The 113616-nt window shown below is 44.5% G+C and overlaps 4 protein-coding genes and 2 long non-coding RNA genes across 9 annotated transcripts in view; 4 read left to right on the top strand and 2 right to left on the bottom strand.

Moving 5' to 3' along the window:
• The window catches only part of LOC110531341 (coronin-2A-like), a 17384-nt gene extending 10246 nt beyond the window's left edge, over positions 1-7138 (top strand). The window contains exons 4-11 of the mRNA XM_036989228.1: positions 629-808; positions 1381-1497; positions 1592-1696; positions 4279-4375; positions 4975-5087; positions 6117-6210; positions 6364-6650; positions 7022-7138. Coding sequence (XP_036845123.1) covers positions 629-808; positions 1381-1497; positions 1592-1696; positions 4279-4375; positions 4975-5087; positions 6117-6210; positions 6364-6650; positions 7022-7120 — 1092 coding nt within the window. The 3' untranslated portion in view covers positions 7121-7138. The remainder of the gene's footprint in view (positions 1-628; positions 809-1380; positions 1498-1591; positions 1697-4278; positions 4376-4974; positions 5088-6116; positions 6211-6363; positions 6651-7021) is intronic.
• An 11430-nt stretch (positions 7139-18568) lies between these two features.
• Positions 18569-28482, bottom strand: LOC110531333 (acidic leucine-rich nuclear phosphoprotein 32 family member D). Of its 2 annotated transcripts, none has more exons than XM_036987057.1 (7): positions 28263-28482; positions 26412-26561; positions 25219-25341; positions 22891-23077; positions 21880-21980; positions 19340-19409; positions 18569-19141 (listed from the first exon to the last, which is right to left on the bottom strand). In XM_036987057.1, exons 1-7 carry the CDS (start codon positions 28314-28316, stop codon positions 19071-19073), a joined length of 756 nt encoding a protein of 251 aa, XP_036842952.1. In that variant the 5' UTR covers positions 28317-28482; the 3' UTR covers positions 18569-19070. The 2 variants fall into 2 exon arrangements, with proteins under 2 accessions (XP_036842952.1, XP_036842951.1); XM_036987056.1 differs by having other exon boundaries at positions 18569-19144; positions 28263-28481.
• Positions 28483-35396: 6914 nt separating this feature from the next.
• LOC110531347 lies at positions 35397-36642 on the top strand. The gene is made up of 2 exons (XR_005053094.1): positions 35397-36277; positions 36365-36642. It is a non-coding gene; the product is annotated as an uncharacterized LOC110531347 (long non-coding RNA).
• LOC110531343 (endophilin-A1-like) lies at positions 36274-65160 on the bottom strand. Its single transcript, XM_036987054.1, has 10 exons — positions 64903-65160; positions 48198-48266; positions 45368-45440; positions 45082-45225; positions 44567-44700; positions 44042-44102; positions 43058-43158; positions 41574-41677; positions 40632-40786; positions 36274-37994 (listed from the first exon to the last, which is right to left on the bottom strand). Exons 1-10 carry the CDS (start codon positions 64945-64947, stop codon positions 37798-37800), a joined length of 1083 nt encoding a protein of 360 aa, XP_036842949.1. The 5' UTR covers positions 64948-65160; the 3' UTR covers positions 36274-37797.
• A 3507-nt stretch (positions 65161-68667) lies between these two features.
• LOC110531345 lies at positions 68668-71521 on the top strand. Its single transcript, XR_002474651.2, has 5 exons — positions 68668-68806; positions 69312-69369; positions 70327-70458; positions 70720-70801; positions 70886-71521. It is a non-coding gene; the product is annotated as an uncharacterized LOC110531345 (long non-coding RNA).
• An 8717-nt stretch (positions 71522-80238) lies between these two features.
• LOC110531340 (tripartite motif-containing protein 2) lies at positions 80239-107377 on the top strand. 3 transcript variants are annotated; one of them, XM_036987052.1, is made up of 16 exons: positions 80239-80398; positions 85075-85588; positions 86091-86242; positions 86490-86670; positions 86948-87104; positions 89877-89979; positions 96434-96572; positions 96929-97108; positions 97897-98089; positions 98615-98718; positions 98807-98974; positions 104265-104433; positions 104588-104658; positions 104817-104957; positions 105965-106096; positions 106173-107377. In XM_036987052.1, exons 2-16 carry the CDS (start codon positions 85493-85495, stop codon positions 106191-106193), a joined length of 2007 nt encoding a protein of 668 aa, XP_036842947.1. In that variant the 5' UTR covers positions 80239-80398; positions 85075-85492; the 3' UTR covers positions 106194-107377. The 3 variants fall into 3 exon arrangements, with proteins under 3 accessions (XP_036842947.1, XP_036842946.1, XP_036842948.1); XM_036987051.1 differs by having other exon boundaries at positions 80240-80398; positions 105965-107377; XM_036987053.1 differs by lacking the exons at positions 80239-80398; positions 85075-85588 and having other exon boundaries at positions 86109-86242; positions 86500-86670; positions 105965-107377.
• The last annotated feature ends 6239 nt before the right edge of the window (positions 107378-113616 follow it).

The raw sequence follows: 113616 nt of genomic DNA, 5'->3' as shown, positions 1-113616 counted from the left end.
ATACACACACACCATCTGAAAAGACAAACACAAACTGTCTGAAAAGACAAACACACACACACACACTGTCTGAAAAGACAAACACACACACACACTGTCTGAAAAGACAAACACACACATACTGTCTCGCTGTCTGTTCTCTCTCATTTTCCCTCTCTCCTCTCCTTTTTCTCTCTCTCTGTCTCTCAATTTCAATTCAATTCAAGGGGCTTTATTGGTATGGGAAACATGTGTTAACATTGCCAAAGTAAGTGAGGTAGATAATATATAAAGTGAATATATAAAGTGAAAAACAACAAAAATTAACAGTAAACATTACACATACAGAAGTTTCAAAACAATAAAGACATTACAAATGTCATATTATATATATACAGTGTTTTAACAATGTACAAATGGTTAAAGGACACAAGATAAAATAAATAAGCATAAATATGGGTTGTATTTACAATGGTGTGTGTTCTTCACTGGTTGCCCTTTTCTCGTGGCAACAGATCACAAATCTTGCTGCTGTGATGGCACACTGTGGAATTTCACCCAGTAGATATGGGAGTTTATCAAAACTCTCCTTTCTCTCTCTCTGTCTCTTTCCTCTTTCTCTCTCTCTGTCTCTCCCTCTCCCCTACAGGTGATGGTCTGGGATGTGTCAGTGTGTGACTCAGTGCTGAGGAACCCAGTATGTGTTATTTCTCTTCACACTGAGCTGGTTCTCTCCATGTCCTTCAACAATGACGGCAGCTCTCTAGCTACCACCAGCCTGGACAAGAAGATCAGAGTCATGGACCCACGTACTGGACGCCTCATACAGGTCTGTCTGGGTGTGGGGGCTGGTCAAAGTCCCGGTAATTTACCAACGTCCCGGTAATTTACCAACATTACAGTAATTTACCAACATTACAGTAATTTACCAACATTACAGTAATTTACCAACATTACAGTAATTTACCAACGTCCTGGTAATTTACCAACATTACAGTAATTTACCAACGTCACGGTAATTTACTAACATTACAGTAATTTACCAACATTACAGTAATTTACCAACATTACAGTAATTTACCAATGTCACGGTAATTTACCAACATTACAGTGATTTACCAACGTCACGGTAATTTACCAACATTACAGTAATTTACCAACATTACAGTAATTTACCAACGTCACGGTAATTTACCAACATTACAGTAATTTACCAACGTCAAGGTAATTTACCAACATTACAGTAATTTACCAACATTACAGTAATTTACCAACATTACAGTAAATTATTGAGTTGGAAAGAGGGTCCAGTCTTTAACATTATTACTCGTGTGTGTGTGTGTGTGTGTGTGTGTGTGTGTGTGTGTCTGTGTGAGTGTGTGTGTGTGTGTGTGTGTGTAGGTCTCCAGCAGTAAACTCCACAGGGCCAATAAGGTGGTGTTTATAGGAGACCAGAACATGCTGTTTTCTACTGGCAGCTCACCATGGAACCAAAGACAGATCACATTATGGGATCCGGTGAGAGAGAGAGAGAGAGAGAGAGAGACACACACACACACACACACACACACACACACACACACACACTCAATGTTTTATCTCTGACATGTAGGATGATCTGTCAGAGCCGCTGTCGGAGGAGGAGGTGGATGGAGGTGCAGGAGTACTCTTCCCATTCTACGACCCTGATACACACATCCTCTACCTGGCTGGCAAGGTAATCAATACTGATCAATCACTCTGCTACGACCCTGATACACACATCCTCTACCTGGCAAGGTAATCAATACTGATCAATCACTCTGCTACGACCCTGATACACACATCCTCTACCTGGCAAGGTAATCAATACTGATCAATCCCTCTGCTACGACCCTGATACACACATCCTCTATCTGGCTGGCAAGGTAATCAATACTGATCCATCACTCTGCTACGACCCTGATACACACATCCTCTACCTGGCAAGGTAATCAATACTGATCAATCACTCTGCTACGACCCTGATACACACATCCTCTACCTGGCTGGCAAGGTAATCAATACTGATCAATCACTCTGCTACGACCCTGATACACACATCCTCTACCTGGCTGGCAAGGTAATCAATACTGATCAATCACTCTGCTACGACCCTGATATACACATCCTCTACCTGGCTGGCAAGGTAATCAATACTGATCCATCACTCTGCTACGACCCTGATACACACATCCTCTACCTGGCAAGGTAATCAATACTGATCAATCACTCTGCTACGACCCTGATACACACATCCTCTACCTGGCTGGCAAGGTAATCAATACTGATCAATCACTCTGCTACGACCCTGATACACACATCCTCTACCTGGCAGGCAAGGTAATCAATACTGATCATTCACTCTGCTACGACCCTGATACACACATCCTCTACCTGGCAAGGTAATCAATACTGATCAATCACTCTGCTACGACCCTGATAAACACATCCTCTACCTGGCAAGGTAATCAATACTGATCAATCACTCTGCTACGACCCTGATACACACATTCTCTACCTGGCTGGCAAGGTAATCAATACTGATCAATCACTTTGCTATGACCCTGATACACACATCCTCTACCTGGCCGGCAAGGTAATCAATACTGATCAATCACTCTGCTACGACCCTGATACACACATCCTCTACCTGGCTGGCAAGGTAATCAATACTGATCAATCACTCTGCTACGACCCTGATAAACACATCCTCTAACTGGCAAGGTAATCAATACTGATCAATCACTCTTCAGCATTTCACTGTAAGGTCTACTACACCTGTTGTATTCAGCATTTCACTGTAAGGTCTACTACACCTGTTGGATTCAGCATTTCACTGTAAGGTCTACTACACCTGTTGTATTCAGCATTTCACTGTGAGGTCTACTACACCTGTTGTATTCAGCATTTCACTGTAAGGTCTACTACACCTGTTGTATTCAGCATTTCACTGTGAGGTCTACTACACCTGTTGTATTCAGCATTTCACTGGTCTACTACACCTGTTGTATTCAGCATTTCACTGTAAGGTCTACTACACCTGTTGTATTCATCATTTCACTGTGAGGTCTACTACACCTGTTGTATTCAGCATTTCACTGTGAGGTCTACTACACCTGTTGTATTCAGCATTTCACTGTAAGGTCTACTACACCTGTTCTATTCATCATTTCACTGTGAGGTCTACTACACCTGTTGTATTCAGCATTTCACTGTAAGGTCTACTACACCTGTTGTATTCAGCATTTCACTGTGAGGTCTACTACACCTGTTGTATTCAGCATTTCACTGTAAGGTCTACTACACCTGTTGTATTCATCATTTCACTGTGAGGTCTACTACACCTGTTGTATTCAGCATTTCACTGTAAGGTCTACTACACCTGTTGTATTCAGCATTTCACTGTGAGGTCTACTACACCTGTTGTATTCAGCATTTCACTGTGAGGTCTACTACAGCTGTTGTATTCAGCATTTCACTGTGAGGTCTACTACACCTGTTGTATTCAGCATTTCACTGTAAGGTCTACTACACCTGTTGTATTCAGCATTTCACTGTGAGGTCTACTACACCTGTTGTATTCATCATTTCACTGTGAGGTCTACTACACCTGTTGTATTCAGCATTTCACTGTGAGGTCTACTACACCTGTTGTATTCAGTATTTCACTGTAAGGTCTACTACATCTGTTGTATTCAGCATTTCACTGTAAGGTCTACTACACCTGTTGTATTCAGCATTTCACTGTTGTATTCAGCATTTCACTGTGAGGTCTACTCCACCTGTTGTATTCAGCATTTCACTGTGAGGTCTACTACACCTGTTGTATTAAGCATTTCACTGTAAGGTCTACTACATCTGTTGTATTCAGCATTTCACTGTAAGGTCTACTACATCTGTTGTATTCAGCATTTCACTGTAAGGTCTACTACACCTGTTGTATTCAGCATTTCACTGTAAGGTCTACTACATCTGTTGTATTCAGCATTTCACTGTGAGGTCTAACTACACCTGTTGTATTCAGCATTTCACTGTAAGGTCTACTACACCTGTTGTATTCAGCATTTCACTGTGAGGTCTAACTACACCTGTTGTATTCAGCATTTCACTGTGAGGTCTAACTACACCTGTTGTATTCAGCATTTCACTGTGAGGTCTACTCCACCTGTTGTATTCAGCATTTCACTGTGAGGTCTGTTGTATTCGGGGCATGTGACAAACACAATTTGATTTGATGGTTACATTAGGTCTGTGTGTGTGTGTGTGTGTGTGTTCCAGGGTGATGGTAACATCCGGTATTATGAGATCAGTTCTGAGAAGCCCTACGTTCACTTCCTCACTGAGTATTACTCCCTACTGCCTCAGAAAGGATTGGGTAAGAACACACACACACACACACACACACACACACACACACACACACACACACACACACACACACACACACACACACACACACACACACACACACACACACACACACACACACACAATACTGCTTCGGAAAGGATTGGGGAAGCACACACACACACACAGACCTAATGTTACCATCACCCTGGAACACACACACACACACATACACACAATACACACACATACACACACACACACACACACACACACACACACACACACACACACACACATACACACAATACACACACATATACACACACACAATACACACACACACACACAATACACACACACACACACAATACACGGACTGTGTATAGGCTGTGTATGGACTTTATAAACAGATATGTTTAGTTGTTAATGGGCTTCTGTCCATTCATCCGTTGTCAAGATGCACATGGAGAGTTTGACTGTTTGTGCTGTTCTATGGATACATTATACCTAATCAATAATCAATAACCTGTTCTGTGATTCAGATTAAAAAAATATATACTTGTGAACTGACATAGGGAACACCGTTGTGTTCACCTCTGACCTTGTGAACTCTGACCTCTCCAGGGGTCATGCCTAAGCGCGGTCTGGACGTGAGTTCCTGTGAGGTGTTCCGGTTCTACCGCTTGGTGACCGTTAAGGACCTGGTCGAACCGCTCTCCATGATCGTCCCTCGCAGGGTAGAATTACACACAACATCTTCGTGGACACCGGTTCTACCGTCTAGTGACAATTAAGGACATATTTTTTATGTATTTCAATGTATAGGACTTAGTGCAGCTGTGACATCGGAGCTTTGGCAATATTTACTCAATGTTTGTCATGCCAATAAAGCAATTTGAGTTTTCAGAGGAAGAGAGCGAGGTAGAGAAGGAGATAGAGAGAGAGCGGGAAGGGGAGAGAGGAAGAGAGAGGGAGAAAGCGAGTGAGGTAGAGGAGATAAAGAGAGAGAGAGAGAGAGAGCGGGAAGGGGAGAGGGAAAGAGAGAGGGAGAAAGCGAGGTAGAGGAGATAGAGAGAGAGCGGGAAGGGGAGAGAGGAAGAGAGCGAGGCAGAGGAGATAAAGAGAGAGAGAGCGGGAAGGGGAGAGGGAAAGAGAGGGAGAAAGCGAGCGAGGTAGAGGAGATAAAGAGAGAGAGAGAGAGAGAGAGCGGGAAGGACATAAAGAGATAGAGAGAGCGGGAAGGGGAGAGAGAAAGAGAGAGAGAGAGAGAGAGATAAAGAGAGATAGAGAGAGTGGGAAGGGGAGAGAGAAAGAGAGAGAGAGAAGGAGATATAGAGAGAGCGGGAAGGGGAGAGAGAAAGAAAGAGAGAGAGAGAGAGAGAGAGGGAGATAAAGAGAGATAGAGAGAGTGGGAAGGGGAGAGAGAGAGAGAGAGAGAAGGAGATAAAGAGAGAGAGAGAGCGGGAAGGACATAAAGAGATAGAGAGAGCGGGAAGGGGAGAGAGAAAGAGAGAGACAGAAGGAGATATAGAGAGAGCGGGAAGGGGAGAGAAAAAGAGAGAGAGAGAGAGAGAGAGAGGGAGATAAAGAGAGATAGAGAGAGTGGGAAGGGGAGAGAGAAAGAGAGAGAGAGAAGGAGATAAAGAGAGAGAGAGAGCGGGAAGGGGAGAGAGGAAGAGAGCGAGGCAGAGGAGATGAAGAGAGATAGAGAGAGCGGGAAGGGGAGAGGGAAAGAGAGAGAGCTCACTCAACTGTCCTCTCTCCAGTCCCCAAAGACCTTCCAGGATGACATCTTCCCCATGACAGCAGGCAATGAGGCGGCACTGACGGCTCAGCAGTGGCTCTCAGGGATCAATAGAGGTCAGTGTAACTGGGAGCCAAGATGGGCGACTATGGCTCTCAGTTGCATAGAAAGGCCTGTATAATAGGGAAACTGGCAAACCAGTTTGGACTCAATAGAGGGAAAAGGGTGCCATTTGGGACACACCTTAAACCATTGTTCCACCACAACAGGCCCGGTGCTGATGTGTCTGAAACCTGGCAGTAGGATAGCCAACCCCTACCCTGAGACCCTACCAAGGAGGGGGCTGAGCAGCTTCCAGAGTGGGGGACCAGGAGAGACAGGGTCCACGGAGCAGGCCTTCCTCCAGGAGCAGCTGGCCTACCAGGATGCCAAGTACCCCAGGGAAGTGGCTGATCTGTCGGGCTGGCAGCCAGACGAGACCCAGGCTCCGGGTTGGGCCTACACTCCCCACTGTTGTGAGCCCTCAGAGTGCCCTCCTCCCAGGACAGAGAGTGAGGTGAGTGGGATAGGCTGTCATGAAGGCCTACCTCCAAATGTGTCTTTAGAAAAAAACTCTAAATCTGATTTTGCTCTGGTTCAGACGGTGTTTCGGAGTTTGTTTCTGAGTTTGTTTCTGAGTTTGTTTCGGTGTGTTTCAAAAGTGTTTCACAGTGTGTTTCGGAGTGTGTTTCAGAGTGTGTTTCGGAGTGTGTTTCGGAGTGTGTTTCGGAGTGTGTTTCGGAGTGTGTTTCAGAGTGTGTGTTTCAGAGTGTGTTTCGGAGTGTGTTTCGGAGTGTGTTTCGGAGTGTGTTTCGGAGTGTGTTTCAGAGTGTGTGTTTCAGAGTGTGTTTCAGAGTGTGTTTCAGAGTGTGTTTCTGTGTGTTACAGCTCCTTCAGGCATTCTACAGACAACAAGAGGAGATCAGGGGACTGAGAGACCAGCTCAACCAGAAAAAGGTTGTATATACTGAGTGTTCTAAACATTAAGAACACCTTCCTAATATGGAGTTGCACCTCCCCCTTTTCTCCTCAGAACAGCTTCAATTCGCTGAATTCTGAGTGTTCTAAACATTAAGAACACCTTCCTAATATGGAGTTGCACCTCCCCCTTTTCTCCTCAGAACAGCTTCAATTCGCTGAATTCTGAGTGTTCTAAACATTAAGAACACCTTCCTAATATGGAGTTGCACCTCCCCCTTTTCTCCTCAGAACAGCCTCAATTCGCTGAATTCTGAGTGTTCTAAACATTAAGAACACCTTCCTAATATGGAGTTGCACCTCCCCCTTTTCTCCTCAGAACAGCCTCAATTCGCTGAATTCTGAGTGTTCTAAACATTAAGAACACCTTCCTAATATGGAGTTGCACCTCCCCCTTTTCTCCTCAGAACAGCCTCAATTCGCTGAATTCTGAGTGTTCTAAACATTAAGAACACCTTCCTAATATGGAGTTGCACCTCCCCCTTTTCTCCTCAGAACAGCCTCAATTCGCTGAATTCTGAGTGTTCTAAACATTAAGAACACCTTCCTAATATGGAGTTGCACCTCCCCCTTTTGCCCTCAGAACAGCCTCAATTGGTCGAGGCATGGACTCTACAAGGTGTCGTAAGCGTTCCGCAGGGATGCTGGTCCATGTTGACTCCAATGCTTCCCACATTGTACCAAGTGGGCTGGATGTCCTTTGGGGTGGTGGACCATTCTTGATACAAACGGGAAACTGTTGAGCGTGAAAAACCCAGCAGCGTTGCAGTTCTTGACACAAACCGGTGCACCTGGCACCTACTACCATACCCTGTTCAAAGGCACTTCAATATTTTGTTTTTGCCCATTTACCCTCTGAATGGCATACATAGACAATCCATGTCTCAATTGTCTCAAGGCTTAAAAATCCTTCTTTAACCTGTCTCCTCCCCTTCATCTACACTGATTGAAGTGGATTTAACAAGTGACATCAATAAGGGATCATAGCTTTCACCTGGTCAGTCTGTGTCATGGAAAGAGCAGGTGTTCTTAATGTTTTGTACACTCAGTGTGTGTGTGGTCTGGTGTGTGTATCTGGTCTGATTTGTGTGTGTGTGTGTGGTCTAGAGGTCGACCGATTATGATTTTTCAACGCCGAAACCGATTATTGGAGGACCAAAAAAAGCAGATGCTGATTAATTGGCAGATTTTTAAAATGTATTTGTAATAATGACAATTACAACAATACTGAATGAACACTTATTTTAACTTAAAAAATACATCAATAAAATGTATTTAGCCTCAAATGAATAATGAAACATGTTCAATTTGTTTTAAATACTGCAAAAACAAAGTGTTGGAGAAGAAAGTAAAAGTGCAATATGTGCCATGTGAGAAAGCTAACGTTTCAGTTCCTTGCTCAGAACATGAGAACATATGAAAGCTGGTGGTTCCTTTTAACATGAGTCTTCAATATTCCCAGGTAAGAGGTTTTAGGTTGTAATTAATATAGGAATTATAGGACTATTTCCCTCTAAACCATTTGTATTCATTTACCTTTGACTATTGGATGTTCTTATAGGCACTTTAGTATTGCCAGTGTAACAGTATAGCTTCCGTCCCTCTCCTCGCCCCTACCTGGGCTCGAACCAGGAACACATCGACAACAGCCACACTCGAAGCAGCGTTACCCATCGCTCCACAAAAGCCGCGGCCTACTTCAAGTTTGCAGAGCAAAGGGAACAACTACTCCAAGTCTCAGAGCGAGTGACGTTTGAAACGCTATTAGCGTGCACCCCGCTAACTAGCTAGCCATTTCACATCGGCCTAATCTCGGGAGTTGATAGGCTTGAAACAGGCTTGAAGCACAAAGAGCTGCTGGCAAACGCACGAAAGTGCTGTTTGAATGAATGCTTACGAGCCTGCTGCTGCCTACCATCGCTCAGTCAGACTGCTCTATCACATCATAGACTTAATTAGAACATAATAACACACAGAAATACGAGCATTTGGTCATTAATATGGTCGAATCCGGAAACTATCATTTTGAAAACAAAACGTTTATTCTTTCAGTGAAATACGGAACCGTTACGTATTTTATCTAACAGGTGGCATCCATCAGTCTAAATATTCCTGTTACATTGCATAACCTTCAATGTTATGTCATAATTATGTACAATTCTGGCATATTAATGACGGTCTGTGTTAGGAATAAATGGACTTCCCACAATTCCCAACGAGCCAGGCGGCCCAAACTGCTGCATATACCCTGACTCTGCTTGCACAAAACGCAAGAGCAGTGACACAATTTCCCTAGTTAAAAGAAATTAATGTTGGCAGGCAATATTAACTAAATATGCAGGTTTCAAAATATATACTTGTGTATTGATTTTAAAGAAAGGCGTTGATGTTTATGATTAGGTACACATTGGTGCAACGACAGTGCTTTTTTCGCGAATGCTCTTGTTAAATCACCCGTTTGGCGAAGTAGGCTGTGATTCGATGATAAATTAACAGGCACCGCATCGATTATATGCAACGCAGGACACGCTAGATGAACTAGTAATATCATCAACCATGTGTAGTTAACTAGTGATTATGTGAAGATTTGTTTTTTATAAGATAAGTTTAATATTAGCTAGCAACTTACCTTGGCTTCTTGCTGCTCTCGCGTAACAGGTAGTCAGCCTGCCGCGCAGGCTCCTCGTGGAGTGCAATGTAAGGCAGGTGGTTAGACCGTTGGGCTAGTAACCGGAAGGTTGCAAAAATAAATCCCCGAGCTGACAAGGTAAAAATCTGTCATTCTGTCCCTGAACAAGGTAGTTAACCCACTGTTCCCAGGCCGTCATTGAAAATAAGAATTTGTTCTTAACTGACTTGCCTAGTTAAATAAAGATGTAAAAAAAAAATTCTGATTACCGATTGTTATGAAAACTTGAAATCGGCCCTAATTAATCGGCCATTCCGATTAATCGGTCGACCTCTAGTGTGGTCTGATTTGTGTGCTGTGTGTCTGGTCTGGTGTGTGTGTCTGGTCTGATGTGTGTGTGTCTGGTCTGGTGTGTGTGTCTGGTCTGGTGTGTGTGTATCTGGTCTGGTGTGTGTGTATCTGGTCTGGTGTGTGTGTATCTGGTCTGGTGTGTGTGTATCTGGTCTGGTGTGTGTGTGTCTGGTCTGGTGTGTGTGTCTGGTCTGGTGTGTGTGTCTGGTCTGGTGTGTGTGTCTGGTCTGGTGTGTGTATCTGGTCTGGTGTGTGTGTGTGTGTCTGGTCTGCTGTGTGTGTATCTGGTCTGGTGTGTGTGTATCTGGTCTGGTGTGTGTGTCTGGTCTGGTGTGTGTGTGTGTGTCTGGTGTGTGTGTCTGGTCTGGTGTGTGTGTGTCTGGTCTGGTGTGTGTGTCTGGTCTGGTGTGTGTGTGTGTGTCTGCTGTGTGTATCTGGTCTGGTGTGTGTGTATCTGGTCTGGTGTGTGTGTGTGTGTCTGGTCTGGTGTATCTGCTGTGGATGATATCAGGGGACAACCTTTGATCAGATCACTGTGTGGTTTTGTGTAGGTCCAGATCACACAGCTGGAACTGGAGATCAAGAACACCAGAAATAATATGAGAGCCACCTTCTAAATAATTCAACCAATCACATTAGAAGAGCCTTCTGAATCAACCAATCACATGAGAGCCAAATTCTGAATGATTCAACCAATCACATTAGAAGAGCCTTCTGAATCAACCAATCACATGAGAGCCATCTTCTGAATGATTCAACCAATTACATTAGAAGAGCCTTCTGAATCAACCAATCACATGAGAGCCACCTTCTGAATGATTCAACCAATCACATTAGAAGAGCCTTCTGAATCAACCAATCACATGAGAGCCATCTTCTGAATGATTCAACCAATCACGAGAGCCATCTTCTGAATGATTCAATCAATCACATTTGAAGAGCCTTCTGAATCAACCAATTACACGGTAGCAGCTTTTGGAATCGACCAATCACATGAGAGCCATCTTCTGATTCAACCAATCACATGAGAGCCACCTTCTGATTCAACCAATCACACGAGAGCCACATTCTGATTCAACCAATTTTTTTATTTTGTATTTATTATGGATCCCCATTAGTTCCTACCAAGGCAGCAGCTACTCTTCATGGGGTCCAGCAAAATTAAGGCAGTTATATACAATTACAATATATTCACAAAACATTTTGTGGCTTCTACTACCACAAAAAACATGTGTACAACTAGGCAAGTCAGTTAAGAACAAATTCTTATTTTCAATGACAGCCTAGGAACAGTGGGTTAACTGCCTTGTTCAGGGGCAGAACGACAGATTTGTACGTTGTCAGCTCGGGGGTTTGAACTTGCAACCTTTCGGTTACTAGTCCAACACTCTAACCACTAGGCTACCCTACCGCCTCTACACTCTAACCACTAGGCTACCCTGCTGCCTCAATCCCTCATCTACTTTGAGCCAGGAGAGATTAGGACCTGCCTTGTTGATAGTGTTGTTAAGATGGTAGAAACTAGGGCCTGTAGGACCTGCCTTGTTGATAGTGTTGTTAAGAAGGTAGAAACTAGGGCCCGTAGGACCTGCTTTGTTGATAGTGTTGTTAAGATGGTAGAAACTAGGGCCTGTAGGACCTGCCTTGTTGATAGTGTTGTTAAGAATGTAGAAACTAGGGCCCGTAGGACCTGCCTTGTTGATAGTGTTGTTAAGAAGGTAGAAACTAGGGCCCGTAGGACCTGCCTTGTTGATAGTGTTGTTAAGAAGGTAGAAACTAGGGCCTGTAGGACCTGCCTTGTTGATAGTGTTTCTTAAGAAGGTAGAAACTAGGGCTGTAGGACCTGCCTTGTTGATAGTGTTGTTAAAAAGGTAGAAACTAGGGCCTGTAGGGCCTGCCTTGTTGATAGTGTTGTTAAGAAGGTAGAAACTAGGGCCTGTAGGACCTGCCTTGTTGATAGTGTTGTTAAGAAGGTAGAAACTAGGGCCTGTAGGACCTGCCTTGTTGATAGTGTTGTTAAGAAGGTAGAAACTAGGGCCTGTAGGACCTGCCTTGTTGATAGTGTTGTTAAGAAGGTAGAAACTAGGGCCCGTAGGACCTGCCTTGTTGATAGTGTTGTTAAGAAGGTAGAGCAGCACTTTATTATGGACAGACTTCTCCCCATCTTAGCTACTGTTGTATCAATATGTTTTCACGATGACAATTTACAATCCAGTGTTACTTCAAGCAGTTTAGTCTCCTCAACTTGCTCAATTTACACGTTATTCATTTCCTTTTTTATTTTATTTCAACTTTATTTAACCAGGTAGGCAAGTTGAGAACTAGTTCTCATTTACAATTGCGACCTGGCCAAGATAAAGCAAAGCAGTTCGACACACACAACGACACAGAGTTACAAGATTTAGTTTAGGGTTTAGCGAATGACTTGTCACAAATTACAATGCTTTTAGTTTTATGTATATTTAGGACAAAATTATTTCTGAAACTGACTGCAGGTCTTTTTTAAGTGTTCCAGTGATTTCACTTGCTGTGGTAGTTTACATGTATAGTAGTGAGTCATCAGCATACACAGACACACAGGCTTTACTCAGTGCCATTGACAGGTCATTAGTAAAGATTGAAAAACACTAAGGGGCCTAGACAGCTGCCCTGGGGAACGCCCGACTCTACCTGGATTATGTTGCGAGAGGCTTCCATTAAAGAACACCCTCTGTGTTCTGTTAGACAGGGTAACTCTCAAACCACAATATATAGCAGGGGGTGTAAAAGCTATAACACAAGTTTTTCCAGCAGCAGATTCTGATCGATAATGTCAAAAGCTGCACTGAAGTCTAACACAACACTAGCTGTGGTAGCAATCAATTTTTATCATACATTAGCTCTCAGCCAATCATCACTAATTTGTATAAGTGCTGTACTTGTTGAATGTCCTTCCCTATAAGCGTACTGAAAATCTCTTGTTAATTTGGTTTACTGTGAAATAGCATTGTATCTGGTCAAACACAATTTCCCCAAAACTTTACTAAGGGTTGGTAACAGGCTGATTGGTCGGCTGTTTGAGACAGTAAAGGGTGCTTTACTATTCTGGGTAGTGGAATGATTTTCGCTTCCCTCCAGGACTGAGGGCACACACTTTCCTGTAGACTTAGATTGAAGAGATGGCCAATAGGAGTGGCAATAATATCGTCCGCTATAGTCCTCAGTCATTTTCCATCCAAGTTGTCAGACCAAGGTGTCTTGACATTGTTGATAGACATCAAAAAAATATCACCTCTTCCAGCAACTCAATTTCCAGAGTTCAAAATTACATTTGCTTTTCTTTCAGATTTTGGTCAGTTATACACAGATGTGTAGGTTCAGAATTTGTTGTTGGGATGTCACGCCTAAGTTTGCTAATCTTACCAATTAAAAAAAATGGTTGGAAATATCAACGGGTTTTGTGATGAAAAAGACATCTGATTCAATGAATGATGGCGCTGAGTTTGCCTTCTTGCCCAAAATGTTACTTAAGTTATCATTCTTTAAGTTTTAGTCGCGATTTCTCAATTTACAGTACGCTTGGCCAATCGGCTGTGCAGACAGATTTATTTGCCATTCCTTTTGCCTCATCCCTCTCAATCATAACATTTTTCAATTCTTATTAGTAACTGGAATATGTAGTTTCTTAAATGTGTAAAGCGCAGTGTCTAGTTGCTCCTCATTACACACCACAGACCAATAGATATTATGTACATCTTCAACGTAGGAATCACTACAAAACATATTGTCATTGTTATTGACCTCTAAAACACTATATTAGTGGCCCAGCCTTTGGAACTTTTTTTTTTTTTTGTTCTAGATGTGGCTACTGTATTGTGATCAATACATCCTATGGATTTGGATAGAGCAGATTTCTGCAGCATTAATAAAGATCAATCGATGTGGATTATTTAATCCCTGTGCTGTTTGTAAATAACCTGACCCAGGTTGCAGGCACTGGTTAACAGTTTGAAGCTTTTTCTTGAGCGATGAAAACCAGTAAAAAAAATGTAAGTCACCCAGAAAATATACTTCTGTTGATATCACATACGTTATCAAGCACTTCACACAGGTTATCCAGATACTGACTGTTAGCACTTTGTCTATAGCCGCTTTCCACCACTCGCTTTAGGTGAGGCAGGTGAACCTGAAGCCCCTATTACTTCAACAGCATTTGACATGAGATCCTCTCTAAGCTTTACAGGAATATGACTCATAAACAGCAACATGATATGAACATAAAACATTTAACACCTCCACTATTGGCATTCCTGTCTCTCTTCTGAAGATGGCGAAGCCATGCATCTCTACCACTGTATCAAAGGTATTATCTGAGTTTTCAGATTGTCAGTATATGAATGTTATTAGCAAGTTATTCATTTCATGAACCTGTTAATGTGGCCTATTTTGTTTAGCACTTTTCTGGGATTCTAGATTTTTTTTTATTGCTTTTATGGAAGGCTTATCAGAGATAGACATGTGATATTTATGTTTCTGTCGATAGTACAAGGTGAGCTGCACACAGTGGGTCTTCCTACTAGGGCACACTGCCTCAATGCTATCAGTATAACTCCAGTTCAAAGGCTCATAATTACTGCAAATAGCTGTAGGATCAAGAGGTATTCAGGGGAGTTAGAGACATAAATGTCTGGGACGATCTGCAGCAGGACTACGACAACGCTAGGGATTATCTGAACAGGGCTTGGCTCACTGATAAATCATTGTCTCAACGCAGCCTAAACATGAGCAGACTGGGTCAAGGAGCCAAGATGATTTGGATGGTTTCATTCCTGTCAACGTTTCTTTCGTTTCCCCAAAAAAAGTGTAGAAGTTACCAACCCAAACACCATAACGCCCTCACAAAAATAAAGTTATTGATCCAAAAGAAATGCAGATTAGCCCATTTCATATCTTTAAGATCTGTTTTCAGAATGATGCAGCTCTATAGAAACAGTTTTTTATATTTCACCATGTTTTTTAGATGTTGACAATTAAGGGCTGGTGATGAGACACACTTCGTCCCACAACATCTGATTATTTAATATTCTAGTCAAAAAACAGCCCTGGTTGAGTGTTGGCTGGTCAGATTGAAAAGTATTTCTCTAGCTATGGTCCGTGGGATGAGGCTGGCCGGTCCCCGAGTTTGTTAACTATAAATCAGTTCTACGGTGAGTTTAAACGTAGTGGTTCTCAATCCTCTAGTTCCCTCGTTCAGACATTGCACGTATCCATCCACCAAGCCGAGGGCCGTGTTCCCTCATTCAGACATTGCACGTATCCATCCACCAAGCCGAGGGCCGTGTTCCCTCGTTCAGATATTACGTATCCATCCACCAAGCCGAGGGCCGTGTTCCCTCGTTCAGACATTACGTATCCATCCACCAAGCCGAGGGCCGTGTTCCCTCGTTCAGACATTGCACGTATCCATCCACCAAGCCGAGGGCCGCGTTCCCTCGTTCAGACATTGCACGTATCCATCCACCAAGCCGAGGGCCGCGTTCCCTCGTTCAGACATTGCACGTATCCATCCACCAACGGTTGTGTGCCACGGCAGACACTACAGTCGGCACCAGATTGTTAGTTCAGCAACAAAAATGTGCAACTATGGTGCAAAACAGACAGTTGGCTTTAGATTGACAAATACATTGAGCACATCTCTTCAAAATACTTAAGTTGGGTTAGCTAGTGAATTTGAACCATATTAGCATCGACACGAAATAAATCAAAACAAGACATGGTAACTAGTTGAAACGAGTCACGATTCCCCACACGTCATTTTGTTATTGTTGACAGCTGTCTGGCCAACCAGCACCACAGGTACTCACGGTATTCTGCCACATTGAAGCTTGCGTATATTTTCCGACGTTGTCATCCAACGTTAGCCGACACGTAAACATTTACGATGTCTCTGCTAAAGCGGGCCCACGCGTGTTGAATGTCAAAGCCCTTTGGTCTAGTTCACGGCGATACGGTCGCGTTAGAATGGTTATCGTCACTCATTAGATAATAAAATAAACAGAAATAACACAGAAGGACAAGAACAAGAAGCAAAATGTTAAGATTTTATTTACAAAGTCAATTTTTTGTACGTTTTTTTTTTTTTGCCTTACAGAAAGTAAAAAATAAACAGCCACAACCAGCCAGTGTACACAGTACGTCCCCAATTACACCCTATTCCCTAAGTAGTGCACCACTTTAGACCAGAACCCTATGGCAGCCCCATTCCCTAAGTAGTGCACTACTTTAGACCAGGACCCTATGGCAACCCCATTCCCTAAGTAGTGCACTACTTTAGACCAGGACCCTATGGCAACCCCATTCCCTAAGTAGTGCACTACTTTAGACCAGAACCCTATGGCAACCCCATTCCCTAAGTAGTGCACCACTTTAGACCAGGACCCTATGGCAACCCCATTCCCTAAGTAGTGCACTACTTTAGACCAGGACCCTATGGCAACCCCATTCCCTAAGTAGTGCACCACTTTAGACCAGGACCCTATGGCAACCCCATTCCCTAAGTAGTGCACTACTTTAGACCAGAACCCTATGGCAGCCCTATTCCCTAAGTAGTGCACCACTTTAGACCAGGACCCTATGGCAACCCCATTCCCTAAGTAGTGCACTACTTTAGACCAGGACCCTATGGCAACCCCATTCCCTACGTAGTGCACCACTTTAGACCAGGACCCTATGGCAACCCCATTCCCTAAGTAGTGCACTACTTTAGACCAGGACCCTATGGCAACCCCATTCCCTAAGTATTGCACCACTTTAGACCAGGACCCTATGGCAACCCCATTCCCTAAGTAGTGCACTACTTTAGACCAGGACCCTATGGCAACCCCATTCCCTAAGTAGTGCACCACTTTAGACCAGAACCCTATGGCAACCCCATTCCCTAAGTAGTGCACCACTTTAGACCAGAACCCTATGGCAACCCCATTCCCTAAGTAGTGCACCACTTTAGACCAGAACCCTATGGCAACCCCATTCCCTAAGTAGTGCACCACTTTAGACCAGGACCCTATGGCAACCCCATTCCCTAAGTAGTGCACCACTTTAGACCAGAACCCTATGGCAACCCCATTCCCTACGTAGTGCACTACTTTAGACCAGAACCCTATGGCAACCCCATTCCCTAAGTAGTGCACCACTTTAGACCAGGACCCTATGGCAACCTCATTCCCTACGTAGTGCACCACTTTAGACCAGGACCCTATGGCAACCCCATTCCCTAAGTAGTGCACTACTTTAGACCAGGACCCTATGGCAACCCCATTCCCTAAGTAGTGCACTACTTTAGACCAGGACCCTATGGCAACCCCATTCCCTAAGTAGTGCACTACTTTAGACCAGAACCCTATGGCAACCCCATTCCCTACGTAGTGCACCCTAAGGATTAGGGTGTGATTTGAGACGTAAGCCAGAGTGATGTTACCTCTGGGTCCAACCCGAACCCGAAACACAGGGAGGAGAGACAAGACAGCACTGACAAAAATACAAAACAAAAAATCCCCTGAAAAAACGATTTTAAAAAGCTCTGACGGCAGAAACAAAACAGAAAAACTCTAGCTAATGTCTCACAAGGAACCCCATTCCGTATGTAGACCAGAACCCTATGGCAGCCCCATTCCCTAAGTAGTGCACTACTTTAGACCAGGACCCTATGGCAACCCCATTCCCTAAGTAGTGCACTACTTTAGACCAGAACCCTATAGCAACCCAATTCCCTAAGTAGTGAACTACTTTAGACCAGGACCCTATGGCAACCCCATTCCCTAAGTAGTGCACCACTTTAGACCAGAACCCTATGGCAACCCCATTCCCTAAGTAGTGAACTACTTTAGACCAGAACCCTATGGCAACCCCATTCCCTAAGTAGTGCACCACTTTAGACCAGAACCCTATGGCAACCCCATTCCCTAAGTAGTGAACTACTTTAGACCAGAACCCTATGGCAACCTCATTCCCTACGTAGTGCACCACTTTAGACCAGGACCCTATGGCAACCCCATTCCCTAAGTAGTGCACCACTTTAGACCAGAACCCTATGGCAACCCCATTCCCTAAGTAGTGCACCACTTTAGACCAGAACCCTATGGCAACCCCATTCCCTAAGTAGTGCACTACTTTAGACCAGAACCCTATGGCAACCCCATTCCCTAAGTAGTGCACCACTTTAGACCAGAACCCTATGGCAACCCCATTCCCTAAGTAGTGAACTACTTTAGACCAGAACCCTATAGCAACCCCATTCCCTAAGTAGTGAACTACTTTAGACCAGAACCCTATGGCAACCCCATTCCCTAAGTAGTGAACTACTTTAGACCAGAACCCTATGGCAACCCCATTCCCTAAGTAGTGAACTACTTTAGACCAGAACCCTATAGCAACCCCATTCCCTAAGTAGTGAACTACTTTAGAACTGAGCTTATTTATTTATTATTATTCTTTTTTTGAAAATAAAACAAGGGGCCCTTGCCAAAACCAGTGCACTAAACAGGGATTAATTTGGGACACAGCTGAGGTTGACGAGTTTGTCCCCGCCCCGGTGATGTCACGGAATGTTGCGCGGTGACGAAAGACCCGGTTGTTTCGGGATTCTACCCATACACCCCCCCCCCCCAAATTACCACGACACAGGGCAACTCAAGCAAAGGGGTGCGCGTGTAGGATGGAGTACCAAAAAGCACCCTATTCCCTAATACAGTGCACTACTTGTGACCCTATAGGATTTTTCAAGGCTATGGGCTCTGGTCAAAAAGTAGTGCACTATATAGGGAATAGGGTGCCACTAGGTTGGCTGGAGGGTTTGGGGGAAAAGGGGAGACGGGTGATAGCGGCAGTAAGGGGGCAACTAAAGGCCATGGAGGGGTATCTGAGATATGGAGGGGTATCTGAGATATGGAGGGGTCAGGAGATCTCAGATATCGAGGGGTGTGTGGGACGGGGGAGGGACACTCAATCGTCTTCATCCTCATCTTCAGGATCCCTCTTCCTCTTCTCTCCTTTCACAGGAGAGTCATCCTCTCCTTCTGGAGAGAGAACATTTAGATATGGGTCCCCAAAAGAACAACGTGTTTGCCTGTGTACCAAATGGCCCCTTATTCCATATGTAGTGCACTACCTTGACCAGATAGGGAATAGGGCGCCATTTGGGATCACAACCGTCATGTATGCATGTACATAGCCAAATTAAAATATTTCAATGGAAGTTGGAAGCTACTAACCGTTGTCTTCGTCGTCTTCATCATCGTCTTCGTCATCATCGTCGTCAACATCGCCGTTCACCTCCCCATCCTAGAGAGAGAAAAACAGTTCGTACAACGGACAGCATTGTGGTACCGGGGTTAAGCTAGCGCCTCCAGTCTAGTACCGGGGTTAAGCTAGCGCCTCCAGTGTAGTATCAGGTTTAGCTAACGTTAGCAGGCTAACTTGTTGCTCTTGCTTTGTGAAAACGACCAACATGTGTCGTTCATATCAGAAACGATAACTAGGTGGCACCAGAGCCTGTACTTAATTCAATGTTTTGAATTAGGACTGGGTAATATGGCCAAAATATGTCTCGTGATATTTTTTCCGACAAATTTTTTTTTGACAGTATGATGCCGTTTTATGTATTTCAAGTGTGCTGAGAGTCGTTCCTGTTCATACAGTTTTGACTCCAGCACCTTCTCAAAACAAAAACAAACAAAAATCACATGTTCTTGAATATTAAGACATCATGTAAAAACATCACGTGTTGCTCCCATGTTTTATAGGTGAAAAAATTAAAATATAAATAATTAAAAAACAGTCAAGTTTTGTGCACAAATGTATTTGCATCCGGGTTAGTGAGCATTTCTCCTCTACCGAGATAATCCATCCAACTCAGTAAAATGGTTGAAATTGTCGTATTTATATATTTTTTGTATATAAATATGCTTTATTAGTAGTTCATAACCCTAGGGTGGCAACAAACTAATAAGGGATTTTAAAATTAGGTCTTCATTCTGATTGAAGTTGTATTGAACCGTATTAAACAATCAAAATAATTTCCAGAATTTTTATACATTTCCTGGACTTTAACTACTATTTCCACACGGTGCCACGCACAGATGCATAATATGAACTGCTGGAATCTTGTCATATAGTATGACTATTTAAATTTCATAGAGCCTTGAATGCATTTGTTGTTTGACATAACTTAAGGGAAGAAATATTGACAGGGTAGGAACCAAAGTGTTGGTCAGTTTTTCCAGGTGAGCCTAATTGGATGTTTTTACATTCCATGTTTTCTAACCTCATGTAGCTGCACAAAACATGCTTATCTAGGCCTACACTGTAGTACCAGGCTGTATTAGCTAGCTACGTTTGCTCTGACTCTTGGTACATTTAGCAAGCTAGCTAGCGATTAGTGGCTAACACGATTGATTTTTAGCCACAACTTGCTACGGAAGCATGTCACCAACAGCCATCTGACCGTTCAGAGTGAAAAGCAAGAAAGTGCTTGAGACTCTCCTTGAGTGACAAGGTGACGGGGCTCGGAGTGACCGGGGACTCGGAGAGACCGGGGGACGGGGCATGGAGTGACCAGGGGGACACTAAAAGTAACTTCAGTCCACCAGCCACTGTGGCATGTAGATGGAGAAATCCACTCCAATATGTATAAATTATTATTTAAAAAAAAAGACTGTGCTTAATATTAATAAAATAATAAAAAATGTATTAGTAAGAAGTAATGCGATTTATTGCCCAATTTCATGACGAGTCTTTTAACCAAAATATCAGAAGAATGATGGGTTTGAATACTCATACCACCCACACTAACCATACTATTAGTGAAGTGAGTATATAGCTTATTGGTCATAGTATGGATATAGTTACTATGCAAAAAAAAGTTCCTGGATGTCATACTAAACACAGCCAAAATATACACGCAGAGGACACTAGTTCCATACTTTATAGGGCCGATAATGCAATTCAGGAAATGGGCGTGGCTTCACGGTGTTTTCAGATTTTAAGAAAATGGCGGAAGACATGCAGCCGAGAGAGGATACAAATTCATTGCTTTACCTAATTATGACAAATGTTAAAGAAAATTTAACAATGTCATAAAAAGCTAATTACTTTTCAAATAAATTACCTTAAAACATTTTGTTGGCTGACAATTTGTTAGCTACGTTGTCCTTATGAATTGCATATCATTACAGCAGTATGTTCCGGTATGTTAGTCGGCTACGTATACATCAAACTTGCCAGTATATTAATTTTGGGCCAACCAACTCCCCAACGTTTATTCCCGTCATTCTTAGCTTAGCTAAATGCTATAGTGTGCGTTCTCAATGGACATTTTTTGCAAATCCGTTCTGGCTACCTACTCCTATTTCAGAGCACTCTCTCCCGAGTGTACCAGAGCGCACGATAATGAATGTATGGAGATCTCAACGCCAGTTGAATGTGGCCGGTTAACATCGGCCCCCCCAAAAAAATGCATGATTAAATTGCCAGCAGCACAGTTAGTCACCAACACATCTGGATAACGTGATAACTGCCGAAGCAGCTCTGCTAGGGCGAGTAAAACGGTCAGAATTAGAGGTCGAACGATTATTTTTCAACGCCGATACCGATTATCGGAGAACCCCAAAAAAAAAGCAGATAAACAATTCAAAATTGGCCGATTTATAACTGACAATTACCACAAATACTGAATGAACACTTATAAACACACATAAAATCATATGCTAAACATGTAACATGCGTGTATTCAACATGACATCCGTGTTCTTACCTCTCCACTCTCCCCACTGTCATCATCTTCCTCTGCAACGACCTCTTCGTCGTCCTCCTCCTCTTCGTCCTCCTCCTCTTCAGACTCTCCCTCCTCCCCCTCTGTTCCACAGGACAAAAACAACATTAGACCATCCCTCCTCTCTTCAGACTCTCCCTCTTCCCCCTCTGTCCTATAGGACAAGACCAGAGACGACAACAGCTCAAGTCAAGTGCCATTTCAATTAACGTGATACATCTGGCCAAATCAGGGTGTCGGCCCATGGGCCCAAGTTATTATTTGGGGGAATTTATTGTTGGGACATAAAATACAAAAAAAAAAACATCAGGAAATCAGCACCAACTGATTTTAATCGAGGAAATTTGTTCCCAAATAAAGCAGAGAGAGACGTGATCGTATCCTTTGAAATTATTGTTTTAGTCAAATACTGTATCTGTTTCCTTCACAGTTCATTTGCAGACTACAAATTATTGTGTTCTGGCCCCCTGACCATCTGCTCAAAAAATAAATACATTTAAAACAACCCCGAAGGCTGAATCTAGATCATCCCTGCCCTATATAGTGTAATCTCAACATCTCCATAAAGAGACACGATAAATAATTAATCTGCCAGATTCATAGAGACACTGGGACCGTGTCCATTTCTGCAGACAGAAACTAGCTAACTAACTACGACGTCCCCTTGGATGTTTTGCTCATGTGACAACCTTTCAGTTGGTGTTTCTTTAAGAATTTAGGGAAGGGGGGGATGCCTAGTCAGTTGCGAAACTAACTTTCCGTATTTAACCGAACCCCTCTGAATCAGAGAGAAGTGTTGGGGGGGGGGGCTGCCGTAGGGCCCAGGGAGCAGTTGTTGTTGGGGGTTAAGTGCCTTGCTCAAGGGCAGAACGACAGATTTTTTCCCCACCTTGCAGCCCCTCAAGTTTCAAACCAGCATCCCTTTTGGTTACTGGCCCAACACTCTTAACCAGCTACCTGCCGCCCCATAAATTAGCTCTCAGGAAGTCTCACCTTCATCATCTTCATCCTCGACCCCGTCTCCCTCGCCGTCCGAGTCGGAGGCCTCGCAGTCTTCGATATCGTAGCCATCCAGGTACGTGAGCTGCGGGAGGAGCTTGAAGATGCTCTCTCTGTAGTCTCCCAGGTTGGTGACCTCGCAGTTAAACAGGTCCAGGGACTTCAGTATGGGAAGCTTTTTCTAACAAGGGAGAGGTTATAACAGTGTTATTCCCAGCTATAACAGTCTCATGTACAGTTATAAAGTTAAGTTAAGACTAGGGTATAAATAAAGTTATAAATGTCACAGTTATAAGTCGTATTAAGAGCTACGACAGTCTCATTCCAAGTTATAAGCGGTTTTAACCTGTCATGTTCCCAGCTAGAACGGTGTTATTTAGGAACGGTTCCAAAAGCAGTCTTATTTAGGGATGCACGATATATCGGCGAACATATCGGAATCGGACGATATTAGCTAAAAATGTCACCGTTGGTATCGGCCATTTGACGAGTAAAAAAAACCACCCGTTGCAAGCCAAGAGCCACCACTGCTATCAGTAGCACTGTCAAAAATGCACAACAACGAAAAAGTCTGCAAACACCGGCCACGAACGATGTGTTTACAATACCACGTTGGTAATAAAGCATAACTTGTTTGGCCGCAACTTCTGGGGTAGCTAGCTTTAGCTTGGTATCTGGCTAGCTTTAGCTTGGTATCTGGCTAGCTTTAGCTTGGTATCTGGCTAGCTTTAGCTTGGTATCTGGCTAGCTTTAGCTTGGTATCTGGCTAGCTTTAGCTTGGTATCTGGCTAGCTTTAGCTTGGTATCTGGCTAGCACCAATACAACCAGCCTGAAAACAATGACCAGTAGAAACTGCAGTCATTGTCATTAGTCTTAGCAATGATTTAGGAATCCTTGTGATTAAGTATTGCCAGTTGTTGTTCACCTATTGAAATTGAACTTCAGTTCATGAAAATAAATAGCTAGCCATCTACTTAACCCTGTTGCCCAAAGCTAACGTTATAAACAGAAACTAGCTTTATCTTGCTAGTGAGGCTCGAGCGGACCGGGTTGTGAAGCTAGCCACAATAAAGATTAGGCACAATAGTGGAATTTGCCTTCAAAATAAAAGTACGCCTGAAAGTGATGCAGAAGGTTACAATTGGTAGAATCACGCTATATTTAGACTAGATAATGTTAAAAAGGCTGGAATGTGAAGCAATGAAATTTGGTATCAATCTACTCGGCTGATGAGTTTACGCAAATATTAACGTTGCTCTTATCGCGGGACCGACCACCATTTATCAAATAAGAACTGTCTTATAAATTAGGGTTATTTTAGATGATGACACCTAGCTATATAGTTAGCTAGCTAGGATTCCCAGCTAGCTAACTATAGCTACTGAAACAGATTGTCATTTTGCTATGTGTTTATGGGAAGAACATTGTTTGCATCTATGAGCTAGCTAGCGGTTTAAAATAATCAGCACTGTAGGAGAACGATACAACTTTACCAACATCATGTGACATATGAAATAGGAGTGAGTGTAATAACTACTTTAAAATAAATAAATATAAATATATATAGAATGCTTTAAATTAATGTGACGTGCCAGTCATATTCAGGTCCTGATTGGTCAACAAGCTTATTTGGTATAGTGTTATTTGACACGCAAAGACCCAAACGTCGTTCCATAGTGTGAGACATCCTGGTTGAGAATGAAACGGCTGAACGACGAAACAGCAAGGAAGTGAAAGAAATGGATTTGACTAGTCATGGGGACGTCATAATGACAACAAAATAACTTTTTGGGTCAGTGTGGTGTGTGTGTAACCTTCATTGAACTAGGCAAGCCAGTGAAGAATACATTCTTATTTACAACGATGGCCTACACCGGGCCAACGCTAGGCCAATCGTGCGCCGCCCCATGTAACTCCCAATCACGGCCGGATGTGATGGACCCTGGATTCGACCCAGGGACTGTAGTTTTTTTGAGCACTGAAAATATTGGATACCGGTTTCAGCCAAAATGTAATATCAGTGCATCACTAGTCGTATTCAGTAACAGTTCCAACACCCGACCAGGGGTCGTATTCAGTAACAGTTCCAACACCCGACCAGGGGTCGTAATTCAGTAACAGTTCCAACACCCGACCAGGGGTCGTAATTCAGTAACAGTTCCAACACCCGACCAGGGGTCGTAATTCAGTAACAGTTCCAACACCCGACCAGGGGTCGTATTCAGTAACCGTTCCAACACCCGACCGACCAGGGGTCGTAATTCAGTAACAGTTCCAACACCCGACCAGGGGTCGTATTCAGTAACGTTTCGAACACCCACCAGTGGTTCCAGTGTGCTGATGTCCTTGAACTTGTTCCCAGAGAGGTTGAGGTGTGTGAGGTTGACCAGCCTCTCAGCCAGCACCTCCAGACCACCGGATATCCTGTTGTCACTTAGCTCCAACTACAGAAGAAGAAGAAACAGTCACGTTATTTATTTTCAGCCCGGGGGGGGGGACAGAAGAGTCTTGTCTGTGTCATGTGACACGGTGAAAAGCAACACTTTGTTATGACCATTAATTATGCATTTAACTGGTCTTAAAAAGGGTAAACAGATTATTACCATGATCTATGATATTATTACCCATCTTCCAACGGGACTAGTTCATGGAGTCATTTAAAATTACCGAAATGTTTTGCCGGATTAAAACAAAGTTTAAAAAGTGAGAAGCCAAAACAGAAAGGAAATGTTTAAAACATCCCCCTGGTTTACAGTGATGGTTTCCCTTGTTTAAAAACATCCCCCTGGTTTACAGTGATGGTTCCCTTGTTTAAAAACATCCCCCTGGTTTACAGTGATGGTTCCCTTGTTTAAAAACATCCCCCTGGTTTACAGTGATGGTTCCCTTGTTTAAAAACATCCCCCTGGTTTACAGTGATGGTTTCCCTTGTTTAAAAACATCCCTCTGGTTTACAGTGATGGTTTCCCTTGTTTAAAAACATCCCCCTGGTTTACAGTGATGGTTTCCCTTGTTTAAAACATCCCCCTGGTTTACAGTGATGGTTTCCCTTGTTTAAAAACACCCCCCTGGTTTACAGTGATGGTTTCCCTTGTTTAAAAACATCCCCCTGGTTTACAGTGATGGTTTCCCTTGTTTAAAAACATCCCCCTGGTTTACAGTGATGGTTTCCCTTGTTTAAAAACATCCCCCTGGTTTACAGTGATGGTTTCCCTTGTTAAAAACATCCCCCCACATGCTGGTTTACAGTGATGGCTCCCTTGTTTAAAAACATCCCCCTGGTTTACAGTGATGGTTTCCCTTGTTTAAAAACATCCCCCTGGTTTACAGTGATGGTTTCCCTTGTTTAAAACATCCCCTTCAACAATAGCTACATGCTGGTTTAGTGTGATGCTACCTTTCCTCAGTTTGGGTATGATTGATGTGACTATGGGGCTGTATGGGCCCTGTTCAGGTGTAGTGCACTGTAAAATAAACAATGGTGCCAATTGGGCCACAACCCTAGCCGTCATACCTTTTTTAATTTCCCCAGTTTGGGTATGTTTGAGACGTTGATGAGGCCGACGTTGATGAGACTCAACAGTTCCAGGTTCTCAAACTCCTCCGTTATGCCCTCCATTTTCCCCTCGTTCGACCGACAGTTATCCAGGACAAGCTCCTGAACCTAAAAGAGAAGGCCAGGGAGAGAAACGGAGTAGGGAGAAGGAAAAAAAAGAAGAGGGATAAATAAACGTTTATGTCCGTAGTTATTTTGAATATTTTACATGAATTTCTATCAAAAAGTGCAAATGGGGAAAAAAATAATTGTGTTTCGAATCTGTTTTATTTGGCACTTGGAAAGCAGCCATGTTTATAAGCAGAACTGTTTGTAAACTGTGTGCACGTGATGTAGATAGCTGGTGAGGGGACTCGATTAACCTCCCCCGGGCTGGCGTGTTTTGCACTGGTGAAATGTGGTTGCTTTCGTTTTGGAACCGGGCCTTCCGGGCATGAACCAAGTGGCCCGCTCAAAAGTCGGTTCAAAGCATGGGAGTCACGAGAAAGATTCTGTGTGCACGTGCAAAAAATAATTGCTTTTGATTTAAAAAAAAAAACAAAACAATTAAAACAATTAAAATTAAACTGCCTTCCCAATGAAAACTACATAGAAAAACAGATTTGATGGAAAAGTGATGTACGTTTCTGGACGACGCACGATGTTGCTAACATGACCGAGCGGCACAGATTATTGTTCTATTTGAGAAAGGCGCTTCTCCTCGCCGCTTTTGCCAGTTCAAGTCAACGGCTATAGTCCGGTGCCCCACAGCTCAGCATAACCGAATCCCCCCCCAATGTTACCTAGCCACCTAAAGTAGCCAGCAAAGTTACGTTGCTAGCCAGCTAGCTAACGGACGGGTCTTTAACCGGTCAAAGTGTATCCAAAACAGTTCGCGGCTGTGTACATTTACTATCATTTCAAAATAAACTATTCGTAGCTATAACCGATAATTTAAAAAAAAAAATAGTCTAATGATTCGCTTTCTAGTTAGCCGGCATGCTAGATACGCGCCCAACAACGTTGAGTCCTATGCTAGCTAAAAAATGGCTACCGCTATGCTAGCTAAAAATGGCTACCGCTACGCTAGCTAAAAATGGCTACCGCTATGCTAGCTAAAAATGGCTACCGCTATGCTAGCTAAAAATGGCTACCGCTACGCTAGCTAAAAATGGCTACCGCTATGCTAGCTAAAAATGGCTACCGCTATGCTAGCTAAAAATGGCTACCGCTACGCTAGCTAAAAATGGCTACCGCTACGCTAGCTAAAAATGACTACCGACCGCTATGCTAGCTAAAAATGGCTACCGCTATGCTAGCTAAAAATGGCTACCGCTATGCTAGCTAAAAATGGCTACCGCTATGCTAGCTAAAAATGGCTACCGCAATGTTCGCAATGATGTTCAGTGTGTTGGCCTTTACTTTGATAGTAAGGTTGATTGTTACAAAATATACATCTGTATTAAACAAAAAAAACTACAGCAGATGGCTAACAATATAAAAAAAAACGTATTTTGTGTGATAGTAGTTAACCATTTTGTTAGCCATTTTCCTGTTTACCTCACGGGTCCGGTTTGACTTGTAAAGTGATTCAGCGAAGTTAACGTAGGCAGATAAATTAGCGCTCCTAAAAACGAATGCATCTAATGGCATTACCTAGTTAATTTACAATATACATACTTATCTCATTAGAAATTGAGTTTGAGAAAACGTAGGAGGTAAAGAAAGTATTTTACCAGCAGCAGGCTTTCAGAGGACCCCATGTGCTCGACATGACTTCCACACACAGTAAACTTTGGTGTCGCATGTTAACCTAAATCATATACTTACATCCGACGGCGTCCTATTTCTCAGTTCTAGGTGAATTCTCTTTTTCATGTCCATTTTCCCCCCCTCCTCTCTTATCTCTCGGATCTGGTTGGACCGTTTTCTGGGTTTCTACAGCCTTGCTCGCTACGGTTGATGATCTTGAAGCGAAAAGAGAGAGCTGCGTTCGTGGAAGTCAGAAAGTGGGTCAAATGCGAATGATCTGTTTGCGCCGAGTAGAAACCGCGGCGAAACTAAAATACTCAACAGTGCCCGGTGTGGCCGCGTTACCGCACTACAGGCAACATGCATGACTTATTGACGAACTACGGATGCACCAAGCTTTGGGACCCAACACCTGTGATGGAAAAAGTCACGAATTGTCATACTTGGGTGAGAGTAGAAACACCCTAATAGAAAATGACTCAAGTAAAAGTGAAAGTCACCCAGTGAAATACTACTCGAGGAAAAGTATTTGGTTTAAAATATACGTAAGTATCAAAAGTAAATGTAAGTGCTAAAACATACTTAAGTATCAAAAGTAAAAGTATAAATCATTTCAAATTCATTATATGAAGCAAACCAGACGGCACCATTTTCTTGTTTTTTTTTTTATTTCATTAAGAATAGTCAGTGTCACACCAACTCTCAGACATAAATGACAAAGGAAGCATTTGTGTTTAGCGAGTCTGCCAGATCAGAGACAGTATTGATGACCAGGGATGTTCTCTTGATAAGTGCGCGATTTTGACAATTTTCCTGTCCTGCTAATCATTCAAAATCTAACGAGTACTTTTAGGTGCCAGGGAAAATGTATGGAGTAAAACGTACATTATTTTCTTTAGGAATGTAGTAAAGTAAAAGTTGTCCAAATATATAAATAGTAAAGTAAATTAGATACTATAAAAAAACTACTTAAGTAGTCATTTAAAGTATTTTTACGTCAATTTAAACTGCTGCCAATACACAGACTCACGATTTTGTGTCCCAAAACTAGATGCAGCTTATAGCTGAAAATAAGAACTTATAATACTTGTGATGCATTAAAAAGTACAACGGATAAACAAGCAAGTGTTTGTTTCTTGGCTATTTGGGAGAGAATTTTAGCGTTATTGTTATTACCACGGTATAAATTAAATCGAACATAATTCTAATTTCAAATTCTTCGTTGCCAGCAATGTTGATGCAATATCAGTTGTTACCACACGGTGGGATTGTTGCTGTCGCATTTGCATGGCTATGGACTCTTAGGCCTTCAGTTCCCGAAGTACAATAGCCTACTATGGAACTTTCTGGAGTTAGTTCCAATTCGTAATTCTATGGTTCCATCTCCAGTTCTATGGTATGAAACTGTGATATGAAACCATTTGGCTTTTGATGTTCCACGGGGTTCCAGTATTCTGATTTGGAATATTCACCAACACTGGAGTTCTATGCCATTTCTCCACACCTTTAGCTGTTCAAGTCTCTTTCAGTGTGCATTACTGTACTGTTGTTTATTGCTGCTGCCGCTGTTTTAAAGCTGCAGTCCGTAATTCAAACAACATTTTGTGTGAGTTTAAGAGAGACAGTAGAGATCCAATCCAGTTTTTTGTGTCATAGTGTTTATTTGAACAAGTCACATAACTATATTGTATTCATCATCTCACAACAGACATCATTCAGATCATGGGCTGGTGGTCCAGCATAGGAGGGAAACAGCAACATCAACACCTCTCTATCCCACCCTCCCTCCTCTCTATCAAAATCCTGATTGATACAACAGGCAGATGATACTGTACACACACACACACACACACACACACACACACACACACACACACAGGGTGGAAACCACAGAATTAGAATTCTAATTCTGGAATCCTAATTTATTCAAATTCTGTGGTGGAACACAAACCAACACAGGTAGATATTGTCTGTACAGTCCTCACTGAGGCTCAAATACCTCAGACAAATAAATAGCTAAATAAATTAAAAACAAGTCAAAACCATCACAGCAGGAAATCCTGGGTTAAAGTTCCTCCCAAATGTCCCCCCTATCTCCTACGTAGTACACTACTTTCAACTAGTACCACAAAAATAATAGGGAGAGATTACAGAGCACTGGATTGCCTTGGACAACCACAAAAACAGCTGCAGCTGTACTCCGTACCAGGCGTTCTACTGTACTTTCTTCACACTGAACACTCCTCGGGCTCTAATTTAAGTTGTGCTTCTAATAACACTGTTATTGTAAGGCCCTTTGGCCTATAGGTCTTAACTGTGTATTAGACCGTAAGGAAAAGTACTGACACATACGGTAGGAAGGAGACAAAAGGATGCATCCCAAATAGCACACTATTCCCTATATAGTGCACTACTACTGACCAGGGCCCATTGGCATTATATTCCCTATATAGTGCACTACTACTGACCAGGGCCCATTGGCATTATATTCCCTATATAGTGCACTACTACTGACCAGGGCCCATTGGCATTATATTCCCTATATAGTGCACTACTACTGACCAGGGCCCATTGGCATTATATTCCCTATATAGTGCACTACTACTGACCAGGGCCCATTGGCATTATATTCCCTATATAGTGCACTACTGTTGAGCAAGGCACTGGTCAAAAGTAGTGCACTAAATAGTGAAGAGGGTGCCATTTAAAATGCAGAGAGAAAACAACATGAGACAGACAGGTGTAGAGATACATACAGAATAGACAGAGACATCTATAGTTCGACAGCCTCACTCAAGACAGCCCTCAGTATTTCTGAGGTTATTAAAAATGTTGACATTGGTTATTGCCTCGTCATTAATTTTTTTTTTTTATTCAAGATTGTCAAGTCAACTTGTTCAGAGAGAAAGAGAATGTGTATTTTCACTTAGTCTCCAAGGCCGATAATACTATCAGTAACATGTCTGTTTTCAGAGTAAAAAAAAACAGCAACAACAAACCAGGGTCTAAAATGGTACCCTATTCCCAGGGGTATTCAACTCTGACCCCTACGAGGTCGGCTGCTTTTCTGTTCTAACTAATAATTAATATCACCCCACCTGGTGTCCCAGGTCTAAATCAGGCCCTGATTAGAAAGAGAATCACCCACCTGGTGTCCAAGGTCTAAATCAGGCCCTGATTAGAGGAGATTCACCCACCTGGTGTCCAAGGTCTAAATCAGTCCCCGATTATAGGGGAATCCCCACCTGGTGTCCCAGGTCTAAATCAGGTCCGATTAGAGGAGAATCACCCACCTGGTGTCCCAGGTCTAAATCAGTCCCTGATTAGAGGGGGAATCACCCACCTGGTGTCCCAGGTCTAAATCAGTCCCTGATTAGAGGAGAATCACCCACCTGGTGTCCCAGGTCTAAATCAGTCCCTGATTAGAGGAGAATCACCCACCTGGTGTCCCAGGTCTAAATCAGGCCCAGATTAGAGGAGAATCACCCACTTGGTGTCCCAGGTCTAAATCAGGCCCGATTAGAGGAGAATCACCCAGGTCTAAATCAGTCCCCGATTAGAGGGGAACAATGCAAAGATGCATTGGAACTGGCTCGGAGGTCCAGAGTTGAGTTTGAGGGCCCTAATATATAGTGCACTACTTTGGGGTGCCATTTCAAACACAACCTAAACCCAAACCCGGGGAGCTCTTCTTAGTGATCCTTCACACTTAAGAAACCACTGTAGCAGAGAGGATGAACAGTAGGGTTTACAGCCAGGGCCTTAGTGATGATGTCACCACCACAGCAGCAGCACAGATACTACACCAGCAAGGCACACACACTAGTCGGTGAGCTCAAGACCAACGACAATCTCACTGGAAAAAAACACAGAAATAAAAATGTATACCAGTATTGCATCAACAACCAACGTATGGTATACATACAGTACCTATGGTATACATACAGTACCTATGGTATACATACAGTACCTATGGTATACATACAGTACCTATGTTATACATACAGTACCTATGGTATACATACAGTACCTATGTTATACATACAGTACCTATGTTATACATACAGTACCTATGGTATACATACAGTACCTATGGTATACATACAGTACCTATGTTATACATACAGTACCTATGGTATACATACAGTACCTATGTTATACATACAGTACCTATGGTATACATACAGTACCTATGGTATACATACAGTACCTATGGTATACATACAGTACCTATGGTATACATACAGTACCTATGGTATACACAGTACCCACATCCAACAACATAGCCTGGCTTCCACATCCTAAAACATAGCCCGGCTTCCACATCCTACAACATAGATAGATATCTGTGGTTCTGGGCCAGTATATTCCAATGACAACATAGATATCTGTGGTTCTGGGCCAGTAGATTCCAATGACAACATAGATTACTGTGGTTCTGGGCCAGTAGATTCCAATGACAACATAGATATCTGTGGTTCTGGGCCAGTAGCTTCCAATGACAACATAGATATCTGTGGTTCTGGGCCAGTAGCTTTCAATGACAACATAGATATCAGTGGTTCTGGGCCAGTAGCTTTCAATGACAACATAGATATCAGTGGTTCTGGGCCAGTAGATTCCAATGACAACATAGATATCTGTGGTTCTGGGCCAGTAGATTCCAATGACAACATAGATATCTGTGGTTCTGGGCCAGTAGCTTTCAATGACAACATAGATATCAGTGGTTCTGGGCCAGTAGCTTTCAATGACAACATAGATATCAGTGGTTCTGGGCCAGTAGATTCCAATGACAACAAAGATATCTGTGGTTCTGGGCCAGTAGATTCCAATGACAACATAGATATCTGTGGTTCTGGGCCAGTAGCTTCCAATGACAACATAGATATCTGTGGTTCTGGGCCAGTAGCTTTCAATGACAACATAGATAAACATCAGGATGTAACAGTTGACAGCAGAAGAAAATGGACAATGAATAGCAGAAAAAAACGAACAATACTATATAATGTACAAGCAAACACACATACAGGTAAATATCACTGTATTTTTAGAGTTGGACTCTAGCATGACACACAACACAAATAAACCTACACATTATGGAATAAACAACAATGATGTCCTACGTCATATAGTAGTATATATGTAGTAGATTATGTAGCCTGTGATTTTTCCATTGGCCTCTGAGGGGGGGGGGGGGCTGCCAGTTGACTATGATGGTACGTGGTTTCGGCTCCTTGCTCACCACAGTCACGTCTTTTGGCTGTACGTTTTACAGGATGGTCATGTGATTCTGTGACACCTTTTTAAATATCTTGACTATAAATAGTCTGTCAGCCCTTCAAAAAGGGGGTCATTCAGTGACACATTTACCTCATATAGGAGTGATCAATACTCGTCAATACTTACAAATGCTGAAACAGCTGTTTTGTCTGTGGTAACACAGGAAACGCTAGTATGATCATTCATTTGCATACGTCGATGACTAATAAATACGATTATTTTCATGAATTGTATAAAGAAAAGTACTGTGGTGAACCTATTTGCTGTAAAGTCTGCTTCCAACTCACACTCTCAAATATGTAGACCCCCCCCCCCCCCCCCCCCCCCTTGAACGCGGCTCACTCTCCAGATCCCAATCACCTGAATTCGGATCACCTGTTCACACACACACCTGTATGTCATTATCACACACGGTTTAGTTCAGTTCTTTGCACCCCATCATTGTGAGGTGTTGATTGTTTTATGATACACATCTGTGAGAAGCGCTTCCTGTAATTTACACTTCCTGTAATTTACACTTCCTGTAATTTACACCTCCTGTGTATGATCGTTTTTGCCTGCCTCACTAACGACCCCTTTTGCCTATTCTCCCCTGCCTGTACCTTAGGCTATGGTACAGGAAATCTGATAGGCTATCTCCCAGACGACGTTAGTAGCCTTTTCCCTGGCTGTACTGTTACCCTTTTTGGGCTCTCTGTGTATGGCCTTCTGCCTGCCCCTGGATCCAGCAACCTGCCTCCTCCTGTGTATGACCTTCTGCCTGCCCCTGGACCCAGCGACCTGCCTCCTCCTGTGTATGACCTTCTGCCTGCCCCTGGACCCAGCTCCTTGCCTCCTGTGTATGACCTTCTGCCTGCCCCTGGACCCAGCTCCTTGCCTCCTGAGTATGACCTTCCGCCTGCCCCTGGACCCAGCTACCTGCCTCCTCCTGTGTATGACCTCCTGCCTGCCCCTGGACCCAGCTACCTGCCCCTGGACCCAGCTACCTGCCCCTGGACCCAGCTACCAGCCCCTGGACCCAGCTACCTGCCCCTGGACCCAGCTACCAGCCCCTGGACCCAGCTACCTGCCCCTGGACCCAGCTACCAGCCCCTGGACCCAGCTACCAGCCCCTGGACCCAGCTACCTGCCACTGGACCCAGCTACCTGCCCCTGGACCCAGCTACCAGCCCCTGGACCCAGCTACCTGCCCCTGGACCCAGCTACCAGCCCCTGGACCCAGCTACCAGCCCCTGAACCCAGCTACCTGCCCCTGGACCCAGCTACCTGCTTCCTCCTGTGGTCCTTTACAAATAAACACCTGCTGCGCCCAGTGCTAGAAACCAGCACTTTGTCTCCCTTCGTGTTCATTATAACTGCACAAGGCAGACAGCTGTATAAAGCCCAGCCTATCTCAGTAGGAGCTTAACAGACTGGGGCGTGCATACAAAATGGTGCCCTACTTTTGACCAGGGTCTATTGGGAGGGGAAGAGATCTGGGCAAAAGTAATGCATTTATATAAGGAACAGGGTTCTATTGTGGATGTACGCAGGCTCCAAACCATTCTTTACCATATTGTGAACCTGAGAGAGAGGCAGAGAGAGAGAGAGGCAGAGAGTGAGGCAGAGAGAGAGTGAGGCAGAGAGAGAGAGAGGCAAAGAGAGAGAGAGGCAGAGAGAGAGAGGCAGAGAGAGAGAGAGAGAGAGGCAGAGAGATAGAGAGAGAGAGAGAGAGAGAGAGAGGCAGAGAGAGAGAGAGGCAGAGAGAGACAGAGCACAGGTGCTTTGGGTGTCCAGCATTGAGGGAATAGGGGACTACATTGGTATGAGGGTCCCATTTCAGATGCAGACCTGACCTTGTAAAACAGACCAGCCCGCTCAGTCTCGTCATACCATATACAAGAGGCCTGGCTTGGGCACACACTGGTTGAATCAACGTTGTGTTCAATTGAAAATTATGTTGAACCCAACGTGGAATAGATGTTGAATTGACATCTTCTCCCTGTGGTAGGGGACTTTTACTCCGAAACAGTCGAATGCTGTATGGCAGAACTGGGCTCCTGAGTGGCGTCACTACAGTCCCTGGTGGTAGGTCGTCATTGACAATAAGTATTTGTTCTTATTAACTGACTTGCCGAGTTAAATAAAGATAAAATAAATCAAGCCGACTGTCAACTCACCTCCATCCATCTCAAGTCACTTTGGTCCTCTGTTGAGAAGACTAAATCAGCCAATGTGTAATAACCCCAACAACCTAGCTACTCCCCTTCCAGTCCTTCCAACCAAAAGTGTATAGGGAATAAGGTGCTATATGGGATGCATTCGAGGGTCTGTGACTGACACAACAGGTATCTGGTGATATAGCGCGCATCACATAGGAAACACAGTCACAACAGGTGGACAGCTTTAGTGACTTCATGGCCCAGAGAAAACAGGTGTCTGGTGATATAGCGCGCATCACATAGGAAACACAGTCACAACAGGTGGACAGCTTTAGTGACTTCATGGCCCAGAGAAAACAGGTGTCTGGTGATATAGCGCGCATCACATAGGAAACACAGTCACAACAGGTGGACAGCTTTAGTGACTTCATGGCCCAGAGAAAACAGGTGTCTGGTGATATAGCGCGCATCACATAGGAAACACAGTCACAACAGGTGGACAGCTTTAGTGACTTCATGGCCCAGAGAAAACAGGTATCTGGTGATATAGCGCGCATCACATAGGAAACACAGTCACAACAGGTGGACAGCTTTAGTGACTTCATGGCCCAGAGAAAACAGGTATCTGGTGATATAGCGCGCATCACATAGGAAACACAGTCACAACAGGTGGACAGCTTTAGTGACTTCATGGCCCAGAGAAAACAGGTATCTGGTGATATAGCGCGCATCACATAGGAAACACAGTCACAACAGGCCTATAAAACAACAAGCATCTGTAACACCACCATCATCATTACAACGCAGGTTGACGTTTGTTGTCGTGAATCTTGCCTCGGAGGCAGAACTGAGCGATTTCCACTAGACGGACCAGCTGCAAAGTCAAAATTGCCTATATATACACACATATATAAATAATTTAAGGTTAGGCATTAAGGTTTTCAATGTGCTTAAGGTTAAGTTCGAAACTCAGATGTTATGACTTTGTGGCTGGTGACCATTCTGCAGAGCTGCCTCCAGAACAACATTCATGCCAAGAAAAGAAAAAACCCTATTAGCATTACAACCGCCACCATGTAACAGTTCTCTTTATTTAACCTTTTAAAACGTCAACCTTTAAATGGCTTGTCCCAGCATGCAATACATTGGAACCTATTACAGTACACATAACCATAGACACATACTGTATATAGATATCTATCCATCTATGACCTTTTACACAATACTCTGATTCCACCAGTTAGTTCAACCATCTCACTACTCTGATTCCACCAGTTAGTTCAGTTAGTTCAACCATCTCACTACTCTGATTCCACCAGTTAGTTCAACCATCTCACTACTCTGATTCCACCAGTTAGTTCAACCATCTCACTACTCTGATTCCACCAGTTAGTTCAGTTAGTTCAACCATCTCACTACTCTGATTCCACCAGTTAGTTCAACCATCTCACTACTCTGATTCCACCAGTTAGTTCAGTTAGTTCAACCATCTCACTACTCTGATTCCACCAGTTAGTTCAACCATCTCACTACTCTGATTCCACCAGTTAGTTCAGTTAGTTCAACCATCTCACTACTCTGATTCCACCAGTTAGTTCAGTTAGTTCAACCATCTCACTACTCTGATTCCACCAGTTAGTTCAACCATCTCACTACTCTGATTCCACCAGTTAGTTCAGTTAGTTCAACCATCTCACTACTCTGATTCCACCAGTTAGTTCAGTTAGTTCAACCATCTCACTACTCTGATTCCACCAGTTAGTTCAGTTAGTTCAACCATCTCACTACTCTGATTCCACCAGTTAGTTCAGTTAGTTCAACCATCTCACTACTCTGATTCCACCAGTTAGTTCAGTTAGTTCAACCAGCTCACTACTCTGATTCCACCAGTTAGTTCAGTTAGTTCAACCAGCTCACTTATCCCTCATTCTTCTTCTTCTTCTTCTTCTTCTTCTTCTTCTTCTTCTTGCAGAATCCTATACAATTGTAGTCCCTTGTTCCTCACAGTTGTAGTTCTTTGTGAAAAAAAGCAGTTGCACTCACACAAGCACAAAGAAGAAGGCGTGGATTAGGCTGGGCAGAGGCTGGGCAGAGGCTGGGCAGAGGCTGGGCAGAGGCTGGGCAGAGGCTGGGCAGAGGCTGGGGCCCCCGGCAGGGAGTGGGGTGAAGATTGGGTGGGGGTGGGTGGCCTAATGAGGAAGTGGAACCAGGATATCCACGTAGTTGATGGGGAAGAAACCTGATTGGCCGTTGACCATTCCCTCGTACCAGTTATCATCGATCTGATTGGTTAGGGTGATGATATCGCCCTCTTTGAAACCCAGCTCACCCTCGTTCTCCGGCACAAAGTCATACAACGCCCGGCAGCACGGTTGGTCCATAGGAGCTGGGGGAGAGAGGGGAAGGGTGGAGAGAAGGAGACGAAGAGAGAGAGGGGGAGAGAGGGGAAGGAGACAAAGAGAGAGAGGGGGAGAGAGTGAGACGAAGAGAGAGAGGGGGAGAGAAAGAGAGAGACCGACAAAGATAAAGACCGACAGAGAGAGAGAACGACAGACAGAGAGAGAACGACTGAGTGTGTCTGTACGTGGATCTGTGAGTCTGTGTCTTAATTTGGATCTGTAAGTCTGTGTGTCTGTATGTGGATCTGTGAGTCTGTGTCTGTACGTGTATCTGTGAGTCTGTGTGTCTGTACGATGATCTGTGTGTCTGTACGTGGATCTGTGTGTCTGTACGTGGATCTGTGTGTCTGTACGTGGATCTGTGTGTCTGTACGTGGATCTGTGTGTCTGTACGTGGATCTGTGTGTCTGTACGTGGATCTGTGTGTCTGTACGTGGATCTGTGAGTCTGTGTGTCTGTACGTGGATCTTTGAGTCTGTGTGTCTGTACGTGGATCTGTGTGTCTGTACGTGGATCTGTGTGTCTGTACGTGGATCTGTGTGTCTGTACGTGGATCTGTGTGTCTGTACGTGGATCTGTGTGTCTGTACGTGGATCTGTGTGTCTGTACGTGGATCTGTGTGTCTGTACGTGGATCTGTGTGTCTGTACGTGGATCTGTGTGTCTGTACGTGGATCTGTGTGTCTGTACGTGGATCTGTGTGTCTGTACGTGGATCTGTGAGTCTGTACGTGGATCTGTGTGTCTGTACGTGGATCTGTGTGTCTGTACGTGGATCTGTGAGTCTGTACGTGGATCTGTGTGTCTGTACGTGGATCTGTGTGTCTGTACGTGGATCTGTGTGTCTGTACGTGGATCTGTGTCTCTGTACGTGGATCTGTGTCTCTGTACGTGGATCTGTGTCTCTGTACGTGGATCTGTGTGTCTGTACGTGGATCTGTGTGTCTGTACGTGGATCTGTGTGTCTGTACGTGGATCTGTGTGTCTGTACGTGGATCTGTGAGTCTGTACGTGTATCTGTGAGTCTGTACGTGTATCTGTGAGTCTGTACGTGTATCTGTGAGTCTGTACGTGTATCTGTGAGTCTGTGTGTCTGTACATGTATCTGTGAGTCTGTGTGTCTGTACGTGGATCTGTGAGTCTGTGTGTCTGTACGTGGATCTGTGTGTCTGTACGTGGATCTGTGTGTCTGTACATGGATCTGTGTGTCTGTACGTGGATCTGTGTGTCTGTACGTGGATCTGTGTGTCTGTACGTGGATCTGTGTGTCTGTACGTGGATCTGTGTGTCTGTACGTGGATCTGTGTGTCTGTACGTGGATCTGTGTGTCTGTACGTGGATCTGTGTGTCTGTACGTGGATCTGTGTGTCTGTACGTGGATCTGTGAGTCTGTACGTGGATCTGTGAGTCTGTACGTGGATCTGTGAGTCTGTACGTGGATCTGTGTGTCTGTACGTGGATCTGTGTGTCTGTACGTGGATCTGTGAGTCTGTACGTGGATCTGTCAGTCTGTGTGTCTGTACGTGGATCTGTGAGTCTGTGTGTCTGTACGTGGATCTGTGAGTCTGTGTCTGTACATGGATCTGTGAGTCTGTGTCTGTACATGGATCTGTGAGTCTGTGTCTGTACATGGATCTGTGAGTCTGTGTCTGTACATGGATCTGTGAGTCTGTGTGTCTGTACGTGGATCTGTGAGTCTGTGTGTCTGGACGTGGATCTGTGAGTCTGTGTCTGTACATGGATCTGTGAGTGTGAGTCTGGACGTGGATCTGTGAGTGTATGTCTGCACGTGGATCTGTTCGTTTGTGGATCTGTCAGCGTGTGCCTGTACGTGGATCTGAAAGTCCGTACGTGGATCTGCGAGTACATAGGCACAGATCCACGTACAGACTCAAATCTGTGTGTTTGTACTTGGATCTATGTTTCTGTGTGTGGGTCTGTGAGTCTGTGAGTCTGAGTCTGTACGTGGATCTGTGCGTATGTACGTGGATCTGCGAGTCTGTGTGTCTGTATGTGGATCTGTGAGTCCTATGTCTGTACGTGGATCTGCAAGTCAGTACGTGGATCTGCGAGTGTGTGCATCTGTGCGTAGATCTGTGAGTCTTTACATGGATCTGTGAGTCTTTACGTGGATCTGTGTGTCTGGACGTGGATCTGCGAGTCTGGACGTGGATCTGCGAGTCTGGACGTGGATCTGCGAGTCTGGACGTGGATCTGCGAGTCTGGACGTGGATCTGCGAGTCTGGACGTGGATCTGCGAGTCTGTGTGTCTGGACGTTGATCTGTGAGTCTGTAAGTGGATCTGTGAGTCTGTGTGTGAGTCTGCGAGTCTGTGTGTGAGTCTGCGAGTCTGGACGTGGATCTGTGAGTCTGTAAGTGGATATGTGAGTCTGTGTGTGAGTCTGCGAGTCTGTGTGTGAGTCTGCGAGTCTGTGTGTGAGTCTGCGAGTCTGTGTGTGAGTCTGCGAGTCTGGACGTGGATCTGTGAGTGGATCTGTAAGTCTGTATTTGGATCTGTGTGTTTGTACTTGGATCTATGTTTCTGTGTGTGGGTCTGTGAGTCTTTGTTTGTACGTGGATCTGTGAATGTGAGTGTCTGCGTCCGTCCCGTGTTGTGTGTTCTCACCGGGGGTGCGCGTGGGGCCTGGGGACAAGGCCGGGACGGGGGACTTGGTGGTGTTGAGCCCCCCATTATGGCTATCGCTGGGGGGGAGCAGCTCCAGGACCATCCTGGGTTTAGGAACATACTCCTTCCTGGGTTTATCCTGCGCCTCCCTGATCCTGGAGAGAAAACACAGAGGCCAGAGGTCAACACACCACAATGTCAGTGTAAAACACAGGGCAGGGTTCAAGGGGTGTTATAGCGAGACTTTCAAGGCTCGTTCACATTTGAGCCGACATGCACAGGGTTAACCATGAACACGAACTCCTTGAACGTAGGAAGAAAATGCCTTTAAAAATTTTCAATGTCAACACTACAGTGTCCCAGCCCTCTGTCTGTGTCTGTCTGTCAACACTACAGTGTCCCAGCCCTCTGTCTGTCTGTCAACACTACAGTGTCCCAGCCCTCTGTCTGTGTCTGTCTGTCAACACTACAGTGTCCCAGCCCTCTGTCTGTGTGTCAACACTACAGTGTCCCAGCCCTCTGTCTGTCTGTCTGTCAACACTACAGTGTCCCAGCCCTCTGTCTGTCTGTCTGTCAACACTACAGTGTCCCAGCCCTAGTGTCTGTCTGTCTGTCTGTCAACACTACAGTGTCCCAGCCCTAGTGTCTGTCTGTCTGTCTGTCTGTCTGTCAACACTACAGTGTCCCAGCCCTCTGTCTGTGTCTGTCTGTCAACACTACAGTGTCCCAGCCCTCTGTCTGTCTGTCAACACTACAGTGTCCCAGCCCTCTGTCTGTCTGTCAACACTACAGTGTCCCAGCCCTAGTCTCTGTATGTCTGTGTCTGTATGTGTCTGTGTCTGTATGTCTGTGTCTGTATGTCTGTGTCTGTATGTCTGTCTGTCTGTATGTCTGTATGTCTGTCTGTCTGTGTGTCTGTGTCTGTATGTCTGTGTGACTGACCTCTCGTGCAGCTTGCTGGAGAGCTGCTGTAGTATTTCTGTGGCTTGTCTGTGATACTCCACCTGGGCCTGGACCAACGCTGTTAGCTGACTCACCTGCTCAATCTGCACACAGGAAATAAAGTGTCTCAAAGTTAGTTTTAGCCTACTCAAACAGATCCAACAACAGACAGAGAGGGTGAGGAGAGACAGAGAGGAGAGAGGGACAGAGAGGAGAGAGAGAGAGAGACAGAGAGGGGAGAGAGAAGAGAGGGACAGAGAGGGGAAAGGGACAGAGAGGGTGAGGAGAGAGGGATAGAGAGGAGAGAGGGACAGAGAGGGTGAGGAGAGAGGGATAGAGAGGGTGAGGAGAGATAGAGAGGAGAGGGACAGAGAGGAGAGAGGGACAGAGAGGGTGAGGAGAGAGGGATAGAGAGGAGAGAGGGACAGAGAGGGTGAGGAGAAACAGAGAGGAGAGAGAGGAGAGAGGGACAGAGAGGGTGAGGAGAGAGGGACAGAGAGGAGAGTGAGACAGAGAGGGTGAGGAGATAGGGACAGAGAGGAGAGAGAGAGAGTGTGAGGAGAGAGGGATAGAGAGGAGAGAGGGACAGAGAGGGTGAGGAGAGAGGGATAGAGAGGAGAGAGGGACAGAGAGGGTGAGGAGAGAGGGATATAGAGGAGAGAGGGACAGAGAGGGTGAGGAGAGAGGGATAGAGAGGAGAGAGAGAGAGAGGGTGAGGAGAGAGGGATAGAGAGGAGAGCGGGACAGAGAGGGTGAGGAGAGGAGAGTGGGACAGAGAGGGTGAGGAGAGAGGGATAGAGAGGAGAGCGGGACAGAGAGGGTGAGGAGAGAGGGACAGAGAGGGTGAGGAGAAACAGAGAGGGTGAGGAGAGAGGGACAGAGAGGGTGAGGAGAAACAGAGAGGAGAGAGAGAGGAGAGAGGGACAGAGAGGGTGAGGAGAGAGGGATAGAGAGGGTGAGGAGAAACAGAGAGGAGAGAGAGAGGAGAGAGGGACAGAGAGGGTGAGGAGAGAGGGATAGAGCAGGTGAGGAGAGAGGGATAGAGAGGAGAGAGGGACAGAGTAGGTGAGGAGAGACAGAGAGGAGAGACAGAGAGGGGGAGGAGGAGGAGGAGGAGAGACAGAGAGGAGGAGAGACAGAGAGGAGGAGGAGAGACAGAGAGGAGAGACAGAGAGGAGAGAGAGAGAGAGAGAGAGAGAGAGAGAGGAGGAGAGAGAGAGAGAGGAGGAGAGAGAGAGGAGAGAGAGAGAGAGGGAGAGAGAGAGAGGAGGAGAGAGAGAGAGGAGAGAGAGAGGCGGAGGAGAGACAGAGAGGGACAGCGAGGAGAGAGGGACAGAGAGGGACAGGGACAACCTACATCACTCTCCAGCAGACAGAGACAGAGACAGGGACAACCTACATCACTCTCCAGCAGGTTGAACATGCTCAGACAGACAGACAGACAGAGAGGGACAGAGAGGAGAGAGCAGACAGAGACAACTTACATCACTCTCCAGCAGGTTGAACATGCTCTGCTCTGCCACTTCTTTGGACTCATCAAACTTCTCCAGCGCCTGTCTGATCTCCTCCTCCAGGACTCCTTTACCTACAATTATATAACAAGTTATTATAATGACATCAACGTTTCTATTTGAGAGAGTATAAACACAACATGTAAAGTGTTGGTCCCATGTTTCCTGAGCTGAAATAAAAGATACCAGAAATGTTTCATATGCAAAAAAAAATGCTTATTTCTCTCAAATGTTGTGTTTACATCCCTGATCATTACACAGGTGCACCTTGTGCTGGGTACAACAAAAGGCCACACTAAAATGTGCAAATTGGTCACACAACACAACGTCACATTCGGCTCCTACACCTGCGGGATCGTCTGAGACCAGCCACCCGGACAGCTGATGAAATGTATCATTTCTGTCTGTAATAAAGCGCCTTTGTGGGGAAAAACTCATTCTGATTGGCTGGACCTGGCTCCCAAGTGAGGTGGGCCTATGTCCTCCCAGGCCCACCCATGGCTGTTTCTCCATCCAGTCATGTGAAATCCATAGATTAGGGCCTAATAAATGTATTTCAATTGACTAATTTCCTTATATGAACTGTAACTCAGTAAAATCTTTGCATGTTAATAATAATGATAAATAATAATAATGATAATAATGATAATAATGATAAATAATAATAATGTTAATAATAATAACAATAATAATGATAATAATAATAATAGTAATGATAATAATGCTAATAATAATAATAATAATAATGATAATAATAATAATAATAATAGTAATAATAATAATAATAATAATAATAATAATGATAATAATAATAATAATAATAATAATAATAATAGTAATAATAATAATGATAATAATAATAATAATAATAATAATAATAATAATAATAATAATAATGATAATAATAATAATAATAGTAATAGTAATAAATAATAATAATAATCCCATCTCCTTTACCGTGACGTTTCTTCTTATAGTCAAAGTCCAGGCGGCGTCCCTGCATCTTCTTCAGGTGGTGCTGCAACAACATCTTTCATTCACTTCATTTATTTTAAAATTATTTATTTCCGATTCATTGAAGTTCATTTAAGATGGATTGAAATTAATTAAATATTTTATTTACTTAACAATAACTTCCTGTAAGTAAGTTCATCAACATGCACAGTGCCTTGCGAAAGTATTCGGCCCCCTTGAACTTTGCGACCTTTTGCCACATTTCAGGCTTCAAACATAAAGATATAAAACTGTATTTTTTTATGAAGAATCAACAACAAGTGGGACACAATCATGAAGTGGAACGACATTTATTGGATATTTCAAACTTTTTTAACAAATCAAAAACTGAAAAATTGGGCGTGCAAAATTATTCCCTATATATATATATAATATCATAAATTGAACATTTATCATATTTAATATTTATTGATGTCGTCTTTTTTTCCTGTAGGTTCTGTCGTGGATCAATAAAGTTCTGATATCTACCTGTATTTCTTTGATGTCTTTTTCCTGTAGGTTCTGCAGTGGATCAATAAAGTTCTGTTTGACCTCCATATCCAGGGCATCCTTCACCGCCCCCAGCTCACCCATGGCCTCCCCAGCATCTAGGAGAGCCAGACCTGGAGGAGGGAGAGGGGACAAGGAGAGAGGGAAGGGTAGGGAGAGGTGGAGGGAGAGAGGGGGGGGAGGGAGGGGGGGGGGGAGGGAGGGGGGGGGGGGAGAGGTGGAGGGAGGGAGGGAGGGAGGGAGGGAGGGAGGGAGGGAGGGAGGGAGGGAGGGAGGGACAGAAAAGGAATGGGAGGGTAGACGGCGAGAGAGTTGAATTGTTTGTATGTTCCATCAGAGAGATTGACCAAGATGTTGACTTATTGATGCTGTATTGTCAATACAGTAGGTGAGTGTGTCTTTATATGTCTGTGTGTGTCTGATGCAGCGTGTGTGTGTGTGTGTGTGTGTGTGTGTGTGTGTGTGTGTGTGTGTGTGTGTGTGAACACACGTACCAAAGCATGACTCCTCTCCCAGCTCTCGTCCGAAGCGCTGCATGGCCTCACCCAGTACAGTCTCAGCCTGGGGGTAACCCGGTCCCTTCTCCTGTCCTCTGATCTTAGACATGGTCCCTATCAGACTCAGCTTAGCCCTGGATGCTGGGGAAGAGAGAGAGAGAGAGTATGTGAGAGATAGAGAAATACTGTCTGTGAAAGAGAGAGAGTCTGTTTGTCTGTCTGTGAGAGAAAGAGACAGAGAGAGAGAGAGTCTGTGAGAGAGAGAGAGAGGGCTTGTTCTCACCTGGGTTGGGCTGTAGGTATTCTGTAGTTTTGGTCATGATGTCTAGCACTGCCCTACCGGTGGTGTCCACCTTCTATATATACACACACACACACACACACACACACACACACACACACACACACACACACACACACACACACACACACACACACACACACACACACACACACACACACACACACACACACACACAACGTTGTGAATCCGGTTGTCCTGACAGTGTGAGAGAGCAACTAACAGTCAGTACATTCAACTAAGGTAGGTAAGACCGTAGTAGTAGTAACAGTAGTAGTAGTAACAGTAGTAGTAGTAACAGTAGTAGTAGCAACAGTAACAGTAGTAGTAGTAGTAGTAGTAACAGTAACAGTAGTAGTAGTAACAGTAGTAGTGGTAGTAGTACTAGTAACAGTAGTAGTAACAGTAGTAGTAATAGTAACAGTAGCAATAGTAACAGTAGTAACAGTAGTAGTAGTAACAGTAGTAGTAGTAGTAGTAACAGTAGTAGTAGTAGTAGTAGTAGTAGTAGTAGTAGTAGTAACAGTAGTAGTAGTAACAGTAGTAACAGTAACAGTAGTAACAGTAGTAGTAGTAACTAACAGTAGTAGTAGAAGTAGTAGCAGTAGTAGTAGTAGTAGTAGCAGTAGTAGTAGTAGTAACCGTAGTAGTAGTAGTAACAGCAACAGTAGTAGTAGTAGTAACAGTAGTAATAGTAACAGTAGTAGTAGTAGTAGTAACAGTAGTAATAGTAACAGTAGTAGTAGTATAAATAAACAAATAAATACATTTCAAAAGTAATTCACGATGAGTGAGTGAATCTGACCCACAGTATTCCTCAGGCTATGAGTGAGTGAATCTGACCCACAGTTTTCCTCAGGCTATGAGTGAGTGAATCTGACCCACAGTATTCCTCAGGCTATGAGGGAGTGAATCTGACCCACAGTATTCCTCAGGCTATGAGGGAGTGAATCTGACCCACAGTATTCCTCAGGTTATGAGTGAGTGAATCTGACCCACAGTATTCCTCAGGCTATGAGTGAGTGAATCTGACCCACAGTATTCCTCAGGCTATGAGTGAGTGAATCTGACCCACAGTATTCCTCGGGCTATGAGTGAGTGAATCTGACCCACAGTATTCCTCAGGCTATGAGTGAGTGAATCTGACCCACAGTTTTCCTCAGGCTATGAGTGAGTGAATCTGACCCACAGTATTCCTCAGGCTATGAGTGAGTGAATCTGACCCACAGTATTCCTCAGGCTATGAGTGAGTGAATCTGACCCACAGTATTCAATCTATGAGTGAGTGAATCTGACCCACAGTATTCCTCAGGCTATGAGTGAGTGAATCTGACCCACAGTATTCCTCGGGCTATGAGTGAGTGAATCTGACCCACAGTATTCCTCAGGCTATGAGTGAGTGAATCTGACCCACAGTATTCCTCGGGCTATGAGTGAGTGAATCTGACCCACAGTATTCCTCAGGCTATGAGTGAGTGAATCTGACCCACAGTATTCCTCAGGCTATGAGTGAGTGAATCTGACCCACAGTATTCCTCAGGCTATGAGTGAGTGAATCTGACCCACAGTATTCCTCAGGCTATCAGTGAGTGAATCTGACCCACAGTATTCCTCAGGCTATGAGTGAGTGAATCTGACCCACAGTATTTCTCAGGCTATGAGTGAGTGAATCTGACCCACAGTATTCCTCGGGCCATGAGTGATTGAATCTGACCCACAGTATTCCTCGGGCTATGAGTGAGTGAATCTGACCCACAGTATTCCTCAGGCTATGAGTGAGTGAATCTGACCCAGAGTATTCCTCAGGCTATGAGTGAGTGAATCTGACCCACAGTATTCCTCAGGCTATGAGTGAGTGAATCTGACCCACAGTATTCCTCAGGCTATGAGTGAGTGAATCTGACCCACAGTATTCAATCTATGAGTGAGTGAATCTGACCCACAGTATTTCTCAGGCTATGAGTGAGTGAATCTGACCCACAGTATTCCTCGGGCCATGAGTGAGTGAATCTGACCCACAGTATTCCTCGGGCTATGAGTGAGTGAATCTGACCCACAGTATTCCTCAGGCTATGAGTGAGTGAATCTGACCCACAGTATTCCTCAGGCTATGAGTGAGTGAATCTGACCCACAGTATTCCTCAGGCTATGAGTGAGTGAATCTGACCCACAGTATTCAATCTATGAGTGAGTGAATCTGACCCACAGTATTCCTCAGGCTATGAGTGAGTGAATCTGACCCACAGTATTCCTCGGGCTATGAGTGAGTGAATCTGACCCACAGTATTCCTCTGGCTATGAGTGAGTGAATCTGACCCACAGTATTCCTCGGGCTATGAGTGAGTGAATCTGACCCACAGTATTCCTCTGGCTATGAGTGAGTGAATCTGACCCACAGTATTCCTCGGGCTATGAGTGAGTGAATCTGACCCACAGTATTCCTCTGGCTATGAGTGAGTGAATCTGACCCACAGTATTCCTCGGGCTATGAGTGAGTGAATCTGACCCACAGTATTCCTCTGGCTATGAGTGAGTGAATCTGACCCACAGTATTTCTCAGGCTATGAGTGAGTGAATCTGACCCACAGTATTCCTCGGGCCATGAGTGAGTGAATCTGACCCACAGTATTCCTCAGGCTATGAGGGAGTGAATCTGACCCACAGTATTCCTCGGGCTATGAGTGAGTGAATCTGACCCACAGTATTCCTCGGGCCATGAGTGAGTGAATCTGACCCACAGTTTTCCTCAGGCTATGAGTGAGTGAATCTGACCCACAGTATTCCTCTGTACAGAATTCAACAGAATGATGACCTTTTCCATCTGAAGGAAGTCATCATCAAGTTTGGTTCCTTCTGCTCCTCCAACCTTCTCACTGACTTTCTACAGGGAGAGAGAGAGAAAAACAGAGACAGACAGAGACAAAGAGATGGGGGAGCGAGAGAGACAGAGAGAGAGAGAGACAGAGGGGGAGAGAGGGAGAGGGAATAGAAACAGGATTCTTAGTTAACGATATTAAAAACTCAGCAAACCTCTTGTGAGAATATGCAGTGTGTGCATGTGTCAGTGTGTGTGTCAGTGTGTCAGTGTGTGTGTCAGTGTGTGTGTCAGTGTGTGCGTGTGTCAGTGTGTGTGTCAGTGTGTGTAGAGTTGCACATTTTGGGGAATATTCAGAGGTGGAAACTTTCCATGGGAATATATGGGAATTAACGGGAATATATGGGAATTAACAGGAATATATGCAAATTAACAGGAATATATGCAAATTAACGGGAATATATGGGAATTAACGGGAATATATGGGAATTAACGGGAATATATGGGAATTAACAGGAATATATGCAAATTAACGGGAATATATGGGAATTAATATTAATACCATTTAAATGTAGATGTTTTTTGCATTGGATATATTTACCATATTAAATGGAGACAGAAACATAAACCTTTTACCTCATAAGTAGACATCATTACAAATGATTAAATCCTTCCAATATAATTTTTTTTTTTTTTTTGTCATTAATTGAACTTGAATTAAATGAGTTGACTCTTCACATGGGATGATTTCACTGACAAACAAAAGAAAGGGAATATTGAATGATACCCAATGATCCATTGCGTCTCCCAAAAACATTTTCAACATCTGTAAAATGATAGTCTAGAAACTAAAGCTTTGGTTGTCTTTCTCTCAGGCTTCCATGTCTTCTCCCTGGACCTCCTCAAATGTCCACCTCTTGAGCATCAGACTCTGAGGCCTCATCTCCACTGTCACTTTCCAACCTTGTTGAGGATGGCTCGTTGTCAGGCTCAAAAAGCCTCAAATCTGCCCGGATGGCCACCAATTTTTCAACCCTTGTATTGGTCAGCCTGTTGCGTGCTTTGGTGAGTGTCTTCCCAAACAAGGACCAGTTGCACTCTGAGGCGGCTGATGTTGGTGGGATTTGGAGGATGATGGAGGCAACAGGGGAAAAAGCCTCAGATCCACAAAGTCCCTTCCACCAGGTCGCTGATGAGATATGTTGGCACTACTGCCATATTGCATCTCCGTCCCAAAGCCCTTGCTTTTAAAAGTGTACATTGCCAGACTGCCAAGAACCTTGCCCTCATCCAGGCCAAGGTGGCGAGACACGGTAGTGATGACACCATAGGCCTTGTTGATCTCTGCACCAGACAGGATGCTCTTGCCAGCATACTTGGGGTCTAACATGTACTCTGCGGCGTGTATGGGCTTCAGGCAGAAGTCTTCATGCTTTGTGATGTATTTCAGAACTGCAGTTTTCTCTGCTTGGAGCAACAGTGAAGTGGGCAGGGCAGTACAGATTTCTTGCTAATCAAATTAGTTAAAGAGAAGCAGAGAGAAAGAGAGAGAGGCAGAGAGAGAGAGAAGAAATAGATAGAGGTAGTCGCTATGGAGACAGAGGTTGCAATCCAATCTCTCCCTCTCATGTTCCTGAACAACAATCCCAACCCCCACCACACACACACACACCTTGTGTTTACAGAGGCCGCAAAATTTTGATTCATTTTCCACTAATTTGTCTTTTGACCAATCAAATCAGCTCTTTTGCCTAATAATTGGGCAACATATTTGAATTTGGCTGCCTGTGTAAACACAGCCAAAGAGGTAATCATATCAAATAAACAAAAGTGAAATAAACAACACAAATTAATACATAACACTCACAAAACTTCAAAGAGAATAAAGACATTACAAATGTCATATTATGTCCAAATAGTTAAAGTACAAAAGGGAAAATAAATAAACATAAATATGGGTTGTATTTACAATGGTGTTCGTTCTTCACCTTTCTTGCCCTTTTCTCGTGGCAACAGGTCACAAATCTTGCTGCTGTGATGGCACACTGTGGAATTTCACCCAGTAGATATGGGAGTTTATCAACATTGGATTTGTTTTGGAATTCTGTAGGTGATGGCTTTGTTATGGAAGGGAACGTTTGGGAATCGCTTCCTTTTAGGTGGTTGTAGAATTTAACGTCTCTTTTATGGATTTTTATAATTAGCGGGTATCGGCCTAATTCTGCTCTGCATGCATTATTTGGGGGATATTTTTGCAGAATTCTGCATGCAGAGTCTCAATTTGGTGTTTGCCCATTTGGTGAGCGGACCCCAGACCTCACAACTCTAAAGGACAATGGGTTCTGTATTTTTAGCCAGACCCAAGAATAGCCTGCCCACTGATCCTAACAGGGATGTCGAATTTCTTGCCTTGTCTCTCAGCTCATTCACAGCTCTGTATAAGTTACCTGTGGCGCTGATGTTTATAGGGTGAGGTATGTATAGTTTTTTGTGTGCTCTAGGACAACGGAATTTGTATTTGTAGTAGACTACTGTAGACTATAGCTGGGCCTCTAGTCGACTATAGCTGGGCCTCTAGTCGACTATAGCTGGGCCTCTAGTCGACTATAGCTGGGCCTCTAGTCGACTGTAGCTGGGCCTCTAGTCGACTATAGCTGGGCCTCTAGTCGACTATAGCTGGGCCTCTAGTCGACTATAGCTGGGCCTCTAGTCGACTATAGCTGGGCCTCTAGTCGACTATAGCTGGGCCTCTAGTCGACTATAGCTGGGCCTCTAGCAGACTATAGCTGGGCCTCTAGCAGACTATAGCTGGGCCTCTAGCAGACTATAGCTGGGCCTCTAGCAGACTATAGCTGGGACTCTAGCAGACTATAGCTGGGACTCTAGCAGACTATAGCTGGGACTCTAGCAGACTATAGCTGGGCCTCTAGTAGACTACTGTAGACTATAGCTGTGCCTCTAGCAGACTATAGCTGGGCCTCTAGCAGACAATAGCTGGGCCTCTAGCAGACTATAGCTGGGACTCTAGCAGACTATAGCTGGGACTCTAGCAGACTATAGCTGGGACTCTAGCAGAGTATAGCTGGGCCTCTAGTAGACTACTGTAGACTATAGCTGTGCCTCTAGCAGACTATAGCTGGGCCTCTAGCAGACAATAGCTAGGCCTCTAGCAGACTATAGCTAGGCCTCTAGCAGACTATAGCTAGGCCTCTAGCAGACTATAGCTGGGCCTCTAGCAGACTATAGCTGGGCCTCTAGTAGACTATAGCTGGGCCTCTAGTAGACTACTGCAGAACTATAGCTGGCCCTCTAGGCGACTATAGCTGGGCCTCTAGTAGACTATAGCTGGGCCTCTAGTAGACTATAGCTGGGCCTCTAGTAGACTATAGCTGGGCCTCTAGTAGACTACTGTAGAATATAGCTGGGCCTCTAGGCGACTATAGCTGGGCCTCTATGCGACTATAGCTGGGCCTCTAGGCGACTATAGCTGGGCCTCTAGGCGACTATAGCTGGGCCTCTAGTAGACTACTGCAGACTATAGCTGTGCCTCTAGTAGACTACTGTAGAATATAGCTGGGCCTCTAGGCGACTATAGCTGGGCCTCTATGCGACTATAGCTGGGCCTCTAGGCGACTATAGCTGGGCCTCTAGGCGACTATAGCTGGGCCTCTAGGCGACTATAGCTGGGCCTCTAGGCGACTATAGCTGGGCCTCTAGGCGACTATAGCTGGGCCTCTAGGCGACTATAGCTGGGCCTCTAGGCGACTATAGCTGGGCCTCTAGTAGACTACCGTAGAATATATCTGGGCCTCTAGTCGACTATAGCTGGGCCTCTAGTCGACTATAGCTGGGCCTCTAGTCGACTATAGCTGGGCCTCTAGTCGACAATAGCTGGGCCTCTAGTCGACAATAGCTGGGCCTCTAGTCGACAATAGCTGGGCCTCTAGTCGACAATAGCTGGGCCTCTAGTCGACAATAGCTGGGCCTCTAGTAGACTACTGCAGACTATAGCTGGGCCGCTAGTAGACTACTGTAGACTATAGCTGGGCCTCTAGTAGACCACTGCTGACTATAGCTGGGCCTCTAATGGACTACTGTAGACTATAGCTGGGCCTCTAATGGACTACTATAGACTATAGCTGGGCCTCTAGTCGACTATAGCTGGGCCTCTAGTCGACCATAGCTGGGCCTCTAGTCGACCATAGCTGGGCCTCTAGTCGACCATAGCTGGGCCTCTAGTAGACCACTGCTGACTATAGCTGGGCCTATAATGGACTACTGTAGACTATAGCTGGGCCTCTAGTAGTCTATAGCTGGGTCTCTAGTAGACTATAGCTGGGCCTCTAGTAGACTATAGCTGGGCCTCTAGTAGACTATAGCTGGGCCTCTAGTAGACCACTGCTGACTATAGCTGGGCCTCTAATGGACTACTGTAGACTATAGCTGGGCCACTAATGGACTACTATAGACTATAGCAGGGCCTCTAGTAGACTATAGCAGGGCCTCTAGTAGACTATAGCTGGGCCTCTAGTAGACTATAGCTGGGCCTCTAGTAGACTATAGCTGGGCCTCTAGTAGACTATAGCTGGGCCTCTAGTAGACTATAGCTGGGCCTCTAGTAGACTATAGCTGGGCCTCTAGTAGACTATAGCTGGGCCTCTAGTAGACTATAGCTGGGCCTCTAGTAGACTATAGCTGGGCCTCTAGTAGACTATAGCTGGGCCTCTAGTAGACTATAGCTGGGCCTCTAGTAGACTACTGTAGACTATAGCTGGGCCTCTAATGGAATACTGTAGACTATAGCTAGGCCTCTAGTAGTCTACAGCTGGGCCTCTAGTAGACCATAGCTGGGCCTCTAGTAGACTACTGTAGACTATAGCTAGGCCTCTAGTAGACTATAGCTGGGCCTCTAGTAGACTACTGTAGACTATAGCTGGGCCTCTAGTAGACTGCTGTAGACCATAGCTCGGCCTCTAGTAGACTATAGCTGGGCCTCTAGTAGACTGCTGTAGACCATAGCTCGGCCTCTAGTAGACTATAGCTGGGCCTCTAGTAGACTACTGTAGAATATAGCTGGGCCTCTAGCAGACTATAGCTGGGCCTCTAGTAGACTACTGTAGACTATAGCTAGGCCTCTAGTAGTCTACAGCTGGGCCTCTAGTAGACTATAGCTGGGCCTCTAGCAGACTATAGCTGGGCCTCTAGTAGACTACTGTAGACTATAGCTAGGCCTCTAGTAGTCTACAGCTGGGCCTCTAGTAGACTATAGCTGGGCCTCTAGTCGACTATAGCTGGGCCTCTAGTAGACCATAGCTGGGCCTCTAGTAGACTACTGTAGACTATAGCTAGGCCTCTAGTAGACTACAGCTGGGCCTCTAGTAGACTACTGTAGACTATAGCTGGGCCTCTAGTAGAGCATAGCTGGGCCTCTAGTAGACTACTGTAGACTATAGCTAGGCCTCTAGTAGACTATAGCTGGGCCTCTAGTAGACCATAGCTGGGCCTCTAGTAGACTACTGTAGACCATAGCTGGGCCTCTAGTAGACTACTGTAGACTATAGCTGGGCCTCTAGTAGACTGCTGTAGACCATAGCTGGGCCTCTAGTAGACCATAGCTGGGCCTCTAGTAGACTACTGTAGACCATAGCTGGGCCTCTAGTAGACTACTGTAGACTATAGCTGGGCCCTAGTAGACTACTGTAGACTATAGCTGGGCCTCTAGTAGACTACTGTAGACTATAGTTGGGCCTCTAGTAGACTACTGTAGACGATAGCTGGGTCTGAAAGATTTGGTGTAACAGGCAGGTACTGACAAAGCAACAAATGATCAGACAGTGTAAAGACAGACAGTGTAAAGACAGACAGTGTAAAGACAGACAGTGTAAAGACAGACAGTGTAACGACAGTGTAAAGACAGACAGTGTAACGACAGGCAGTGTAACGACAGGCAGCGTAAAGACAGACAGTGTAAAGACAGGCAGTGTAAAGACAGACAGTGTAAAGACAGGCAGTGTAACGACAGACAGTGTAACAACAGACAGTAACGACAGACATTGTAAAGACAGACAGTGTAACAACAGACAGTGTAACGACAGTGTAAAGACAGACAGTGTAACGACAGACAGTGTAACAACAGACAGTGTAACGACAGACAGTATAAAGACAGACAGTGTAACGACAGTGTAAAGACAGACAGTGTAACAACAGACAGTGTAAAGACAGACAGTGTAAAGACAGACAGTGTAACGACAGACAGTGTAACGACAGTGTAAAGACAGACAGTGTAACGACAGTGTAAAGACAGACAGTGTAACGACAGACAGTGTAACGACAGACAGTAACGACAGACAGTGTAACGACAGTGTAAAGACAGACAGTGTAACGACAGACAGTGTAAAGACAGACAGTGTAACGACAGACAGTGTAAAGACAGACAGTGTAACGACAGACAGCGTAACGACAGACAGCGTAACGACAGACAGCGTAACGACAGACAGTGTAAAGACAGACAGCGTAACGACAGACAGTAACGACAGACAGTGTAACGACAGACAGCGTAACGACAGACAGCGTAACGACAGACAGTGTAACGACAGCGTAAAGACAGACAGCGTAACGACAGACAGTGTAACGACAGACAGCATAACGACAGACAGTAACGACAGACAGCGTAACGACAGACAGCGTAACGACAGACAGCGTAAAGACAGACAGCGTAAAGACAGACAGCGTAAAGACAGACAGTGTAAAGACAGACAGTGTAAAGACAGATGGCGTGAAGACAGACAGTGTAAAGACAGACAGTGTAAAGACAGACAGTGTAAAGACAGACAGTGTAACGACAGACAGTGTAAAGACAGACAGTGTAACGACAGACAGCGTAACGACAGACAGCGTAACGACAGACAGTGTAAAGACGGACAGCGTAACGACAGACAGTAACGACAGACAGTGTAACGACAGACAGCGTAACGACAGACAGCGTAACGACAGACAGTGTAACGACAGACAGTGTAACGACAGCGTAAAGACAGACAGCGTAACGACAGACAGTGTAACGACAGACAGCGTAACGACAGACAGTAACGACAGACAGTGTAACGACAGACAGTGTAAAGACAGACAGCGTAAAGACAGACAGCGTAAAGACAGACAGTGTAAAGACAGACAGTGTAAAGACAGACAGCGTAAAGACAGACAGTGTAAAGACAGACAGTGTAACGACAGACAGTGTAAAGACAGACAGTGTAAAGACAGACAGTGTAAAGACAGACAGTGTAACGACAGACAGTGTAAAGACAGACAGTGTAAAGACAGACAGTGTAACGACAGACAGTGTAACGACAGACAGTGTAAAGACAGACAGTGTAAAGACAGACAGTGTAACGACAGACAGTGTAACGACAGACAGCGTAACGACAGTGTAAAGACAGACAGCGTAACGACAGACAGAGTAACGACAGACAGTGTAACGACAGACAGTGTAAAGACAGACCGTGTAACGACAGACAGTGTAAAGACAGACAGTGTAAAGACAGACAGTGTAAAGACAGACAGTGTAAAGCAAATAGCACTTCCACTAATAAGAGATTGAGTGAGACGGTGAGTGGGTGATACAGGAACCGTAGATGGCACCTCTCTGTCATATTGCCCTCAAGGACAATCAATTATTGAGTGAGCTAACCAGCTCCGAGCCCTGTGTGTGTGTGTGTGTCTGTGTGTGTGTGTGTGTGTGTGTGTGTCTGTCGTAGTGAATTTGTGTGTGTGTGTATTTGTGTGTGTGTATTTGTGGTGTGTGCAGTTTGTGTGTGTGTGTGTGTGTGTATGTATTTGTGGTGTGTGTGTGTGTGTGTATTTGTGGTGTGTGTGTGTGCGGTTTGTGTGTGTCTGTCGTAGTGAATTTGTGTGTGCATTAGTGGTTTGTGTGTGTGTATTTGTGGTGTGTGTGTATTTGTGGTGTGTGTGTGTGTGTGTGTGTGTATTTGTGGTGTGTGTGTGTGTGTGTGTATATTAGAGGTTTGTGGTGTGTGTGTGTATTTGTGGTGTGTGTGTGTGTGTGTGTGTATTAGAGGTTTGTGGTGTGTGTGTGTGTGTATTTGTGGTGTGTGTGTGTGTGTGTATTAGAGGTTTGTGGTGTGTGTGTGTATTTGTGGTGTGTGTGTGTGTGTGTATTAGAGGTTTGTGGTGTGTGTGTGTGTATTTGTGGTGTGTGCGTGTGTGGTGTGTGTGTGTGCGTGTGTGTGCATCCCGCTCCTCTGAGCAGCAACATTGGGTCTATTTTCAGACAAAGACAGCACACATGTAGGGTTTCCATGCCAACCGGTTCCCAAAAGGACTGGGAAAGGAGAGATGGAGGGATGGGAGAGTGTTTGAGTGTTCAGTTCTCCCCTCATCTTCCCCCTTTGTGTATTAATGTATTGATGAAAGATAAGTGTGCATGTGTGTGTGTCAGTCCAGAGTAATGAAACACTTATAATTAATTCAGGTGAATCCATCTCAGGAATCAGTTGTCACATGCGCAAGATACAACAGGTGTAGCAGACCTCACAGTGAAATGCTGAATACAACAGGTGTAGTAGACCTCACAGTGAAATGCTGAATACAACAGGTGTAGTAGACCTCACAGTGAAATGCTGAATACAACAGGTGTAGTAGACCTCACAGTGAAATGCTGAATACAACAGGTGTAGTAGACCTTACAGTGAAATGCTGAATACAACAGGTGTAGTAGACCTTACAGTGAAATGCTGAATACAACAGGTGTAGTAGACCTTACAGTGAAATGCTGAATACAACAGGTGTAGTAGACCTTACAGTGAAATGCTGAATACAACAGGTGTAGTAGACCTTACAGTGAAATGCTGAATACAACAGGTGTAGTAGACCTTACAGTGAAATGCTGAATACAACAGGTGTAGTAGACCTTACAGTGAAATGCTGAATACAGCAGGTGTAGTAGACCTCACAGTGAAATGCTGAATACAACAGGTGTAGTAGACCTCACAGTGAAATGATGAATACAACAGGTGTAGTAGACCTCACAGTGAAATGCTGAATACAACAGGTGTAGTAGACCTCACAGTGAAATGCTGAATACAACAGGTGTAGTAGACCTTACAGTGAAATGCTGAATACAACAGTGAAATGCTGAATACAACAGGTGTAGTAGACCTTACAGTGAAATGCTGAATACAACAGGTGTAGTAGACCTTACAGTGAAATGATGAATACAACAGGTGTAGTAGACCTCACAGTGAGATTATGAATACAACAGGTGTAGTAGACCTTACAGTGAAATGCTGAATACAACAGGTGTAGTAGACCTTACAGTGAAATGCTGAATACAACAGGTGTAGTAGACCTTACAGTGAAATGCTGAATACAACAGGTGTAGTAGACCTTACAGTGAAATGCTGAATACAACAGGTGTAGTAGACCTCAGTGAAATGCTGAATACAACAGGTGTAGTAGACCTTACAGTGAAATGCTGAATACAACAGGTGTAGTAGACCTCACAGTGAAATGCTGAATACAACAGGTGTAGTAGACCTTACAGTGAAATGCTGAATACAACAGGTGTAGTAGACCTCACAGTGAAATGCTGAATACAACAGGTGTAGTAGACCTTACAGTGAAATGCTGAATACAACAGTGAAATGCTGAATACAACAGGTGTAGTAGACCTTACAGTGAAATGCTAAATACAACAGGTGTAGTAGACCTTATAGTGAAATGCTGAATACAACAGGTGTAGTAGACCTTATAGTGAAATGCTGAATACAACAGTGAAATGCTGAATACAACAGGTGTAGTAGACCTTACAGTGAAATGCTGAATACAACAGGTGTTGTAGACCTCACAGTGAAATGCTGAATACAACAGGTGTAGTAGACCTTACAGTGAAATGCTGAATACAACAGGTGTAGTAGACCTTACAGTGAAATGCTGAATACAACAGGTGTAGTAGACCTCACAGTGAAATGCTGAATACAACAGGTGTAGTAGACCTTACAGTGAAATGCTGAATACAACAGTGAAATGCTGAATACAACAGGTGTAGTAGACCTTACAGTGAAATGCTGAATACAACAGGTGTAGTAGACCTCACAGTGAAATGATGAATACAACAGGTGTAGTAGACCTCACAGTGAGATTATGAATACAACAGGTGTAGTAGACCTCACAGTGAGATTATGAATACAACAGGTGTAGTAGACCTTACAGTGAAATGCTGAATACAACAGGTGTAGTAGACCTTACAGTGAAATGCTGAATCCAACAGGTGTAGTAGACCTTACAGTGAAATGCTGAATACAACAGGTGTAGTAGACCTTACAGTGAAATGCTGAATACAACAGGTGTAGTAGACCTTACAGTGAAATGCTGAATACAACAGGTGTAGTAGACCTTACAGTGAAATGCTGAATACAACAGGTGTAGTAGACCTTACAGTGAAATGCTGAATACAACAGGTGTAGTAGACCTCACAGTGAAATGCTGAATACAACAGGTGTAGTAGACCTTACAGTGAAATGCTGAATACAACAGGTGTAGTAGACCTCACAGTGAAATGCTGAATACAACAGGTGTAGTAGACCTTACAGTGAAATGCTGAATACAACAGTGAAATGCTGAATACAACAGGTGTAGTAGACCTTACAGTGAAATGCTAAATACAACAGGTGTAGTAGACCTTATAGTGAAATGCTGAATACAACAGGTGTAGTAGACCTTATAGTGAAATGCTGAATACAACAGTGAAATGCTGAATACAACAGGTGTAGTAGACCTTACAGTGAAATGCTGAATACAACAGGTGTTGTAGACCTCACAGTGAAATGCTGAATACAACAGGTGTAGTAGACCTTACAGTGAAATGCTGAATACAACAGGTGTAGTAGACCTTACAGTGAAATGCTGAATACAACAGGTGTAGTAGACCTCACAGTGAAATGCTGAATACAACAGGTGTAGTAGACCTTACAGTGAAATGCTGAATACAACAGTGAAATGCTGAATACAACAGGTGTAGTAGACCTTACAGTGAAATGCTGAATACAACAGGTGTAGTAGACCTCACAGTGAAATGATGAATACAACAGGTGTAGTAGACCTCACAGTGAGATTATGAATACAACAGGTGTAGTAGACCTCACAGTGAGATTATGAATACAACAGGTGTAGTAGACCTTACAGTGAAATGCTGAATACAACAGGTGTAGTAGACCTTACAGTGAAATGCTGAATCCAACAGGTGTAGTAGACCTTACAGTGAAATGCTGAATACAACAGGTGTAGTAGACCTTACAGTGAAATGCTGAATACAACAGGTGTAGTAGACCTTACAGTGAAATGCTGAATACAACAGGTGTAGTAGACCTTACAGTGAAATGCTGAATACAACAGGTGTAGTAGACCTTACAGTGAAATGCTGAATACAACAGGTGTAGTAGACCTCACAGTGAAATGCTGAATACAACAGGTGCAGTATATACAGGGTATTACGGTATAGAGTCAATGTGGAGGTTATATACAGGGGGTACCGGTATAGAGTCAATGTGGAGGTTATATACAGGGTATTACTGTACAGAGTCAAGTTGGAGGCTATATACAGGGTATTACGGTACAGAGTAAATATGGAGGCTATATACAGGGGGCACCGGTACAGAGTCAATGTGGAGGCTATATACAGGGGGTACTGGTACCGAGTCAATGTGGAGGCTATATACAGGGGGTACCGGTACAGAGTCAATGTGGAGGCTATATACAGGGGGTACCGGTACAGAGTCAATGTGGAGGCTATATACAGGGGGTACCGGTACAGAGTCAATGTGGAGGCTATATACAGGGGGTACCGGTACAGAGTCAATGTGGAGACTATATACAGGGGGTACCACACACACGTTACGACCCTTACAGCACGTTTCTACTGCCAATGTTTGTCTATGGAGATTGCATGGAGATTGCATGGCTGTGTGTCATACTTTTGGATATATAAAGTGTATCAAGTTCTCTTCATTCGTCCTCATTCCTCCATATTTATTAGCAAACCGTGTGTAGAAGATCAGTAGGTTGATCAAACTCAGTTGTACTAAGTGGAACGCCGTCCATGGGACTGAGGCACTTACTGATATCTCTGTCTGTCTCTGTCTGTCTCTCTCCCTCTCTGTTGATGCCAGTTCACACCCCGCTCCGTCAGACCCCGCCCCTAGTCTGTGACTACAGTTGGCTCTAGTCTGTGACTACAGTACCACTGCAGTGCTCCGTCAGGCCACGCCCCACTGCAGTGCTCCGTCAGGCCACGCCCCACTGCAGTGCTCCATCAGGCCCCTCAGGCCACGCCCCACTGCAGTGCTCCGTCAGGCCCCGCCCCACTGCAGTGCTCCGTCAAGCCCCGCCCCACTGCAGTGCTCCCTCAAGCCTCGCCCCACTGCAGTGCTCCGTCAGGCCCCGCCCCACTGCAGTGCTCCGTCAAGCCCCGCCCCACTGCAGTGCTCCCTCAGGCCACGCCCCACTGCAGTGCTCCATCAGGCCCCTCAGGCCACGCCCCACTGCAGTGCTCCGTCAAGCCCCGCCCCACTGCAGTGCTCCCTCAAGCCTCGCCCCACTGCAGTGCTCCGTCAGGCCCCGCCCCACTGCAGTGCTCCGTCAAGCCCCGCCCCACTGCAGTGCTCCCTCAGGCCTCGCCCCACTGCAGTGCTCCGTCAGGCCCCGCCCCACTGCAGTGCTCCGTCAGGCCCCGCCCCACGGTTGGAACATCCGTTGTTGTCGATTCTTATCTATTTTCGTTCTGTCTGTCCCCCCGTTACTGTCACGCAGTGACCCGTTGCTGTGGATGGGTTCTTTTAAGTCTAGTTCAAACACATTTAATTCCCAACATTCCTTTCAGATCCTCACCACAGAGAGGTCCTGGGGAATAGGCCTGGTGTATACCAGAAACCAACCGACCTCCTTATAAATGTAGCCTCAGTGCCGATGGCATGAAATCTTCTCATCCCAAACATAGAAATAAGCTGTTATTCAAAAGGTATCTCTTGGAGTGTTTTTGTTTTAGCTTTATTTCACTGTAGTCACAGACTGGAATCAACTGTAGTCACAGACTAGAGAGCCAACTGTAGTCACAGACTAGAGCCAACTGTAGTCACAGACTAGAGCCAACTGTAGTCACAGACTGGAATCAACTGTAGTCACAGACTGGAATCAACTGTAGTCACAGACTAGAGAGCCAACTGTAGTCACAGACTAGATCCAACTGTAGTCACAGACTAGAGCCAACTGTAGTCACAGACTGGAATCAACTGTAGTCACAGACTGGAATCAACTGTAGTCACAGACTGGAATCAACTGTAGTCACAGACTAGAGAGCCAACTGTAGTCACAGACTAGAGCCAACTGTAGTCACAGACTAGAGCCAACTGTAGTCACAGACTGGAATCAACTGTAGTCACAGACTGGAATCAACTGTAGTCACAGACTAGATCCAACTGTAGTCACAGACTAGATCCAACTGTAGTCACAGACTGGAATCAACTGTAGTCACAGACTAGATCCAACTGTAGTCACAGACTAGATCCAACTGTAGTCACAGACTAGAGTCAACTGTAGTCACAGACTAGATACAACTGTAGTCACAGACTAGATCCAACTGTAGTCACAGACTAGATCCAACTGTAGTCACAGACTAGAGCCAACTGTAGTCACAGACTAGATCCAACTGTAGTCACAGACTAGAGCCAACTGTAGTCACAGACTAGAGCCAACTGTAGTCACAGACTAGATCCAACTGTAGTCACAGACTAGATCCAACTGTAGTCACAGACTAGAGAGCCAACTGTAGTCACAGACTAGATCCAACTGTAGTCACAGACTAGATCCAACTGTAGTCACAGACTGGATCCAACTGTAGTCACAGACTAGATCCAACTGTAGTCACAGACTAGATCCAACTGTAGTCACAGACTAGATCCAACTGTAGTCACAGACTAGATCCAACTGTAGTCACAGACTAGAGCCAACTGTAGTCACAGACTAGAGCCAACTGTGGTCACAGACTAGAGAGCCAACTGTAGTCACAGACTAGAGCCAACTTTAGTCACAGACTAGATCCAACTGTAGTCACAGACTAGAGCCAACTGTAGTCACAGACTAGATCCAACTGTAGTCACAGACTAGAGATCCAACTGTAGTCACAGACTAGAGAGCCAACTGTAGTCACAGACTAGATCCAACTGTAGTCACAGACTAGATCCAACTGTAGTCACAGACTAGATCCAACTGTAGTCACAGACTAGAGAGCCAACTGTAGTCACAGACTAGATCCAACTGTAGTCACAGACTAGATCCAACTGTAGTCACAGACTAGATCCAACTGTAGTCACAGACTAGATCCAACTGTAGTCACAGACTAGATCCAACTGTAGTCACAGACTAGAGCCAACTGTAGTCACAGACTAGATCCAACTGTAGTCACAGACTAGATCCAACTGTAGTCACAGACTAGATCCAACTGTAGTCACAGACTAGAACCAACTGTAGTCACAGACTAGAGCCAACTGTAGTCACAGACTAGATCCAACTGTAGTCACAGACTAGATCCAACTGTAGTCACAGACTAGAGAGCCAACTGTAGTCACAGACTAGATCCAACTGTAGTCACAGACTAGAGCCAACTGTAGTCACAGACTAGATCCAACTGTAGTCACAGACTAGATCCAACTGTAGTCACAGACTAGATCCAACTGTAGTCACAGACTAGAGAGCCAACTGTAGTCACAGACTAGAGCCAACTGTAGTCACAGACTAGAGCCAACTGTAGTCACAGACTAGAGCCAACTGTAGTCACAGACTAGAGCCAACTGTAGTCACAGACTAGATCCAACTGTAGTCACAGACTAGATCCAACTGTAGTCACAGACTAGAGCCAACTGTAGTCACAGACTAGAGCCAACTGTAGTCACAGACTAGAGCCAACTGTAGTCACAGACTAGAGCCAACTGTAGTCACAGACTAGAGCCAACTGTAGTCACAGACTAGAATCAACTGTAGTCACAGACTAGAGAGCCAACTGTAGTCACAGACTAGAGAGCCAACTGTAGTCACAGACTAGAGCCAACTGTAGTCACAGACTAGAGAGCCAACTGTAGTCACAGACTAGAGAGCCAACTGTAGTCACAGACTAGAGAGCCAACTGTAGTCACAGACTAGAGAGCCAACTGTAGTCACAGACTAGAGAGCCAACTGTAGTCACAGACTAGAGAGCCAACTGTGGTCACAGACTAGAGAGCCAACTGTAGTCACAGACTAGAGCCAACTGTAGTCACAGACTAGAGAGCCAACTGTAGTCACAGACTAGAGAGCCAACTGTAGTCACAGACTAGAGAGCCAACTGTAGTCACAGGCTAGAGAGCCAGGGTCAGGTGTTATAGTTCAGCTGTTGAGGGCTCAGGGTCAGGGGTTATAGTTCAGCTGTTGAGGGCTCGGGGTCAGGGGTTATAGTTCAGCCATTGAGGGCTCAGGGTCAGGGGTTATAGTTCAGCCATTGAGGGCTCAGGGTCAGGGGTTATAGTTCAGCTGTTGAGGGCTCAGGGTCAGGGGTTATAGTTCAGCCATTGAGGGCTCAGGGTCAGGGGTTATAGTTCAGCTGTTGAGGGCTCAGGGTCAGGGGTTATAGTTCAGCTGTTGAGGGCTCAGGGTCAGCTGTTGAGGGCTCAGGGTCAGGTGTTATAGTTCAGCTGTTGAGGGCTCAGGGTCAGGGGTTATAGTTCAGCCATTGAGGGCTCAGGGTCAGGGGTTATAGTTCAGCTGTTGAGGGCTCAGGGTCAGGGGTTATAGTTCAGCTGTTGAGGGCTCAGGGTCAGCTGTTGAGGGCTCAGGGTCAGGTGTTATAGTTCAGCTGTTGAGGGCTCAGGGTCAGGGGTTATAGTTAAGCCGTTATTGGTCTATCATTTCATGTGGGTATATTCATTCATGGATGAGAAAACACACTGAACGTTGCAGATAGAAATATAAAATAGACAGTAACAGGAATGGTGTCTGTCAGCTATCTAACAGAAAATCACGATACATTTCTAGCTGATCGTAAACGTTCTGTAACGTCATGTCCTTTTGAACAGACTTCTGGCTTGGTGACTGCCTGGAAGGGAGGAATGAAGGAAGCGACGGAGGAAGGGAGGGGAGCTGTCAATTGGTCCATATTGGGGCACGGATCTGTAGCCTGTGTGCTTCTAAGCAATTTTATCGTGTTTCTTCTATTAGTATTTGATTAGGATCCCCAACTGCTGTAAAAGCAGCGGCAGCTTCTCTACCTGGGGACCACGAACGACTTCATGCAGCGCTGACCCGTCTATAATGTCAACCTGAGAGAGAATGCGATGCATGCCTCGCTCAAGAGATGAGATAGACAGGCCTTTATTAAACTATAGGTCTATAGCTGGACAAATGACAGGCTGTGTCTGTAGGCTAGTGGTGGTAGCCTAGGCCTATGGGCTTGGGAGCCAGGCACAGATAGACAATGTAGCCTAATGAGATTGTGCCTGAAAACCTCTATCACAATTTTCCTTTTTGAGATTAAGCCCAGACAATTATTTAAGAATAGCAGCCATTGTATTCACTGTAGCTGTTTTGATCACCTATCATCACCGAAGAAATAGTCTACCCCGATAAAAGCACCGAAAAAAACAATGATTCGTTAACCGAAATCTACCTGAGTGGCTTTGTGGAACTGCTTTTTCAGCCCCGCGACAGACATCGCTCCGGTTCGACGAGACGACCTCGCGCGTTGACCGGTAATCCACAATTCTTCGGCCTCTGGGTTTCAAAACAATGACTATAATCCGCCTTTCTTTCTTTAATTATTTATTTCTTGCTATCAAGTGTTCTTCGTTCCGTAGACTAACCTAGACTACCGTGGTGTCCTCTCTATAAAGTGACCGAGGTAAAATTCGTTTTATATTGGATATTCGGGTTTCTCTTGTCAACAGCCATTGAACCACGCGTGCCATGACTATGAAGATGGTATATTCTGAATCAAGGATAGATGCAGAAAAATCCACACCTTAATTTTTTTTTTTTTTAAATAATACGATTTCAGATTTCAAACATCAATGGCTCTTACACAAAGCATGTCATGACAATGATAATGATTTATTCTGAGTCAGGGGAGGATGGACAAAAATCCACTGCTTTTTGTTGTTGACATTTCATTATTTATTTTTTTGCTTTCAATCTTCAATAGCTATTAGACAAAGTATGTATATATCGTCATGGGCACATATGCACATATGTATAAAGTAGTCATGACATGAATTGTCCAATAGCTATTAACCTTATATCCACAGAATATCCATTGAAAAACCAATTTTACCTCTGTAATACGCCCATTGAGTTCATTCCAAGTGGCATTCTACAGTTGTGGCAGCAGGCATATGCATGAGAGGAGGTTGCTGTCCGTGAGCTAGGTGATCACCTAATGGTTTTTCTAGATTCTTCTATTAGCCTATGATAAGAGGGAGATCAAGATGTGCGCATTTATTAGCTAACCATTTTGAGAATAATATGCATTTCGTAAAGAGAGACCGAGAGAGACAGAGAGAGACAGGGAGATAACTACAGAGACGGAGAGAGAGGGGTAGGGAGAGACACAGAGACAGAGACCTAGAGCAAGAGAGACAGGGAGAGAGAGAGACAGACAGAGACAGGGAGAGAGAGAGAGAGACAGAAAGAGAGAGAGAGACACAGAGACAGGGAGAGAGAGAGACAGAGACAGAGAGAGACAGAGACAGACAGAGAGAGAGAGACAGGGAGAGAGAGAGAGACAGAGAGAGAGACAGGGAGAGACAGGGAGAGAGAGAGACAGACAGAGACAGGGAGAGAGAGAGACAGAGACAGAGAGACAGAGAGAGAAAGAGACAGAGACAGACAGAGATATCAGTAAGTGCTTCAGCACCATGGACAGCGTTCCACTTAGTTCAACTGAGTTTGATCTACCTACTGATCTTCTACTCACAGTTTGCTAATAAATATGAAGGAATGAGGACGAATGAATGAATGAATGAATAAAGAGAACTTGACAGACTATATATATACAAAAGTATGTGGACACCCCTTCATATTAGTGGATTTGGCTATTACAGCCACCTCCGTTGATGACAAGTGTATAAAATTGAGCACACAGCCATGCAATCTCCATAGTCAAACATTGTCAGTAGAATGGCCTTACTGAAGAGCTCAGTGACTTTCAACGTGGCACCGTCATAGGATGCTACCTTTCCAACAAGTCAGTTTGTCAAATTTCTACCCTGCTAGAGCTGCCCCGGTCAACTGTAAGTGCTGTTATTGTGAGGTGGAAACTTCTAGGAGCAACAACGGCTCAGCTGAGAAGTGGTAGGCCACACAAGCTCACAGAACGGGCCGCAGAGTGCTGAAGCATGTAGCGCCTCTGGAAGCAACGTCAGCACAAGAACTGTTCGTCAGGAGCTTCGTGAAATGGGTTTGTCAAGTGTTGGCTGGAGTGCTGTAAAGCTCACTGCTATTGGACTCTGGAGCAGTGGAAATGCGTTCTCTGGAGTGATGAATCACATTTCACCATCTGGCAGTCCAACGGACAAATCTGGGCTTGGCGGATGCCAGGAAAATGCTACCTCCCCGAATGCATAGTGCCAACTGTAAAGTTTGGTGGATGAGAAATACAGGTCTGGGCCTGTTTTCCATGGTTCAGGCTAAACTCTGTAGTTCCTGAATAACTGTGTTGTTGATTAGTTGATAAACTGCATAAATACGTTGTTGATTCATTGATAAAACTGTGTAAATACGTTGTTGATTCATTGATAAAACTGCATAAATACGTTGTTGATTCATTGATAAAACTGTATAATATTGTGAATGATGCCCATCACTTGTGAATGATGCCCATCACTTGTGAATGATGCCCAGTCGAAGGCAAGAAACAATGCATACCTTTTTTTTGGCAACTTTTTCAAATTATAGTGCGACACCTCATGTAGCCTAGCCCATAGGCCTATATGTTTTGATAAGGTTAGGATCACACCTCATGTAGCCTAGCCCATAGGCCTGTATGTTTTGATAAGGTTAGGATCACACCTCATGTAGCCTAGCCCATAGGCCTGTATGTTTTGATAAGGTTAGGATCACACCTCATGTAGCCTAGCCCATAGGCCTATATGTTTTGATAAGGTTTGTGTAGACTGGCGAAAGTCAACCCAGCACAGGACACACAAAATGATTTGGGGTTGTTCATACTGTCGAAGCTTACAGTTAAAATCGGATAATGTCGGAGGGAAATCACCACAAGAGGAAGTCACCATGAAGTTAAATTCAGTCCAAATCACAATCAAGTGAAATACATCTGTTATTAAAGTGCATAAAATCAATCTGAGTCTCTGCTTTAAACACACTGCCCACGTGACACCCTAACCCCACACGGAACAGTAGATCGTCACCCACACAGCAGCTTTAAATAATGTAATGATTAACTCCACAACATGTCTCTGAGAGCACTGGTATTCAGCTAGCAAGAAGCTAACATCCCCATGTCAATCCAAAGGAACGTTGGACCCACGATGGATTTCAGTAGCTCTCCAGTGTAATTGCTTACTCTTCCACACAATCCCATAACTGCTTGCACACCTTATTCGTGAATCTCTTAAAGGGACAGTGCCATCTAGTGGATATACATGAATACAACTATGCCATTTAACCACCTGGCTGCATTTGAATTACAACTGAAGTGGCCAAATAACCTTTTTACAATGGGTGTAGAGCCTAACTGGCATGAACATGCAGCGCATGAGTTTCAAGTTTGGGGAAGATCATTTTCAAAATAAAAATATCATTTCATAACAAAAGCATGACATGAATAATCATACTATGAGGTTGGCTGAGTCCTACTGGGTGGACTGAATCCTAGTGCGAGGGCTGAGTCCTACTGCGTGGGCTTTGTCCTGCAGCAGGCCGGCAGCCTGGGAGAACGAGACACTATCGTTCATCACACCTTGTAACTCTTTTCTCTGTCATTTATGTTCTATTTATGTTGATAACCAGTTGATAACCATGGCTATGAATGCTAAGAAACCAACCTTGCTGAAACACATCTTATTCCTGTCACTCTCTATTGGCCTCGTCATTCTCCCAGGGAGCCTATCAGGATCCCTCGAACCTGGACCCATCTTCCTCTACTACTCTCTTCCCTGCCTGTGAAGATACATTCATAGAAAATGACTCAAGTAAAAGTGAAAGTCACCCAGTAAAATGTTACTTGAGAAAAGGTCTGAAAGTTTCAACAAATATCCTGAAGTATCAAAATTAAATTATATTTCAAATGAAATATAATCTTTGGGAATGTAGTTAAGTGAAAGTTGTCAAACATATAAATAGTAAGGACACCCCCAATAAAACTACTTTATTAGTACTTTCAAATATTTTTACTTTAGTACTTTACACCACTGGCTAATGGCCGACATCGGCAACTCTCGTTGGGTTAATGAGGCAACTAGTCACACCTGTGACAGGTCCTTTAAAAGGAGAGGTGGAAGAGGTAGAACATAACTTAGAGGGAGACACCCAGTGAATCCCTTGGAAGAGTGCAGAAGGTGAGAGTGCATCATTATTTAATAGACTATTTGCATCACAAATGGTACCTGAATGTAGTGCACAATATAGCGTGCCATTTTGTAGTGCATTTTTGTGGCGTGACCCCCTGAAATTAAGAGCATAGACTACTAGTTACCTTTGCAGTAAATGGGTAGTCTGACTAGATCTAGGATGATTCCCATTCCCTATGTTGTGCACTGTGGACCCTCGTCAAAGATGGTTCACTACATAAGGAATGAGGAGCCATTTGGGAAGGATACATATTCCCGTGTGCCAGGCTATTTGTTTGAAGAAAATGATACCTGAGTTTTGGGCCGACTAGTAGCACCATGTTGCCTGAACTCGATTCTCGGGGTCTTCAGGACCAGATTTAGAAATTGCTGCCTTAGCAGTTGCTTAAGTTTGGTACCCAACGCAGGGTTTCCTTAACCTCTCTAGTACCACCAGTCATTCCACTGATCCAGTACAATCTCAGCTGATTAAATGTAATATATTTCTCTGTAGACCATCATGGCGCTATTGACTGTCATTCTGCTTGTCAGCACAGCTTTTTCTCTGGGAGGTAAGTGACCTACCTTCCACTGTACTCACCAACATTTTAATGAAAACAGTGGGTGCTGCTCTGTCCTATTTCACGTAGGTATTACTATGCAGGTGTTGTAATGTTTCGTTTCATAACCGGAACTCCATGGGACACCTTAAATTAAACACAATACACCTACTTCACACACACTTGTAGGTGTTAATACACAGGTGTTATTTGGAAATGCGTTTCTATTCATTATCGGTTCTCCATGGGACACCCTCTGAGGTCAGCCATTATCAACATTGACACTGGAGAAATGAAGGTTGTGCCTTGCTTAAGGGCATATAGACGGATATATCAACTTGTCAGCTCACTGATTTGAACTACTGGCCCAACTCTCTAACAGCAGGCATACCTGACACTCCTCTAGTTCCAGAGATGTATATTGGTGTCTAGATGCTGGACTGAGGTATTCTGATATGAATGGTTTGATCATTCAACTGGGTTGTCTAATTATCAGGAAATAACACTGATACAATTTACAGTCTTAGTTTCATCAGCTGTTATACAAAAGACAGAAACTGAATTTTGACTGCACGGGTCCTTTAAACAAGTAGCAGAACGTTCAACATTTAGCCGGGAAGTACCTAGGTAGCATTTGAAATGGAACACTATTCTGTATAAACTACTTCTGAATGGGGTCCCATAGGGACGCTTTAAGATTCCAGAATGTGTCCTGCAATTGTATGTCCACATTACAATGTATGTTACCTGTGTCCAGATGCTATGATACGACCCAAGACCCCCTGTGAGGATGCTAACAGAACTTCAATATTTATCTAGGAAGCCACTTAGTTGCATCTGAAATGGGACCCTATTCCATATAAACTTCTTCTGACCAGAGCCCATATTGAGTCCCGTACGGGATTCCAGATGCAGCCGACGCTTCCAGAATGTTATGGCAACATTACAATGTATGTTACCTGTGTCCAGATGCTACGAAAGGACCCAAGACCCCCCGTGAACCTCCTATAAATACTGTGAAAAATGGCCCGCCTGGAGACTACGGCTCCACGTGCGACTGCCAGGGAGAATACGCTCCTGAGCACCACTGGGGCTCTACAGGTTACCACTCGCACATCAACAGCGCCTTGTACAGCTAACCTTGTTGGAGCACACACTTCAGTCATATTTAAAATCTTATTTTACCACTAACCTGAACTCTTACCCTAAACCTAACTGCTAATTCTAACCTTAACCCCCCCCCCCCCCCCCCCCCCCCCCCCTTGGAAATAGCATTTTGACCTCATGGGGACTAACAACATGTAATTTGTGGTTTATTTATTTTTCTTGCAAAAATGTTTCAAACATGTCTACTGCTGGTAGGTTCCTCTTCGTGTCTTACCAGAACTGGATGGACTATCCCGGAAACTCATCCTGGCACTGCACCAATCAAATGTGCATGCAGGTACACGCTCTCTCGTTCACTAAATGTTAATTATTTGTAGCTGGTTCTGAATGTTAATATTAGTTTTTTTGTGTGTAATTGTAGTGGTGCTTGCAGATGAAAGGTGTTGGAAGAGAAGACTGCGAAATACATTGCTGGGTTGTCTTTACTGTACTATGGGAGCAGACTCACGTTCCGTATACATGAAGAGATCCAGAGATACGATTGTTGCATTACATCCTTTATTGGTTTGATTTGCCGAACGTTTTAGCTGAGCGTTTCTGGGACATGGAGGAATGACTTGGGCGACTATGATGACCCGTATGACCACCACACGTGTCATAAAGGCAGTCAAATTCCATGTGACCACTTCGTCATGGTAACTGGGCTTTAACAAGCTATTGTGCTGCTGATGGTCATGAGTAGTCTACTGTACTTCCTGGTACTCGGCACTTTATTGCCCTCTAATCACTAGCAATGTAATTGCAAATCAACTATTGATCATTGTACATGTGATTAGCAGATTTTTTTTATTTCTTGTGGGTGTAGTGAAATGCTTGTGCATCTAGCTCTGACAGCCCAGTAGTATCTAACAAATTACACGTATACACACCGGTAGGAGTGACTTAAGACTATTGTTCAGTAATTTTGTAATCGATGTTCATAAATTCCAATTATCTGTCTGATACCCAGAGGTTGTAAAGTTCTGGTCTTAAATAAAAAAACTTAATTCCCAGCTCACAATAGCGCAGATCCAGATTTATTTGCGAGAGCTCTCTCGTGCATACACAAATACATTCCTTTTACACCATTCTAACCTACGCACATACATAGGGATTTTTCTCATGAGTCTCACCCCAGTTTATAACCACTCAGCTGACAGTTCCAGGCTCCCCCAGATACTAGAGTTCTGGAGGGTCTCTCCCCAGATTTACAGCCAGGTCGGTTCAAACATAGGTTAATGACCCTCTTTGTTCTCTTTCGACACACATGCATTCATTTCTTCCTAGATCTATGCTACATAACCCCTTCCTAATGAACAAACATTATTTAACACTACCAGAAAGACACTTCTACCCTACGTTAAATGTATGTCATTATTCATAAATCCCATAATCCACACTGACTAATTATACTCACAAGCACATCTCTTTTTATTAAGTGTGTTATCCAAAATCAAACTAACAGCTACCGATATATAATTACATTGACGGTTCTAGGCCTGAAGCATGACTCTTATCAGGATTTTTTTATCTACAAGGAAACATCAAAAATGGTCTCATCAAACAGGCTCCTCGTAATTAAAAGACCGAGCCCTCTCCTAGGCCTGGAAGTCTGTATTCTTCATCCCACTGGTCAGAGCTTTGCATCGTTCCGTAGCTCACCATCTTGAGTCAATCTCTCTCGAGTCATGGAAATGAGAATGTTCACGCATGGAATCAAACCACATCCGCACAAAACTGAAAGTCACACAGGTGAAAGTTGCCCACAACTCTAATCACATTTTCCCATTTTCCAAACATACTGTCAAACAACTCATCAGAAATATCCACCCCAGAGTTTTCTGCTAATGTTAACCCAGCCAGGGCCTTGGTCGCTGTGCCATCGGGGATGAAATTACAACATTCTGCTCAGATTCTCATACCCCCCCCCTACCCTTTTCTGCCAGTAGCATATCCAAGGCTATTCTATTCTGTCATCCCATCAACCTAGTTGCAGCTGTTATCACCACAAGATGCTTGACTCCAATCCAGAACTCATCAGGTAACTCCAATGCTATCAATGTAAACTCTATTGTCAAAAGATCCTGACGGAGCACTCCTTCTCTCTCTCCTACCTGGCTCTGGGTAAGGGTAAAGAGCATGCCAAACTGCACTAGTGCACAACTACCGGTCCAATTGGTGGGCCACAGCTTCATACCTCCACACTCTAAGCCTTTTCATCTGTCAGATCCCTCATTGTCTTGCCGGTTGTAGCATTCTCTGTCCTATTGCATGTTCTTACTTCCCTTTACGTCCCATCCGTGTGTGATGTAGCGAGCAATAATAATGTCCTGTAACTGTGAATGGGGTAATCTTGGATCTCCTGGGTACATGGGGATACATATAATGGAGATCGACGCAACTGTCATTGTCTGGTTTCCCTGCCTTCATGAACAGCTTTACCATTCAGGCCATTCCCCTCGGTGTATCAATGCCATCAGATGGAAAGGGAATGGTTATCAACTGAGGTTTTGCTGTGGCAGTTGCATTGATCTCCATCTAAACAATGACTTAGGTAAGATTAGTAAATTATCCTTATGTCTGACATCATCATGTAGGAGCGCCCCTTTCATTCTCCACATGTCCAATTCTCCCTTGAGCGTCCATTCATGTCTATCTTGTATCAATTCTTTGTCACTCCTATCTAGCTTATTTCCTGGCCCCCCTTCTCCTCTCTGCTCTTAAACCTTCAAGGTCTCAGCAGGTCAGGGGAGGGGTCCTCCGTCTGCCTTTCCCCTATCTGTCTGTAGCTCTTTCTCGTAACAGTCGGTAACAAGTACTGGGAATTTGCAAATGAGGACATGCACCGGATTGGCTTAACATGAACTACCATTGAAATGTGCCACACTGCCGAAATCACTGACGTGAGCACGAGAGCAGTGGAAACCCCCAGGCCCTGATACTGTTCACTGTTGCCCGGCAACCATCCAAAACAACCAAACTAGGCAGAGTAATTCACCGTGAACAGACTGACCCATAGCATGCCAATACTGTTGAAATGTACGAGCAAAAGGCAATGCCCTGATTACGGCAAAGCTTGTGGAACTACACTGAACCAAAAAATATGAACGCATAACATGTAAAGTGTTGGTCCCATGTTTTCATGAGCTGAAGTAAAAGATCCCAGAAATGTTCCGTACGCACAATAAGCTTATGTTATTTAGTTTACATCCCTTTTAGTGAGCCTTTCTCCGTTGCCAAGATGATATGCCACACCTGTCAGGTGGATGGATTAAGAAGCTGATAAAACATCATGTTCATTACAAAGGTGCACCTTGTGCTGCAGACAATAAAAGGTCACTCTAAAATGTGCAGTTTTGTCACGCAACACGATACACACACACAGGCTTAACGTTTTGAGGGAGCATTTAATTGGCTGAATGCAGGAATGTCCACACGAGCTGTTGCCAGAGAATTTAAGGTTAATTTTCTCTACCGTAAACTGCCGCCAATGTTTTTTTTTTGTTGAGAATTCGACAGAAATGTCCAACCGGCCACACATTTTTTGGAACTGTGCAAATTTCAGGTCTTCTGAGCTCAAACTTGAAACTTCCAGAGCGCATTTACTGTGAACACTGAGGCTGTACCCGCTTTAAGTTAGTTTTAACAGTGGTCAAGTAGGCTACAGTGGCTATTTGATCATAATGTTAGGCCTACCAGAGTGGGCTACCATCAAAAACAATGGAGGCAATGCATCCCATAATATTTTAACATGGAAACAGCTGTTCTATCATTCAACCAACAGTAGCAGCCAATGTGTGGTGTTCAATGTAGGACTACATTCCATGAGACTTAAAAACAAACATGCAGGTCTTGACATTAACCTGTTTATACACTTGTCCTTCAGACAAGGAGGTGACTGAAATTGTTTTTTGATGCAAGAAACCGCTTTACAAAATAAAATGCATTATTATTCCCATACCATTATTACAGAGAATCAGACAAATTATACTACCCTCTGCCTACCGAGCTTATTCAAGCCTGCCTCAAAAAACAACACGGCCCCTTTAAAGACAAAGCTCTTTACCTGACTCGCATTTCAAAGATGTCTAGAAATATACACGTTTTGTTCTCTTATAGGAAGCAATCACTCCCCTATTGGTCTGTCCCTCCGCAAGTCGACTCCCAGCGGGTTTGCTCCAGGGTTCTGTCCCTCCGCTAGTCGACTCCTGGTGGTGTTGCTCCAGGGTTCTGTCCCTCCGCTAGTCGACTCCTGGTGGTGTTGCTCCAGGTTTCTGTCCCTCCGCTAGTCAACTCCTGGTGGTGTTGCTCCAGGGTTCTGTCCCTCCGCTAGTCGACTCCTGGTGCTGTTGCTCCAGGGTTCTGTCCCTCCGCTAGTCGACTCCTGGTGGTGTTGCTCCAGGGTTCTGTCCCTCCGCTAGTCGACTCCTGGTGGTGTTGCTCCAGGGTTCTGTCCCTCCGCTAGTCGACTCCTGGTGGTGTTGCTCCAGGGTTCTGTCCCTCCGCTAGTCAACTCTCAGCAGTGTTGCTCCAGGGCTCTGTCCCTCTGCTAGTCAACTCCTGGTGGTGTTGCTCCAGAGCCCTGTCCCTCTGCTAGTCAACTCCTGGTGGTGTTGCTCCAAAGCTCTGTCCCTCTGCTAGTCAATTCCTGGTGGTGTTGCTCCAGAGATCTGTCCCTCTGCTAGTCAATTCCTGGTGGTGTTGCTCCAGAGCTCTGTCCCTCCGCTAGTCAACTCCCAGCAGTGTTGCTCCAGAGCTCTGTCCCTCCGCTAGTCAACTCCCAGCAGTGTTGCTCCAGGGTCCTGTCCCTCCGCTAGTCGACTCCTGGTGGTGTTGCTCCAGGGTTCTGTCCCTCCGCTAGTCGACTCCTGGTGGTGTTGTTCCAGGGTTCTGTCCCTCCGCTAGTCAACTCCCAGCAGTGTTGCTCCAGGGTTCTGTCCCTCCGCTAGTCAACTCCCGGCAGTGTTGCTCCAGGGTTCTGTCCCTCCGCTAGTCGACTCCTGGTGGTGTTGCTCCAGGGTACTGTCCCTCCGCTAGTCGACTCCTGGTGGTGTTGTTCCAGGGTTCTGTCCCTCCGCTAGTCAACTCCCAGCAGTGTTGCTCCAGGGTTCTGTCCCTCCGCTAGTCAACTCCTGGTGGTGTTGCTCCAGGGTTCTGTCCCTCCGCTAGTCGACTCCTGGTGGTGTTGCTCCAGGGTTCTGTCCCTCCGCTAGTCGACTCCTGGTGGTGTTGCTCCAGGGTTCTGTCCCTCCGCTAGTCGACTCCTGGTGGTGTTGCTCCAGGGTTCTGTCCCTCCGCTAGTCGACTCCTGGTGGTGTTGCTCTAGGGTTCTGTCCCTCCGCTAGTCGACTCCTGGTGGTGTTGCTCCAGGGTTCTGTCCCTCCGCTAGTCAACTCCCAGCTGTGTGGCTGTGCCAGAGCATGGAGCTGGAGCTCTGGGCTAGGTTTCCCAATAGCATCGTAGCACTGAGATCATCTTTAGTACATTTTAGTTTCAATGGAATTAAAATGATCTCAGTGCTACGATACATTTGGGAAACCCAGCCCAGGTACTGAATGTGGGGGGAGAGAGAGGGAAAGGTTTATCCATCCCTCATTATAAGGAGGAGAGAGAGGGAAAGGTTTATCCATCCCTCATTATAAGGAGGAGAGAGAGAGAAAGGTTTATCCATCCCTCATTATAAGGAGGAGAGAGAGGGAAAGGTTTATCCATCCCTCATTATAAGGAGGAGAGAGAGGGAAAGGTTTATCCATCCCTCATTATAAGGAGGAGAGAGAGGGAAAGGTTTATCCATCCCTCATTATAAGGAGGAGAGAGAGGGAAAGGTTTATCCATCCCTCATTATAAGGAGGAAATAGAGGGAAAGGTTTATCCATCCCTCATTATAAGGAGGAGAGAGAGGGAAAGGTTTATCCATCCCTCATTATAAGGAGGAGAGAGAGGGAAAGGTTTATCCATCCCTCATTATAAGGAGGAGAGAGAGGGAAAGGTTTATCCATCCCTCATTATAAGGAGGAGAGAGAGAAAGGTGCATCTATCCCTTGTAGTAAACCGTGGGGTGTTGGGTTGAGCGAGCAGATATTGACACAGAGACAGGGAGGCTTTGGTCCACAAAAAACACCTTTACTAAGACAGAAAATAAATATATCAAATAAATAACTTAATAAATAAAATAAATAAATCCCTTCTCTCTCTTAACTGGTGTCTGTCTCTCTCCCTTCTCTCTCTCCCTTCTCTCTCTTAACTGGTGTCTGTCTCTCTCCCTTCTCTCTCTTAACTGGTGTCTGTCTCTCTCCCTTCTCTCTCTCCCTTCTCTCTCTTAACTGGTGTCTGTCTCTCTCCCTTCTCTCTCTTAACTGGTGTCTGTCTCTCTCCCTTCTCTCTCTTAACTGGTGTCTGTCTCTCTCCCTTCTCTCTCTTAACTGGTGTCTGTCTCTCTCCCTTCTCTCTCTTAACTGGTGTCTGTCTCTCTCCCTTCTCTCTCTTAACTGGTGTCTGTCTCTCTCCCTTCTCTCTCTTAACTGGTGTCTGTCTCTCTCCCTTCTCTCTCTTAACTGGTGTCTGTCTCTCTCCCTTCTCTCTCTTAACTGGTGTCTGTCTCTCTCCCTTCTCTCTCTTAACTGGTGTCTGTCTCTCTCCCTTCTCTCTCTTAACTGGTGTCTGTCTCTCTCCCTTCTCTCTCTTAACTGGTGTCTGTCTCTCTCCCTTCTCTCTCTTAACTGGTGTCTGTCTCTCTCCCTTCTCTCTCTTAACTGGTGTCTGTCTCTCTCCCTTCTCTCTCTTAACTGGTGTCTGTCTCTCTCCCTTCTCTCTCTTAACTGGTGTCTGTCTCTCTCCCTTCTCTCTCTTAACTGGTGTCTGTCTCTCTCCCTTCTCTCTCTTAACTGGTGTCTGTCTCTCTCCCTTCTCTCTCTTAACTGGTGTCTGTCTCTCTCCCTTCTCTCCCAAGGTGTGCCTTCGTGCTCCTTTTATTTAGCCTCCACGGCTGGTTGGCACTTTCCTCTGGTTACCTCCACTTAGCTGTTCACGTCGGGGTGCCCAGCTCCCGTATCCCCAGCAGAGGGAGCCAACGTCGCCTCACGTACCTCCCCTCTATTACCATCCCCCGGGGTAGACCTCCTGGGATACCACACCCTCATTATGAGGAGGAGAGAGAAAGGGGCCTCAAACCCTCATTATGAGGAGGAGAGAGAAAGGGGCCTCAAACCCTCATTATGGGGAGAGAGAAAGGTGCATCAATCCCTCATTATGAGGAGAGAGAAAGGGGCCTCAATCCCTCATTATGAGGAGGAGAGAGAAAGAGGCCTCAAACCCTCATTATGAGGAGGAGAGAGAAAGGGGCATCTATCCCTCATTATGAGGAGGAGAGAGAAAGGGGCATCTATCCCTCATTATGAGGAGGAGAGAGAAAGGTGCATCAATCCCTCATTATGAGGAGGAGAGAGAAAGGGGCATCAATCCCTCATTATGAGGAGAGAGAAAGGTGCATCAATCCCTCATTATGAGGAGAGAGAAAGGTGCATCTATCCCTCATTATGAGGAGAGAGACAGGGGCATCAATCCCTCATTATGAGGAGGAGAGAGAAAGGGGCCTCAATCCCTAATTATGAGGAGGAGAGAGAAAGGGGCGTCAATCCCTCATTATGAGGAGAGAGAAAGGGGCATCAATCCCTCATTATGAGGAGGAGAGAGAGAGAGAAAGGGGCATCAAGCCCTCATTATGAGGAAGAGAGAGAAAGGTGCATCAATCCCTCATTATCAAATCAAATCAAATTTATTTATTTAGCTCTTCGTACATCAGCTGATATCTTTAAGTGCTGTACAGAAACCCAGCCTAAAACCCCAAACAACAAGCAATGCAGGTGTAGAAGCACGGTGGCTAGGAAAAACTCCCTAGAAAGGCCAAAACCTAGGAAGAAACCTAGAGAGGAACCAGGCTATGTGGGGTGGCCAGTCCTCTTCTGGCTGTGGAGATTATAACAGAACATGGCCAAGATGTTCAAATGTTCATAAATGACCAGCATGGTCCAATAATAATAAGGCAGAACAGTTGAAACTGGAGCAGCAGCACGGCCAGGTGGACTGGGGACAGCAAGGAGTCATCATGTCAGGTAGTCCTGGGGCATGGTCCTAGGGCTCAGGTCCTCCGAGAGAGAGAAAGAGAGAAGGAGAGAATTAGAGAACGCACACTTAGATTCACACAGGACACCGAATAGGACAGGAGAAGTACTCCAGATATAACAAACTGACCCTAGCCCCCCGACACATAAACTACTGCAGCATAAATACTGGAGGCTGAGACAGGAGGGGTCAGGAGACACTATGGCCCCATCCGAGGACACCCCCGGACAGGGCCAAACAGGAAGGATATAACCCCACCCACTTTGCCAAAGCACAGCCCCCACACCACTAGAGGGATATCTTCAACCACCAACTTACCATCCTGAGACAAGGCTGAGTATAGCCCACAAAGATCTCCGCCATGGCACAACCCAAGGGGGGGCGCCAACCCGGACAGGATGACCACATCAGTGAATCAACCCACTCCGGTGACGCACACCTTCCAGGGACGGCATGAGAGAGCCCCAGTAAGCCAGTGACTCAGCCCCTGTAATAGGGTTAGAGGCAGAGAATCCCAGTGGAAAGAGGGGAACCGGCCAGGCAGAGACAGCAAGGGCGGTTCGTTGCTCCAGAGCCTTTCCGTTCACCTTCCCACTCCTGGGCCAGACTACACTCAATCAATATGACCCACTGAAGAGATGAGTCTTCAATAAAGACTTAAAGGTTGAGACCGAGTTTGCGTCTCTGACATGGGTAGGCAGACCGTTCCATAAAAATGGAGCTCTATAGGAGAAAGCCCTGCCTCCAGCTGTTTGCTTAGAAATTCTAGGGACAATTAGGAGGCCTGCGTCTTGTGACCGTAGCGTACGTGTAGGTATGTACGGTAGGACCAAATCAGAGAGATAGGTAGGAGCAAGCCCATGTAATGCTTTGTAGGTTAGCAGTAAAACCTTGAAATCAGCCCTTGCTTTGACAGGAAGCCAGTGTAGAGAGGCTAGCACTGGAGTAATATGATCCCATTTTTTTGGTTCTAGTCAGGATTCTAGCAGCCGTATTTAGCACTAACTGAAGTTTATTTAGTGCTTTATCCGGGTAGCCGGAAAGTAGAGCATTGCAGTAGTCTAACCTAGAAGTGACAAAATTATGAGGAGAGCCATGCAGTTGCGCCTCTTCAGGTAATTGGAGTCAACCTAACATGATTTTTGCTCACACACATAAAGGGGTGGGTTAATAACAGACAACCTTATCCAGAGCGACTTACAGGAGCAATTAGAGTTAAGTGCTTTGCTCAAGGGCCCTTCAACAGATTTTTCACCTAGTCGACTCTGGGATTTGAACAAGCAATCTTTAGTTAACTGGCCCAATGCTCTTAACTGCTAGGCTAGCTGTACACAAATTACAGTAACCCTTATTGCCACATATGACAATAGAGAGGGAGGGGGAGGAGAGACAGAGAGACAGAGAGAGAAACACACAGAGACAGAGAAAGAGAGAAAGAAACAGACAGAGCGAGAGAGACAGAGAGAGAGAGAGCACTTGAGAGAGACTAAGTGAGCTCATCAACCAACCAATCAGCTGCCTCTATCCTCTCTTTTATTTCTGAATGGCTGCTGCCCGTGTAGCCAGTCCCTAGTCCCCCCCCCTCTGTTTCCTGCTGCAGCTCTGTTTCATCTCTCTCTCTCTCCATCTCTGTTGCCGTAGCGATCTCCTCTCTCTCCCTCAGACCGAGCAGCATAACACACGGACGGATAGACCTGGCCTTTATCACTATAAAGATGGATCCACCGTGGAATATCCAGAGGTACTACTATCACCACAACAACCAGGCAACACAGTAAGTCTACAGGAGATGGAGAGGAGAGGGGGATGGAAAGATAGTGGAGAGAAAGAGAAGGAGGGATGATGACAGTAGCATCTGTGTCACAGTGTGTTTTCCTGAGAAAGGGGGGAGGGAGAAAGGGTTGGAGAAGGGGAGGAGGGAAGAAGGGGAGGGAGAGAAGGATTGTGATGGGAAAAGGAGAGAAGAGGGGAAGAGGGGAGGGAGAGAAGGATTGTGATGGGAAAAGGAGAGAAGAGAGGAAGAGGGGAGGGAGAGAGGGATTGTGATGGGAAAAGGAGAGAAGAGGGGAGGGAGAGGGAGGGATTGTGATGGGAAAATGAGAGAAGAGGGGAAGAGGGGAGGGAGAGGGATTGTGATGGGAAAAGGAGAGAAGAGGGGAAGAGGGGAGGGAGAGAAGGAGGGAAGAAGGCAGAAAGAGAGGGATTGTGATGGGAAAAGGAGAGAAGAGGGGAGGGAGAGAAGGAGGGAGAGAAGGAGGGAAGAAGGGAGAATGAGAGGGATGTGAATAGAGAGGGAGGGACGGATGGAGTTCTGTTCTGTCTCAGGCCTTTCAGAGCGGTCTGCGATTCTCCCTGTGTGTGTGTGTGTGTGTGTGTGTGTGTGTGTGTGTGTGTGTGTGTGTGTGTGTGTGTGTGTGTGTTTGCGTGAGGCCTGCGCTAGAGATCTTTACAAGGCGGCAACTGCAGCTCGGAGGTGGAATGTGCGTCATTTCCTCAGATAGTAATCAGGGATATCAGGGCTCTGGTCAAGATGGTGCACTACAAAGGGAATATAATGCCATTTGGTCCTGGTAAAAGTAGTGCACTATATAGGGAATATAATGCCATTTGGTCCTGGTAAAAGTAGTGCACTACAAAGGGAATATAATGCCATTTGGTCCTGGTAAAAGTAGTGCACTACAAAGGGAATATAATGCCATTTGGTCCTGGTAAAAGTAGTGCACTACAAAGGGAATATAATGCCATTTGGTCCTGGTCAATAGTAGTGCCCTATAAAGAGAATAGGATGCCATTTGTCACGCACATTTGCTCAGGGCCTGGACAATAAACTTATCATCTTCCCAAATGTCATTATATTCCCTATATAGTGCACTACTATTGACCAGGGCCAAATGTCATTATATTCCCTATATAGTGCACTACTATTGACCAGGGCCAAATGTCATTATATTCCCTATATAGTGCACTACTTTGACCAGGGCCAAATGGCATTATATACCCTACATAGTGCACTACTTTGACCAGGGCCCATAAGTAATAGGGTAGAGATGTGCACTGCATCCGTCAGGTTATTTAGAGGGGATTCCCTCGGTCCTGGGGCCCCACGTTTTTGTTTTTTTTGCCCCCTAGCACCACACAGCTGATTCAAATAATTCCTCTAACCAACTCAAACTCATCATCAACACACACATATTACCTCAATGTGAGTGAGTGAGTGAGTGAGTGAGTGAGTGAGTGAGTGAGTGAGTGAGTGAGTGAGTGAGAGAGTGAGTGAGTGAGAGAGAGACCATCTGTCAGTGACAGACACACTCAGCCAAGTCATGGCTCGACAAAAACACGACAGCCTCGCTGCTACCCAGAATACACTGCAAGATTTACTGCAGGGAGAGGGGTTGAGAAAAATAGTGGGAAGGAGGGAGGGGAAACAAGAGAAGGAACGCAAAGCAGGGAAGATGGTGTTAAATTAGGACGATGGAAATGAACACCAGCTCTGCTAGCTCAACATTACCATAATCTCCCCTCTTTAGGAAATGTGTTTTACCCTATTTCATTCATATTCACTGTGTCGTGGAATTGGGGGTAGAGAGTAGAAAGCACGTGATTGGAAGACTTTAGATTTGTGTGGGCGTTTCCCTGTTCTTTTCCTCCCAGTGTTACCATAGGAACCAGAGCCACTCTATTGACAGACATTTTGTGACCTATATACACTGCTCAAAAAAATAAAGGGAACACTTAAACAACACAATGTAACTCCAAGTCAATCACACTTCTGTGAAATCAAACTGTCCACTTAAAAAGCAACACTTATTGACAATAAATTTCACATGCTGTTGTGCAAATGGAATAGACAACAGGTGGAAATTATAGGCAATTAACAAGACACCCCCAATAAAGGAGTGGATCTGCAGGTGGTGACCAGACCACTTCTCAGTTCCTATGCTTCCTGGCTGATGTTTTGGTCACTTTTGAATGCTGGCGGTGCTTTCACTCTAGTGGTCGCATGAGACGGAGTCTACAACCCACACAAGTGGCTCAGGTAGTGCAGCTCATTCAGGATGGCACATCAATGCGAGCTGTGGCAAGAAGGTTTGCTGTGTCTGTCAGCGTAGTGTCCAGAGCATGGAGGCGCTACCAGGAGACAGGCCAGTACATCAGGAGACGTGGAGGAGACCGTAGGAGGGCAACAACCCAGCAGCAGGACCGCTACCTCCGCCTTTGTGCAAGGAGGAGCAGGAGGAGCACTGCCAGAGCCCTGCAAAATGACCTCCAGCAGGCCACAAATGTGCATGTGTCTGCTGAAACGGTCAGAAACAGACTCCATGAGGGTGGTATGAGGGCCAAACGTCCACAGGTGGGGGTTGTGCTTACAGCCCAACACCGTGCAGGACGTTTGGCATTTGCCAGAGAACACCAAGATTGGCAAATTCGCCACTGGCGCCCTGTGCTCTTTACAGATGAAAGCAGATTCACCCTGAGCACGTGACAGACGTGACAGAGTCTGGAGACGCCATGGAGAACGTTCTGCTGCCTGCAACATCCTCCAGCATGACCAGTTTGGAGGTGGGTCAGTCATGGTGTGGGGTGGCATTTCTTTGGTGGGCCGCAGAGGTAGCCTGACTGCCATTAGGTACCAAGATGAGATCCTCAGACCCCTTGTGAGACCATATGCTGGTGCGGTTGGCCCTGGGTTCCTCCTAATGCAAGACAATGCTAGACCTCATGTGGCTGGAGTGTGTCAGCAGTTCCTGCAAGAAGAAGGCATTGACGCTATGTACTGGCCCGCCCGTTCCCCAGACCTGAATCCAATTGAGCACAGCTGGGAAATCATGTCTCGCTCCATCCACCAACGCCACGTTGCACCACAGACTGTCCAGGAGTTGGCGGATGCTTTAGTCCAGGTCTGGGAGGAGATCCCTCAGGAGACCATCCGCCATGCCCAGGCGTTGTAGGGAGGTCATACAGGCACGTGGAGGCCACACACACTACTGAGCCTCATTTTGACTTGTTTTAAGGACATTACATCAAAGTTGGATCAGCCTGTAGTAGTGGTTTTCCACTTTAATTTTGAGTGTGACTCCAAATCCAGACTTCCATGGGTTGATACATTTGATTTCCATTGATCATTTTTGTGTGATTTTGTTGTCAGCACATTCAACTATGTAAAGAAAAAAGTATTTAATAATAATATTTCATTCATTCAGATCTAGGATGTGTTATTTTAGTGTTCCCTTTATTTTTTTGAGCACTGTATATATATTTCCATATATATTAATTAGGACGATGGAAATGAACACCAGCTCTGCTAGCTCAACATTACCATAATCTCCCCTCTTTAGGAAATGTGTTTTACCCTATTTCATTCATATTCACTGTGTCGTGGAATTGGGGGTAGAGAGTAGAAAGCACGTGATTGGAAGACTTTAGATTTGTGTGGGCGTTTCCTTTTTTCTTTTCCTCCCAGTGTTACCATAGGAACCAGAGCCACTCTATTGACAGACATTTTGTGACCTATATATATTTTTTTCTATATACAGTGCCTTGCCAAAGTATTCGGCCCCCTTGAACTTTGCGACCTTTTGCCACATTTCAGGCTTCAAAACATAAAGATATAAAACTGTATTTTTTTTGTGAAGAATCAACAACAAGTGGGACACAATCATGAAGTGGAACGACATTTATTGGATATTTCAAACTTTTTTTAACAAATCAAAAACTGAAAAATTGGGCGTGCAAAATGATTCGACGCTCCCCATCCAACCTGACAGAGCTTCAGAGGATCTGCAGAGAAGAATGGGAGAAACTCCCCAAATACAGGTGTGCCAAGCTTGTAGCGTCATACCCAAGAAGACTCGAGGCTGGAATCTCTGTCAAAGGTGCTTCAACAAAGTACCGAGTTAATGTGATATTTCATTTTTTTTTTTTATAAGTTTGTAACAAGTTTAAAAAAAAACTGTTTTTTGCTTTGTCATTACGGGATATAGTTTATACATATTGTTGAGGGAAAAACAATTTGATCCAATTTTAGAATAAGGCTGTAAAATAACAAAATGTGGGAAAAGTCAAGGGGTCTGATTACTTTTCAAATAGCTATGTGTATTAATATGTATTTTACAGATTTTCTCTCATACCAGTCAAGTGGAGGGGGGATTATATCAGGATTATATCAGGATTATATCAGGATTATATCAGTATTATATCAGGATTATATCAGGATTATATCAGGATTATATCAGGATTATATCAGTAGAAGTGACCAGAGAGAACCCCTTCAACATAAATAATAAATCCCGTATGTCTGTGTTTGTCTCATGGTAAAACATATGAGGTTAAAGCTTCTTTAAGGTTCTTTAACAGAAAGACATCATGAAGCTGTGTCTCCGCTCCTCGTCGTTATTGATCAGGACCTCCAGAAGTATCTCTCTAACCCACGTGTCCCATATCTCCATGTAGGACAATGAGTTTCCATTCCTGAGGTGAATCCGTCCAGAGTTACTGCGGTCCTGAGGTGTATCCGTCCAGAGTTACTGCAGTCCTGAGGTGAATCCGTCCAGAGTTACTGCGGTCCTGAGGTGAATCCGTCCAGAGTTACTGCAGTCCTGAGGTGAATCCGTCCAGAGTTACTGCGGTCCTGAGGTGTATCCGTCCAGAGTTACTGCGGTCCTGAGGTGAATCCGTCCAGAGTTACTGCGGTCCTGAGGTGAATCCGTCCAGAGTTACTGCAGTCCTGAGGTGAACCCGTCCAGATTTACTGCAGTCCCTCCTTTAGCTGCAGTAAAAGGGGTGTGTCTGTTTGTCTGGCCCCTCCCCCTGACTGCAGAAAGGGGTGTGTCTGTGCGCCGGTGTACAGAAAGGGGTGTGGACTGGCCTGATGGAGGCGGGACATCCGTCACCTGACAGCAGTAATGAGGAGTGTACAGTACTGGAGAATCTATCGGGACTGGCCTGTCACACACACACTGGCAAGGTAGGACAGACACACACCCTTCCCATCCCCCCACACACTCATCCTCCTCCCCTCCCCCCAACCCTCCACACCCCCCCCTCCACACACACAACCCTCCACACCCCCTCTCCACACACACAACCCTCCACACCCCCTCTCCACACACACAACCCTCCACACACAACCCTCCACCCTCCTCCACACACACAACCCTCCACACCCCCCCCTCCACACCCCCTCTCCACACACACACAACCCTCCAAACCCCCCCTCCACACACTCCTCCTTCACACACACAACCCCCCCCCCCCCTCCACACACTCCTTCTCCACACACACAACCCTCCACCCCCCCTTCACACACTCCACACACACAACCCTCCACACCCCCTCCTTCACACACACAACCCTCCACACACAACCCCCCCCCCCCCCCCCCCCCCCCCCACACACACACACACACACACACACACACACTCCTCATCCACAGACATGTTAACGATGTGTATGTGTGTTGTCACCAGGTGACGGAGCTGTACTGTTCAGGGTGTGAGGTGTGTGTGTGTGAGGTGTGTGCGTTGGGGGAGCATGCAGACCACCCCACGGGACCGTTATTAGCAGCTCTGGGGACACACAGAGACGGCCTGCAGGAGAGACTGACTGCTGCACAGAACAGGTACACACACACACACACACACAGGAGAGACTGACTGCTGCACAGAACAGGTATTGTTCACTGTTTTATTGTCAAATTTCATTCCCCCCACCCCATCGTTTTCTCTCTTCCTCTCTCTGTCTCTGTCTCTCTGTTTATCTGTCTCTCTCTCTCTCTCTCTCTCTCTCTCTCACCTTCCCCCACACCCTCTCTGATCTGTGTGTGTGTCCTCTGATCTGTGTGTGTGTGTGTGTGTGCTTACGTCAAGACTGCCTCAGATCTCGGAGGCCCTGGTGTCTCTGAGAGAGATCCTACAGCAGCTGACCAATCAGAGAGCTTTGATCGAGGAGGACATCCACGTCAGCTTCGAAGAGCTCCACAAGACCCTGGACGTCAGGAAGAGTGTCCTACTGATGGAGCTAGAGGTCACCTACGGACTGAAACAGAAGGTAGGGAGGAATGAAAGAGTGGGGAGGGAGGGAGTACAAAAATAGTCCTACATATCTCTCTCTCTCTCTCTCTCTCTCTCTGTCTCTCTCTCTGTCTCTGTCTCTGTCTCTCTCTGTCTCTCTCTGTCTCTGTCTCTCTCTCTCTCTCTCTCTCTGTATCTCTCTCTGTCTCTCTCTCTCTGTCTCTGTCTCTCTGTCTCTGTCTCTGTCTCTGTCTCTGTCTCTCTCTCTCTCTCTCTCTCTCTGTCTCTGTCTCTCTCTCTGTCTCTCTCCCCAGGTCTTGCAGGCCCAGCTGGACACCTTACTCCATGGCCAGGGGGGTATCGTTGACACATGTACCCAGACAGAGAAGGCCCTGAGCGTGGAGGCCCGCGCCGCGAGCCTGCAGGCTGAGAGAGGCCTTGGGGAGAGGCTGAGGGATCTGGCCAGCCAAGGTCTGTAAATTGTAACATGTTCCATTCCATGGCATGTGAAATTAGGCTAACACCTAACTTTTAAAGTCCTCCTGTCTTCAGAGTCTGGAAAGGATGTTTGATGTTGTTGGCACAATGCGTTGATAATGAAGGGGAGCTGTTCTTTTACTGGTTGGCTCTCCTCTCACTCAAACACACACAGCCTCTGAGCCCCGCCCCCTTCTATTACAATGGTTGGACAACAAGAGAACCATATTCTGAGCTAATATTGCATTAGGAAATGGCCTCCTTTCCAGACCAGTGTGGTCACAGCACTCCCTGCATTGTGAATCACATGCGTTGGTCCGCCAGGCTAATGTGAAATAACTTGATAACCTGGGCTACTGTTTTAAACATGTTTATTTCCTGTATGGCTACTGTTATAAATATGTTTATTTCCTGTATGGATACATTTATAAAACACGTTTATTTCCTGTATGGCTACTAATTTAAACATGTTTATTTCCTGTATGGCTACTGTTATAAATATGTTTATTTCCTGTATGGCTACTGTTATAAACATGTTTATTTCCTGTATGGCTACTGTTATAAACATGGTTATTTCCTGTATGGCTACTGTTATAAACATGTTTATTTCCTGTATGGCTACTGTTTTTAACATGTTTATTTCCTGTATGGCTACTGTTTTTAACATGTTTATTTCCTGTATGGCTACTGTTTTTAACATGTTTATTTCCTGTATGGCTACTGTTATAAATATGTTTATTTCTGGTAAGGCTACGGTTTTTAACATGATTACTGAATAAAAATATAAACGAAACATGCAACAATTTAAAATATTTTACTGAATTACAGTTCATATAAGGAAATCGTTCAATCGAATTCAATTCCTTAGTTAATTAATTATTTAGCCCATTATCTATGGATTTCACGACTGGTCAAGAGTGTAGCCATGGGTGGTCCTTAGAGGGAAAAGGCCAGCCACTGTGGAGCCAGGCCCAGCCACTTGGGAGCCAGGCCCAACCAACCAGATTGAGTTTATCCCCAGAAAAGGGCTTTATTACAGACAGAAATACTCCTCTGTACCCCCCCCCCCCCCCCCCCCCCCCCCCCCTCCCCTCAGACAGTCCTGCAGATAAAGAAGCCGGATGTGAAGGTCCTGAGCTGGCGGGGTTACACATGGTCTTCTGTTGTGAGGCCGGTTGGACGTACTGCCAAATTCTCTAAAAACGATGTTAGAGGCAGGCGGCTTATGGTAGAAAAAGGAACAATAAATTCTCTGGAAAGAGCTCTGGTGTCAGCATGACAACTGCACGCTCCTTCTAAACTTGAGACATCTGTGGCATTGTATTGTGTGATAAAACTTCACATTTAAAAAAAATTATTTTATTTTCCCCCAGCACAAGGTGCACCTGTGTAATTTCTCCACAACATTTGAGAGAAATAATATTTTGTGCATATGGAACATTTCTAGGATTTTTTTTTTTGCTCTTGAAATAAACATATTTTTATATTTTTGTACAGTCTGGTAGGGCTACCATTTTAACGTGTATATTTCCAGTAGGGCTACCATTTTAACGTGTGTATTTCCAGTAGGGCTACCATTTTAACGTGTGTATTTCCGGTAGGGCTACCGTTTTTAATAACATGTATATTCTGGTAGGGCTACCATTTTAACGTGTGTATTTCCAGTAGGGCTACCATTTTAACGTGTATATTTCCAGTAGGGCTACCATTTTAACGTGTATATTTCCAGTAGGGCTACCATTTTAACGTGTATATTTCCAGTAGGGCTACCATTTTAACGTGTATATTTCCAGTAGGGCTACCATTTTAATGTGTATATTTCTGGTAGGGCTACCATTTTAACGTGTATATTTCCAGTAGGGCTACCATTTTAACGTGTGTATTTCCGGTAGGGCTACCGTTTTTAATAACATGTATATTCTGGTAGGGCTACCATTTTAACGTGTGTATTTCCAGTAGGGCTACCATTTTAACGTGTATATTTCCAGTAGGGCTACCATTTTAACGTGTATATTTCCAGTAGGGCTACCATTTTAACGTGTATATTTCCAGTAGGGCTACCATTTTAACGTGTATATTTCCAGTAGGGCTACCATTTTAACGTGTATATTTCCAGTAGGGCTACCATTTTAACGTGTATATTTCCAGTAGGGCTACCATTTTAACGTGTATATTTCCAGTAGGGCTACCATTTTAACGTGTATATTTCCAGTAGGGCTACCATTTTAACGTGTATATTTCTGGTAGGGCTACCATTTTAACGTGTATATTTCCAGTAGGGCTACCATTTTAACGTGTATATTTCCAGTAGGGCTACCATTTTAACGTGTATATTTCCAGTAGGGCTACCATTTTAACGTGTATATTTCCAGTAGGGCTACCATTTTAACGTGTATATTTCCAGTAGGGCTACCATTTTAACGTGTATATTTCCAGTAGGGCTACCATTTTAACGTGTATATTTCCAGTAGGGCTACCATTTTAACGTGTATATTTCCAGTAGGGCTACCATTTTAACGTGTATATTTCTGGTAGGGCTACCATTTTAACGTGTATATTTCCAGTAGGGCTACCATTTTAACGTGTATATTTCCAGTAGGGCTACCATTTTAACGTGTATATTTCCAGTAGGGCTACCATTTTAACGTGTATATTTCCAGTAGGGCTACCGTTTTTAATAACATGTGTATTCTGGTAGGGCTACCGTTTTTAATAACATGTGTATTCTGGTAGGGCTACCGTTTTTAACATGTGTGTTTCCGGTAGGACTACCGTTCCAGGCTGAGGAGAACGATCAGCTGGATTTACTGATGGAGACAGAGGGGCTGAGAAAGTCTATCCACAAACTGGGGACTATCATCACTACCAGGTCAGTCTATATAAGCTGGGAACCGTCATCACTACCAGGTCAGTCTATATCAGCTGGGAACCGTCATCACTACCAGGTCAGTCTATATCAGCTGGGGTCCATCATCACTACCAGGTCAGTCTATATCAGATGGGGTCTATCATCACTACCAGGTCAGTCTATATCAGATGGGGTCCATCATCACTACCAGGTCAGTCTATATCAGCTGGGGTCCATCATCACTACCAGGTCAGTCTATATCAGCTGGGAACCGTTATCACTACAAGGTCAGTCTATATCAGCTGGGGTCCATCATCACTACCAGGTCAGTCTATATCAGATGGGAACCATCATCACTACCAGGTCAGTCTATATCAGCTGGGGTCCATCATCACTACCAGGTCAGTCTATATCAGCTGGGAACCGTCATCACTACCAGGTCAGTCTATATCAGATTGGGTCCATCATCACTACCAGGTCAGTCTATATCAGATGGGAATCGTCATCACTACCAGGTCAGTCTATATCAGCTGGGAACCGTCATCACTACCAGGTCAGTCTATATCAGATGGGAACCGTCATCACTACCAGGTCAGTCTATATCAGATGGGAACTGTCATCACTACCAGGTCAGTCTATATCAGATGGGAACTGTCATCACTACCAGGTCAGTCTATATCAGATGGGAACTGTCATCACTTCCAGGTCAGTCTATATCAGCTGAGGTCCATCATCACTACCAGGTCAGTCTATATCAGATTGGGTCCATCATCACTACCAGGTCAGTCTATATCAGCTCAGGTCTATCATCACTACCAGGTCAGTCTATATCAGCTGGGGTCCATCATCACTACCAGGTGAGTCTATATCAGCTCAGGTCTATCATCACTACCTGGTCAGTCTATATCAGCTGGAGTCCATCATCACCACCAGGTCAGTCTATATCAGCTGGGGTCCATCATCACTACCAGGTCAGTCTATATCAGCTGAGGTCTATCATCACTACCAGGTCAGTCTGTATCAGCTGGGAACCGTCATTACTACCTGGTCAGTCTGTATCAGCTGGGAACTGTCATTACTACCAGGTCAGTCTATATCAGATGGGGTCTATCATCACTACCAGGTCAGTCTATATCAGATAGGGTCTATCATCACTACCAGGTCAGTCTATATCAGATGGGGACCATCATCACTACCAGGTCAGTCTGTATCAGATGGGAACCGTCATCACTACCAGGTCAGTCTATATCAGCTGGGAACCGTCATCACTACCAGGTCAGTCTGTATCAGCTGGGAACCGTCATTACTACCAGGTCAGTCTATATCAGCTGGGAACCGTTATCACTACCAGGTCAGTCTATATCAGCTGGGGTCCATCATCACTACCAGGTCAGTCTATATCAGATTGGGTCCATCATCACTACCAGGTCAGTCTGTATCAGCTGGGAACCGTCATTACTACCTGGTCAGTCTGTATCAGCTGGGAACCGTTATCACTACCAGGTCAGTCTATATCAGCTGGGGTCCATCATCACTACCAGGTCAGTCTATATCAGCTGGGGTCCATCATCACTACCAGGTCAGTCTATATCAGATGGGGTCTATCATCACTACCAGGTCTGTCTATATCAGCTGGGAACCGTTATCACTACCAGGTCAGTCTATATCAGCTGGGGTCCATCATCACTACCAGGTCAGTCTATATCAGCTGGGGTCCATCATCACTACCAGGTCAGTCTATATCAGATGGGGTCTATCATCACTACCAGGTCTGTCTATATCAGCTGGGAACCGTTATCACTACCAGGTCAGTCTATATCAGCTGGGAACCGTTATCACTACAAGGTCAGTCTATATCAGCTGGGGTCCATCATCACTACCAGTTCAGTCTATATCAGATGGGAACTGTCATCACTACCAGGTCAGTCTATATCAGCTGGGGTCCATCATCACTACCAGGTCAGTCTATATCAGATGGGAACCATCATCACTACCAGGTCAGTCTATATCAGCTGGGGACCATCATCACTACCAGGTCAGTCTATATCAGCTGGGGTCTATCATCACTACCAGGTCAGTCTATATCAGCTGGGGTCCATCATCACTACCAGGTCAGTCTATATCAGATGGGAACCATCATCACTACCAGGTCAGTCTATATCAGATGGGAACCATCATCACTACCAGGTCAGTCTATATCAGCTGGGGACTGTCACCACTACCAGGTCAGTCTATATCAGCTGGGGTCCATCATCACTACCAGGTCAGTCTATATCAGCTGGGAACCGTCATCACTACCAGGTCAGTCTATATCAGATTGGGTCCATCATCACTACCAGGTCAGTCTATATCAGATGGGAATCGTCATCACTACCAGGTCAGTCTATATCAGCTGGGAACCGTCATCACTACCAGGTCAGTCTATATCAGATGGGAACCGTCATCACTACCAAGTCAGTCTATATCAGATGGGAACTGTCATCACTACCAGGTCAGTCTATATCAGATGGGAACTGTCATCACTACCAGGTCAGTCTATATCAGATGGGAACTGTCATCACTTCCAGGTCAGTCTATATCAGCTGAGGTCCATCATCACTACCAGGTCAGTCTATATCAGATTGGGTCCATCATCACTACCAGGTCAGTCTATATCAGATTGGGTCCATCATCACTACCAGGTCAGTCTATATCAGCTCAGGTCTATCATCACTACCAGGTCAGTCTATATCAGCTGGGGTCCATCATCACTACCAGGTCAGTCTATATCAGCTCAGGTCTATCATCACTACCTGGTCAGTCTATATCAGCTGGGGTCCATCATCACTACCAGGTCAGTCTATATCAGCTGAGGTCTATCATCACTACCAGGTCAGTCTGTATCAGCTGGGAACCGTCATTACTACCTGGTCAGTCTGTATCAGCTGGGAACTGTCATTACTACCAGGTCAGTCTATATCAGATGGGGTCTATCATCACTACCAGGTCAGTCTATATCAGATGGGGACCATCATCACTACCAGGTCAGTCTGTATCAGATAGGAACCGTCATCACTACCAGGTCAGTCTATATCAGCTGGGAACCGTCATCACTACCAGGTCAGTCTGTATCAGCTGGGAACCGTCATTACTACCAGGTCAGTCTATATCAGCTGGGAACCGTTTATAACTACCAGGTCAGTCTATATCAGCTGGGGTCCATCATCACTACCAGGTCAGTCTATATCAGCGTTGGACCATCATCACTACCAGGCCAGTCTATATCAGATTGGTTCTATCATCACTACCAGGTCAGTCTATATCAGCTGGGAACCGTTATCACTACCAGGTCAGTCTATATCATTTGGGGTCCATCATCACTACCAGGTCAGTCTATATCAGCTGGGGTCCATCATCACTACCAGGTCAGTCTATATCAGATGGGGTCTATCATCACTACCAGGTCTGTCTATATCAGCTGGGAACCGTTATCACTACCAGGTCAGTCTATATCAGCTGGGGTCCATCATCACTACCAAGTCAGTCTATATCAGCTGGGGTCCATCAACACTACCAGGTCAGTCTATATCAGATGGGGTCTATCATCACTACCAGGTCTGTCTATATCAGCTGGGAACCGTTATCACTACCAGGTCAGTCTATATCAGCTGGGGTCCATCATCACTACCAGGTCAGTCTATATCAGCTGGGGTCCATCATCACTACCAGGTCAGTCTATATCAGATGGGGTCTATCATCACTACCAGGTCTGTCTATATCAGCTGGGAACCGTTATCACTACCAGGTCAGTCTATATCAGCTGGGAACCGTTATCACTACAAGGTCAGTCTATATCAGCTGGGGTCCATCATCACTACCAGTTCAGTCTATATCAGATGGGAACTGTCATCACTACCAGGTCAGTATATATCAGCTGGGGTCCATCATCACTACCAGGTCAGTCTATATCAGATGGGAACCATCATCACTACCAGGTCAGTCTATATCAGCTGGGGACTGTCACCACTACCAGGTCAGTCTATATCAGCTGGGGTCCATCATCACTACCAGGTCAGTCTATATCAGATTGGGTCCATCATCACTACCAGGTCAGTCTATATCAGATGGGAATCGTCATCACTACCAGGTCAGTCTATATCAGCTGGGAACCGTCATCACTACCAGGTCAGTCTATATCAGATGGGAACCGTCATCACTACCAGGTCAGTCTATATCAGATGGGAACTGTCATCACTACCAGGTCAGTCTATATCAGATGGGAACTGTCATCACTACCAGGTCAGTCTATATCAGATGGGAACTGTCATCACTTCCAGGTCAGTCTATATCAGCTGAGGTCCATCATCACTACCAGGTCAGTCTATATCAGATTGGGTCCATCATCACTACCAGGTCAGTCTATATCAGCTCAGGTCTATCATCACTACCAGGTCAGTCTATATCAGCTGGGGTCCATCATCACTACCAGGTCAGTCTATATCAGCCCAGGTCTATCATCACTACCTGGTCAGTCTATATCAGCTGGGGTCCATCATCACTACCAGGTCAGTCTATATCAGCTGAGGTCTATCATCACTACCAGGTCAGTCTGTATCAGCTGGGAACCGTCATTACTACCTGGTCAGTCTGTATCAGCTGGGAACTGTCATTACTACCAGGTCAGTCTATATCAGATGGGGTCTATCATCACTACCAGGTCAGTCTATATCAGATAGGGTCTATCATCACTACCAGGTCAGTCTATATCAGATGGGGACCATCATCACTACCAGGTCAGTCTGTATCAGATGGGAACCGTCATCACTACCAGGTCAGTCTATATCAGCTGGGAACCGTCATCACTACCAGGTCAGTCTGTATCAGCTGGGAACCGTCATTACTACCAGGTCAGTCTATATCAGCTGGGAACCGTTATCACTACCAGGTCAGTCTATATCAGCTGGGGTCCATCATCACTACCAGGTCAGTCTATATCAGCGTTGGACCATCATCACTACCAGGCCAGTCTATATCAGATGGGTTCTATCATCACTACCAGGTCAGTCTATATCAGCTGGGAACCGTTATCACTACCAGGTCAGTCTATATCAGCTGGGGTCCATCATCACTACCAGGTCAGTCTATATCAGCTGGGGTCCATCATCACTACCAGGTCAGTCTATATCAGATGGGGTCTATCATCACTACCAGGTCTGTCTATATCAGCTGGGAACCGTTATCACTACCAGGTCAGTCTATATCAGCTGGGGTCCATCATCACTACCAGGTCAGTCTATATCAGCTGGGGTCCATCATCACTACCAGGTCAGTCTATATCAGCTGGGGTCCATCATCACTACCAGGTCAGTCTATATCAGCTGAGGTCTATCATCACTACCAGGTCAGTCTGTATCAGCTGGGAACCGTCATTACTACCTGGTCAGTCTGTATCAGCTGGGAACTGTCATTACTACCAGGTCAGTCTATATCAGATGGGGCCTATCATCACTACCAGGTCAGTCTATATCAGATAGGGTCTATCATCACTACCAGGTCAGTCTGTATCAGATGGGAACCGTCATCACTACCAGGTCAGTCTATATCAGCTGGGAACCGTCATCACTACCAGGTCAGTCTGTATCAGCTGGGAACCGTCATTACTACCAGGTCAGTCTATATCAGCTGGGAACCGTTATCACTACCAGGTCAGTCTATATCAGCTGGGGTCCATCATCACTACCAGGTCAGTCTATATCAGCGTTGGACCATCATCACTACCAGGCCATTCTATATCAGATGGGTTCTATCATCACTACCAGGTCAGTCTATATCAGCTGGGAACCGTTATCACTACCAGGTCAGTCTATATCAGCTGGGGTCCATCATCACTACCAGGTCAGTCTATATCAGCTGGGGTCCATCATCACTACCAAGTCAGTCTATATCAGATGGGGTCTATCATCACTACCAGGTCTGTCTATATCAGCTGGGAACCGTTATCACTACCAGGTCAGTCTATATCAGCTGGAGTCCATCATCACTACCAGGTCAGTCTATATCAGCTGGGGTCCATCATCACTACCAGGTCAGTCTATATCAGATGGGGTCTATCATCACTACCAGGTCTGTCTATATCAGCTGGGAACCGTTATCACTACCAGGTCAGTCTATATCAGCTGGGGTCCATCATCACTACCAGGTCAGTCTATATCAGCTGGGGTCCATCATCACTACCAGGTCAGTCTATATCAGATGGGGTCTATCATCACTACCAGGTCAGTGTCGTCAGGTGGACCAGTATCCGAAAGGTGGCTGATTCACGTCCCGGGAGGAGCGATGGAATGGTGGGACGTGAACTTGCTGCTGGTATCAGAGATAAAATATGAATAAACAAATAAATTCTGAATGAACAAAATGTATTTTTTGTATTAAAAATTAAATGAAACAAGTCATATAAATTAAATAAAAATAATGACATCATGATTGTCGTCCCAAGCGCGGTGGCGAGCCAGAGTGAGGCGTCGGGTGTGGGACTGGAGCAGTGCATCGTGGGTCTCCCAGCCTGCGTAACCATAATGACCAGAGACAAGGCCGGCGGACCATGCAGGAGCGGCAATGCCATCCTGTCTGCTGAGGTGGGGGGCCGACACGCACGTTCAGCTAAACTGAAACAAACTAAGCTAATGTATGCTACGCTATGCTACATTACGCTAAACTAAGATAAAATAAATGAATGTATGCTACGCTATGCTAAGCTATGCTACGTTACGCTAAACTAAGATAAAATAAATGAATGTATGCTACGCTATGCTAAGCTATGCTACGTTACGTTAAACTAAGATAAAATAAATGAATGTATGCTATGCTATGCTAAGTTACGTTAAACTAAGATAAAATAAATGAATGTATGCTACACTATGCTAAGCTATGCTACGTTACACTAAACTAATTACCACACATGGATAAATAGTGTTGTTATATCTCCTTCCAGGTGTGTACTCCAGATGGCAGCGTGGCGGACGGAGAGATACTCGACTATAAGAACGGAACATATGATTTTGTTTACACTGTAAACAAGGAAGGAGAGTTTTCATTGGCTCTCCGGCTCTATGACCAACACATCAAAGGAAGTCCCTTCAGACTCAGAGTTACCAGGTCCCCTGACCCTGAGGTAATGAGAAATGGAGAGAGACCGCACAGAGCCCCAGGACAGCAACACAATTAGACCCAACCAAATCATGAGAAAACAAAAAGATAATTACTTGACACATTGGAGAGACTCAACAAAAAAAATGAGCAAACTAGAAATAGTATTTGGCCCTAAACAGAAAGTACACAGTGACAGGATACCTGACCACTGTGACAGTCAAAGCTTTCCTTAAGTTTGGATCAAGGTTCAGACTCAGTGAGAATAGCCTTGCTATTGAGAAAGGCCGCCGTAGGCAGACATGGCTCTCAAGAGAAGACAGGCTATGTGCACACTGGCCACAAAATGAGGTGGAAACTGAGCTGCACTTTTTAAACCTCCTGACAAATGTATGACCATTTTAGAGACACATATTCCCCTCAGATTACACAGACCCACAAAGAATTAGAAAACAAACCCAATTTTGATAAACTCTCATATCCACTGGGTGAAATATATTATTGTTGAGCCATGACTTGGCTCAGTCTCTGAGTCTCTCTCTCTCTATATAGATATATATATATATATATAGAGAGAGAGACTCAGAGACTGAGCCAAGTCATGGCTCAACAATAACAAGACAGCATCACTGCTACCCAGAATACACTGCAAGATTTACTGCAGGGAGAGGGGTTGTGAAAAATAGAGGGCAGGAGGGAGGGGAAACAAGAGAAGGAATGCAGAGAAGATGGTTTTAAATTAGGATGATGGAAAGTTTTTTTTGGGAGGACCGTCTACCGTCCCTCTAACTCCATGTTCAATGTATTTTTCAGGAGTCTCCTCCCACCACCACCGCCACCTCTCTGACGGCCACCGCCACCCCGTCTACAGGCTCCTCTGAGGGGGCTAAGCGGAGAGGAAAGTCCCCTGGGAGTAAGAAGAAGGGGTCCAGGAGGACAGGCAGTGCCCTGGGAACACCCAGACGCAAAGAGAATCCCATCGAAGATGATCTTATCTTCAGGATCGGTGAGAGAGGGAGATCTGTCCATTTTTATTTATTTTTCTCTCTCTGTTTCTCTCTCTCTCTGTCTGTCTCTCTCTCTGTCTGTCTGTTTCTCTCTCTCTCTGTCTCTCTCTCTCGCTGTCTGTCTGTCTCTCTCTGTTTGTCTCTCTCTCTGTTTGTTTCTCTCTCTGTTTGTTTCTCTCTCTGTCTGCTTTTCTCTCTGTCTGTTTTTCTCTCTGTCTGTTTCTCTTTCTTTGTCTGTCTGTCTGTCTGTCTGTCTGTCTGTCTCTCTCGTTCTCTCTCTCTCTCGTTCTCGTTCTCTCTCTCGTTCTCTCTCTCTCTCTCTCTCTCTCTCTCTCTCTCTCTGCTTCTTTCTCTGTCTGCTTCTCTCTCTGTCTGCTTCTCTCTCTGTCTGCTTCTCTCTCTGTCTGCTTCTCTCTCTGTCTGCTTCTCTCTCTGTCTGCTTCTCTCTCTGTCTGCTTCTCTCTTTATTTCTCTCTCTAGCTCTAGTTTCTCCATGAATAATGTTTTCACTCTGTGCACTCCAGGTACTAAGGGGAGAAATAAAGGAGAGTTTACTAACCTGCAGGGTGTATCGGCGTCCTCCAATGGCAGGATTCTAATAGCAGACAGCAATAACCAGTGTGTCCAGGTAAACACACACACACACACACACACACACACACACACACACCAATTTTGATCGTTTGTGTGTGTGTGTCTGTCCCACCCCCGGACAGATCTTCTCTAATGAGGGGGAATTTAACAGTCGTTTTGGGGTGAGGGGTCGGTCGCCAGGTCAACTCCAACGACCAACGGGTGTGGCTGTTCACCCCAACGGTGACATCATCATCGCCGACTACGACAACAAGTGGGTCAGCATCTTCTCCAGCGAGGGCAAATACAAGGTGAACATACAGGGGACATATAGGGGACATATAGGAACATACAGGGGACATACAGGGGACATACAGGAGACATACAGGGGACATACAGGAGACAAAGAGGTGACATACAGGAGACATACAGGAGACATACAGGAGACATACAGGTGATTTACAGGAGACATACAGGTGACATACAGGTGACATACAGGAGACATACAGGAGACATACAGGTGACATACAGGTGACATACAGGAGACATACAGGTGATTTACAGGTGATTTACAGGAGACATACAGGTGACATACAGGTGACATACAGGTGACATACAGGAGACATACAGGTGATTTACAGGAGACATACAGGAGACATACAGGTGATTTACAGGAGACATACAGGTGACATACAGGAGACATACAGGCGACATATAGGCAGGCACGTGCACAGATAGAGGTCTAAGGGTACCTGAGCATCTTCCCTACAGAAAAACAAACTTTCAGATTGGTGTTTTTTGAATTTTTTATTATAACATTTTTTAATGTCACTTTAAATCTACTTTCTTGGCCCCATAACGTCACATGGCGATCTTATTACAATGGGCAAACGATCGTTTATTAATCTGGTACGTCCATATGTAACCTCCGACATTAGAACAAGAGAGGGGCTTCTTCTGTCAAAAACACAGAAGTTAGCTAGCTAACGTTACCGTGTGTGAATATTGATCTTGGTCTTCTGGATGAATCACATTTTTTGCAAACATTTAATGCAACGTTACACAGCTTTTACCCTGAATTCATATGGCGCCATCGACGACACAGCGCTCAGTCAAGAAAGTCAGAAAAATAAAGTTAATGCCGAGTGAGAATGATGTTTCATTTTCAGTCTTCTGCCGTGAAGGATTCATCCCATACACAGAGACTAATGTTATTGTCACAGGGGCTTTGATACATGTTCTCCTGTGTTCCAACACCGGAGGAGGTCGGTGCCGTTCGAGATGAGGGAGGACCATCATTATTTTCATCAGCATGACCGTATTTCTATTACAGTATACTGGATGATTCATAGTCACCCAGCTCAATGTAACAGTGATGGGTTTAGGTAACTACAAATGTTCCCCATCATGAGGTTGCTACAACCTAAAGCTTAGGAATGAAAGTTTACAACGCAGGTCGAGAGGATCTTGAGTAATCAAGGTGTCAGAAAGTGACACAATACCGCCTTTAACACTATTGCCTGCATCTACCTGACATAGGTTGTAATCATTAGTCTAGCAGTTTCAAGCGAGAGTTTCTATTGGACAAATTCAGGTATGTTTATCCTTTGCTTCCATTTAATAAAATGTTCTTTTTTTTTTAAAGAATTGGTAGAATGAATACACCCCTGATCACACGCAAACACAGTTCACTGTCATAGCAGCCACATACAAACTGCATGATCCCTTTTATTGTTTTATAATTCCTTCTCCCATCATCCTCCACTCACATTTTCCCTTCGCTTGTGGACTTCACTGCACAACACATCAGCTCTCTGTGACCAGGCGAAACCGTAACCGCTAACCGCTACACACAGCCTACATCATTGTCACCATTATTAGCTAACTTCATAGTGAAAATAGCTACTGGAACCAACGCGTTAGAAAACCCGCTACGATCATGCAGTACAGTGTACAGTCAGCAAACAGTTTAGCAGTTACACGTGCAGGACCCGGTGGCAATACATTAATAAAACCAAAAGCTTACCTTGACTTAGAAGAGTTCCAGTGTTGGATAGCCATAGTCAGCTAGCTAACATAGCATCCCTCTGTTATAGCCAGTTAGCTAACATAGCATCCCTCTGTTATAGCCAGTTAGCTAACATAGCATGCCTCTGTTATAGCCAGCTAGCTAACATAGCATCCCTCTGTTATAGCCAGCTAGCTAACATAGCATCCCTCTGTTATAGCCAGCTAGCTAACATAGCATCCCTCTGTTATAGCCAGCTAGCTAACATATCATCCCTCTGTTATAGCCAGCTAGCTAACATAGCATCCCTCTGTTATAGCCAGCTAGCTAACATAGCATCCCTCTGTTATAGCCAGCTAGCTAACATAGCATCCCTCTGTTATAACCAGTTAGCTAACATAGCATCCCTCTGTTATAGCCAGCTAGCTAACATAGCATCCCTCTGTTATAGCCAGTTAGCTAACATAGCATCCCTCTGTTATAGCCAGCTAGCTAACATAGCATCTCTCTGTTATAGCCAGCTAGCTAACATAGCATCCCTCTGTTATAGCCAGCTAGCTAACATAGCATCCCTCTGTTATAGCCAGCTAGCTAACATATCATCCCTCTGTTATAGCCAGCTAGCTAACATAGCATCCCTCTGTTATAGCCAGCTAGCTAACATAGCATCCCTCTGTTATAGCCAGTTAGCTAACATAGCATCCCTCTGTTATAGCCAGCTAGCTAACATAGCATCCCTCTGTTATAGCCAGCTAGCTAACATAGCATCCCTCTGTTATAGCCAGCTAGCTAACATAGCATCCCTCTGTTATAACCAGTTAGCTAACATAGCATCCCTCTGTTATAGCCAGCTAGCTACAATAGCACCCCTCTGTTATAGCCAGCTAGCTAACATAGCATCCCTCTGTTATAGCCAGCTAGCTAACATAGCATCCCTCTGTTATAGCCAGCCAGCTAACATAGCATCCCTCTCTGTTGGATAGCCATAGCCAGCTAGCTAACATAGCATCCCTCTCTGTTGGATAGCCATAGCCAGCTAGCTAACATAGCATCCCTCTCTGTTGGATAGCCATAGACAGCTAGCTAACATAGCATCCCTCTCTGTTGGATAGCCATAGCCAGCTAGCTAACATAGCATCTCTCTCTGTTTGAGCCGGTTGTTTGAGCAGGCTAAATTAGCTAGCTGCATTTGCTAGCTAAGTACGTGAATTAAAAAAAAAAAAATACAACAACTACCGTTCAAAAGTTTATAAATGTTTTTGAAAGAAAAGCACATTGTTTTGTCCGTTAAAATAACATCAAAATGATCAGAAATCCAGTGTAGACATTGTTAATGTTGTAAATGACTATTGTAGCTGGAAACGACTGATTTTTTTAATGGAATATTTAGACAGGCGTACAGAGGCCCATTATCAGCAACCATCACTCCTGTGTTCCAATGGCACGTTGTGTTAGCTAATCCAAGTTTATCGTTTTAAAAGGCTAATTGATCATTAGAAAACCCTTTTGAAATTATGTTAGCAAAGCTGAAAACTGTTGTCCTGATTAAAGAAGCAGTAAAACTGGCCTTCTTTAGACTAGTTGAGTATCTGGAGCATCAGCATTTGTGGGTTTGATTACAGGCTCAAAATGGCCAGAAACAAATAACTTTCTTCTGAAACTCATCAGTCTATTCTTGTTCTGAGAAATGAAGGCTAGCAATTGCGAGAAATTGCCAAGAAACTGAAGATCTCGTACAACGCTGTGTACTACTCCCTTCACAGAACAGCACACACTAGTTTTAGAAACAGACGCCTCACAAGTCCTCAGCTGGCAGCTTGATTAATAAATAGTGCCTGCAAAACACCAGTCTCAACGTCAACAGTGAAGAGGTGTCTCCGGGATGAAGGCCTTCTAGGCAAAGTACCTCTGTCCAGTGTCTGTGTTCTTTTGCCTATCTTAATCTTTTCTTTTTGTTGGCCAGTCTGAGATATGGCTTTTTCTTTGGCCAGCATCCCGGAGTCGCCACTTCATTTTTATGAAATTCACTGAGGAGGATGCTCCTCCCCAACCTACATGTTTAGTTCAATTGTATTAAGTTGTTTCCTTTTTTAGCTATATTATTAACTAGCTAACTAGCCAGCTGCATATTACTGATTAGCTAGCTAGCTGACCGGAAGCTGCATATCATTACTAGCTAGCCAGCTGCACATTATTGGTTAATCCTATAATGACAAAGCAAAAACAGTAAAAAAATATATATATATAAAAAATAAACAACTGAAATATTACATTTACATAAGTACTCAGATCCTTTACTCACTAATTTGTTGAAACACCTTTGGCAGCGATTACAGCCTCGAGTCTTCTTGGGTATGACGCTACAAACTTGGCACACTTATATTTGGGGAGTTTCTCCCATTCTTCTCTGCAGATCCTCTCAAGCTCTGTCAGGTTGGATGGGAAGAGTCGCTGCACAGCTATTTTGGCTAGGCCACTTAATGGACATTCAAATAATTTTCCGAAAGCCACTCCTGCATTGTCTTGGCTGTGTGCTTAGGGTTGTTGTCCTGATGGAAGGTGAACCTTTGCCCCAGTCTGAGGTCCTAAGCGCTCTGGAGCAGGTTTTCATGAAGGATCTCTCTGTACTTTGCTCTGTTCATTGTTGCATCGATCCTGACTAGTCTCCCAGTCCCTGCCGCTGAAAAACATCCCCCCCGCATCATGCTGCCACCACCATGCTTCACCTTAGGGATGGTGCCAGGTTTCCTCCAGATGTTCAATATTGGTTGTCCTTCTGGAAGGTTCTCCCATCTCCACAGAGGAACACTAGAGCTCTGTCAGAGTGACCATCGGGTTCTTGGTCACCTCCCTGACAATGGCCCGTCTCCCCCGATTGCTCAGTTTTGCCAGAGGCCAGCTCTTGGAAGAGTCTTGGTAGTTCCAAACTTCTTCCATTTAAGAATGATGGAGGCCACTGTGTTCTTCGAGACCTTCAATGCTTCATAAATGTTGTGGTACCTTTCCCCAGATCTGTACCTCGACACAATCCTGTCTCGGAGCTCTATGGACAATTCCTTCGACCTCATGGCTTGGTTTTTGATCTGACAGGTGTGTGCCTTTCTAAATCCTGTCCAATCAATCGAATTTACCACTCCAATCAAGTTGATCAATGGAAACATCTTCCACCTGCACATATTTACACGTTTCATAGCAAAGGGTCTGAATACTTATGCAAATAAAGTATTTCTGTTTTTTTATTTTTTTAAATAAATTCACAAAAAAAATTCGGGAAAACCTGTTTTTTCACTTTGTCACTATAGGATATTGTGTTTAGATTGCTGAGTACATTTTTTAATATAATCCATTTTAGAATAAGGAACATAACAAAATGGCACTTTTGTTCAGGCAATCTTTTTTTTGGGGGGGGGGGTACTTTTGGCATAGACCCCTCCAAATGTCTGAGCACAACAATCTACAGGTGACATATAAGTGACATAAAAGTGACATACAGGTAACTTTATTCTATTTTCAGACCAAGCTGTCCTCTGATTGGTTGTGTATGTCAGGCTTACCTGTCCTCTGATTGGTTGTGTCATCTGTCTGTCTGTCAGGCCAAGCTGGGCTCTGGTAGGCTAATGGGACCGAAGGGCGTGTCAGTGGATCAGAACGGTCATGTGATCGTCGTTGACAACAAGGCATGCACCGTCTTCATCTTCCAGCCAACCGGCAAGCTCGTTTCTAAATTCGGTAGCCGCGGCAACGGAGACAAACAGTTTGCAGGTGTGTTGATGATGATGCTGAGGGTCATGATGGTGATGATGATGGGAATGATAATGATGGTGATGATCATGATTCATCTCTCCTCTCTCCACTTCCTCTTCACCTCTCCTTCTCTCTCCACCTCCTTGCCTCCACTCTCCTCTCTTCCGACCAGGTCCTCATTTTGCAGCCGTCAACAACAACAATGAGATCATAGTGACAGACTTTCACAACCACTCTGTCAAGGTAAGCAACTAACTTATCAGGACACTTCCACCCAATATTTACTAGGTCTGGTGGATCAACTAAACATTACCTTTGTTAATTAAACCAACAGAATGAATGGGAAAAAAGTCCTGGTTCAATTAAAAAAGTCCCCATTTCCCTCCCTCCCTCCCTCCCAGGTGTTCACCCCAGAGGGAGAGCTGCTGTTGAAGTTTGGATCTAACGGAGAGGGCAACGGTCAATTTAATGCTCCTACAGGTGTGGCCGTTGATGTGAACGGGAACATCATTGTAGCCGACTGGGGCAACAGCCGCATACAGGTATAGTTTTATATATATATATATTTATATAGATATACAGAACCAGTCATACAGGTATAGTTTTATATATAGATATATAGTACCAGTCATACAGGTATAGTTATATATATATATATATAGATATACAGTACCAGTCATAGGTTTGGACACACCCACTCATTCAAGGGTTTTTCTTTTTACTCTTTTCTACATTGTAGAATAATAGTGAAGACATCAAAACTATGAAAAAACACATATGGAATCATGTAGTAACCAAAAAAGTGTTAAACAAATCAGTATATTGTTTAGATTTTAGATTCTTCAAAGTAGCCACCCTTTGCCTTGATGACAGCTTTGCACACTCTTTGCATTCTCTCAACCAGCTTCATGAGGTAAACACCTGGAAAAGCATTTAAATTAACAGGTGTGCCTTTGCTGCAAAGAAACCACTACTAAAGGACACCAATGAGAAGAAGAGACTTGCTTGGGCCAAGAAACACAATCAATGGACATTAGACTGGTGGAAATCTGTCCTTTGGTCTGATGAGTCCAAATTTGAGATTTTTGATTCCAAACCCGCTGTTTGATATACAGGAGACATACAGGTGACATACAGGAGACATACAGGAGACATACAGGTGACATACAGGTGACATACAGGTGACATACAGGTGACATACAGGTGACATACAGGCGACATATAAGCAGGCAAGCAATTTACATAAGTATCCTCCCCCTCTCCTCTCCAGGTGTTAATTTACATAAGTATCCTCCCCCTCTCCTCTCCAGGTGTTAATTTACATAAGTATCCTCCCCCTCTCCTCTCCAGGTGTTAATTTACATAAGTATCCTCCCCCTCTCCTCTCCAGGTGTTAATTTACATAAGTATCCTCCCCCTCTCCTCTCCAGGTGTTAATTTACATAAATACCCTCCCCTTCTCCTCTCCAAGTATTAATTTACATAAGTATCCTCCCCCCTCTCTCCAGGTGTTACATTTACATAAGTATCCTCCCCCTCTCCTCTCCAGGTGTTTGACGGTAGTGGCTCCTTCCTGTCCTATATCAACACATCAGCTGACCCTCTCTACGGACCTCAGGGTCTGGCTCTCACCTCTGATGGACACGTGGTGGTGGCCGACTCTGGGAACCACTGCTTCAAGGTCTACAGATACCTACAGTAATAGAGGGAGTGAGAAGAGTGATGGAGAGATGGATGGACAGAACCACTGTTTCAAGGTCTACAGATACCTACAGTAATAGAGGGAGTGAGAAGAGAGATGGAGAGATGGATGGACAGAACCACTGTTTCAAGGTCTACAGATACCTACAGTAATAGAGGCAGTGAGAAGAGAGATGGAGAGATGGATGGACAGAACCACTGTTTCAAGGTCTACAGATACCTACAGTAATAGAGGGAGGGAGGTATGGGAGAATGGATGGAGGGAGAAGAGAGATGGAGAGATGGATGGACAGAATCACCGTTTCAAGGTCTACCACTTCCTGGTGTGAACTTAAATGACGACCAATCAAATCTGCTCTTCTCTTTGCACTGACGACACGTCACTCATCTGCCTTACTATTGGCCAGAGCTGCACAGTGAGAGCATTGGTCCTGAGACCTAGCTCTCGGCTTGCCAAAATGGTGTCACAGCTCCCCATCCCACCGTGGAAACCTGTTAATCTGACTCAATATCAAACTAATCTCAACCTGTTAATCTGACTCAATATCAAACTAATCTCAACCTGTTAATCTGACTCAATATCAAACTAATCTCAACCTGTTAATCTGTTCTTAAACCTATGGAGTCTACAGAACAATATTAAATTGTACGTATGGGTTCTAGAGAACGATACAAATTGTTCGTATGGGTTCTAAAGAACGATACAAATTGTTCGTATGGTTTCTAAAGTACGATACAAATTGTTCATATGGGTTCTAAAGAACGATACAAATTGTTCATATGGGTTCTAGAGAACGATATTGATAAATGTACGTTCTATAGAATAATAATATTTATGGTTCGTTCGAGGATCGTTGTGTGCAAAATCAATAAGGAATGCTCAGTAATGTTCAAGAACGTGGCTATGGTTATTCTAACACTCCACAGATATATTAATAAATCAATCAATTCATTCATTGTTGATGATTGGTTGACTTGATTGATTGAGCTAAAAGGCAACTTGTGACTTTACACTTGGATGAGGTATTTATTCAACCAGTACAATTTTTCAGAAGAAAATAAAATACTGGGTGCTTTCCAAATCGCTTCCCTATGTAGTGCACTACGTAGGGAACAAAGTGCTATTTGGGAGACGGACACAGTTGAAAGATAACATGGAAGAGTATATATATTTGGGACTTATCCTTATTATTAATACCGATCAATAACCATTTGCAAACTAACTCTCATCAATGCTGTTTCTCACCCCCTCATTAGAAAATATATATATATATACAATTTTAGAAGTAGGGCTCAGCACGATTTAAATTCAAAGGTCCTTTCTGATTGAACCGTGAATGCAGTCTCCAGGAACGCGGGAACATTGCTTTTAAATTTCTATTACGCTATAGCGTAGATCTTCATGAATTGAGCCCTTAATATTTGATTAATAATTTTCTTGTTAAGGATTCCAAATGAGTTTCTTTATGATTAAGTTCGCTGTTGCTTGTCAGTACAGTAATATATCACTCATAACGGAATACCAGAGTATTCTAGAACAATTCCAGTGTTTTCTAGAAGAAAAAAAACATTGTATTCTAGAAGCATGCTTTTTGTTTTTAGTCACTGTATCAATAGAGCTCAACGAAACTCAACCGAAACAATGGAATTGCCATGGAAACGGCCATGGGGGAAAGATCCTGAATCTCTTCATTGCCCCCCCCCAGCAAAATTAGCCTACATTTAGGCTATTGTTAACATTTGTATTTCACGGTATGTTGAGGTAAAAATCAGAGTATAATGCTTGTATGGATGTCAACCCCAACACGTCTTCATTACCAATCAACCGCATTACAGTTAAAAAAAACTTCCACCACCAATTTCTGTATGCTAACGATGCCAACCAGCTTATACGAACGGGAGTTCACATTTAGCAGTCATTTCTTAAATCTAAAAAGGGACAACTTCCATTTATCATGCAGCGAAAACAGACAAATATATCCAATTTGGACTTCAGTAACCACATTGTGGGCCTCTTACAATACATAAATCATGTTGGATTTGACAAATATCCTCTCGGTTACATCAGAATTTGTTGAATGTGCGCCAATCTGGTCAACGGAACGTCTGTGTTCCATTGACTCCTTTACCGCATCTATCTGTTAGGATCAAACAGTGTTCTGTTAGAATCATTTTCAGAGTTCCAAAATTCCGGTAAGTTCCCTAAAAATTCAACGCAGGTTTCCCAGAAATCCTGGTTGTAAGATTCCCGGAATCAGGAAGGAATATGCAGGAAATCCTAGAATTTTATAACTTGGATTTCTGGAAAGTCTGCATGGAAATATGGGAAAATGAAAATCACTTTTCAAACCTGTATCCATACCATGGGGTAGCCTAGTGGTTAGAGCGTTGGACTAGTAATCGAAAGGTTGCAAAATCGAATCTCTGCGCTGACAAGGTAAAAAATCTGTCGTTCTGCCCCTGAACATGGCAGTTAACCCACTGTTTCTAGGCCGTCATGGAAAATAAGAATTGGTTCTTAACTGACTTGCTTCGTTAAATAATGGTAAATAAATATACAATACTGTAACATCTGTAGGCTAATGGGAAGGATTGGATGAGGAATCAGGGGGTTGTGTGCCAAATGGAACCCTGTTTCCCAGGCCCTGTGGACCTTGGTCGAAGTTAGGCACGACAGGGTGCTATGTAGAATACTGACTATCAAACAAATGTCTAACCTACATTTCCAACACTTATAGGAAGTGACCCCAACAATACTGAAGAACATTTCGGTTCACATTCTGAATGTATTTATGTTATTATTCATTATTTGGGGTTATTTATTCCTGGACATATCATGCTACTGACCCTGTAAAACAACACCTATCATACTACTGACCCTGTAAAACAACACCTATCATGCTACTATGGGCTGACCCTGTAAAACAACACCTATTACTCTACTGACCCTGTGAAACAACACCTATCATACTACTGACCCTGTAAAACAACACCTATCATACTACTGACCCTGTAAAACAACACCTATCATACTACTGACCCTGTAAAACAACACCTATCATACTACTATGGGCTGACCCTGTAAAACAACACCTATCATACTACTGACCCTGTAAAACAACACCTATCATACTACTATGACTGACCCTGTAAAACAACACCTATCATACTACTATGACTGACCCTGTAAAACAACACCTATCACACTAATATGACTGACCCTGTAAAACAACACCTATCATACTACTATGACTGACCCTGTAAAACAACACCTATCATACTACTGACCCTGTAAAACAACACCTATCATACTACTGACCCTGTAAAACAACACATATCATACTACTATGGCTGACCCTGTACAACAACACCTATCATACTACTATGACTGACCCTGTAAAACAACACCTATCATGCTACTATGACTGACCCTGTAAAACAACACCTATCATGCTACTATGGGCTGACCCTGTAAAACAACACCTATTATACTACTGACCCTGTAAAACAACACCTATCATCCTACTATGAATCACCCTGTAAAACAACACCTATCAACACCTATCACACGACTATGTCTGACCCTGTAAAACAACACCTATCATACTACTATGGGCTGACAATGTAAAACAACACCTATCATACTACTGACCCTGTAAAACAACACCTATCATACTACTGACCCTGTAAAACAACACCTATCATACTACTGACCCTGTAAAACAACACCTATCATACTACTATGACTGACCCTGTAAAACAACACCTATCATACTACTATGACTGACCCTGTAAAACAACACCTATCACACTAATATGACTGACCCTGTAAAACAACACCTATCATACTACTATGACTGACCCTGTAAAACAACACCTATCATACTACTGACCCTGTAAAACAACACCTATCATACTACTGACCCTGTAAAACAACACATATCATACTACTATGGCTGACCCTGTACAACAACACCTATCATACTACTATGACTGACCCTGTAAAACAACACCTATCATGCTACTATGACTGACCCTGTAAAACAACACCTATCATGCTACTATGGGCTGACCCTGTAAAACAACACCTATTATACTACTGACCCTGTAAAACAACACCTATCATACTACTATGGCTGACCGTGTAAAACAACACCTGTTATACTACTGACCCTGTAAAACAACACCTATCATCCTACTATGAATCACCCTGTAAAACAACACCTATCATACTACTATGACTGACCCTGTAAAACAACACCTATCACACGACTATGTCTGACCCTGTAAAACAACACCTATCATACTACTATGGGCTGACAATGTAAAACAACACCTATCATACTACTGACCCTGTAAAACAACACCTATCATACTACTGACCCTGTAAAACAACACCTATCATACTACTATGACTGACCCTGTAAAACAACACCTATCATACTACTATGACTGACCCTGTAAAACAACACCTATCACACTAATATGACTGACCCTGTAAAACAACACCTATCATACTACTATGACTGACCCTGTAAAACAACACCTATCATACTACTGACCCTGTAAAACAACACCTATCATACTACTGACCCTGTAAAACAACACATATCATACTACTATGGCTGACCCTGTACAACAACACCTATCATACTACTATGACTGACCCTGTAAAACAACACCTATCATGCTACTATGGGCTGACCCTGTAAAACAACACCTATTATACTACTGACCCTGTAAAACAACACCTATCATACTACTATGGCTGTCCGTGTAAAACAACACCTATTATACTACTGACCCTGTAAAACAACACCTATCATCCTACTATGAATCACCCTGTAAAACAACACCTATCATACTACTATGACTGACCCTGTAAAACAACACCTATCATACTACTATGACTGACCCTGTAAAACAACACCTATCACACGACTATGTCTGACCCTGTAAAACAACACCTATCATACTACTATGGGCTGACAATGTAAAACAACACCTATCATACTACTGACCCTGTAAAACAACACCTATCATACTACTGACCCTGTAAAACAACACCTATCATACTACTATGACTGACCCTGTAAAACAACACCTATCATACTACTATGACTGACCCTGTAAAACAACACCTATCACACTAATATGACTGACCCTGTAAAACAACACCTATCATACTACTATGACTGACCCTGTAAAACAACACCTATCATACTACTGACCCTGTAAAACAACACCTATCATACTACTGACCCTGTAAAACAACACATATCATACTACTATGGCTGACCCTGTACAACAACACCTATCATACTACTATGACTGACCCTGTAAAACAACACCTATCATGCTACTATGACTGACCCTGTAAAACAACACCTATCATGCTACTATGGGCTGACCCTGTAAAACAACACCTATTATACTACTGACCCTGTAAAACAACACCTATCATACTACTATGGCTGACCGTGTAAAACAACACCTATTATACTACTGACCCTGTAAAACAACACCTATCATCCTACTATGAATCACCCTGTAAAACAACACCTATCATACTACTATGACTGACCCTGTAAAACAACACCTATCATACTACTATGACTGACCCTGTAAAACAACACCTATCATACTACTATGGCCGACCCTGTAAAACAACACCTATCACACTACTATGGGCTGGCCCTGTAAAACAACACCTATCATACTACTATGACTGACCCTGTAAAACAACACCTATCATACTACTATGGCTGACCCTGTAAATTAACACCTATCATACTACTGACCCTGTAAAACAACACCTATCATACTACTATGACTGACCCTGTAAAACAACACCTATCATACTACTGACCCTGTAAAACAACACCTATCATACTACTATGGGCTGACCCTGTAAAACAACACCTATTATACTACTGACCCTGTAAAACAACACCTATCATACTACTATGACTGACCCTGTAAAACAACAGCTATCATACTACTATGACTGACCCTGTAAAACAACACCTATTATACTACTGACCCTGTAAAACAACACCTATCATACTACTATGACTGACCCTGTAAAACAACACCTATCATGCTACTATGGGCTGACCCTGTACAATAACACCTATCATACTACTATGGCTGACCCTGTAAAACAACACCTATTATACTACTGACCCTGTAAAACAACACCTATCATACTACTATGTCTGACCCTGTAAAACAACACCTATCATACTACTATGACTGACCCTGTAAAACAACACCTATCATACTACTGACCCTGTAAAACAACACCTATCATACTACTATGAGTGACCCTGTAAAACAACACCTATCATACTACTATGACTGACCCTGTAAAACAACACCTATCATACTACTATGACTGACCCTGTAAAACAACACCTATCATACTACTATGGGCTGACCCTGTAAAACAACACCTATCATACTACTATGACTGACCCTGTAAAACAACACCTATTATACTACTGACCCTGTAAAACAACACCTATCATGCTACTATGGGCTGACCCTGTAAAACAACACCTATCATGGTACTATGGGCTGACCTTGTAAAACAACACCTATTATACTACTGACCCTGTAAAACAACACCTATCATACTACTATGAGTGACCCTGTAAAACAACACCTATTATACTACTGACCCTGTAAAACAACACCTATCATGCTACTATGGGCTGACCCTGTAAAACAACACCTATCATGGTACTATGAGCTGACCTTGTAAAACAACACCTATTATACTACTGACCCTGTACAACAACACCTATCATACTACTATGACTGACCCTGTAATACAACACCTATCATGCTACTATGGGCTGACCCTGTAAAACAACACCTATTATACTACTGACCCTGTAAAACAACACCTATCATACTACTATGGCTGACCGTGTAAAACAACACCTATTATACTACTGACCCTGTAAAACAACACCTATCATCCTACTATGAATCACCCTGTAAAACAACACCTATCATACTACTATGACTGACCCTGTAAAACAACACCTATCATACTACTATGACTGACCCTGTAAAACAACACCTATCACACGACTATGTCTGACCCTGTAAAACAACACCTATCATACTACTATGGGCTGACAATGTAAAACAACACCTATCATACTACTGACCCTGTAAAACAACACCTATCATACTACTGACCCTGTAAAACAACACCTATCATACTACTATGACTGACCCTGTAAAACAACACCTATCATACTACTATGACTGACCCTGTAAAACAACACCTATCACACTAATATGACTGACCCTGTAAAACAACACCTATCATACTACTATGACTGACCCTGTAAAACAACACCTATCATACTACTGACCCTGTAAAACAACACCTATCATACTACTGACCCTGTAAAACAACACATATCATACTACTATGGCTGACCCTGTACAACAACACCTATCATACTACTATGACTGACCCTG

This window comes from Oncorhynchus mykiss, chromosome 9 (genome assembly GCF_013265735.2).
Source record: "Oncorhynchus mykiss isolate Arlee chromosome 9, USDA_OmykA_1.1, whole genome shotgun sequence".
In the NCBI taxonomy this organism is placed as follows: Eukaryota; Metazoa; Chordata; class Actinopteri; order Salmoniformes; family Salmonidae; genus Oncorhynchus; species Oncorhynchus mykiss.
This window is presented reverse-complemented; position numbering and strand designations above follow the sequence as displayed.

What these genes read in the sequence shown, in the direction of transcription:
- LOC110531343 (XM_036987054.1), bottom strand. Translation starts at nt 64,947, where the DNA reads ATGTCTGTCGCGGGGCTGAAAAAGCAGTTCCACAAAGCCACTCAG. An exon ending in AGTTCCACAAAGCCACTCAG is followed by an intron (nt 48,267 to 64,902) that starts GTAGATTTCGGT and finishes CTCTCCCTGTAG; the next exon opens with AAAGTCAGTGAGAAGGTTGG. An exon ending in CTATAAGAAGAAACGTCACG is followed by an intron (nt 43,159 to 44,041) that starts GTAAAGGAGATG and finishes ATATAATTGTAG; the next exon opens with GTAAAGGAGTCCTGGAGGAG.
- LOC110531340 (XM_036987052.1), top strand. Translation starts at nt 85,493, where the DNA reads ATGGAGGCGGGACATCCGTCACCTGACAGCAGTAATGAGGAGTGTACA. An exon ending in CCTACGGACTGAAACAGAAG is followed by an intron (nt 86,671 to 86,947) that starts GTAGGGAGGAAT and finishes CTCTCTCCCCAG; the next exon opens with GTCTTGCAGGCCCAGCTGGA. An exon ending in CCAGGTCCCCTGACCCTGAG is followed by an intron (nt 97,109 to 97,896) that starts GTAATGAGAAAT and finishes TGTATTTTTCAG; the next exon opens with GAGTCTCCTCCCACCACCAC.
- LOC110531333 (XM_036987056.1), bottom strand. Translation starts at nt 28,316, where the DNA reads ATGGACATGAAAAAGAGAATTCACCTAGAACTGAGAAATAGGACGCCG. An exon ending in AACTGGGGAAATTAAAAAAG is followed by an intron (nt 25,342 to 26,411) that starts GTATGACGGCTA and finishes CTTCTTCTGTAG; the next exon opens with TTGGAGCTAAGTGACAACAG. An exon ending in TGAAGACGACGAAGACAACG is followed by an intron (nt 19,145 to 19,339) that starts GTTAGTAGCTTC and finishes TTCTCTCTCCAG; the next exon opens with AAGGAGAGGATGACTCTCCT.